This window comes from Pelobates fuscus, chromosome 2 (assembly GCF_036172605.1).
Source record: "Pelobates fuscus isolate aPelFus1 chromosome 2, aPelFus1.pri, whole genome shotgun sequence".
NCBI classification, from domain to species: Eukaryota; Metazoa; Chordata; class Amphibia; order Anura; family Pelobatidae; genus Pelobates; species Pelobates fuscus.
Window position 1 is genome coordinate 249,833,235 of NC_086318.1, and position 144,179 is coordinate 249,977,413.

A 144,179-nucleotide genomic window follows, 5' to 3' on the forward strand; every position below is an offset into this window, starting at 1 on the left:
CATTATGCCACATGGGCCTCCCTCTCCAGCCTCCGAAGGTTGGACTCATGGGCCGGGATCACCCCCACCGGCCGGGGGGGGTAGCGGGGCCGGGCCGATATCCCTGTCTCACCCGCTGAAGCCTCGTTCCGCTGCCTCTGCTCACCACTCGGGTGTATGGGCCTCGTGTGTCGGCCGTGCTCCAAGTGTGCTGCCGGTGTGGCGTATGACACACCGCCGTGTTCCTGGGCTTTTCCCCATCTGGCTGGATGTTGTGCCCCGGCTTTTGGTGGGGTCTCGGGTCTGCATTTGAAGGGTTTTTCGGTGGCTCAGTGCCGGAGCTGGCATGAATGGCTGCCGCTCAGCTCGGCGGCCCGGTCCCGCCCCCCCTGTTGAACTGCTATTTGATCGAAGGCCAGTGCATGGCTCAGCAGAATTGATACTTCCCTGCTTTTTGTTGGGGATGTAGCATGGTATTGGTGAGGGAAGTTTTTGAACCCCAGTATTGGTTTGGAGTTGTGCTTGAAGTGGGTCTCCTGTAGGAAAATAACGTCTGCTTGTGAGCTACGTAGTTCCTTAAGGAGGTTGTATCGTTTATGGGGCGTGTTCAGCCCTCTAACATTGTGGGTGTATATTTTCATTGTGTATGGGTAGTGTTTGTAATGGAGGGCTCTTTTGCTCTGTGTGTGAGCGTGGGAGGTTTGTGTTGGTTTGTTTTAGGTCAGGGCAGTCTGTGGCAAGCGTCCTGTGTGTATGTCTGGCAGGTGGTCGTCTGCAGATCTGGTGCTGCGTTAGACTCGTCTGTGTTGTTTTGAGAATAACGCTGAGTCCAATATGTCCTGTTTGGCCTCTTGTGTCTGGTCGGTAGGGTCAGGAAGTATATCGTGTCCCGGTACTTAGTGTCAGGATTACAGAATGATCCAGCACGTAGAATTGTGTAACACAGAGGACTGATAGGTAACATATACCGGACGTTAGAATGGCCGGACTAACGTACCAAAGAATAGTCAGGAATAGCTGAGGTCAAGGGAAACAGAAAGAGACACAATGATAAGGAAAAGCCAGGAGTCAGGGATGCCAGAAAACAGGGAAGTCAAAAACAATGCCAAAGGCAAATAACCAGAATAACCAGATTCAATAACGCGCTCTCGGACAACCACAAGGGAAACCACGACAGGGCACTGAGCAGGATGAGAACTGGGCCTAAATACCCCTCCTCTAGATCTGATAGGCTGTAACCGGCCTTTGACCCCAAAGGCAGTTACCAGGTTTCCATTTGCATAATTGCTGCTCAGCATTAACCCTTCTGTGGATTTGGTTGCTGCTTGGCACAACTTTTCATGTGTGGACAGTAAATGCCAGTAACCACATTTTTATAAGCGGATGAATACGTGACATTACCCCCCACCTGAAGAATGCCCACCGGGCGGGCAGGATCTGGCTTGAGAGGAAATTTGGCATGAAAATGGTGAATCTTGCGGCCAGCATGTATATCAGATGCCGGAACCCAAGAACGATCGGCTGGTCCATAACCTTTCCAATCCACCAAGTACTGTAAAGTGCCCCGAGAAAACCTGGAATCAATTATGGAGGAGACCTCATACTCTTCCTGTCCAGAAACAACTAAGGGAGGAGGAGGGACACTTGAGACAGTATATTTATTGCAAACAAGAGGTTTGAACAAGGACACATGAAAGGTATTAGGAATTTTCAAGGAGGCCGGAAGGGCCAGAGAGTATGCAACAGGATTGATCCTACAAAGGACATGAAAAGGTCCAAGGAACCTAGAAGCAAATTTCATGCTAGGGACTTTGAGCCTGATGTTACTCACCCACTTGGTAAACAGGGATGGCACCTTGACGTGTATCAGCAAAATGCTTGAAACGGTCAGCAGCAGTACCCAGAGCAGATTGAACTTTAACCCAGGTATCACGGATGGAAGTCAGATGGTCATCCAAAGCAGGAATAGCCGTATCAGAAAAAACAGCCAGTAGGATGCCGGCCATTATTAACAAAAAATGGACTATGCCCAGAGGAATCATGGTCAGCATTGTTCCTAGCAAACTCGGCTCATGGTAATAATTCGGACCAATTGTCTTGAGTGCTATTAACAAAACAATGCAAGTATAACTCCAAAGACTGGTTAGCCCTCTCAGCTGTACCATTAGTCTGGGGGTGGTAAGAGGATGAAAATGACAATTCAATCCCCAATTGCTTATTAAAAGCCCTCCAAAACCGGGATACAAACTGAGAACCTCTATCAGATACAATATTGTGAGGAATGCCATGCAGACGGACAATCTCACGTATAAAGATCAGTACCAGGTCTTGAGATGACGGTAATTTCTTGAGAGGAATAAAATGAGACATTTTAGAAAAACGGTCCACAACCATGAGAATGGTGGTATAACCGTTAGAACTGGGAAGTTCAACAATGAAGTCCATGGACAAGTGGGACCATGGGACCTCAGGAATAGGAAGAGGTTGTAACAAGCCACAAGGGAGTTTATGAGGCACTTTGGAAACACAAACAGAACAAGTCTGCACATATTCCTTAACATCCTTCCTGAGGGAATCCCACCAGAATGATAGAAGTGGATTTATTAATACCTGGGTGACCATTAGACACATTGTTGTGAAATACTGTAAGGAACTGACTCTGCTGGGTTTCAAACCCTGGTTTACATGCTGCTAAACCTCTTCCTTACCACTACACCAGCCTGCCTTTTGCAAATGTACCTGAGATCTGGTAACCTTGACTCTATAAGCATTGGTATCAGTGACAAGTCTCTAAAGCTATGTCTGGTCATGTGTCTGGTTCTTGGCCTATAAAAGCCACTTCCTGTCTCTGTACCTTTGCCAGATTATTGTGGTTCCTGTACTCTCTAATCAAGCTTGTTCCTGTTTCTCCTACCTGTTGCTGATTTTGGACCGTTTTTGACTTTGCTGCTTCTCCTTCCCACTGACCTCGGCTTGCCTCACTACGATTACCATCTCTCTGTTCCAGTCTCCCATCTCTGCTTAAGACCAGAAGGCCACTCAAGGCTCAGGGGCTCAACCACCTGGGTAACGAGTGGCTACCTCTGGCAGAAAACATTGCTGATCTGGCTACTGGACTCCAACACTTTGTAACATCAATATCATTACAGAATAATCTGGCCCATTCATGGAGACCGTCGGATCAGATTCTGCATTGGCCCAGCAGGTTGCTTATAATGCAAGAACTATGCAGACCCAGGCACAGACCATTCAAGTGCTGCAAGATCAGGTAGCTGAACTGCAAAATGAAGTTCGATCAATGCATAGTGAGCTTACCAGCTACAGGGCACATGATGTTGCGGCTGCTGCTGCTACTACTGTTACACCTGCACAAGATGCCCGCTTGCCTCTACCAGAAAAATTTGGAGGAGACCGCAAAAAATTTAGGGGTTTCCTAAATCAATGCTGTTTGCATTTCATGATGTTACCTAACCGTTTTCCATCTGAAAGAGAGAAGGTGGGATTTATTTTCTCCCTATTCAAAGATGAAGCCCTGACTTGGGGCTCCCCTTTTCTGGAACAGGACAGTCCAGTCTTGGGAAATTTAAAAGACTTTCTTGAGGCCATGTGCCTAGTTTTTGATGACCCCAATCGCTGTGCTACAGCAGAAGCCACTCTCCTTCATTTACAACAAGGGAGGCGCTCTGTGGCTGAATATGCTGCTGAATTCAGACAGTGGGTTGCTGATACTACTTGGAACCAATCAGCCCAGAGGTTCCACTTCAGAAGGGGTCTCTCAGAAGCTATAAAAGATGAGCTAGCTCGTGTTGATCTTCCTGTTGAGTTTGATGCATTTGTGCGGTTGGCTATCCGTATTGATCGGAGACTTTCAGAAAGAAGATTGGAAAGACAGGGCTCTTTTAAACCAAGTGCTACTCCTACTTTCTATTCAAGAATTTCTACTCCGACCCCACAAACACCTACGGACTCTGAACCTGAGGCTATGCAGGTAGATCTAATAAGAGGGTCATTATCCAATGAAGAAAAACAGTGGCGACGCACTCACAATTTATGCCTGTATTGTGGTAGTGCAGGGCATTATGCCATCAATTGCCCTAGCAAGTCTAAAAGAACAATAGCTATGACTGCTGAGGGTGCACAGATTCAACACCAATCCCAGATTTCAGACAAACTGGATTCTGTCACACAACCCTTGTTTTCTCTGGCTCAGGGTGAAGAGGGTATGATGACTCAACATCCTCATTTGGTGGTGCCCATCACTTTGCAATATGGTGATAATAAAATTTCAACTACAGCTATGATAGATTCTGGAGCAGGCGGAAACTTTATGGATATTAAATTTGCAGCAGGAAATAAAATTCAGTCTATCCCTAAATCTTCACCTGTGTTAATGGAAACAGTAGACGGTTCTCCACTTACGTCAGGCCCGGTTACACATGAGACTGTGCCCTTAAAATTGATTCTGGAAGTGAATCACCATGAGTCTATATCTTTCCACCTAATTTCCTCAACACAGTTTACAGTGATTTTGGGTATACCCTGGCTTGCTCTGCATAACCCACAGATTGATTGGAAGACTAGAACTTTGTCCTTTCCTTCAGAACACTGCTTAATGAATTGTCAACCCTCTAAGGCAACACCTGTTGCCACAACAATTAATGAAATGGTTGATACAAACTTAACTAAGCTTCCTCTACAATATCGGGATTTTGCAGATGTCTGTGATAAGAAGAATGCTGATCAGCTTCCACCTCACAGGCCTTATGATTGCCCCATAGAGCTGCTACCTGGAGCTGCTATCCCATTTGGCCGTATATACTCCCTTTCTGAGCCTGAATTGAAAGCACTTTGTGAATACATACAAGAAAATCTTGCCAAAGGCTTCATTTGACCATCTACTTCTCCAGCAGGAGCTCCTATATTCTTTGTAGAAAAGAAAGATGGCAGTCTACGGCCATGTGTCGATTACAGGGACATTAATAAAATCACTGTTAAAAACCGCTATTCCTTGCCTCTCATTCCTGAACTTCTGGAGAGACTTCGTTCAGCTAAAATATTTACGAAGCTTGATCTACGGGGGGCATATAATCTGGTTCGCATAAGACCAAATGATGAATGGAAAACAGCTTTCAGAACCAGGTACGGACATTATGAATATCTAGTAATGCCATTTGGGCTTTGTAATGCCCCTGCAACTTTTCAGCATCTAATCAATGATGTACTACGGGATCTCCTGGATCAGTTTGTTGTGGCATATTTGGATGATATCCTGATATTTTCTGATCATCTTGAAAATCACAGAAAACAGGTCTGCATTGTTCTTGAGCGCCTTCGTACCCACCACCTATACATTAAACTGGAAAAATGTGAGTTTGAACAAACAGAAATTCAATTCCTGGGATATGTAATAACTCCTAAAGGTTTAAGTATGGACGCAAGTAAAATTAAAGCTGTGCTGGACTGGCCCATCCCCAAGAATGAAAAAGATATTCAGAGATTTGTGGGGTTTGCCAATTTTTACAGGCGTTTCATTAAGAATTTCTCTGCCATTATTACACCGATCACTGAACTTACACGTAAAGGGACTCCTTTTCAGTGGTCCAATAAGGCTGACACTGCATTTTCCAGATTAAAGACTCTGTTTACATCTGCCCCTATCCTGGTACATCCTCAGCCAGAATTGCCATTTACTGTAGAGGTAGATGCTTCTGATTCAGCTGTTGGGGCTATACTGTCTCAAAGGACTGGACCTAAGATGTTGTTACATCCATGTGCCTTCTATTCCCGACAGATGTTACCAGCAGAAAGAAATTATGACATAGGGAATAAAGAACTTTTGGCTATAAAAGCTGCCTTTGCCGAATGGAGACATCTCTTGGAGGGAGCCACCCATCCAATTACTGTCCTCACAGATCACAAAAATCTGGAATGTATTCAATCAGCTAAGAGACTGTCAGCCAGACAAGCGCGCTGGTCCCTATTTTTCTCAAGGTTTAATTTTTTGATTTCATACCGCCCTGGTTCCAGAAATGGCAAGGCAGATGCCTTGTCTAGGATAGCTGACCCCCTCCATACTACAGTAACCAAAGCCACCATCTTGCCTGAGAGTAGATTTTTAGGAGTTACCTTTCCTTCTGATCTAATGTCTCGCATTAAAAAGGGCTACGCTGATGATCCAGTTTTTCGTGATCCTCCTCGTGATCTTCATATGACCATGCTTAATGGGTTTTGGATTTTTCAACAACGTCTGTTTGTTCCAGAATCAGTGCGACTGGACGTTTTACGTCTCTACCATGACTCAAAACCAGCAGGTCATCCAGGAATCCGAAAGACACAAGAACTACTTACCCGATCCTTTTGGTGGCCTAAATATTATGAGGATGTTAAGAAGTATGTGTCCTCTTGTGATGTATGTGCCAGACATAAGACTCCTCGCTCATCCCCTGTTGGCATGCTTCAGCCTCTTCCTATTCCCCATCGTCCCTGGGGATCTATATCCATGGACTTTATTGTGGAACTACCCCCCTCTAAGGAACACACTACCATTCTTGTTGTTGTGGACCGGTTAACTAAGATGAGTCATTTCATACCAGCTCGTGGTCTCCCTTCAGCTAAACAGACTGCTGACCTAGTTATTCGGGAAATATTTTGCTTGCATGGAGTGCCTGATGAAGTAATTTCTGACAGGGGAGTGCAGTTTACATCTAATTTTTGGAAATATTTTTGTTCTATTCTAGGTATTAATGTAAATCTGTCGTCAGCTTTTCATCCACAAAGTAATGGACAGACTGAGTGAACCAACCAGACGTTAGAACAATATTTGCGGTGCTATATTAGTTACCTGCAGGATGACTGGCTGGATTTTCTACCCACGGCGGAATTTGCCTATAACAATGCCCAACACTGCTCCACTTCTCTGAGCCCATTTTTTGCTAATTATGGTTACCATCCAACCTTTCTAGTGAGTCTCCCAATTACTACTTCCATTCCTGCAGTCACTGACCAGCTAACCGCCTTACGAGATTCCCAAGAACTGCTGAAGAAGACTCTTTCGGAGGCTCAGGAATGTTACAAAAGAGCTGCTGATAGGCATAGAAAGGAGGCCCCAGTTTATCATGTTGGTGACAAGGTTTGGCTGTCAACAAAGAATCTTAAGCTTAGGATTCCTTCTCATAAATTGGGTCAAAAGTTCATGGGACCTTTTGAGATCATCGCTCAGATCAATGCTGTCACCTTCCGTCTGCAACTTCCAGATTCCATGAAAATACATCCGGTGTTTCACGTTGCACTGCTTAAACCTTTTCATGAAAATACTTTCCCTGGTCGAGCCCTGCCTGCCCCACCACCAGTCCTCGTGGATGGTGAAGATGAATACGAGGTGGAAAAAATTCCTGACTCCAGGATATTCCGCATCAAGCTTCAATATTTGGTTCTTTGGAAAGGCTATGGTGAAGAGGATAGATCATGGGAACCAGTGGACAATATTCATGCTCCTGATCTTCTTCAGTCTTTCCATGCACAGTACCCTGCTAAACCAGGAAATAGGGCATCCAGAGGCTGCGCCTGTAGAGGTGGGAGTAATGTAAGGAACGGACTCTGCTGGGTTTCGAACCCTGGTTTACATGCTGCTAAACCTCTTCCTTACCACTACACCAGCCTGCCTTTTGCAAATGTACCTGAGATCTGGTAACCTTGACTCTATAAGCATTGGTATCAGTGACAAGTCTCTTCAGCTGTGTCTGGTCATGTGTCTGGTTCTTGGCCTATAAAAGCCACTTCCTGTCTCTGTACCTTTGCCAGATTATTGTGGTTCCTGTACTCTCTAATCAAGCTTGTTCCTGTTTCTCCTACCTGTTGCTGATTTTGGACCGTTTTTGACTTTGCTGCTTCTCCTTCCCACTGACCTCGGCTTGCCTCACTACGATTACCATCTCTCTGTTCCAGTCTCCCATCTCTGCTTAAGACCAGAAGGCCACTCAAGGCTCAGGGGCTCAACCACCTGGGTAACGAGTGGCTACCTCTGGCAGAAAACATTGCTGATCTGGCTACTGGACTCCAACACTTTGTAACATCAATATCATTACAAATACTTTCATGATATTAATCCTTTCCCCCAATGGAACGAACAGTTTGTCCTGAGGTTTACCGCAGGGCGCCTGAGACTGAGCCTCTATGATGGAGCCAAGCAGTGGAGAGGACAATGAAAGGACAGTGGACGCAATGATACATTCTGGGGGAATGATATGGGACGTTTCTTGCTCTAGTATAGCCTTAGTATAGAACTGCCTGGACGAGGCATTGGCCTTGACATTTTTAGAACCAGGTCTGTAGGTGATAAGAAAATTAAAGCGAGAAAGAAATAGACCACCTAGCTTGTCTAGAAGATAATCGTTTAGCATCTCCTATGTAAGCCAGGTTTTTGTGATCAGTAATGATCAAAAGGGGGTCCTTTGAACCCTCTAAAAGATGTTGCCACTCCTTGAGAGCTAGAAGAATGGCCAACAATTCTCTATTGCCAATATCGTAATTGCGCTCAGCAGGAGACAACTTTCTAGAAAAGTAACCACAAGGATGTAACAGAGTTCCCTGGCTCTCCCTCTGGGAGAGAACTGCCACTACCCCTGTCTCTGAAGCATCAACCTCCAGTATGAAAGGCTTACTGGTGTCAGGATGTATCAATATGTCGGCGGAGGCAAACCGCTGTTTGAGAGTTTCAAAGGCTTCAATTGCCTCCTTAGACCATATCGTACTACTAGCCCCCTTGCGTGTCATATTGGTGATGGGGGCTATTACTGAAGAAAATCCCTTTATAAATCTTCTGTAATAATTGGTGAAACCAATGATCCTTTGAATGGCTTTCAACCCGATTCTGGATTTTTAGGATCCATCTGAAACCCCGAGGCAGAGATATTATTTCCCAAAAACTGTACTTCAGATTGGTCAAAGATGCATTTTTCTAATTTACAATAAAGTTGATTCTTTAACAAGGTCAGCAGAACTTGTCTAACGTGATCGTGGTGAGTCTAAATGTCAGAGAATAAATAAGGATATCATCCAGATAGACCAAGCCAAAAAAGTAAATGTAATCCCTGAGTACATCGTTAATGAATTTTTGGAAAACCGCTGGAGCATTGCACAACCCGAATGGCATCACTAGATATTCATAGTGTCCACTTCTGGTATTAAATGCAGTCTTCCACTCATGGTTTTCCTTGATTCTCACTAAATTGTAAGCGCTTCTAAGGTCAAGCTTAGTAAACACTTTAGCGCCCTGGAGTCTGTCAAATAATTCAGCAATAAGAGGAATGTGGTAGGCGTTCTTAATGGTGATTTTGTTCAATGCCCTGTAATTGATACATGGGCGCAACTCACCATCCTTTTTAGATACTGTGGCGAAACCGACCTCGCCACGTGTCCTTGGAGGGGGCTGCTTGCCTGCCTCTTGCCTTTGGACTATGGACCAGACTTTATGGGAATGTGATACCCCAGATAGCTATACCATGGAGCCTATTCATATAATGAAAGACTATGGGAAAGACTTTAGCTCCATGGCAATTGTACTGTGTGAATAGGATCTGCGCGCTATTCGGTAGTTTTGTGCGCTCAGATCCCAGCTATCTGGGGATATGTGAAATGTCTGTGTGTTATGGTTAAAAAGTAACTTTCTGTATTTTAAAGTGTTTTATGTCTTTCTGTAACCATGTGGTTAATGGAGTCTGTCTCTGTGCTGGAGATAATTAGATTACTTCTCCAGCACAGAGAAGGCTCTGTAAAAAACAGTCTGAGCTGGGAAGCTAGGGGTTTTAAAAGATACTTTACTAACTTTTGAACCCCTGGTCTGATCCATGCCATTTTTTTAATATATCGTTCCCCTGAATGGATTGATTGTGGATATGTATTTTTATGTGAATGTGATGTATGGTTTTAGAGTTAGGAAAGTTGTGTAAAAGTATATTTTAAACTGTATGCATAATGGGATTATGTGTCACACTAAGGGGAGGGGATGTGTGGGAGGTAACATCTATGTCATTGGTTCTTTTATGCCTCCCCCTGGGTGTGGCCTGTATGTGTGAGTTGGAAATAAAAGCCAGGCTGGATGAGCCAGTCCTCAGTTCCCGTTTAACCCTCAAAATGAAGTGTCGTCTCGTTCTTGGGGGGAATTGGATTGTAAGCTGACTGCCAGGAGTGTAAGCGGATTGTATGCTTTTCTTGTTCAGCTGTTCCAGTTCGGAGTGTTATCTTGTATCCAGTTCGGGAGTTTGGTGTTCTGCAGTAGCTGTGCCTGTCTCTCAAAAAGGGGATTATCGCCTAAACTGGGTTTTATCCTCTTGTAAGTGAAACGGTCCGTTACAATTGGTGGCAAGCGGCGGGATCGTTCCTACAACCAGAGGGACAGCTACAGACAACACCATTCCTGGATTACAAAGTGAGGGCAACGCCAGTACCCGTACAGCGCCCCTATCTACAAGGAACCAACTGCAGCAGAGCAAGCATGGCACCCAGCTACACTCAAGAGGTGTATGACAGAGAGGTCACCGCGGTGCTGGCTTTATGCGGACCCAACCTCTCAGAGGATATAGTACAGCGTGTGAAGAAAGTAGTGCGAGGATACTTGCCGTGGGAAGCAGAGAGGGCCAGGGGGTTTGCAGTCCTCCCTCCCCAGCGGCAGTGTGTAACCCAGGGAGCTGATGGTGTCGTCCGTCCTCCCCAGCGGCAGTGTGTGTCCCAGGGAGCAGAAGGTGCAGTCCTTCCTCCCCAGCGGCAGTGTGTAACCCAGGGAGCAGAAGGTGCCGTCCTTCCTCCCAAGCGGCAGTGTGTACCCCAGGGAGCTGATGGTGCCGTCCTTCCTCCCCAGCGGCAGTGTGTACCCCAGGGAGCTGATGGTGTCATCCATCCTCCCCAGCGGCAGTGTGTCCTGCAGGGAGCAGAGACAGTCAGTCTCGCACCCCAGCAGCAGGACAAGAGAATGAAAGGGGAGACAGCTGGTCTCCCTTTCCACCAGCAGAGAGAGTGGCAGGGAGAGGAGCCTGCTAACCCCTCTCCCCAGCGGCAGTTCACCGTCCAGAGAGAGGAGCTTGTTACACCCTCTCTCCAACGGCAGCCTAACCCACCAAGGGGAGATGTTAAGCCCCACAACTGTGCAGATGGGACCGTAGTCTCTGCACTTACAGCACAAGGGGTAGGGACGGTCGGTCCTGTCCCCCAGCCACAGAGCGGTGTATCCAAAAGGGAGACAGTCGGTCTCTCCCTCCGGCAGCCGAGCTATGCACCTAAAGGGGAGACAGTCAGTCTCCAGCAACCAGGCTCCAACCAGACTACTCCCGTGGTAGTGCGGGCACCAGAACAGAGTACCGCTGGTCTCTGCCCCCTCAGCAACCCACCAAGGCAGCCTTACACACAGCCGTGGTAAGGCACCTGGACATGGACCAGATTCTCCCTTACCCAGGTGTAGTAACCGTTTATTGTGGGTGGGCTGTACTGCTGTTTCTGTTTTGTGGGTGGGCTGCTGGACTAACCAGGGCACTGACCGGCAGGAGGTCAGATACCCTGTTAGTCTATTTGGAAAAGGGGAGAAGTGTGGCGAAACCGACCTCGCCACGTGTCCTTGGAGGGGGCTGCTTGCCTGCCTCTTGCCTTTGGACTATGGACCAGACTTTATGGGAATGTGATACCCCAGATAGCTATACCATGGAGCCTATTCATATAATGAAAGACTATGGGAAAGACTTTAGCTCCATGGCAATTGTACTGTGTGAATAGGATCTGCGCGCTATTCGGTAGTTTTGTGCGCTCAGATCCCAGCTATCTGGGGATATGTGAAATGTCTGTGTGTTATGGTTAAAAAGTAACTTTCTGTATTTTAAAGTGTTTTATGTCTTTCTGTAACCATGTGGTTAATGGAGTCTGTCTCTGTGCTGGAGATAATTAGATTACTTCTCCAGCACAGAGAAGGCTCTGTAAAAAACAGTCTGAGCTGGGAAGCTAGGGGTTTTAAAAGATACTTTACTAACTTTTGAACCCCTGGTCTGATCCATGCCATTTTTTAATATGTCGTTCCCCTGAATGGATTGATTGTGGATATGTATTTTTATGTGAATGTGATGTATGGTTTTAGAGTTAGGAAAGTTGTGTAAAAGTATATTTTAAACTGTATGCATAATGGGATTATGTGTCACACTAAGGGGAGGGGATGTGTGGGAGGTAACATCTATGTCATTGGTTCTTTTATGCCTCCCCCTGGGTGTGGCCTGTATGTGTGAGTTGGAAATAAAAGCCAGGCTGGATGAGCCAGTCCTCAGTTCCCGTTTAACCCTCAAAATGAAGTGTCGTCTCGTTCTTGGGGGGAATTGGATTGTAAGCTGACTGCCAGGAGTGTAAGCGGATTGTATGCTTTTCTTGTTCAGCTGTTCCAGTTCAGAGTGTTATCTTGTATCCAGTTCGGGAGTTTGGTGTTCTGCAGTAGCTGTGCCTGTCTCTCAAAAAGGGGATTATCGCCTAAACTGGGTTTTATCCTCTTGTAAGTGAAACGGTCCGTTACAGATACAAAAAAGAATCCTGCACCAGCAGGCGAGGATGATTTTCGTATATGGCCTTTATTCAATGAATCTTTAATATATTCCTCCATTACACTACTCTCCTGAGGAGATAGAGCATAGACTGCTCCCTTAGGTGGCATAGCTCCTGGTAGTAAGTTAATGGAACAGTCATATGGTCTGTGAGGAGGTAGAGTATTAGACTGAGTCTTGCTGAATACTTCTTTAATGTCTTGGTATTGTATAGGAATCTCTGGATTTTGAGGTGTACTAGTGGGTAATTCAATAGTGCCCACTATTTTGGTGACATGCAATATGCACCTTTCATTACAATCCTTACCCCATTCTAATATTTCTCCATTAGCCCAGTCAATATGAGGGTTATGCTTGCTAAGCCATGGGAATCCTAATATAATAGGACAAGAAGGAGATGCAATCACCTGAAAAGTAATATCTTCCTTATGTAAGTCACCAATGGAAATATTAATGGGTAAAGTTTCATGCGTTATCAATGGTTGTGAGAGTGGTCTCCCATCAATAGCTTCAACAGCTAGGGGTGAGAGTCTCTCTTTGATAGGTATAGTATTACTTTTGACAAATTGAACGTCAATGAAGTTTCCAGCAGCACCCGAATCCATCAGGGCTTTGCATGAAAAGTTATTTTTGTCAAAGGCGATAGAAATGTCAAGGAGAAACCTATTTTTATTCTTTTCAGAGGACGTTTCCATTACACCTAAGACCTGTCCCCTTAAGGTGCTTAGGTGCAGTAGTTTTCCGGACGTATGGGACAATTGTTTCTCATATGCCCCTTCCTACCGCAGTATAAACATAGACCTTCTTTTCTCCTATATTGTCTTTCTGCTTCTGACAGTCTAGTGACCCCCAACTGCATGAGTTCGTGTTCGGACTGTACAGGAATTTCAGGGACAATAGGTCTGGAGAAACGGGGTGCTAAATGCATACTCATGCGTCTGGTCTTGTTTCTAGTAGTGTGGTGGAATCTCGGTAAAAATAAATTTAGTAGGCCGAGATTACCACGTGGCATGTGTACGTGCATATGCTGACGTATCGATCAGTTGGTTGCACGAGGCAAGATACGATCAGTAGTGTACGGAGCATGTGCAAGAATACAGGATGTAGTATTCCCCTCCTCCATTGTGCTGGACAGGCCATGCGGTCAAGCAGGAAGTTAATTCTTATTTGTATTGATTGGTCAAGAGAATGTGCAGGTGGAGCTTAATATGGGAGGAGTTATGTGCCTATATAAGGAACCTGCACTATTGTCCGGGGCTCAGAACTTGCTGTATTTTGGTGACATTAGTCCCTCTGAGTCCCGATCGGTGATCCAATAAAGAATCTCTTCCTTCCTGAAGAAACCTGTGTCCATCTCTCTGTGCTTGGCTTCCGTCAGTTTCTCCGGTATCATTTGGTGCATTGGCCGGGAAGCTCATCGTTCAACGGTAGCTGAGAGGCAGAGGCGTGAGACGGTCTATCTTTGCCCACGTTCTCTACGGCTGCACCCCTGAACTTCTGCGTGGACCTCCCTTCGTCTTGGCGCCACTGGTCTGTTGTCCAGGAGATCATCGGCCTCTACGTAAGAAGTGCTGGGGTGTCCCCGTCGATGAGTGTGAACTCAGGTTCAGGAACGAGGAGGTAAGACGACCGCTGTTTTAGACGGCGGACCCACTAGGGGTATACCGATTGTGCGGTAGGCCCAAAAGGGGTTTAAATCTGTGTATGGAATCTGCCCCCTCTGTCGGAGGGAAGGAGCGAAGGCGCACCGCTCAATCGAACGCTCTTTAGTAAGACCGTTTGATTTGGTTTGGAGTCAGGCGGGGTTCTGTGTAAATAGCCCTAGCCGGACACCGGTGTCTTGTCTAGACTAGCGTTCTAGGGTGTATATTACGTTCGCTAGGTCGGAGGGACCGGGAGACTAAGCGGCGCCTGTGTAAATTCGGTTCGCTAGATCTCAACCTATCTTGGCTAAGTGGGAAGGCGTGTAAATTTGGAACCCACTAGATTTTTGATAGAGTAAATAGACTAAGAGGGTTCTGTTGTAAATTCCGCCCTCTAGTTCGCTATATGTGGTGCTTGGGCAGTGTGGCTAACCAAAACGGGTGTAGATAGTTTTAGGTAGTCCATTCAAGGTACTGGCCAATAGTTTAGTTGGGATTGTATATGTGTTAAAGATTGTTAGTAAAGTGTATATCTTGTTAGATAGCGCGAGCTCAGCCGTCTAGCGAGAGTGTTAATAGTGTGTTGCTGTATCATAGTGCACGGTACCATAACCCTGTATATTTACTGACACTGTATATAAGTACTAATCATTGTCGTCTATTGCATGTTTAACACCATAACCACTAATAATTGTATTGTGACCTTAAATTGTGCTTTGACCTATGCTAACCGTACTGTAACCGCTGTTTGTAAAAGACGATGTTACTGGGGTGTGTTATAGACGGGTAATTCATATATAGAGAATTATAGCGTGGGTGACTGTATAGTTTCGCCAAAGGGCATAATATTGATTATTTAGTGACTGGTGTAACAGCTGTGTGTGTACGGGAATTCCCTGAGTGTTTATTGTGTTATTGTGTACGTTTCACTTGGTAACCGTACCACGTGGTGCTGTTGCCGAAGGAAACGGGTGTGACTGTTGAATAGAACGCGTGCATAGTATTCGTTGTCAACGACGTTCCATTGATAAGTATGGGCGCGTCGGAGTCAACGATTTTGGATCCCTTAGGTTGTATGGTAAAGAATTTTAAAAAGGGATTTAAAACATGTGATTTTGGGGTTAAAATGTCTCCTGTACGTTTGGTCACTTTGTGCACTAGGGAGTGGCCTACTTTGGTTGCGGCATGGCCGCCGCGTGGTAGTTTGGATCCAACTCTGGTACAGCGTGTACACGTGGCTGTAGCAGGTAGGCCTGAACTTTACGGACAGTTTCCATATATTGATTGTTGGAGACAGGCCGTAAACGACTCGCCAAGATGGATTCAGATATGCCACGAGGAGCAATGTCGCCTCATGGTGGCCAGGACTTGTTTGTCCACTAGGGCTATGGTTAGGCCCATTTTGGACACGCCCTCTGAGTCCGAGATCCCTTTGCCGACCCCTTACTTCCCTATAGGAAGAGATGACGCGAGTGCAGGAAGTTCTATACCCCTCCCCTCATTGCCCCCATCCACTTCCGCTTCCCCCTCCAGTACAGAATCCACCCCCCCTCGTATTAAACCTTCCCTTCCGGAACCAGAACCAACCCCCGTTAAATCTAAATATCCTGATTTGGCGCCACTTCAAACTTCCGGTCAAGCTTCTTCTAGCTCGGCTGGGAGTATTCTATTTACCAACTTTTCCCAAAATCAAGCTCCCACATCCTCATGCCTTACCACCCCCCGACTGGAACCTATAACCGACGCCTCTTCACGTAGCCCTATACTAACCAGACAACTGACCGGTACCCAACAACTCAAACATTACCAGATGCCCCTTCGTCTGAATCCTGGGTCAGCCTATCTCGATGCCGAAGGGCGAATGGCATATGCTGACCCAGTCTTCGTATATGTCCCGTTCACGACTACCGATCTCTTGAATTGGAAGACCCACAACTCCTCGTACACTGAGAAACCACAAGCTATGACCGATCTGTTCACCTCGATAGTTCAGACACATATTCCGACATGGGCTGATTGCCAGCAGTTATTAATGACATTGTTCAATAATGAGGAAAGGACTAGGATTAACCAAGCGGCCATTAAAGCACTAGAGGATGAAGCCCGTACTTTAAATCAAGCCAATCCAGCAGGCTGGGCCGTAACACATTATCCTAACACCGATCCCGATTGGAATGTTAATGGCGCAGATATGGTTCAGCTAAAAGCCTACAGAGACGCTATAATTGCTGGCATGAAAGCCGGAGGGAAGAAAGCCATTAATATGTCGAAGACAGTTGAGGTGATTCAGAAAAGTGATGAAGCGCCCAGTGTCTTATGACCGATTATTGGAGGCATACCGCTTGTATACCCCCTTTAATCCGGAAGACGCTGATAATTCCTGAATGGTAAACTCCGCCTTTGTCAGCCAAGCTTACGGAGATATTAAGCGCAAGCTACAAAAGTTAGAAGGGTTTGCAGGAATGTCTATCACTCAACTAATGGAGGTAGCGAATAAAGTATATATGAACAGGGAAACAGAAAGTAAGAAAGAGGAAGAGCGCAAGATGCGTAGAAAGGCAGATATGCTAGCGGTAGCGATCGCAGGCGTAGATAGACGGGGCCCAGAGAGAGGCGATAGTAGATGGAATGAGGAACCCCTGTGTAGAAATCAGTGCACATACTGTAGGGAAGAAGGGCATTGGAGAAGTGAGTGTCCACGAAGGGAACAGTATGAGAGAGACAGACCCAGGGCAGGTTATGGAAACTTTAGAGGCAGAGCGAGAGGTAGAGGAGGCCCCGGAGGGAGTAATGGTAATAGAGGAAGTAATGGGAACAGAGGAAGTGTAAGGGAAGATAGGTACTATCCAGCAGCGCAAAGGTCCCGCGATAGAGAAGGTAGGGACTTTGTAGGATTGGATGACATGGTCATGGAGGACTATTGATACCGACCGGGCTCCATCCCCCTTGGTCGAGCGGAGCCTATGGTCGATGTATCAATAGGGGGAAAAAGGAGTGCGTTCATGATCGACACTGGTGCTGAACATTCGGTGGTGACTAACCTAGTTGCTCCTCCATCTGGAAGAACTATTACTGTAATAGGAGCAACTGGGAGAAGTGCTGCAAAACCGGTTCTTAAAAGTCGACTCTGTACATTGGGAGGCCACGTAGTAAAACATCAATTCCTTTATATGCCTGAATGTCCAGTCCAATTGCTGGGACGTGATATGCTATCCAAGTTACAAGCGCAGATTACGTTCCTACCAAATGGAACAACATCCTTAAAGTTTAATGGACCTTCAGGTATTATGACATTATCTGTACCAAAGGAAGAAGAGTGGCGACTTTATACAGCGTTGACTAGCCAAAACCCTAGGAGTGATGAATCCTTATTCAACATACCAGGAGTTTGGGCAGAGAACAACCCACCAGGACTGGCCCGCAATATTCCACCTATTAAAATCGAACTAAAACTTGGGGTTTATCCAGTGAGCCTAAGACAATATCACATCCCGCAGAAGGCTAAGAAGAACATCCAATCTTATCTGGATAAGTTCATACGGTATGGTATCCTAAAATTCTGTACTTCCCCCTGGAACACCCCATTGCTGCCTGTTCAAAAGCCCGGTACAGATGAGTATCGACCTGTGCAGGACTTGAGAGCAGTCAATGATGCGGTTGTTAGTATACATCCAGTTGTGCCCAATCCGTATAACCTGCTTGCTTTAATTCCGGGTGGGGCTACTTACTTTACAGTCTTGGGCCTCAAAGATGCCTTCTTTTGCCTCCGAATTGTCGCAGAAAGTCAATGTATCTTCGCTTTCCAATGGGAAAACGCTGTGACGGGCTCAAAACGCCAAATGACTTGGACAAGACTGCCCCAAGGGTTTAAAAATTCACCTACCCTATTTGGGTCAGCTCTAAGTCAAGACCTACTGGATTTCGAGTCCATCCCAGGAGAGTGTGTATTGTTACAATATGTAGATGACTTGTTGATAGCAGTTACAAAGGAAATATGTCAGCAAGCAACGCACGATCTACTACACATTCTCTGGAAGGCAGGATACAAGGTGTCTAGAAAGAAGGCTCAGTTGTGTTTGCCAACTGTCAAATATCTGGGATTCCATATCTCTGAAGGTCAAAGAATTATGGGGCCAGAGAGAAAAGAAGCTGTATGTCAAATACCGATACCCAAGAATAGAAGACAAGTGCGAGAATTCTTGGGGGCAGCAGGCTTCTGTAGGATATGGATTCCCAGCTACGCGATACTGGCAAAACCTCTGTACGCAGCTATCAAAGGTACAGAGCACGACCCCTTCTTATGGACTCAAGAACAGCAAACAGCATTTGAAGATGTGAAGAAGGCTTTGATGAGTGCCCCAGCATTAGGCCTGCCTGATCACACACGACCATTCTACCTGTATGTACACGAGCAAAGAAGAATGGCTGTGGGAGTATTGACACAGTACTTGGGATCATGGCAAAGACCTGTTGCCTACATGTCTAAGCAACTGGATGCAGTGGCCAGCGGACTTCCACCTTGTCTAAGAGCCGTAGCTGCAGCCGCCCTGCTAGTAGCTGAAGCCGATAAACTCACTCTGGGTCAAGAACTTTATGTACGAGTCCCACATGCACTACAGACATTGTTGGATTACAAAGGAAATCATTGGTTTAGTAACAGCCGTATGACCAAGTATCAAGCAATGTTGTGTGAAAACCCAAGAGTGCATTTAGAGACTGTTAATACCTTAAATCCAGCTACCCTTTTGCCACAACCTACTGAAAGTCAACATGATTGTTTGGAAGTGATGGATGAAGTATTCTCAAGTAGACCAGATCTTCGTGATTTTCCCATCCAGAACCCCGATGTTCAATATTACACCGACGGCAGTAGTTATGTGAAAGAAGGGATCCGCTATGCAGGATATGCAGTAACAACGATAGACAAGGTGATAGAAGCTCGGCCACTGGCAAAAGGAACATCAGCACAAAAGGCAGAATTGATAGCACTGACACGAGCGTTACAATTGACTGAAGGTTTAAGAGTGAACATCTATACGGACTCCAAGTATGCGTTTTTAACCACTCATGCCCACGGAGCTTTGTATAAAGAAAGAGGACTATTGAATTCAGAAGGCAAAGAAATCAAGTACGCAGCTGAAATCCTACAACTATTGGAAGCAGTGTGGGAGCCGAAAGAAGTCGGTATTATACATTGTCGAGCGCATCTGAGAGGAGATGGTGATGTAACCAAAGGAAATCGGATGGCAGTGCAGCTAAGCGTGCCGCTGAATCAGAAAGACAGGAATATGTGGAGCATATAGCTGCTCTTATACCAACTCCACTGTCTCAATGGACTCCAGTTTATACAGCTCAAGAAGAGGAGTGGTTAAAGACTGAACCTGGAAAGTATTTGGAGAACAAATGGTATCAGCTAGAAGATGGAAGAATAGTCATTCCAGCATCACTAGCGGTAGAAATTGTCCAAAACTATCACAACGGGACACATTCTGGGAGAGACAGTACAGAAGAATCTCTCAGAAAACATTTCTACATACCAAGATTGTCCAACTTGACTCAGGCCATTGTACGAAGATGTGTAACGTGTGCTAAAAATAATGCAAGGCAAGGACCAGTAAAGCCACCAGGAGTCCAGTTTATGGGGGGGCTCCCCATGTCCGATTTACAAATTGACTATACAGTAATGCCTAAATCTGGTGGACATCGCTACCTACTGGTAGTTGTGTGTACCTATTCAGGCTGGGTAGAAGCATGTCCTACTCGTACGGAGAAAGCAGGAGAAGTTGTGAGATTCCTGCTACGAGAAATAATACCCCGATATGGACTACCCTGCTCTATAGGATCGAACAATGGTCCAGCTTTTGTTCATCAGTGCCTACAACAACTGACTCATATGCTTGGTATAAAGTGGAGGCTTCATACGGCATATAGACCCCAGAGTTCTGGTAAGGTAGAGAGAATGAATAGAACTATTAAGAATCAGTTGGCTAAAATGTGTCAGGAAACCCAACTTAAGTGGAACGTTCTCTTGCCCATAGCTCTATTGCGAATCCGCAGTACACCTACCAGAAGGATGGGCCTCTCTCCTTTAGAAATCATGTATGGGCGACCACCTCCCGTACTTGGTAACTTAAGGGGAGATTTGAGTCAGTTGGGAGAAGGAATTACCCGGCAGCAGGTTGTAGAGTTGGGTAAGACTATGGAGGAGGTACAGAAATGGGTACAAGATAGATTACCTGTGAATATTTATCCCCCAGTTCATAGTTACCACCCAGGAGACCAAGTGTGGATTAAAGAGTGGAATAATGTACCGTTAGGGCCCAAGTGGAGAGGTCCTTATGTAGTTCTTTTGTCTACCCCTACAGCGATAAAAGTAGCCGAAGTGACTCCGTGGATACATCACTCCAGGGTTAAACCAGCAGCAGTCGATTCTTGGCAAGCTACAGCAGATCCAGAGAATCCCTGCAAGATCCGGTTAAAGCGCACGACTCAGTCGGAGTGACGAGGAACCTTGTGGATTACAAATTTTATTGTTTCAGAGATTTGGTAAGTGAGTGAGAAGGCCATAATAAAGCCTGTCCGCTCACCAACGAGTGTATAAGTCAGGAAAAGTCTCGAAGGGACCCCTGTGAAGACGAGCAGAACTCCATTCCCTGCAGCCCTTACATCCTGGAAGCTGAGGTGCCTTCGCACGGACGAAGACTGAGGATGACGACGAAAGATGTGTTTCTGATAATGTTTTTATATGTGTATTTTTATATTCAGGAAGGTAGAGGTACCGACACTCCTAGCTGTGAGGTATGCATTAAGACTACAAGAACAGGTAACCATATTTCCCAGACCCTAATTTGGCATTCGCAATATGAGTGTAAAGGAGATGTATCAAGATGTAGATACTTAAATATAGAATATAGTGTGTGCCATTTAGGAGTTAGAGAACCTAAGTGCTTCAGTCCAGAGTATCAACCCCGTAAAATTTGGTTGACTTTCAGGAATGGAGATCCTCAGGGGACCCTAATTAATAAGACGGTATTAGAATCCGTATATTCTTCAGGTGTTCTGCTATTTGATGCGTGTAAAGCGATATCAAGTGGTAGAAAGCCGTGGAATGTATGTGGGGATCTTAGATGGGAGAGAACGTATGGGTCTAACGATAAATATATTTGTCCCAGTAGTAAAAATAAGTATGTGAGCCCTAGATGCCCAAATAGAGATTATAACTTTTGCCCATATTGGTCTTGTGTGGGGTGGGCAACTTGGGGACAGACAGTAGACAAGGACATGATTGTGACTAAGTTGCCTACCAGTCCATATTGTAAGTCTATGGAATGCAATCCAGTCCATATACTTATAAATAACCCTGACAAGTTCTTAGATAAATATGGTAATTTATTTGGGTTTCAAATATATGGGACGGGTTTAGATCCTGGGACAGTATTGTTTATAGGGATAGAGACTGATACGGTATCCTCCCAAACTCATCAAGTATACCATTCCTTTTATGAAGAGATGAGTATAGATAATAAGATCCCCCATAATGCTAAAAACCTGTTCATTGATTTAGCCGAAAGTATTGCCGGTAGTCTTAATGTTACCAACTGCTATGTGTGTGGAGGCACTAACATGGGAGACCAATGGCCTTGGGAAGCAAAGGAGGTAATGTCCGGTTCTGAGGCAGTTGACCAATTAATATCTTCAGAAGTCGATTATCATATGAGTGTTAGAGGTAAATCTGAGTGGAGATTAAAGACCTCCATCATAGGTTATGTTTGCATAGCGAGGAAAGGGATGATGTATAATACTTCTGTAGGAGAATTAACTTGTCTAGGGCAAAAAGCTTATGATGATGATACAAAGAATACAACTTGGTGGTCGGCTTCAAATGTCTCAGAACCATCTAACCCGTTTGCAAGATACGCCAATTTAAAGGATGTGTGGTTTGATCTATCCATCACATCTACCTGGAGAGCCCCAGCAAATTTGTACTGGATCTGTGGTAAGAAAGCCTATTCGGAGTTGCCACAGGACTGGGAAGGGGCATGTGTGTTGGGTATGCTCAAACCATCCTTCTTCTTGTTACCGATTGAAACAGGTGAGACTTTAGGTGTTAAAGTGTATGATGTGAATCATAGGAAGAAAAGGGGACCCATAGAGATAGGCACCTGGGAAGATAATGAGTGGCCTCCCCAGCGTATTATAGATTACTATGGGCCAGCCACGTGGGCAGAGGATGGTACCTTTGGTTATAGAACCCCAATTTATATGCTCAACCGTATTATAAGATTACAGGCAGTGGTTGAGATCATTACTAACGAGACATCACAAGCGCTCAATCTTCTAGCGAAGCATAATACCAGGATGAGGACAGCAGTATACCAAAATAGATTAGCTTTGGATTACCTTTTGGCAGTAGAGGGAGGTGTATGTGGGAAGTTTAACCTGAGCAATTGCTGTCTTCAAATAGATGACGAAGGGCAAGCAATAGCTGAGCTTACTAGCCATATGGTTAAACTAGCGCATGTGCCTACTCAGGTATGGAAAGGGTATAATCCAAGTAGTTGGTTTGGTAGCTGGTATGAGTGGTTTGGAGGGCTTAAGGCAGTGGTAGGTGGAGTCCTACTGATTTTAATGTTGTGTCTACTCCTGCCATGTCTTATACCCTTAGTAGTTAGGTCTGTGCAAAGCCTTATAGAAAATATAGCAGAGAGGAAGGCTGCTGCACAGATAATGGCAATTTATAAATATAAGGCTCTAGATCAGGGAGAACCAATGCAAGAAGATGAGTGTTGAAGATTCACATCATAGATAAGTCTGGTCTGGTTCATGGTAACTTGCGGTGTATGCAAACCAAGGTTAAGTGATGCCTCAAGTAATTGTGAAATATCAAGAGGCATCAAAGGGGGGAATGCAGTGGAATCTCGGTAAAAATAAATTTAGTAGGCCGAGATTACCACGTGGCATGTGTACGTGCATATGCTGACGTATCGATCAGTTGGTTGCACGAGGCAAGATACGATCAGTAGTGTACGGAGCATGTGCAAGAATACAGGATGTAGTATTCCCCTCCTCCATTGTGCTGGACAGGCCATGCGGTCAAGCAGGAAGTTAATTCTTATTTGTATTGATTGGTCAAGAGAATGTGCGGGTGGAGCTTAATATGGGAGCAGTTATGTGCCTATATAAGGAGCCTGCACTATTGTCCGGGGCTCAGAACTTGCTGTATTTTGGTGACATTAGTCCCTCTGAGTCCCGATCGGTGAACCGAATAAAGAATCTCTTCCTTCCTGAAGAAACCTGTGTCCATCTCTCTGTGCTTGGCTTCCGTCAGTTTCTCCGGTATCAGTAGCTTCTCTGGTTCTTAATCTATTGTCAATCTGCATGACAAAAACCTTTTGGGTAAGTCTTTGGCGGCAATCTCATCTAGCATAGTTTCAGATAATCCCTTTTTAAATGCAGAGATGAACCCACTATTAGTCCAGTCTACCTCGGAAGCTAGGGTGCGAAATTCTATGGCATATTTCGAGATAGACCGGTTCCCTTGTCTGATGTGCATCAGGGCAGTAGAGGCGTCATCCTCTCCGCCTAAAGCTTCAAACGTAAGTTTGAATTCCGTAAGGAACTCCTGGTAATTGTGTGCCACACTCCTATTACTCTCCCATAATGGATTGGCCCAAGCTAAAGCTTTACCTTTTTTTTTTTTTTTTAATTCTTTATTTTTGTTGATGCATTGAAAATGTTAATACAAGCATTAAACATATGGGAATGTCGTACATAGGAGTTTGCATTGCATCTTGGATAACATTATTGTTACAAGTTCATATTTACAGAGGGAGCTAAGTATAATACACGTCCGACATGTGTGCCACTGTGCATCCATTACGTTTTATAACAGGGTGGGGGTGAACTGGGTCGTATATTGACGGGTTCAGTCGGCTGGGGGGAGGGGGGAGAGGGGCTGGTGCGGTAGGTCCTGCTCCAGTGGTCTCTCGTTTTTGTGTGCATCTATCAAGTCCGTGTGATAGTGGGCTTGTTGGTCTGGGGTTCGTAGGATCTTTGGTAGAGTCGTAGATCGTGTTATAATCGTGGAGGGTGTGAGGGAGGAGAAAGAGAGGACGAGAAAGGAGAAGAAGAGAAAAAAAAAAAAAGGACCTCCTGTTTTACGAGATTCAGTGTGCCTAGTGTGGCGTAGTTGGGTCTTGTACCTCTTGCGTGAGTGTTGGAGGTTCAAAGAACCATGGGTCCCAAATTTTGTGAAAGTGTTTGGTTGTGTCGTGTATCAGTGCCGACATTTCGCCCATTTTTATTGCGTCCAATATTTTCTTCCTGATGACCGCCATGGTCGGTGTGTCTGGGCCTCCCCATTTCTCAGCTATAGCCCTTCTAGTCGCTAGGGCTATCCGGGCTACCAACTTGTTTTGCGCTCTGGGTAGGTCTGTGTGTGGCTTTGACAGTAGCCAGATCCACGGGCTAAGCGGGATGTCTGTGTGTAGGATTTTGGAGACCATAGCTGCGACCTGTCGACAGATTTGTGTTATGGAGGCGCATTCCCACCATAGGTGGAGGTAAGTGCCTTTATGGCCACAGCCTTTCCAGCAGTTGTCTGTATCTAGTCTGCCCATCTGTTTGAGTTTTAGGGGGGTGAGGTACCATCTCATTAGTGTTTTATAGGCCTGCTCTTTGTGGGTGACGCATATGGAAACTGTGGCTGTGGCCTCCCAAATGTCGACCCAGTCAGATGGGTCTTCTGGCGGGCCTAGATCCCTCTCCCAAGCTGACACATAGGACAGGGCGCCTTCCTTTATGTTTTGTATGATGTGGGAATAGAGTGTGGAGACTTGGCCTCTCTGTATTGGGGCTTGCATGCATTGTTTCTCGAAGGGGGTAAGTGTTGCATTACTCGCTTGTTTAATTACTGGAGTGTCAAGGAAACTTTTGATCTGAATATATCTAAAGTAGTCGTGGGTTCTGAGGGGTGTCGTTTGTGGTAAGTCCGCGAATGGTATCAGCTCATTGGTGAATGCGTGTGAGATTGTTATCTTCGTATTGTACGAAGTCTTTGGGTGTCATTCCTAGTGGGAATTGTGTATTACAAAGCAGTGGGGTCAGTGGGGATAATGGTTTTGTGAGTCCGCTACGGTGTGCTACTTTGTCCCATATTTTTATAGTGTTAGTTAGCGCTGGGGTCGTCCTAGGTATGGGTGGTCTGGCCTCCTTCGGTAGCCATAGGTATAGGGAGGGGAAGTCCTTCCCGAACATGTCGTGTTCAAGGTCTACCCATCGTTTGACCCCGTATGGAGCGTGCAGATTTTGGGCCTGTGCTACTTGTGCTGCCTGGTAATAATGGGTGAGGTGTGGTAGGCCTAGTCCCCCTGCTTTGTTGGGTACATACAGGGTTTGCCGTTTTATCCGTGTGCGCCTGTTGGACCAGATGAACTTATCGATTGTGGTCTGTAGCCTTTTAAAGTCTGGGGATTGGTAGCATTTGGAACAGGTATAAAAGTCTGGGTAATATGTTCATTTTGACCGAGGCCAGTCTGCCCAGCCATGATATCGGCATATTCTGCCAAGTGAGTAGGTCGTTGGTGATTTTGTGTATGATCGGTGTGTAATTCAGGGCGTAGCATTGTGTGAGGTCTGCAGGTAGGTTAAGTCCCAGGTATTGTATATGAGTGGTGTGTAGGCGGAAGGGGTATGTTAGTCGCAGTTTTTCCATGATGGGGGGCTCTATGTGTAAGGGCAATGCTTCCGTTTTGTCGATGTTGAGTTTGTACCCCGATATGCGGGCGTAGTCTTCTAGGGCCTGTAGGAGCGGTGGTATGGAGTGGTTCCGTGATTGTTATGAGTAGGTCGTCTGCGTACGCCGCGGTTTTGCAGGGTTGCATCTTAAGTTCTGTAGGAGCGGTTCTAGGGACAGGGCAAATAGCATTGGAGATAGGGGGCATCCCTGGCGTGTGCCATTGTGGATTGTGAATGCCGGTGGTTGGGTTAGTGGTAGTTGGAGATTGGCCTGTGGGGTGGCATATAGTGTTTGTAGGGCTCCTATGAAGTCTGTGGGAAAGCTGAATTTTTCAAGTGTGGCATAGAGATAGGGCCAAAGTAGTCTGTCTAAGGCCTTCTCGGCATCTAGGGACAGTAGGAGGGTTGGGATGCGTCTCGTGTGTGCGGACCATATTAAGTTGTAGGTTCTTCTCGTGTTATCGCTAGCTTGTCTTGTGGGGATGAATCCTACTTGGTCCGGGTGTATAAGTCGGGGCAGGTGGGGGCCGAGTCGGTCCGCTAAGAGTCTGGTGAATAGTTTTATGCCCACGTTCAGGAGGGATATGGGTCGTAGTGTCCCGGGTCTAAACGTGTTTTGTTAGGTTTGGGGAGGAGGCATACGGTGGCCTGTAGCATTTCCCTTGATAAGGGATTTCCTTGAAGTATGGCGTTGTATAGGTTGCATAAGTGGGGAGCTAGCGTGGAGGCGTATGTTTTATAATATAGGCCGGTAGAGCCATCCGTGCCCGGGCTTTTGTTCGGTTTAAGTGATTTCATCGTGCCCGCGAGTTCTTCTGGAGTTCCCGGTTCGATGAGCCGTTGTGCTGTTTCTGCAGTTAGGGAGGGCAAAGGGGCCTGGGTCAGATAGTGTTTAACTAGTGCGTTGGTTGCCAGAGGGTTTTGGCGCGTCTCGGGGTCATGATCGTATAGGGTGGAGAAGTAGTTTTGGAACACCTCTGTTATTTTGTCGGGGTCTTCCGTGACTGCTCCGTTAGGTGTGGCTATTTTGTCTATCAATTTATCGGCCGGTCGCTGTCTAAGCTTGCGTGCTAGGAGGGTGTCGGCTTTGTTGGCCTTATCGTAGAAGAGTTGTTTCGACCACAGTAGGGCTTTGGTCGAATCTCTTGCCATGCATTCTCTGATATCTTCCTGGCATTTTTTGATTTTCTCGGTTAATTCTTTTTTTGTAAATCTCTTTTTATTTAGAAGTAGAAATGTAGAAATCAGAGTATGAGGCTCGCAGGCCTCTAAAACAACGTTCATAGAGTATGAAAGAGCATTGGTGGATGCGCAGATCCAGATGAGTAGCGTAGCATGTATAAATCAACAAGGTAAACAGGAAGTACTTCAATAGGAGACATTTGTAGTGTATGGAATATATGATCAACGGCAAGCATACCTATACAGGGGTAGGGTTCGTAAGTCTGGTTACGTCACCATGAGGAGGCATAGGACGCGGTTTCCTTCTAAAGTAGGGATCATAAGTTAATACTCTGTTACATTCTAACTCTATTTCGTGGGGGTCAGCGGGTTGCCGCTTTGTGTGTTGATATGGGTGCTATAACCACAAGAGTTACTTACGACAGAGCTCGAGCGTTGCTTAGGTCTCAATACATTGTCCCCAAGGTGTGCCATCTCTATATCGGTCGCTATGTGTGAGATCAAGTCAACGCATTGTGAACGCATTGGGGGGGTGTGTTTATCTAGAGTGTGCTTGATTGTGTGTGTTCCTTTCGACTTCCCAGGTGCCTGGGTTCCAGGTCCTGGGACGTCCCGGGTACCTTGGTATCCGGTGGGTGTCCCTGACTTTTCATCGGGTTCCCTCCCCTTCTGTTGGTGCGGTTGTGTACGTCTCCCCTATTTATTTCGTGACAGGTAATGATCCTGCTTAGGGTCTTTAGGAATCCGTAGCCCGTTTCCCCGAGTTTCGGCGATCCAGCCAGAGAGGGTAAGGAGGGGGTTAAGAGTAAGGAAGGGTAGGAAAGGCGTAAGGGTTAAGAAGAAGATTAAGTGGGATGTGCGTTCCCTACTGTCCCCGTCCCGGCAACAGTGGCATCCCCCTCCCGCCGGTAGCGGGCGATGTACAGGATCCACGTTGTCCACATTTCAGTGTGTCTGGTTCCTCTACCTGATAGAAAGGCATGTGTTTCTTCCGCTCTCTGAATATCCTCTACTCTGCGGATCCACTCCTTTTTAGTGGGTATTTCACGTTTTTTCCAGAGAGCTGGTATATTAGCTTTAGCCGCGTTGAGCAGGTGTCGCAGTATAGATTTCTTATATGACGGTATGGGTTGTGACGAGATGTGTAATAGTGCCAATTCCGCGTTCCACTCCGGATCTCGGTTAATTCTTGTGTAGGCTCTAGTTTGAGTTTAGTTTCTAAGGCTCTTAGTGTCGCCAGTGTACGTTCCAGGTGGGCGGTTTGTTTTTTCTTTAGGATTGTGGCTTGGTTGATTATCGTTCCCCTGAGGACGGCTTTATGGGCTGCCCATAGAGTGCATTTGGATTATGCCGAGTCCTTGTTTAATGTGAAGTATTCTGATATGGTCTCGGCGATCTGCTCTCTGATCTGTGGGTTGTGGAGGAGGGTAGGGTTGAGCCACCATGACCATGGGCGCACTGTATTCGGGATGTTGAATGTTAATGTGGTGTCGGCGTGGTCGGACCAGGTGATCTGGCCGATGGTCGTGGTCTTGAGCATGGGTACCATGGCTGGGGATATGAGAAAAAGGTATATGCGGGAGTGTGACTGATGTGGGTGCGAGAAAAAGGTATAGTCGAACTCCGTGGGGTGTTGAGATCTCCATGCATCGATCAGGTGTGTACGGGCTAGGAATGTGGAGAAGAGTTTGTCAGCTTTTGCTGTCGGTGGTTGGTGGCGTGTTTGCATTCGTGCGCAGTGTCTGTCCACAGTGGGTGAGGGGGTGGCGTTGAAGTCTCCTCCAATAATTACGCGGTGGGATGGGATGATCGCCAGGTGCGCTCGAAGGGTAGTCCAAAAGGAGCTGGTGGGTGTGTTGGGTGCGTATACCGATGTAAATGCGTATTGTTGGGGGCCAATCTTGCCTGCTACCGTGAGGTATCTGCCCTGTGGGTCCGCTATTGTGCGTTGGATCGATATAGGGCAAGATTTTCGTATGATGACTCCATTTTGCTTGCCTGCTGGGGAGCTGGCGTAATGATTCACCCTGTAGTGACGGCTTAGGAGAGGGAACTGTTTGGTTTGGGTGAAGTGTGTTTCCTGTAGAAGGAGGATGTCTGCTTTAGACCTATTTGCCCAGCGCATGAGTTGTTGTGTTTTGGAGGGGGTTGTTTAAGCCCTTGCAATTAATTGAGAGGCAGGTCAGGGAGGTCGGCATCCTGAGAGGGAGGGAGAGGTGGAGAAAAAAAAAAGTCCTCTTCTTCTTTCTCTTCTCCCCCCCCTATATATTTAAGGGGGAGGGGGGAGAGAGGGTAGTCTGGGCTAGGAGGGGGGTGTTGGGTGGGGGAGTATTGCCTGGTCTTATTAAGTGGTTGCCAGGTGTCGTGTGGGCGGAATGACTTGTGTTTTTAGGAGTGTGTTTGCTGTGTTTAGTGGGGGTGCACTCCGTGGGCCTGTCCCCGGTCTCGTACGGGGTAGGTCCGGTGGTAGTGTGGGTTGTGGGGGTAGACGCCCGTTTTGCCTGGCGCTCTTCCCCCCGGGATCCGCCGGCGGTTTTGTCTCGCTGGTGTTCGAGGGAGTATGGGGGGTGGGTCATCCGGGCAGTCAGTCTGATCTGAACTACGTGTGTGCGCTTTGCTGGTTGACCACCTGGTTCGGGTTGGGTTAGTGTTGCACCTTGTGTGTTCGGGCCGGTGTTGGTTCGGCCTGTCATGGGTATGGTTGCAGGGCCGTGTTTGTGTTTGCGGAGGTGAGCCGCTTTCAGTGGTGCGGTTCAGTCGTGTGGGGTTGGCTGGTGGTGGCGTTGGTCGGGCCAGGTATGTTTCTGGTGTCATACCTTGTGGTGGGTGACCGGGGTTATTCGTCTCAGTGGTTGGTGCGTGTTGGGGTCCCGTGGCGTCTGTCGGGCCCTCGTCAGTGGGGTGCCGGGACATCTGAATGTCGGTAGTGGGGCAGGAGAAGTTACGTCGTGGTGCAAAGTAGGAGTTTCAATGGAGTAGGGGCCTTGGTATCAAAGACATAACCACCACATTATACGTTAGGTTTCTCACTTCGTGTAGGTCGTGCATTCCTCGGTCGGCCCCTGCAATATATCATTAACTATATACAGATCACTAAACATGCAAACATTTCAAGCTTTTCTTATACTGCAATCCTTAGTTTACCGAACCTTCCCGGTAGGTGGGGGCCCTGTCCTTTCCCCTTTACGGTCATGTTATGATTTCCACCTCGAGGGGGTCTAGGTCCCTACAGCCCGGTTTTTCTAAGACTGTTCCCTGTCGTGTCCTGAGCCGATGGCGATTTGGCGGGAGAATTGGGCATGCTGCTCTAAAGGTCTGGGGACTGTATTGATGGCCAGGGTGAGGGGTGCCATCATGTGTGAATGGGGCCCTTAAAGCTTTACCTTTTAATTGATTCATTAGGTAACCAATTTTAGCTCTGTCTGTGGGGAAATGATACTCCATTTGGTTAATAAATCCCCGGCATTCTTGAATATTACCATCAAAAAGCAGGGGAGGAGATAGGGAGATAGTAGGTGCCTTGTGTACTATAGTTGGAGGTACACAAGGGGGAGGTGAGGCACTGAAGGCCTGGGCAAATTGATCCTCGAGTTTCCTTTCACAAGCAGCTATGATTATGTTTCTTGACATGGAGGACGGCAAGTGTTGCGGTCTGGGTATTCTATGTATGCGGTCCAGAAGAAATAGGTCAGCCCGGATATCTGGCAGTATTGCACGTAGTAGCTCTATAGTGTAGGCTGTTAGGTCTTGCATCCCTACCTCTTCTGGTACTCCCCGCAAGCGGGTATTATTGCGGCGGGATCTGTCCTCCATGTCCTTGAGTTTGGACTCGTAGATAAATAGTTTTTCCTCCATCCTGTCTATTCGGTCCCCCAGTGCAGCGTGGACGGTGGTGAGGCTCTCCATGTTATCCTCCGGATGGGAGGTACGAGTGTTCAAGTCAGTGAGGTCTCTTTTCATATCAGCTATTGCCGCCGTGACCGTGGTCTGCATCCTGGAGACTGATGTGCTGTGTGAGCGGGGTGTCCGCATGTTTCCCTGCTGTTCCCCCTTGGTCTGCGTCTGAATCTGTGTCAGCGCCATCTTGGGCCTGGTGTTCAGCCTGCTTGTGTTGCAGCGTCCTGGCCTTGAAAAAGGCCGCTTTGTCTTTAGCCTCCGCGGCTTTTTTCGTGCGGTGCTGGGACATTGCGGACCTTAGTTAGATGTCGGGGACAACGCCAATTAGTGTGGTTTAGCCGTGTTTAAGAGCCCGAGACAGCGGAGCTCTTTCAGTGTGCTGCCATTGCGCTTGACGGCCGGCTACGCCCCCGATATTTAAAAATTATTTATTATTTTTTTATTTTTAGCGTATTTAGATATTTTATATATATATATATATATATATATATATATATATATATATATTTAATTAATGTCATTCTATGTGTATTTTGATATTAATTTTGGGCACCTGATCTAAATAAGGATATTAAAAGTGCAGAGGCGCGCTACAAAATTAATAAAAGGAATGGAACATATCAGCTATGAAGAAAGGTTAACACATCTAAACCTATTTAGTTTAGAAAAACATAGCATGAGAGGGGATATGATAACATTATACAAATATATTCGGGGCCAATACAAACCATTGTGTGGAAATCTATTCACAAACTGGATTTTACATAGGACACGAGGTAATGCATTTAGACTGGAAGAAAGAAGATTTTGTCTAAGGCAAAGGAAAGGTTTTGTTTTACTGTAAGAACAATAAGGATATGGAATTCTCTGCCTGAAGAAGTGGTTTTATCAGAGTCCATACAGATGTTCAAAGCTACTAGATGCATACTTGCAAAAAACAGAATATTCAAGGATATAATCTTTCAATGTAGAGTAATAACTGCTTTATCCAAGGATAAATCTGACTGCCATTCTGGGGTCAAGAAGGATTTTTTTCCTAGCTTGTTGCAAAATTGGAAGTGCTTCAAACTGGGTTTTTTGCCTTCTTTTGGATCAACAGCAAAAAACAAATTTGAGGAAGGCTGAACTTGATGGACGCAAGTCTCTTTTCAGGTATGTAACTATGTAAAATACACTTAGACAGTGTGTGTATGTATGTGTAAGTGTATATATATATTTAGATCATATATATATTATGTAATTATATATTATTTTATTTTACACTGTTTTAAAACTTTATTAAACCTTTTTTTTCAGGCTGCAGGGGGACTACCTGTCATTCCAGGCACTCCCCCTGCTGGCACTGCTATAGATGTCTATTCCATCCATGTAATTGTGAGGACCTCACAAGGACCTCACGATCACATGGCCCAGGAGGGCCGGATCGGCAGCAGGGAAGACTCCCTGTGATGTCAAGTAAGTCCCTTCATTGCGATCGCCTGCAAGCAGGTAAGTGGGAAGGACGGTGTGGACGTGCTATGCCGCAAGGACGGCATAGCACGCCCGCCGTCCTTAAGGGGTTAAGCAAGATCGAGATGCAATGGATTTTCAATCTAAACACCCTTATTCCACATGGCCTTAACCAAGACTTTGAATTATGCCACTTCTTAACATAAGAGGGAAAAAAAAACCTTAGCAAATATATATATGTTTATATTAAGATGAAATTATAAATAATATATGCATCAAAAATCTACTCAAATGGAAAAAGATTGTCCACATAATTAGAAACTGAAAAAATAAGTGCAAAATTATATATTAGCAAATATTTTTTAGAATCTTATCCATCTCACCGTTTAGGTGAGAATCCTCCTTTCCCCTTTTTCTTGTTAATACCATGCAGTGAAGAACATTTTGGTACATATATTCTATATTTTTAGAATTGGGACACTAATGAATATACATTTAGAGTCCATTGGGTTACAGTTGTTGCCTATGGCATTGTAACCAGGGATGCCTCTGAACCTTTCATTAGGAGCTTAATTTACCTTTTACGTTCTCCACTATTATTAAGAACGGGTTTTAAAGAAATTCTCTTTTCCTTGTAAGGAGTTGATTAATTTAGTTTTATATTTATTAGCCTTTATTTGCACACTTTTTTTAAAAAAAAAATTGATCTTAAAACACACAGTATAGTTTTTTTTATACTGTGAATTTTCAGGTCAATTAAAAGTTTTTGGTTGCTCACTGTGCCAATTCTCATTTTATTGTATTTTATGCACTTTTACTATTTTTACTTTCCTGGCTTTTTACTGTTGTTCCTGCACTTAAAGAAATCCCAGATGAGGATCATACCACCAACACTTTATTAATAAAGCAGTGTTTCTGCTCTTCACTTGTATTATTTTAGTTACTCTTACTTACTCTTATCCAATTGAGAGCACTATTGTCGCCTCTTTTTATCCCTATTTGGAGCCTTGGATGACCAGACGTTGTTGACAGAAGCACTCCCTTCACATATCCCATAAGCAAGGATTGTATCGCTGTACACCCTTCACACCAGAGCTGGCCATAGCTCTTTTAAATGGGAGTTCTTTACCTTCTACTATTATTTTACCCTCTGGATTTTATACGTACTGCACTACTGGCTACCCCTGTCTCTTTGTTTTTCATATATGCGAATACCCTGAGACACTAGGACGCTCCCACTTCTACTAAAAAGTCCCATCTATATCCCATCAAGCACTGTCACTTTACGGAGACTCTTTTGGACTTATTTATTATTTGTTACTGGTGCAGCCCTACCTCATTTCTATATATTTAAATTCTTCGTGCATATTTATGTAATATTTTTACATAATTAGGTAATTTTATTGATCGCAATTTGGGGGACCTGCCTGACAACACAGAGAATTTAATTTGCTAGCACTATATTTAACCTTATCACTTTCTAAGACACCCTGAAACCTGTACATGGGGGGTACTGTTTTACTCGGTAGTCTTCGCTGAACACAAATATGAGTTTTTAAAAACAGTAAAACATATCACAGGGATGATATTGTCAGTGAGAGTGATGTTTTTTGCACACACAAACGGTACTTTCACTGATGATGGTTTACTGTTTTGAAACACTAGAATTTGTGTTCAGCGAAGTCTCCCGAGTATAACACAGGGTTTATAGTGTTTTTGAAAGTTACAGGGTCAAATATAAGGCTGTTTTTTCACATTGAAATGTGCCAGATTGGTTATGTTGCCTTTGAGAGCGTATGGTAGCCCAGGAATGAGAATGAGAATTATCCCCATGATGGTATACCATTTGCAAAAGAAAACAACCCAAGATATTGCAAATGCAAATGGGGTATGTTCAGTAGTTTTTAGTAGCCACTTCGTCACAAACACTGGCCAAAGTTAGCAATCATAATGGTTTCTTGCATTTTTAAACACACAAACAAATATAAATGCTAACTTTGGCAAGTGTTTGTGACTAAGTGGCTACTAAAAGACTGGACATACCCCATATTAAATACCCTGGGTTGTCTACTTTTCAAAAATATATGGTTTGATTGCGGTAAATTACATTGGCCGGCTTCAAAAATGTCCCAAATAGGAAATGGGTGCATGATGACCATCTGTGAAAATTCCAAGTTGGAAAACTGGAATGCGCACCCTCCAAATAAGGTCTTTTAGCACCCAGAGAACCCAACACACCTGTTACATGGGTGGTATTACATTACTCAGAAGATGTTGCTGAACACATATTGGGGGTTCTTTCGCAGTAACCCTTAATGTTCTCAATACATGTTTTCTTAAATTGCTATGCGTGGTAAAAAAATCAATAAATTAAAAAAAAAAATCAATAATTTTTTTTTTATTTGGCATATATTGGTGGTAAAATGGTTGCATGAAAAGAGTCAAAATACCCCATGTTTAATACCTTAGGTTGCCTTCTTTTAAAAAAAAAAAAAATATATACACATGTGAAGGGTTATTCAGGGATTCCTGACATATCAGTGTTACAATGTGCTACTTGTACTTTATAGCCCTATAACATAAGAACATGTTAACATTGAGTATTTCTAAACTCAGGACAAAATTGAAAAACTATTTGAGATATCGGGTGTACAGTACCTTTCTGTATTATGCTAGTAAATTTTGATATGTAATGGTAAACTCAGGTGGTGTATCCTACCTCAGTGTTAAAGGATGGCATTGTTTTGTTAAAATGTTCTGCACATATGTAGTTAATGTCACTCTTTGCTTTGTCTATATGTGTGTATTGATTGATATTCATGATTTATTTCTATGCACTTTTTTAGGATTGGTGCATTTAGCCCTTTACATTGAGAGAATATTTTCTAAATATAGGAGATCTCTCTGTTTATAGTATTCTATTATGGGTTGTGTGTGTGTGTGTGTGTGTATATATATATATATATATATATATATATATATATATGCACTTTCTTCTATCCTTGGAGGTTGTATGCTGTTACTTCTTCCTAATTTTTCTTTCCTGTCTACCATGTCTTGTTCACACAGGGATTAGAATATCTGGTGTCTAAATCTTTCATCTAAAAAGGGGAAATCTTCTGTATTACACAGGCTAAGTGTATCTCCATTTATCTACAATAATTATGTTGATGTGTAACACATTCTATAGTTCTGTCTGTCTAAAGTGTTACTATAATTATGTATTCCTACAGTGTGACACATTCTATAAGTCTGTATATCTACAGTGTGGCATGCTCTTTAACGCGGTATATCTACAGGGTATCATATTCTATAACTCGGTATCTATGAGCAGTATTACATTCTTTTCATCTTAGATTCATTCGTGATGGATACTGTTCCAGAATTGTCATGTTATGCTTATGTTTCTTGTCCAAAATAAGGTCGGTTTTGTTCTGTACATTGATTCCCCAAATTCCATTCATATTTTAATCACAAATAATGTAAATGACTCTGATGTGCTTGAAGTTTCTTGTCCTATGCTGCTGGCTAGACTTTAAGGTTTAATTGCCACTGCGGGCCTGGAAGGTCTGTGGCACGTTTACCTGAAGTGAATTTTTACTTGCTAGATCTAGATATTCTATTTCTAGTGGCAAGTGGAAATGTTGAACATGGGCTAGGTTAATTATTTTAATTGTACCCTTTTTTTAGTAAAACCTTCACAGTGGTGGAATCCTGTTTTACTATGTATAATCTGTAGTAAATCATAACGGCCAATATGTTTTAGCTTTGGGCCTCTGAGTTCAATCTTGTGAGTTCTATTCCGTATTACCTTTTCCACTGGAATGTTATTGGTTTTGTTCCTCCTGCTACTGCTCACATACCTACAGAGGAATTGAAGGTGGACTACAATGGATCTTGAAGATAGTTCTACTGTCTCTGGTAAGTCCTATATAATTTACTAATAAGACGTTCATCTTATATCTATTCAAAATTCCCAGATTTTACTAGTAACATGACGTAAAGTCATGATTTTATTAAAGACACGGAGGCGAGTATTATGCATAACTCTTTCTTTATTTCCTCAGCAGCAAAGATAGAGGAATATAAATATTGTCAAAATGAAAGAAAAAACTGAACAGGCATAACAGTCAGCCAATCACATAACAGAGGAAGTAGCTATATAAGTCCTGTGTCTCCCACAATCCCCCTCTTTCTTGCGAAAACCGAAGACCAGGTAAGATAACGATGTCCCACTTGATCCAAACAGGAAACGGGAAACAATACGAAAACTTCAAGCTAATAAAAAAAAAAAAGATAGAAAAATATGGTAATTTCCAAACTCAAAACTGTAGACTTACCAAACATAACCGTGAGGAGCCATACAAAAACTGTATTCTGAAATAGAAAATATATAAAATTAGGATCCAGCATAAAATGGTCAAGATCATCCAAAACATGATGCAAATACATGATATAAATACATGATATAAATACAGACCTAATTGAAAAGCATACCTGAATAGCACCGAAGCATCTCCTTTCCCAGAATCCACACCGGGAGGGTGGGCGGGAATAATACTTGCCTCCGTGTCTTTAATAAAATCATGACTTTACGTCATGTTACTAGTAAAATCTGGGAATTTTATTAAAGACACGGAGGCTCATATTATGCAAGTTCAAAGCTGTGCCACTACTCGAGATGCGATGTGTTCAATTGGTCTGAAATAGAAATCTCGAAAGGTCGATTCCCTGGACCAGTCCGCCGCTCGCATAATGTCTTCTAGACGACATCCGACTGAGGATGCTTTCGAAGCCATCGCGCCCCGCACAGAATGAGGCGTAAAAACAGAGGTGTCTATACCTGCAGAAGATAGTAGCCAACGCACCCAACGTGCCAGAGTAGGTGTCGAAACTGGCCGGTGAGGTGACTTAAAAGATAAGAACAAATCATGTAGATCAGCGGAGCGAAGGGAATGTGTAGCATCCAGATAAACTTTGACACAATCCACTGGGCAGAGTGCCGGACAACCAGAAAACCTCGGGTAAGTAAACGACTTGGATGCAGACTTCGTCCTCCTGGATATGTCAAAAGTAACACCTTCTGGGGTGAATGCAACGGCGTCCCAATCCAGGGCCCTGACGTCAGAGACCCTCTTGCAAGAGATCAAACAGAGTAACATCACCAGCTTGGATGACAACCGTTTCAAAGTCAATTCATGGTTAGGGTACCACGATGAGAGGAACTGCAACATCACGGTGACATCCCAAAAGGCTGAGAAACGAGGCCGAGGAGGACGTGCAAGGCGAATACCCTTGAGAAGGCGACATACGAAAGGATGTCTGCCGACAGGGGAACCATCCAAACCCCTGTGTTCGGCCGAAATAGCCGAGCGGGATAGGTTGATCGTGCGGTACGCCTTGCCCGAGTCAAACAGGAACGTGAGGAACTCCAGGATCAGATGTAGAGGGGCAGATACGGGATCCACTGCCCGTTCCATGCACCAACCAGACCACGATCTCCATGAAGCTCGATAAGCCGTTCGTGTGCCTGGGGCCCAGGCGTTATCGAGGAGCAGGAGAGTTGTTTGCGGAACGTCTGAGACAACCCAAGGTCCCCTGAAAGGAACCATGCTATCAGGGGCAACTGGTGTTGAATCACCAGGTCGTGCGAGTTCCCATCCGGATCCAGAAGGAGGTCCTGGAAGACTGGAATCAACCGGGGAAAATCTATTGACAACTCCATCAAGCGAGGGAACCATGGTCGAGATCTCCAGAGAGGGGTGACCAACGCCACACAACAGTCGTGGCGAACCAGTTTCGAGATCGTGCGTGCGATCATGTTGAACGGGGGAAAAGCGTACAGGTGACCCTGCGGCCAGTCTTGGAGGAAGGCGTCCGTCGCCACCGCTGCCGGGTCCGGCCTCCAACTGTAGAACCTCGGCAGCTGAGTGTTCAGCCGTGATGCGAACAGATCCATCTGGAACTTTCCCCATAACATGTCCAGGCCCTGGAACACTGAGGCGTGCAAATGCCAATCGCCAGAGTCTCGTAAGTGTCTGGAATTCCAATCCGCTCCCGAATTGTCCAGACCCGGAATGTGTTCCGCCGTCACCGAGACGTTGTTGTAGAGGCAGAACTGCCAGAAATCCTTCGCTAGAATCGCCAACATTTTGGACTTCGTGCCGCCCAGGTGATTTATGTAACGGACCGCCGACACGTTGTCCATCTTGAGCAGAACGCAGCAATTCGCCCGCCCTGGGGTAAGGCTGCGGATCGCGAACGCCCCCGCCAGAAGTTCCAAGCAGTTGATGTGTAACGACTTCTCTATGTCGGACCATCTGCCTCCTGTGGAAACGTCTCCACAACGAGCACCCCAGCCGTGCAAGCTGGCATCGGACTCTATCACTACGTCTGGGACGGAGCCGAAAATGGCTCTCCCGTTCCATGCCTCCATGTGTGCCAACCACCATTCTAACTCGTCTCTGGACTCCGCGTCCAAGCGTATCCGAGATTCGTAGGAGTGGCCCAGTCGAAGGTGCGACCCTTTGAGCTGTTGAAGGGCTCTGTAATGTAGTGGGCCCGGGAAGATCGCCTGAATAGAGGCTGCGAGGAGGCCAATAATTCTCGCCAATTGTCTTACTGACAAGTTTGAGACACGAAGAGCCCTCCGGATTTCCTTCCGAATGGCTTTCATCTTGGAATCCGGTAGAAACAAAAACTGTTGGACGGAATCCACTTTGAAGCCCAGGAATTCTATCGACTGGGCGGGGGTCAGGACCGATTTGTCCCAATTGATCAGAAATCCCAGACCTTGTAAAAGGTTGGTCGTCCAGTCCAAGTGTAGTAGGAGGTCCGCCCTCGACTGGGATAGGATCAGAATGTCGTCCAGGTAAATAATGAGGCGGACCCCTCGGGTTCGGAGGAATGCCACCACCGGCTTCAGGAGCTTGGTGAAGCACCAAGGAGCCGAAGAGAGACCGAAAGGCAGGCAGGTGAAGCGCCATCGTCGGCCATGCCAAGTGAAATGCAGGTAGTCCCTGCAGTCTGCGGCAATGGGAACCGTGAAGTAAGCGTCCTTCAGGTCCAGTTTGGCCAGCCAGTCCGCTTGGCGTAGAAGGTCTCTGAGGCAGTGTATGCCCTCCATCTGGAAATGTTGGTAACGTAGGAAAGCATTGAGAGGGCGAAGATTTATCACGGGGCGAACTCCGCCTCCTTTCTTTGGTACAAGGAACAAGTTGCTCGTAAAGCCTCGTGCGGCGAACGGCAGTTCCTCTATTGCACCCTTGGACAACATTTCCACGACTTCCGCGGAAATCATCTCGTCCTGATCTGGTGGAAGAGACAGTTCTCTGGGGGGATAAAACTGGACAGGCATAGAAACGAACTCTAGGCGATATCCCCTTACACACTGTAGTACCCAAGCATCTGAGGTCAGTGCCACCCACCTGTGATAAAACAAGGCCAACCTCCCCGCTACCTGAGCGGGAGGGGAAGAAGGGGTACTCACCGTAAGGACGTCTGTTAGGAGCGCCACTGCGGGGGTATCTGGAGCCCCAAGCTCTGCCTCTGGCTGGGAAGAAGGTGGGTGCTCTCGGGTCTTGGAAGCCTCGTGATGGAAAAAAGGAACCTCTGGGTGCTCGGAACGAGCCTCTGTAACCGCGGCCAGGCGGACGGTTCCTGCTACGCCCGGCCCCTCCAAAAACCTTGGGCGCGAACATGTGTTTCATGTTCGCTTGCGCCTTATCAATTGCGGTAAAGGTCTTCACATAGGAGCCCATGTCTTTGACAAAGGAGGAGCCGAACAGCAAGCCCTCCTCAGTCGGGTCAGGTTCTGTCACCGTCATAGCGGCCAGCTTAGGGTCGATCTTTAGGAGGATCGCCTTACGCCTCTCAGAGGACATAGCCGTATTAGCATTGCCCAGCAGGCATATAGCTCGCTGGACCCACCCGATGGCCACATCCATATCCAAAACTGAGTCTCCAGATTTGGCAGCTTCAAGAAGCTCGTATAACTTCGATAGGGGCCCCAGAGTATCCAGGATCTTGTCCTGGCACCCTTTCAGGGAGTGGTCAAGGCCCTTCTTGGGCTTCCAGCCCGACTTATTGAGGAATTGGGCAATTTGGGGGTCAATATCCGGGGTTTTGCCGGCGGCGCCGGGGAGGGAAGGCCTCGGGCATTCGGCGCGCAGTTTATTGCGGCCTTCTTTAGAGAGCGGGGTGCGAATACGCTTAGCCACGTATTGGGCAATATGGTCTGGGGGAACCCACTCAGCGGACCTGGGGTATCGCAAGTCGTCAGGGTCGAACAGGGGGTTACCCTGCGGGTCAAGAATCGCCTTGGTATCCCCAGAGGCGTCTAATAAGTGGCCACTGGCCTTGGCAGAGGAGCCCGAGGGGGTCACGCCCGTAAGGGGCAAATCCTCGCCAGATTCACCTTCGTCAAAGGAGTCATATCCCATATGGTCGGACTCATCCTCCACACTCCGGTCGGTATCCGACCCATCATCTAGGGCTCTGGCCCTTTTCCATAGTCTAGCCTTTTTAGCCCGGCCAGGGGCTCTTTTGCGCGTGGGGTGCGCGCTATCAGTGACCGCCTCCAGCGTGTCATTCATGGCAGGTAGCACCTGCATCGAGGAGTGGGAGCCGACATTTTTGGATTTGGCCTTAGCCTTACGTGCCCCAGGCACTGTCTGGGCAGGGGAAGGGGACCCCCCACCCTGGGAAGTTGGGGTGGTTACTGCAGGTACAACCATAGAGTGCAGGGAGTGGGTAAATGAGGAGGAGACAGCCCCCATGGCCGAGGCAATAGCCTTCTGCAGGGAGGAAGCCATAGTGGCTTCAAGCAATGCATGAAATTCCTGAGAGGCCATAGCACTCTCAGTAGTCTCCATGGTAAAGTCCCCAGAGGGATCTGCAGGCCCATCATCCCTATCCTGCATGCTGGCTATAGTTTGTAAGAGCAAACTTTTAAACTAACTAAATGGGGGGGGAGAGAGCTAAAAAGGGTTGAGTAACCCAAAGAGAAAAAGCAATAAGAAATAGTCAGACCGTTAGTGTGCCCGGGAGGGATCGAGGCGACCGACTGCACGGCAACTAGGAGGCAGACCGCATGGAGGTCCGTCCAAAATGGCCGCCGCACGCGAGGGAAGTGCTCGCGGCCGTGCACCCGTCGGGGGAAGGGGCGCGTGCACTCTGCCCGCGCGGTAAGACCGTGGGCGGGCAGGGAAGTGCACGTAGCCGCGGTCGTGAAGCAAGGACCGGCCGCGGCAAAAATCACTGTTTGCACCCGCGAGGGGGCAAGGGAAAGGCAGGGAGAGAAAAAATCTCCCGGTAAAGGGGAAAAACCCCCAGGGATCCCCAAGGCACACTAAGAGCACAACAAATAAAAACGATGCATATACATTCAAACAAGGGATGCATCAATAAACACAACACCAAAGTAAAATCAGTCAATGGCAATAATAACAAGAAATACCACAATCAAAGTACAACAAGTAAGAGAGCTAAACATGGATACTTAGCTGTCTGAGGAAGCAGCAAAGAAAGAGGGGGATTGTGGGAGACACAGGACTTATATAGCTACTTCCTCTGTTATGTGATTGGCTGACTGTTATGCCTGTTCAGTTTTTTCTTTCATTTTGACAATATTTATATTCCTCTATCTTTGCTGCTGAGGAAATAAAGAAAGAGTTATGCATAATATGAGCCTCCGTGTCTTTAATAAATCTGCTATTATTTATTACAAATAAATATTTAATGCAACAGGATATTTTCCAGTGCTGCTTGGTTTAAGTTGTCATACTGTTGTACAATTTAATATCTGGTATTATCCTGCCTGGTTATCCTATGTTGTGGCACAGACCCTGCTAATCTCTATATTCCAGGTTTAGGAGATCCAACGTTACCATCAGGGGAGGGCTGGCAGCGTTAGGCCTGGGGGGCAAATCCAGTCAAGTGGCCCATCGTAACAAGAGGAGAGTAAAAACACGTTTCCCATGTGATTGAAAGGGGGGGCAGTCACCTAAACAGACACACTCACTGACAGGCACACACACTTGCTGATTTGACACACACTAACAAACTCACTGACAGGCACACGCACACTCACTGACAGAAACACAGTTACAGGCATACTAACTCACACAGACACAGACAAACTGGCACACACACAGAGACATACATACTTGCACACACACACAGACCTACTGACACACACACACACACACAGACAGACCTACTGACACACACACAGACAGACCTACTGACACACACACACACACAGACATACTGACACACACACACACTTTACACTTTTAAAGACAGTTTCCTACCTTTGCTGGTACCTTTCCTGAGGTCCAGTGTGCTGGCTAGGGTGCTTGGGAGTTGGGGTCTAGCTCTTCTTGCTGTGTATGGGTCACCCGGTGGTCCCCCTTAGTGTGTGGGCCCCAGTTCAACCACAGTACCAGTACCGCGGGCCCATGGGGGGCAACGAGGGGCATAACTGGGGACCACTGGGCCCCTGTGCAAGAATTAAAGTAGGGCCCCCTTGTCACTCTACCTGGTGCATATTTTCACTCCTCATCACTCCCCACTAAGCAATACACATGGTTGACATGTGTATGGTTTCTTTGTGTGATTGTACTGTTGCTGGGTGAGTGTTACATGTATGTGTGTAGTTGGATGAGTGTGATTGTGTGGGTGTGAGAGCTGGCTGAGTGTGATTGTATTTGTGGGTGTGAGAGCTGGCTGAGTGTGATTGTATTTGTGGCTGTTTGAGAGAGAGACAAAGAAACAGAGAGGGAGATAGGGAGGGAGAGACCGAGACAGAGAGCCAAAGGGAGACAGAGCTACACATGTAAAGAGATGGAGAGACAGAGAGTGACACAAGGAAAGGAGAGCCAGAGACAGCTAGAGAGAGACAAAGAGTGACACAAGGAAAGGAGAGACTGAGACAGCTAGAAAACCATAGAGAGACAGAGAGTGACACAAGGAAAGGCGAGACTGAGACAGCTATAAAACCATAGAGAGACAGAGAGTGACACAAGGAAAGGAGAGACGGAGACAGCTAGAAAACTATAGAGAGACAGAGAGTGACACAAGGAAAGGAGAGACGGAGACAGCTAGAAAACTATAGAGAGACAGAGAGTGACACAAGGAAAGGAGAGACTGAGACAGCTAGAAAACCATAGAGAGACAGAGAGTGACACAAGGAAAGGAGAGCCAGAGACAGCTAGAAAACCATAGAGAGACAGAGAGTGACACAAGGAAAGGAGAGCCAGAGACAGCTAGAGAGAGACAGAGTAACACAAGGAAAGGAGAGACTGAGACAGCTAGAAAACTAGAGAGACAGAGTGACACAAGGAAAGGAGATCTAGAGACAGCTAGAAAGCTATAGAGAGACAGAGAGTGATACAAGGAAAGGAGAGCCTAAGACAGTTAAAAAACTTGAGAGACAGAAAGGAAGTGAGACACACAGAAAGAAGTAGAGCCAGGAAGAGACAGCCTCCTATGTGTGCAGGGAGAGGTGAGGTAGAGTATTTCACTCACCTTGATCCTGTGTGCCACTGCTGCAAGCTGGGACAGGAAATCCTGGGGGCCTGAGGTCTGCTGGGCTTGCTCTGTGCTCCCCTGTGCTGTCTAAGTGCTGGCATCCTGGGAACTGAGGGAGGGGCCCTGCGGGCAGGATATGGAGGCAGCTCTGCCAGAACTCCGCCCAGGAAGAGGTGAGGGTTAGGCATTGAGTTCCAGTGTGCCTCCGCGGCACACCCAAACAATGAATGCAGCGGGACCTCCATCTGCACCCCACTCTGCCCCTTACTGAGGTTACTGACCAATCGGCCAGTCAGTGAGGTAGAATAATTTCTATTTAGTATATTGCCGAATTAGCAATATACTAAATAGCAGTTTTGCAAGGGAAGCCAGTCCTGCCAGCAGGGGTCTACAGAGCAGCCAGGCCCCCTGCCTGGACGCAGCTCCGACCCGGTAGTTCAGCCACTGGGGGGGAACTTTTTTTTTTGGGGGGGGATGTGGGCAGCCCTGGATTTAGGGCGGCCTGGGGGGCAATTGCCACCCTGCCCCCCGGCCCAGCCCGCCCCTGGTTACCATATTTTGGATTTAATGTCCAGAGAATTTTCACATTATGTTTTGGATAGATGCAGTATCTGTTCAGACGATGTGTCTGTTTTTGCACTTATTATTTATATACCTATTTTCATCATGTTTGATTAACTTTTTTCAATTGCGTTTTTTCAACCACTGTTTGCCGGTTACCTCATACCTGCTGGTAACTGTATCTTGTCTTACCATTCATAATGGTTTTTAGAACAATCCAAGTATAAAGAGTATCCTGATATTTGCAATGCTTTGATACCTTGAACTTAGCGTCATAATAAGGTATGTCTCACGCAATTTCATTTAACTTCGTTCTTATTGAATTTTCTGTTCTCAGATATCACTATAAAGTCTTCTACCTATTATGATACTACATTACTGAATTGTTCCTGTATTTCTGTTTTCCTATAGCATCCAGTCAGTGTCGCTCTCCTTGAGAGAATGTTCTTTTTTTTTTTTTTTAAGGAGGTTATGTTACAGTCTCTGATCTCTGAGAGAGTGGAAGAATTAGCAGCTTCCCTGATGCTGTAGTTGTTCTCAGACTTGAAACTATTCCTGTTTAACCTGGCCTATTCCCTCACGGTTGGTTTCTGCCACAGTTCCTCTGCTATTTTATATCTAATACCTTTTCCTCCCATTTTGTCAGGGTACCTGAGGTCTCTACCTCCGAAAGAGGTAGAGACTTAGCCGTTCATCCATCCGGACGGTCTGATTTCCCCCTTCCTCGCGGTCTATCCGGTCATGCAAAGCCGGCCGCGAGGGAGTGACTCCCTTTTATAGCATGACGTCCGGAAGTCGACGTCAGGAAGCCAACCCAGAACGACCTGTCACTCAATTGCTTCAGGACCAATCAGGACGCCTCGGAGGCGTGTTTACTTATCTGAACAGGGCATTTAACAGTGCTTCTTTCATTAGCTCATTGCCCTGTCGTGGTTCTAGCTTGTTCTAGTCACTCAGTGCTCATGTATTCTAGTTATTCCTTTTGGTTTTGACCCGGCTTGTTTGCTCTACTCTGCTTATCCCTGTTACCCTTGATTCGGCTTGTCTCTCGCTTACCTGTCTTCTGTTACCCTCGACCTCGGCTTGTCTTTGACCATTCTCTACTGTACTACTTACGTTAGTCCGGCCATTCTAAGGTCCGGTATACGTATCTGGCTACTGTTTGTACTCTGCGTGTTGGATCCCTGTCCCGATCCTGACACATTTTGCAATTAACAGGATGCCAATGCTTAGTTGGGGTAGAGGTCTGATTCCCTGTTCCTCCTATCGAACACTAATTTGGCTACCTATGCAGTTGTTTTTGACTGGGGGGGGGGGGGGGAGGGGGGAGGAGAGAGAGTGTGTGTTTTCTTACTGTACATGATAATCTAAGATTAATTCCGTAGCCTGGTTTATTTCTCCTGCTCATTTATTGGTATATCTTTCAGATCTGTATAAGTCGATGCTGTTGTCCAAGAATGGACAGGTGTTAGATTCCTGGATATTGTAAGTTGCTGATTTCATTATGATTTGGCAATCTAGTAACGGGTGGTTATAGTCATGTGACATTTATGGTCACATGACTAGCCAGATGACTGTAACAGTTTTTCTGTTCTCTATTCAGATTTCACAAATTGGATACTCCAAGAAAGTGGCCTTATTTGACATTTTGGGAAGTTTCCCCGAAACTCTGCAGTCCAGAGTTTGCTTGTTCTTAACTGATTTTACAAATATTGGTGGGTGCTTGTTTATTTCCCTCCCATCAGATGTTGAGCTTGGGTATTACCCGATCGTAATACTGCCATGGATTAGCCAGGAATTAAGAAAAATGTCACCATACTTACCGTAATTTTCTTTTTCTGGATATATCCATGGTAGCATTGCATCCCTCCCTTCTGTATAAATTTCTTTTTTTCTAATTTATTAATTTCTTTTTTAGGAGCTTGTAACTAGACTGGAGATCCGGTCTGGTTGGAGGAGTATTTATACCTTTATTTCCTGTCCCAAATAGCCAAGTGGGCGGAGCTAACCCGATCGTAATGCTGCCATGGATATATCCAGGAAAAGAAAATTACGGTAAGTATGGTGAAATTTTCTTCATTCAGGGATTCCTGACATATCAGTGTTACAATGTAACATTACATTTTTTTGGGGGGGAAAAAATGGTTTGGAAATAGCAATGTGCTACTTGTACTTATAGCCCTATAACATAAGAACATGTTAACATTGAGTATTTCTAAACTCAGGACAAAATTGAAAAACTATTTAAGCACGGGTGTTTTTTGGCAGTTGTAGATGCGCAACAGATTTTGGGGTCCAAAAGTTTGAAAAAGTTTTTTTTTTTTTTTAATACTAAATTATATGAAATGATGAAAATAATGGTATCTTTAAAAAGACCATTTAATGGTGAGAAAAACGGTATATAATGTGTGTCGGTACAGTAGATGAGTAAGACGCAAATTACAGCTAAACACAAACACTGCAGAAATTTAAAAACTGCCTTGGTCCTTAATGGTAAGAAAATTGTAAAGCGGTCTGGTCACTAAGGGCTTAAAAGCAGTTGTGTACAGCAGATCTACTGGCCAAGGAATCCATATATTTAAGTGGAATTTATTAGGCAAAAGCAAGTCATATAGCTTGTTTGGTATGTGCAGAGCTGTGTTTAACAATGTATTTTATATATACATACACACGACCACCAAATTGCACATTTGTGATGTCATTTATAATGTTTACAATTCAATGTAAAACAGGTGGATAAAGCATCTGTCTTATCATTTTTGACTTGAATCCTAGTTCAGGAGGGATAACCTAACAATGGAAAAATATATATTTGAAGAGTGATTGATGTATAATATTCAATAAAATAACATGGGACAGTTGGTCTTGTTCTCATCTTGTCTGTATTGATTCACTCTTGGGTTCTGAATAACACAAAGTTTGATCCAATGATAACATTCTTGCTCGTTGTTATCAGTAAATAAACCATTGCATTTAACCGGAACAAAAGTAGGCTTAGAAGGAAAAAGTCAAATATTTATCCATAAATCCATAAACTGGGTTACAGAAAAGCAATAATATATTGTAATTTTACAGCTGCATAAGTATATATACACATTTTTTTCGATTTTTTTTTTCAATAATCAAGTTCATGAAAAATGTCGCCTGGTCACACATATATTTTCTGCATCTGTTCCACAAACCAGGAATTCTCCTAAAACGTCCAGGCTGTTCACAGAGAGAGTGGAGTTGGGAAGAAGATCAGTTATTTCCAAGTGGCTCTTTGTGGGATCACTGCTGAGCCAAGTATTAGATGGTGTAATAGTGCTACGGGACATATGAGATGTGTTTCTTCCTCCTGTGGAGAAATAGACAATTATTTTATCAACAGAATTTAAAATTATTTGCAAGTATTTAAGAATGCTCCAAGCACCATAACTGCTACATTGGCTGAGTGTGCCAAGCTTATGCTCTCAGCCAATACAAGCTGCTCTGCACAGCTCAGTACAGCTAACTGGAATCTCCTTGCAGGAAAAACTGAAATAAGGCAGTTCAGCTGCAGGATGCAGAGGTAAGATGTCAAGCCATTCTTAAATAGTTTGACAAATTACTCTGGATGGGCGCCAAGGTATTCCTGGCATTATAACCACTACAGAGAGCTGCAGTGGGTATGGTGCTTGGAGTATTCCTTTAAAATCTTATGCTATTACAGACTAAATGTAAAAAAGGAAAATTTTCCAGTATTTGCTATTTCAGTTAATCACTTAGAGCAATAGAGTGGCTCACTTGAATTTATTTGTTTTTCTGTCATACTTTTGTAAATTGGGTGTTTTTTAAAATTTTAATAGTAACGTCAGAATGTAATGGTATGGGGGCGGGGGAAGCAAAAGAAAAGAAGACTTTAGAAGAAAGACGACATTAGATTTTGGGGCCCATCTTAGTATTGGGCTAAGATGGATAGATAAGGCTTAATCTAAGTAATGGGGCTGTCTTCCGGAAGGCCAAATTCTAAAATACTGTACAGCTCTGTCAGCCCTTCATGATAAAGCAAACTCGTATCTCACCTCTTTGTGCTAGGTTAAGGAAAAAGCTGAGCAAACACTACTATGAGAGGAGACTTAAATGAGCACTTCAGCTTGCTGAATAGCGATGTGGAGTATCCCTTTAAAAGACCCATTTATAAAAGTGCCAATTTTGTGAAATTAGCACTTTTATATCTAAAAAATAAACACCTGAGCTAACAGAAATAGCAGGCACATTCTAACAGAGCTTGCCTGCCTTACAATACTGGCTGCAAGAACTGCCCGGGTAACAGGCAGGAGGGGGAAGCACTCCCCTCCTGCCTGTCAGTTCTTGCACCTTCTGTCCCATCTACCATTCCTGTGTTAGACTCTTTCCCCTGCCTGCTGACCTTTAGTTGCCCATCTGTGGGTAGAGGATCTTTAGTTTCCTCTACCCAGACTGAGAGGAAGGGTTCTCATATCCAATCAGTCCAGGTAGAGGAAACTAAATATCCTCTACCCACCAATCAGCAGGTGAGGAGGAGAGCGGAGGCTCTGACACAGGGAGGACAGGAAGAAAGATTTGACACACGGGGAGGCTTTGACACAGATTGAAGAGGGGGAGGCAAGACACCTGAAATAGAATGGAACAGAGGCATCTCTATGAGAAGCTTCTGATTGGACAATTGACTTTCTGTGAAAAATAGGAGGGCTTACAAAGGCTGCAGTCATAAGAATGGCAGCTTTTGCAAGCTGTTTTAGTCTATACTCCAAATTAATACATACATAAAAACATACATGTATTTATTTTTATATTCTTTATTTTTGCAGTGCAAAAGAGATAACAACACGCATGGGGTACCCCAAAGGCAGTCCACATGCTTTTACGTAACATTTTCAATAATCAGGGGTATGTTAGTACTTGCACTTTTTTATGGTCTGCATTTGTAGTAGTTTAGTTGCATGTACTGCACTTTTTTTATAGTAGCACAAAACAAAATGATAAGCAAAGACTTGTCAGGGAAGAGAGATTAGAATATATCAATCAACAGGCTACTCTAGCTGACAATGTGATTGTGTATTAGTACCACTGGGTAGACAACAGTGTGAGAGAGGTCGTGAGGCATATAAACTTAAATCATGAGGTACACTTTTTATGAATAACTGTGTTACTCCACAACTCGAGCTCTGGTGAGGGCTTGTGCCTTGTGTCCATAGTCCTGCTTTCTCCAAGAGGCTGAATCTTGAGCCCTCAGGGTCTCTGTGACTCGGTTTCTCCCAGGGGTATATGGACAGGTGTCTGGATGTCCCTCCCTGCGGGCCCCCAGCCCAGAAGAAGAGTGGGGCTTTGATGTGATTGGTGGAGCGGCAGGAGGGGTAAGTACCTGACAGGCTTCAGACCTCGAAGGAGGGTGGATGATCTGCTACGTTTGCTTGCTGTAGTGGGTCTGATGGCTTAGCAAGGTTGCGAGCAGTGCACTTAAAACTTTGCTCTGGATTGCTCCCTCCGGGCTAGACAGCCCCGCCGTTGCTCTGCTGTGACCGCCTCTGTTCTTAGGCTTATTGTAGGCGAGGCGGCCATCTTGATTTTTGCCATGCGGTCTCGGGTTTGTGTTTCCGCCACTTAAGTGGCTTGAGTGTTCGCTGCATCCCCGGTGGGGTCCAGGAGAACGGGGCCCTCGGTAGCTGCATGGGGGGTCCTGCCGGACTAAGCGCGGGAGACCGGCCGCATCCCCCACCACAGCCTCACGGCAGGCCGCAGTCCCAGCTGCCCAGCAGTCAGCCTCGCCGGTAGGACGGGGGTCAGTATGTACACCGACAGTTGTGCTTGGGTCCCCTTTGCCTTCTAGTAGCTGCTGTGTGGTGTTCTTTAGGGGGGAGAGAGTAATTTTGAGCTGGATATTAGGGTTTCACAGAGGAGCTGAGATGCCCCACGTCCATCCAGCTCGGCGGCCAGGCCCCGCCCCCCTACATGTATTTATTCATTGGGAGTATATTTATTACACAGTAGGTTTTTTTCCCACCTTAAGTGTGGAGTGGTCCTTTCACACTCTCAGTACTAGGCTGTAGTCTGTTTAGTTCTGGCTTCAGAAGGTAGAGTCTGACGCTGCCTCAAACAAATACTAAAACTCAATGGAGATTTTTTATGATCTCCCAACCCACTTGCTTTTTTTAGAGTAAATTTTGCAATTTATTATCCATTTACTACAATTTAATATTTAGAGAATAAACCATACAGAGTATCTTTCAGTTTTGTATACTCACCAAGGAAGGAAGGCTTTTCTATAATCTCAGTTGAGGCATCCCAATGCCATAAAGAACCATCTTCTGAACAGGTGAATAAGTGATCTGGTTTTGAAGGATGGAAATGGATTTCCCACACTGCACGTTCAGAAACAAATCAAATAAGTAAGGAACCTATATTGTGGTTATTCAGTATAATGCATCACTTCATCAAGTATTAAAAGTAGGCCAGGGTTTGGTTTACAACCACTCCAGACAAAATTAAACAAATCTTACATTAGAGAGAGGGGTGAAGAGTGAGGCTACTTTGAATATAACCTAAGCACAATAGTGTAAAGCAGTTATGGTGCTTTGCAGCACTCCTTTACATGTGACTCTAGTCCTATTTGAACACAGGCTATTAACTCTACATTGTAAATAAATCATTTATCCTTACTTTTTGCCTCATGAGCATTCAACAGAGATATTGGCATGCGGCTTTGTCTAACGTCCCATATACATAGCATGCCATCTTGTCCACCTGTTGCAACAATATGCTGCTGGCTGGGGTGTCTGTCAACACAGTGCAAGGGAATTCGGTCACCCGTCCTGTAAATGTGGGGAAGAGGGGACACTATATTAACTATACATTTATTTTCAGCAAATCAATTTATTTTTTATTTACATAATTAACAAGAAAAAAAAATCTAGACTTTTTTTTTATGGTAAGGTCAAAAAGCATAAGGTTCTTGAAGACTAACATATGCAATGGTCCAAGTTCTGAACCAAAACAAAACCTAGAATCTGAACTATACAGGTGATACTCGAAAAATTATAATATCGTGAAAAAGTTCATTTATTTCAGTAATGCAACGTAAAAGGGGAAACTAATATACGAGATAGACGCAATACACGCAAAGCAAGATAGTTCAAGCCGTGATTTGTCATAAGTGCGATGATTATGGCTTACAAAACCCCAAATCCACAATCTCAGTAAATTAGAATATTGTGAAAAGGTGCAATATTCTAGGCTTACAGTGTCCCACTCTAATCAGCCAAGTAAGTCATAACACCTGCAAAGGGTTTCTGAGCCTTTCTCAGAAGGTCTCTCAGTCTGGTTCAGTAGGAATTACAATCATGTGGAAGACTGCTGACCTGACAGTTTTGCAGAAAACCATAAGGAGGGAAAGCCTCAAAAAGGTAATTGCGGAGGAAGTTGGATGTTCCCAAAGTGCTGTATCAAAGCACATTAATAGAAAGTTATGTGGAAGGGAAAAGTGTGGAAGAAAAAGGTGCACAAGCAGCAGGGATGAATGCAGCCTGGAGAGGATTGTCAGGAAAAGGCAATTCAAGGAGTGGACTGAGACTGGAGTCAGTGCATCAAGAGCCACCACACACACAGACGGATCCTGGACATGGGCTTCAGATGTCGTAGTCCTTTTGTCAAGCCACTCCTGAACAACAAACAACGTCAGAAGCGTCCCAGACCTGGTCTCTTGCTCATTGGTCCAAAGTCCTCTTTTCTGATGAGAGCAACATTTGCATCTCATTTGGAAACCAAGGACCCAGAGTCTGGAGGAAGAATGAAGGCACACACTGCAAAATGCTTGAAGTCCAGTGTGAAGTTTCCACAGTCTGTGTTGATTTGGGGAGCCATGTCATCTGCTGGTGTTGGTTCACTGTGCTTTATTAAGTCCAGGGTCCACGCAGCCATCTACCAGGAGATTTTGGAGCACTTCATGCTTCCTTCTGCAGACTAGCTTTATGGGGATGTGGACCTCATTTTCCAGGCCACACTGCCAAAAGCACCAAAGCCTGGTTCAATGACCGTGGGATTACTTTGCTTGATTGGCCAGCAAACTCACCTGACCTGAACCGCAGAATCTATGGGGCATTGCCAAGAGAAAAATGAGAGACATGAGACCGAACAATTTAGAAGAGCAGAAGGCAGCTATTGAAGCATCCTGGTCTTCCATAACACCACAGCAGTGCCACAGGATGATAGCTTCCATGCCACGCCGCATTGAGGCAGTAATTGCTGCAAAAGGGGCCCAAACCAAGTAATGAGTCCATATGCCTGCTTATACTTTTCAGAGGTTCGATATTGTTCTATGTACACTCCTTGTTTTATTGATTGCATGTAATATTCTAATTTACGGAGATTGTGGATTTGGGGTTTTCATGAGCTGTAAACCATGATCATCGCACTTATGACAAATCACGGCTTGAACTATCTTGCTTTGCATGTAATTCGTCTCTCACAGATTAGTTTCCCCTTTTATGTTGCATTACAGAAATAAATGAATTTTTGCACAATATTCTAATTTTTCGAGTATCACCTGTATGTCTGTTCAATCATAATTTACCGCTTTCATATTAAGTGTACCCACACTTACTATATATAATTTTGCTCATGAGAAAAAGGGATTTTTATTTCACATCAGGTACACTATTTAATATGTATAAAATCTAGACAAGCGTAAGAAATTAAGAAATGTTATTATCCAAGTTCTAGATGTCATTTCAACTGTGAATGTCATAATATCCTTAGATTTTTCTGAAATAAAGCACACATATTTTGTATGCTGTGATGTACAAGAATACCCCCCATGCTTGGGTTTCATGGTGTTTTGGAAAGTTACAGGGTCAAATAAAGAGCTTGGCCATTTCAGATTTTGCATATTGTTATTTGCCAGATTGATTTGACGGCCTGTGTTGCATTTGAGACCATATGGCAGCCCAGGAATGAGAAATTCCCCTATCATGGCATACCATTTGCAAAAGTTTTCAACCCAGGGTATTGAAAATGGGGTATGCTCAGTCTTTTTTAGTAGCCACTTAGTCACAAACCCTGGCCAAAGTTGGTATTTCATTTTTCACGATATAATAGTCATTGTACGTTTACTGCTCTAAAATGCTCATATTTGTGTTCAGCAATGCCTTAAAAATACATCAGTTCCCAACCCCCATATACAGATGTTATGGGGTTTTGGAAAGTAACAGGTTTAACCCCTTCCCAACCACGAACGTATCAGGTATGTCCGAAAAAAACGGTCCTTAAGAACCGCAGACGTACCGGATATGTCCGCTGCAAATTTGAGCGCTGAAAGTGATCGTGATCGCTTTTAGCCACTCTAAGGTAATTGCATGATGCCTCGATGCCGAGGCACTCAGTTAAAATAAAATTTAAAAAAAATGTAAAAAGAAATTAACCCCTACCCTCCCTCCCCATGTACTTACCGATCGGTCTTCTTCTGAGTCCCCCTCTGCAAATAAGGACCCCTAAGAGCGGTCACATAACTGCAATAGATGTCCATAGTGCTGCCAGCAGGGGGAATGCCTGAACTGACAGGCAGTCCCCCTGCTAGTGATAAAAGTTAAAAAACAAAAAAAAAGATTTATATATACATACACCAAAAGACAATATATACACCATAATAATCAATAAAACCCAGGTCACCCAGATGTGCTCCCGTTCGTTCACGCCGGCACCTAGTGCACTTCCGGGTATGCACGCGCATCAATATGCGTCCCGCCCCCTCAGCTTACATGCCTACGTATCGGGTACCCCATCTCCCAGGCAACAGTATCAACAAACACTCCACTCATATAAATAAGGGCAGTGATCGAGACGGGAGGTATACTAGAATTTAGGTGAAAAAGCATAATAGTGCATCGTGCAGAAAACAGTCATATGAGACAAATGAGAAGATCAAGCTGAAAACAGCTGTAATTAGTGTATAGCACTGGACAAGCATTAATACATATCACCCAATGCCCTGGTGACATACAGGTTAACCCCAAGGGAAAGTGTTGCTACAGTGAATAAAAACTGTGCCATATTTATTTGAGTCATATAAAGTGCAAGAAATATCATTAAAGTGATAATGTGCAATACTATAAAGTGCATAAAGGACAAAAGTACAATATACTTTCTATATATATGACAAAATAAAAACACATACATATAACAACAACTCCTGTTCCTATCTTATACAAATAAATATTTGCATGAAAATTAAAAACAATAATGACTGGCTGATAACCTTTATATAAAAGAATGATAAGTAATGTTTTTGTTCAACCTCATAGGAGCCACCGTGTTTAATTTAGTGATGCCAACGGGTGCTTTTTGTCCAAAAAGTGTTGGGCAACTGGCTTATCTGATAATCCATCTCTATAAACTAATCTGATGCTTGAACGATGGCCTCTGATCCTTTCGCACAGTTGTGCCTCCGTCTTACCCACATAATGAAGTCCACACGGGCAGACTAATTTAGATACAACAAACTGGGTCTTGCAGGTAATGGTGTGTCTTATATCATATCTTATTGGTGTGTGGATGATTGAATTTCTTCGCTGGAATCATGTGTCCACATGTCACACACCATAGACAACGCACACTCCCTCGTATGTTACATTTGACTGTCCCAGAGTAGCCATCGACTGAATCAGTATGCACCAGTATGTCTCTAAGACTTTTGTTCTTCTTATAACAAATGAGTGGTCTTTCCTTAAAAATCTTTGGCAGTGTATCGTCCGCTGAAATCATCTTCCAGTTTTCCTTAACAATAGCTGATACCCAGCTAGATGAATTATGGAAAGTCATCGGGAAAACCAATCTTTGTCCAGGTGTCATTCTTGGGCACACCGGAGCCAAACGAGCTTTCAACAGTGCATCATCCAACACCTGAACATCATACCCCCTTTCCAAAAACTTCTGGGTCATGACCCCGAGTTGTATCTCAGCCTTGTCTTCATCAGAATTATTCCGGATCACCCTCTGGAATTGAGCCTTCGGGATCGACCTTTTCAAAGCGGCGGGATGCGCACTTTTAGCATGCAACAAAGTGTTGCGGTCTGTTGGCTTAGAAAATAACGTGTACTGGACGTTATTATTACCATAAGGAAGTTCCAAATCCAAAAATTGAATACTGTCTTCACTGATGTTCGCTTTAAATCTTATAGGGAGCGGGAGCAAATTCAACTCTTCAACCATGGTAACCGCTTCCCTACGTGTACCCCGCCAAATAATTAGAAGATCTATATAGCGGTAGTATCCGATCACATCCTGGTAAGGGATTAAAATATGAGTGGTTTCATATACATACATACATGTACGCATTAGCGTACATGGGGGCCATCGCTGACCCCATAGATGTCCCAGCTACCTGTAAGTACCATAGATCTTCAAATCTAAAATGGTTGTTGTAAAGAATTAGAGACAGCAGTTCCAACACAAACTCAACAGGTGGTCCCTGATAGATGGGGGATCCACTCAACACTTGTCTCATTGCTTCAATGCCCCCTATATGGGGGATAACCGTGTACAGGCTTTTAACATCCATAGTAATAAAGATTGGAGCGGTGTTGTTGAAATCCAAAGCTTTAATTCTGTGTAACAATGTTTGCGTATCTTTGATGCATGTATGTAACTGTTCAACTGGTCCCTTGAAGATGAAGTCCAGCCATTGTGCTATGGGTTCTAGAATGCCATCAATAGCCGAGACAATGGGCCGGCCAGGGGGTCTGTTCATATCCTTATGTATCTTAGGGATACTGTAAATGATCGGAGTACGGGGGGATTGTTTGTTCAAGAATCTATACAGATCGAGGCTAATGAAGTCCGCTCTGAGGCCCATCTCTAATAAGTCCACAATCTTCCTTTGAATATCCAGGGTAGGGTCACCCGGAAGGAGGCAGTAAATATTCGCATCCCGGAGTTGCTGTTTCAAATCCTCAGCATAATCAGAATAGTTCATGAGGACTATTCCTCCTCCTTTATCCGCTGGGCGAATAACTATAGAATGGTCCTGAGCAAGGCTCTTGAGCATTAAGCGCTCTTTCTTGGAGATGTTATGTAACTTATGAGATTTAGAAAAAACGTCCTGTGTCATCTTGGAAGTAGTTGTCAAGAAAGTCTTAATAGATGCTCTGGTAGATTGAGGGTCAAAGGTAGATTTCACTCTGAATTTCTCTGACCCTGTGGACATGCTCTGTATTTTATCTTTGTGAGTGGTATGAAAAAAATTCTTTAAGTCTCATGTTCCTACCCATCTGAAACAACTCTGTACTCACTGTATGATCTTCGCCTCTGACCTTGCTCCTGGTGACAGTGCCAGGTTCTGTCTGACCTAAAAAAGGTGGAACTTCGCTGGGGGTCTCATTTTCAGACATCGATTCCCCAGAGGTCACGTCAATCGTTGTGACCTTCGGACAGACAATCCTTTTACGGAAACATCTAGGTCTTGGACGGTCCCCTGATAGCCACCTGTAAACACGATGGTCCTTATAATCCTGTTGGACCATTTCGAATTTCTGTTTCTTAAATCTCACCAATTTGTTCTTAGATTTCAAGAGCTCAACCTTAAGTTGCTGCTGTAACTTTAATCCCTCAGCAGAGGCTAACAAAACTGCTTGTTCAGTTTCCATTGTGAGAATTTGTTGCTTAACTTCCAACAGATCACTCTTTACATCCTTAATGGTGATAAGCATCAGGTCAAATGAGGCTTTGTTCAATACATGTGTCCAATCGCTACAAACTGTTGCTTTCTGTCTCCCAATAGATGGTATACTCAATAATCTAAAGCCACGTGGAATCATTTTGGCTTTAAAGTAATCCGACAGAAACAAGCCGTGTAGATCATAATTCATTATGCAGGTGTAACAGCTTGAAGTAAATATCCCTTGATGTAGTCTGATTGGGTAATTCCTGACTTGTCTGTTCCCATAAGATTTGGGCTGCATCTTCAGGTGTAAATTGCAAAGTTTCAGCATTCATTGTATGGGTTTCAGCTAGTATTAGAAATTCATTCATGTCAAATAGATAATTATTTGGCGGGGTACACGTAGGGAAGCGGTTACCATGGTTGAAGAGTTGAATTTGCTCCCGCTCCCTATAAGATTTAAAGCGAACATCAGTGAAGACAGTATTCAATTTTTGGATTTGGAACTTCCTTATGGTAATAATAACGTCCAGTACACGTTATTTTCTAAGCCAACAGACCGCAACACTTTGTTGCATGCTAAAAGTGCGCATCCCACCGCTTTGAAAAGGTCCGGGATGCGAATATTTACTGCCTCCTTCCGGGTGACCCTACCCTGGATATTCAAAGGAAGATTGTGGACTTATTAGAGATGGGCCTCAGAGCGGACTTCATTAGCCTCGATCTGTATAGATTCTTGAACAAACAATCCCCCCGTACTCCGATCATTTACAGTATCCCTAAGATACATAAGGATATGAACAGACCCCCTGGCCGGCCCATTGTCTCGGCTATTGATGGCATTCTAGAACCCATAGCACAATGGCTGGACTTCATCTTCAAGGGACCAGTTGAACAGTTACATACATGCATCAAAGATACGCAAACATTGTTACACAGAATTAAAGCTTTGGATTTCAACAACACCGCTCCAATCTTTATTACTATGGATGTTAAAAGCCTGTACACGGTTATCCCCCATATAGGGGGCATTGAAGCAATGAGACAAGTGTTGAGTGGATCCCCCATCTATCAGGGACCACCTGTTGAGTTTGTGTTGGAACTGCTGTCTCTAATTCTTTACAACAACCATTTTAGATTTGAAGATCTATGGTACTTACAGGTAGCTGGGACATCTATGGGGTCAGCGATGGCCCCCATGTACGCTAATGCGTACATGTATGTATGTATATGAAACCACTCATATTTTAATCCCTTACCAGGATGTGATCGGATACTACCGCTATATAGATCTTCTAATTATTTGGCGGGGTACACGTAGGGAAGCGGTTACCATGGTTGAAGAGTTGAATTTGCTCCCGCTCCCTATAAGATTTAAAGCGAACATCAGTGAAGACAGTATTCAATTTTTGGATTTGGAACTTCCTTATGGTAATAATAACGTCCAGTACACGTTATTTTCTAAGCCAACAGACCGCAACACTTTGTTGCATGCTAAAAGTGCGCATCCCGCCGCTTTGAAAAGGTCGATCCCGAAGGCTCAATTCCAGAGGGTGATCCGGAATAATTCTGATGAAGACAAGGCTGAGATACAACTCGGGGTCATGACCCAGAAGTTTTTGGAAAGGGGGTATGATGTTCAGGTGTTGGATGATGCACTGTTGAAAGCTCGTTTGGCTCCGGTGTGCCCAAGAATGACACCTGGACAAAGATTGGTTTTCCCGATGACTTTCCATAATTCATCTAGCTGGGTATCAGCTATTGTTAAGGAAAACTGGAAGATGATTTCAGCGGACGATACACTGCCAAAGATTTTTAAGGAAAGACCACTCATTTGTTATAAGAAGAACAAAAGTCTTAGAGACATACTGGTGCATACTGATTCAGTCGATGGCTACTCTGGGACAGTCAAATGTAACATACGAGGGAGTGTGCGTTGTCTATGGTGTGTGACATGTGGACACATGATTCCAGCGAAGAAATTCAATCATCCACACACCAATAAGATATGATATAAGACACACCATTACCTGCAAGACCCAGTTTGTTGTATCTAAATTAGTCTGCCCGTGTGGACTTCATTATGTGGGTAAGACGGAGGCACAACTGTGCGAAAGGATCAGAGGCCATCGTTCAAGCATCAGATTAGTTTATAGAGATGGATTATCAGATAAGCCAGTTGCCCAACACTTTTTGGACAAAAAGCACCCGTTGGCATCACTAAATTAAACACGGTGGCTCCTATGAGGTTGAACAAAAACATTACTTATCATTCTTTTATATAAAGGTTATCAGCCAGTCATTATTGTTTTTAATTTTCATGCAAATATTTATTTGTATAAGATAGGAACAGGAGTTGTTGTTATATGTATGTGTTTTTATTTTGTCATATATATAGAAAGTATATTGTACTTTTGTCCTTTATGCACTTTATAGTATTGCACATTATCACTTTAATGATATTTCTTGCACTTTATATTACTAGTAGCACTTTATATGACTCAAATAAATATGGCACAGTTTTTATTCACTGTAGCAACACTTTCCCTTGGGGTTAACCTGTATGTCACCAGGGCATTGGGTGATATGTATTAATGCTTGTCCAGTGCTATACACTAATTACAGCTGTTTTCAGCTTGATCTTCTCATTTGTCTCATATGACTGTTTTCTGCACGATGCACTATTATGCTTTTTCACCTAAATTCTAGTATACCTCCCGTCTCGATCACTGCCCTTATTTATATGAGCGGAGTGTTTGTTGATACGTAGGCCCGTAAGCTGAGGGGGCGGGACGCATATTGATGCGCGCGCATACCCGGAAGTGCACTAGGTGCCGGTGGGAACGAACTGGAGCACACCTGGATGAGTGGCTTTATTGATTATTATGGTATATATTGTCTTTTGTGTATAATATTTAGTTGTCTTGTTGTACTTTTTGACCCTGAAGAAGGTCCCGAACGGGGACCGAAACGTTGGTCGTTATTTTTAACATTATCTAATACATTTTTCGTTTTAAAGTCCGGAGAGCAGCCTTTCTTGTTGGATTTTACATTTTCTGGAGCTCTGGCATTGCGCCCGGCATTGGACTATTTTTGTAGCGTGAGTGCATGGGAATATATATATATATATATATATATATTATTATTTTATTATTTATATAGCGCCATCAGATTCCGTAGCGCTGTACAAAGGGTGGACTAACAGACATTTAATTGTAACCAGACAACTCGACGTACAGGAACAGAGAGTAGGTGATGACCGGGGGGAAGATGCTCCTTAACAAGGAAACGTTCTGGATACACGAACTGGACACCGTATCCCCTAGAGGGTTAAATGAATCCCTGTCTCTGCATTCCTTCCTGTGATATCAAAGTATTTCGCTTAGCCCTAGCTTGCAAATAGTTTTATACTGTAATTAGTTATTTTTATAGTTAGTTGTACACTGCATAGGTAGTAGTTTATTTGGAGGTGCTAACTAAATATGTATTTGGATATGGCATACCATATAAGTTAGCAGGAGAAGTTAGGGACTTCTAAACAGAGATTATCCCCTAGTCCTTTACAAAGAAGTGATGTATATATACACCTTTAAGCTCTCAACCTTAGTAGAACCCTATATACTCCGTGTTTATAATACTTGGATGACAGATTTTTTTTGAAGAGTCTTTCTTTGCACTTTAACATATGTAGTTACCATGTCACTTGAGCGATAGTCACTTAACCCCTTAAGGACCAAACTTCTGGAATAAAAGGGAATCATGACATGTCACACATGTCACGTGTCCTTAAGGGGTTAAGCACTTTTTTTAATGTTAGGCACTTTATATTTGTATGGCACTTTTGGAAAGTCACTTTAAAACATTAACATTAATATTATGAGGCACCACATATTACGGCTAAATGTATTCACTGCTGAACTATGCACCATATATGTAGTATTTACAATAACAGTTAACATGTATATTTCAGTTGCACTGCACTTTCTGTCCTGATAGAATTATATAATAGCTGTGTGCTTATATTTTAAGCTGTCACCTATTGAAGTTAAACAACACGGTGTTGTGGAAGATTGTTAGTATCACTATATGTTGCCAGGTAGCCGTTTTCGATATACCGCGCTACCATGGCAACGGCGTTAGCGTCACAGAAATGGGTGGGGCTTATGCCACACACACACGATCCATACCATACCATACCATACCATACCTATATATATATACACACACACACACACACACACACACACACACACACACTCAATATTAAATGTAGACAACCCAGAGTATTGCAAATAGGGTTTTTCCAGTAGCCAAACACGCTGGCCAAAGTTAGCGTTTTGATTTGTGATTTTTTTTAATAAATATATATCATTTTTTTTCAATTTATATAATAGAAATAATCAAAAAAAATATTTATAATAAATAAAAACGCTAACTTTGACCAGCGTTTGTGACTAAGTGGCTACTACAAAAGACTGGAAATACCCAATTTTGAATACGCTGGGTTGTCTACCTTTACAAATGGTATGCCATGATGGAGTTAATTTTCATTCCTGGGCTACCATATGGTCTCAAAAAGGCAACAAGGACCCAGCAAACTGAATTGGGCAAGCTCTGTAACTTTCCAAAACACCATAAAACCTGTACATGGGAGGTATTGTTATACTCGGGAGACTTCGCTGAACACATTAGTGTTTAAAACAGTAAAACTTATCACGACGATGAAATCACCAGTAAAAGTGCAGTTTTTGTGTAAATAAAATAAATGCAAAAAACAAATATGAACGCTAACTTTGGCCAGGGTTTGTGACTAAGTGGCTACTACAAAAGACTGGACATACCCCATTTTGAATACCCTGGGTTGTCTACTTTTACAAATGGTATGCCATGATGGAGTTAATTTTCATTCCTGGGCTGCTATACAGTCTCAAAGGCAACATAGGCCCAGCAAACCAATCTGGCAAATTTCAACTTGCAGACATGGAAAAGCCCTACATTTGACCCCTGTAAATTTGCAAAAACCCATAAAACCCGAACATTGGGGGCCCTGTTGTACCTGGGAGATGTTGCTGTACACATATTGGGTTGTTTTTTTTTGGCAGTAACACATAACAGGAACTGAAAATCTATGCCTAAAGTTCAATGTGAGAAAAAAAAAATGACTACCCAAAACTTTGACAAAGACTGGTGGCAGAATTAGTGCATGAAAAGTGTTAAAATACCACCATTTGAAATACACTAGGGTTCTAAAGTTCTCCGTAAATGTATTCTTAAGTTTGTTTGTTTTTTGGCATAGATTGGTGGTAAAATGGTGGAATGAAAAGAGTCAAAATACCCCAAGTTTAATACCTTAGGTTGTTGTCCTTTAAAAATTATATACATGTGAAGGGTTATTCAGGGATTCCAGACAGACATCAGTGTTACTATGCAACTTGTGTTAATTTAAAAAAAAAAAAAAAAAATGGTTTGGAAATAGCAGAGTGCTACGTGTACTTATTGCCCTGTAACTTTCCAAAACAAGCTAAGAACATGTTAACATTGGGTATTTCTAAACTCAGAACAAAATTTAGAAACTATTTAGCACGAGTGGTTTTTTTTTGGCGGTTCTAGATGCGCAACAGATTTTGGGGGTCAAAGTTAAATAAAGTGTTTTTTAAAATATCATCTTTTATAATTTTTTTTATAGTAAATTATATGATATAATGAAAATAATGGTATCTTTAGAAAGACCATTTAATGGCGTGAAAAACGGTATATAATATGTGTGGGTACAGTAAATGAGTAAGAGGAAAATTACAGCTAAATACAAACACCACAGAAATATAAAAAGAGCCTTAACGGTAAGAAAATTGAAAAAGTTCCGGTCACTAAGGGGTTAAAAACAGGGCTTGCAAATTAAATTCTCTGGTGTTTCTGCCAACAGTGCTCCTAGATGAACTCAAATAGCTTACAATGTGGGGGAAGAAGAAGAGGGAAGGACTTGGTTCTCGTGAGTTCCTGATCACCCCGGTACACGCACCACTCCAGCCGCTGACAAGGATAGGTTGAGTCAGATACGTTGTCCGCTACCTGTGATTCACCCAACATGGCTGCCATGTTGTTGGTGTTCGGCGTGTAATTCATCTTCAATGCTTGTTGAACCGCTTGCTCTTATACTCTTATGATTTGTTCTTATATACCTAGGATTTCTATCACCATATTTCACATGCATATTGCAGAGCGGAATGCCACTACTGGAATGCGGGGGCGACCCGGTGTCCATTGGCTCTCATACTTTAGCATATAATCCTCAGTTATCTCCATGTCTTGCCTTTTACTCTTCATATGTATAAAAGTCTTACTAATACTATGAAATGTTTGCCTAGCCTGAATCTCACCTGAATACTCTTATTTTCATTATTTTATGTGTTTTAAACATAGCATGTCACATTAACGTCTATCTCAGACTAGCTAATTAAATGCTTTCTTGACTACTCATACTGTCAGAATGTACTGCTGCATAGTCTTGCTTTTCATTAAGTTAGCCCACTCAGCAAGTTTATTAAAATTAAGCTTCTCATATATAAAACGTGCCCCTATGCATGCCACTGTTTAGCTTTTGAGTATCTCTATACGCTGTTGTGACGTTTGATGAGGAGTGTACTTACCTACACCAAAAAAAAAAATAAAAAATATGATAGCTTCACATTTTATGTATCAAGGGCAGTTTTATATATATATATTAGTTAAAACTATAAAAATAGTTAAAACTGCCCTTGATAGTGAAAGACACTAAGTGTATGAGATCAATATTACTTTCATGCCAAGATGCGGTTTCTGTAAAAATTTAGTTAGCAGGCTAGTCTTGGTAGAAAATCAATGTTTCGGAATTCCTCATGTGTCCATTTTTAATAAAGTGAGGTTTGTTTCCTTTACATAGATAGTAAGCACTTAGCAAATAAGTTTGTGTGTTTTTTGAGAAGTTTAATACTGGCATAAGTTGACTGGTAAGAAGGCAATGTTATGTAGCTGGGGTTTTAGGTTGTGTCCAGCCTTACACCGCTGCACAAGACCTGGGCTTTCTACGTTAGTAGGTATGTAGGATATTTAGTGCGCATAAAGCACAATAAAAATAAAACAAAATGGGATAGAGATAAAAAAGGCACTTTGTCCATACTCACACAGAGAAAATCTGGGTAGGGTCATTGCCTTGTTGTCTCAAATCCCACATCTTCAGCTGCCCAAATGAGTTCACAGTCAATATCTCAGTAGTACGAAGAAATGTTACTGCGTGCATAGCACTGCTGTCTGCATCATCTGAAACATTAAAAGTAGAATTATTTTGTGCAAGAAATCTAGAAGGCCTTTGGAGCTTTCTTTGCTACACTACGTCAATTATTGTGGTAAAAACAGAAATAAGAATGAAGAGAGACAGATTCAAATTGGCAGCAGATGGCAAAATGCAGATATCTGCAACCCATCACCATCTAGAAAGAAAAGAGAGACCCTGTTTGAAGGGGAAGAGTCTCTAAAACTAATGATTAAATGAAACGCATTTCCTCACCTCTGGTTAACCTAAGGGGACAAGGTACCAAATATACAGGCCACAGAAGGAAGCCAATGCTACCCCCATTCCCAAACAAGCATTGAACAAACAATTCCTATAGTTGGAAAAAAGTATAAATATTCTAAAAAAAACAAAAAACAAAAAAAACAGATATTCTAATTCTGCAAAAGACTTTAATCAACAAACTAACTCCTCAAAATAGAGGTAACCAAAAGCATTCACAATACCAAAAAACTAAACTGTGGGTAAAGTACTAATAAATGAATCTTGCTATATGCTATTGGAACGAATCAAGCAGTCACAGCACATTTTATCTAGATGCAATAGGAGAGACTTAAAGAGACCCTCCAGTGCCAGGAAAACAATCCGTTTTCCTGACACCACAGGTCCCTTCTCCCTCCCATCCCCGGTTGCTGAAGGGGTCAAAACCCCTTCAGTGACTTACCAGAGGCAGCGACTATGTCCCTTGCCGCTGCTTCTTGGTTCGCCCACATTATCCGGCGGGGGAGAAAGATTTTCTATGGGGATTTTAGCGATGCTGGAGGTCCTCACACAGCATGAAGACATCCAGCGACGCTATAGCACAGAAAACCTGTGCTATGAATCAGGAAGTGCCCTCTAGTGGCTGTCTAGTAGACAGCCACTAGAGGAGGAGTTAACCCTGCAAGGCAATTATTGCAGTTTATAAAAACTGCAATAAATACAGTTGCAGGTTAAGGGTAGTGAGAGTTGGCACCCAGACCACTCCAATGCGCACAAGTGGTCTGGGTGCCTGGAGTATCCCTTTAACTGACACAACCTTTCCATGGATGATTTATCTTCTCACCTTGGCAACAGGATTTGGTGTTAGCCAGCAAGTGAACTCTCTACTCTGGTTTGCTGTGTTTGTATATTGCTGCTTTAACCATCTGTGTATCTATTAGTCATGATTTATTATTATTCAGTTTTAACCCCCTAAGGTGCGCTATCCTCAGTTTGGTGCTCTCTACTCTGAGTATTTATTACACAAACACACACTTTATTCTAATGTGTCTACTCAGCCTTCCTACTTCTGGGAGAGCTGGAGTGGTTTAGCTTTCCCAGGTGGTCCAGTGAGGCTGCTGTCATCTCCCTGCTCCCTAGAGAGCTGTTAAGTGTTCCCAGGAATGGAGTGACATCATATTCTGGCATTACTGGTGGGTGCACAAGAGAGCAGAGCAGGGAGATTACAGCTCCCTCTCTGCCTCCAGTATCCCTTAGCCGGCCGCTTTAATAAGCTATAAGCCGGCTAGTCACCTTCACCCGCTTCGCCAGCCACCCGCCTCGGGAGCTGAACGGGTCAATAAATCCCAGGCGCCAGGACAATATTCCCAGAGACCTGGCGACTGGAATTTGTCTAGCTCTGATACTCCTCATCTTAACACTTCCCTTTATTATAATTTCTTCCATTTCCTGGATCTCAATATCTGGGTGCAGTCATTTTGTGGAATTCGTTTTACTGATGGAATGTGGGTTAATTTGACAAGTGAAAAAAAAAAAAACCTTGGTTAAGCTCCTCATGTTTTGTCAATTTCACCCCTATACATAAGGAAAAGTAGTGACTAATTTTCCTTATGTAATTTATGCATACTAAAGATGCAGACACAGATAATTATATAAAACCAGATCACATAATGTCAATACAATGAGAGGACTTACCGATTATTCTTACTACTTCTTTGCTGTCCGCTCTGAAAAGGTTTATACGACCATCTTCTCCAACAGAGACTATTTCTGGATTGCTACACACAACACTAGTGCAGGGAGCTGCTATGCTTTTTGATCCCACATGATGGTGTGCTTGAACCCATCTCTGTTTTTCTGATAATGTCTTCAAAAATATAAGATTAAAATTGTAGAACATGTTTCAGTAACACTGAAGCAAAAGATACATCTAAGGATTTTTTTCCCATTGTTAGCAGCAGGGCATATTAACATTCATTGTGTGCCACCTCCTCAGGCAACCTAGCATTTTAAAAAATTACCTGGTTGTTTTGATGGTGACGAAAAATTGTAACGCTTCCAGATGACGATGCTGTTACAATCCGATCTTTATCTAGAAACTAATGCACACATAAAAAAAAAAAAAAAAAGTTTAGTGTTTAGCAGCTGGGCATATCCAATTTTCTAAACAAATCTGGTAGAAGACAATCCTTGGGAAAAACAATACAACAGATACATAAATTTAAAATGTACACAATTTGTCTTTTTGAGAAGTCATTAAAACATTAGGAGACGGTGTATCAATGTATCCCAGTCACTAAAAGCGTATTTTAAAAGTGTATTTTGAAAAGGAGATGCTTTTTCCAATAAAGTTTTAAAACACAACAAATGTTTTCAGGAGAAAAACCACAAGGGGACACTTGTATCCAACATTTTGTGTTTATACATTCAGCACTTGTATACTAGAACCTGGATGGAAAATATTTATTAATACAATTTGTAATACTGTTACATACACCATACGTCTTACAGTTGCTGCTTAAAGTAGATCTGTGCTATTAAAAGTGATCTTGGAGACAGAAATAAAACTGCATACAGGTGTACTATCAGGGCCGGACTGGGAAGAAAATTCGGCCCGGGCATTTTTTAATCACAGCGGCCCACTAAGAAGGGGGCGGGGCAGAGAGGGTGTGTGTTTGGTCATCACTAATGACAAACACGCCCCCTCTCAAAGTGAGCATGTTGGTTCAATGCTCTTCCAGGACAGACCATGCGCAGAGCTCTGCTGAAGAGCTCTAGCATGAGAAAAAAGCCCTGTATTTGTTCTGCACAGCGCAAGCAAATTTAATAACATGCTTGCACTGTGTTTCCTTGCAACTTGTCTCTGGTGTCTCTATAAATGGATACCAGGAGACAAAAATGCCAGGAAAGAGTATTGTGCATGTGTTTGGAGCCTGCTTGTGGTATTACGTGTGTGTAGAGTGAGCTGATTGTGGTGTGGTATTGTGTTATAAGGTTGGTTTTAGGTGTGTTGTGTTTGTGGTGTAATGTAATCCAAATGTGGCTAGGGGCTGTAGAGAATGTGTATAGGGGAATGTAGCAAGTGTGTGCATACAGGCTATAGTGTGTGTGTGTGTATAGGTGATGTAGTCCAGAAAAAAGGTGGTAGGTTAGCGCTAAAATTATAATGAACAGGCAGCAACCTTATAGAGGGTAACCCTCTAACCCTCTATATAAGGAATAAACAGTACAGAAAGAGAAAGGTTGCGCCAAGGAATAAATAGATGGAAAAAAAAAAAAAAATATATATATATATATATATATATATATATATAAATATATATATATTTTTTTTTTATCTATAGGTGATGTAGTGTTTGTAGAGAGTGTGTGTTTAGGGGTGTAGTATGTGTTTGCTTACAAGGAATCTGGTGTGTGTATAGGGGATCCAGAGTGTGTGTGTGTGTGTGTGTATATGTGTATATGTGTGATGGTTGTGAGTGCAACCATCCCCCCATGTTTCCTATATATATTTGGGAGTCTAGCCAACTCCTTGGTTCTGCACCCCTCCCTGTTACAGGTGCCTCATCTCAGGTCCCTATTTAGCCTTGTACTGCAGAGAGCCTCAGATGGAATTTTTTCCCAAGTAAGTGGTTAATCTCATAAGAGCAGACATTAGACTGTGAGAGTAGGACCTGCCAAAGATGGGGTACATTGACGTTGTGGCAGGCTTATGCAATGTATGATCATATAATGTAACTAAATCCCCATTTTTTTGCCTAGATTAGGTGTTTTTAAAAAAAACTTTTACAAACTAATAAAATCTGTCAACATTGAAGTTGCTGTTTAGTAGATAGGAGAGTGCGCTGGATCTTGTGTATTTAATATATATATATATATATATATATATATATATAGTCTAGTGTGTGTTTGAAGGACCCAGAATGTGTATAGGAGATCTAGTGAGTGTGCGTATATAACGGATTCAGAGTGTATATAGGGATCTAGTGTGTGTATGTGTGTAGTTGATCCAGAGTTGGGTAAATGATGTAGTGTGTGTCTGGAATGTAATGTGTTTAGGGGTGCAGTATGTGTGTGAGGGGTGCTATATTATATAAATATGTTTGGAAGTATTGTGTATGTGTGTGATGCAGTGTATCGGGGGGGGGGGGGGATTGTGTGTGTATGTGAGGGGTGCATTATGTGTGTGTGATGGATGTGGTGTGTGTGTTGTGTGTGTGTGAGGGTGCTGTGTGTGATTGATTTGTGTGAGTGTGATGTGTGTGTGGGTGCTGTGTATGATGTGTGTGTGAGAGTGTTGTGTGTGAGAGTGTTGTGTGTGAGAGTGTTGTGTGTGAGAGTGTTGTGTGTGAGAGTGTTGTGTGTGAGAGTGTTGTGTGTGAGAGTGTTGTGTGTGAGAGTGTTGTGTGTGAGAGTGTTGTGTGTGAGAGTGTTGTGTGTGATGTGTGTGAGAGTGTTGTGTGTGAGAGTGTTTTGTGTGATGTGTGTGAGAGTGTTTTGTGTGATGTGTGTGAGAGTGTTTTGTGTGATGTGTGTGAGAGTGCTGTGTGTGATGTGTGTGAGAGTGCTGTGTGTAAATGTTGTGTGGGTAAATAAACAAATAAAAAACGAAGGGGGGTAAATACACAAATAATAAAACCGGGGGAGCGGGGGTAAATAAACAAATAATAAAACTAAGGGGGGTAAATAAACAAATAATAAAACTAAGGGGGGTAAATAAACAAATAATAAAACTAAGGGGGGTAAATAAACAAATAAAAAAACTAGGGGGGTAAATAAACAAATAAAAAACTAGGTGGGGGTAAATAAACAAATAAAAAACTAAGGGGGGGGGTAAATAAACAAATAAAAAAACTAGGGGGGTAAATAAACAAATAAAAAAACTAAGGGGGGTAAATAAAATAAAAAAAAAACTAGGGGGTAAATAAACAAATAAAAAAACTAGGGGGGTAAATAAATAAATAAAAAACTAATGGGGTAAATAAACAAGTAAAAAACTAGGGGGGTAAATAAACATAAAAAACTAGGGGGGTAAATAAATAAATAAAAAACTAATGGGGTAAATAAACAAGTAAAAAACTAGGGGGGTAAATAAACAAATAAAAAAACTAGGGGGGTATATAAACAAATAAAAAAAACTAAGAATGCATTAAATCCCCCCCTCCCTTCTTACCTTTAGCCTGGGAGGGGGGGGGGCAGGCATGGTGGTACCTGGGAGAGGGGGACCGGCAGTCGCACACGATCCCTGGTGATCCAGTGGTGAGTGTCGCGAGATCGGGGGCGTTGCCATAGCAACGCTCCCGATCTCGCGAGAGGAACCAGGCGGAGCTGCAAGAAAGAGCTCCGCCGGCTCCTCTCTCTCCCTCCCCAGCCGCAGGTCTATTTAAGTGGGCCGGTGAGGGAGAACTCTGATCTCCTCACTGGCCCGCCATGGCACACAGCGGGGCCGGCGCTCGGATAGTGCCGGCCCTGCATAGACCGGCAGGGGAGATCATGGGACCTTCCCCTGCCGGCCTCGGCCCCTGGCCACCGCGGCCCACCGGGCATTTGCCCGGTGTGCCCGATGGCCAGTCCGGGCCTGTGTACTATGAAGTGAGTGGAATATTAAACCTCGATGGAAATTCCCCCTGATTGGTGCCACACCATTTGACGCACACCATTTGACCAGAGGTTTGCCTAGCCAGCACCTTATGCTTGACTCCTTTTGCCAAGTCTCAAATAGCTGGACAGCAATTATGTGCTACCAGTCTAGTTCACATTTTTGCATTTTAAAAGTTGCAGTAAAACGTATAAGCATTACACGCTGAAAGAGCCCCAGTTTTAATCAAAAGATACAAAAAGTGTATGTTCTGTTAGGAATACTTGCTTGTATTTGTAACACTAACATTAGCGTGTTCCTTTAAAACATTAAGAAATTAAGTTTAAGTTTGAAATCATAAAGCGGCCAACACTTTTTCAGATTTTTATCCTCCTATTACTATAGAGTGCCTTTAGAAGTCTATAAAAGTAGCAACACATATGTGCTAAAACTGCCCTGTATTCTTCTAAACCAGGCTTTCCCAAACTCCAGCCCTGTTCTAAACAAATACCTGCATATCCAAGACATCTCCATTGTGTCTGATATCACACAGCAATTTGAAATCGCCTTGATAGTCTTCTTCAGTATTTAGAGCTCCAAAACCACCAGTGGACCAAATTGATAGTTTATTTTCCTGTAAAAAACAAGTTAAAGAGTTAGTTTGGGCATTAAAAAGTACTTCAATAACTTGCTACAAGTTACCCAGACAAGTTTTTTACAAGTTTTCAGTCTACTAAGAATTACTTCTAAAACATCTACACTCTGAAGATTAGAAAGGAAGCAAATACGGTGAATCTAAATTTTTACTGCATATGTGAATACATCCAAGGAACACTCAGATTGTAAGCAATAATAATGAAAGTTATATCGGTATGTTCTTGAGCTATTTTTGCACATTTTTTTTTTTTAAATAGGAAAATAGCCTCTGCTTCAGACCTATTTTCTTGTTTACACAACACTGTCCCATCAGACAGACAGGGTTATTCAGTAAAGTGAGAATTGTTGGGAAGACAAAGTGAATTTCAAATGCTAATGTCAAAAAAAAAAAAAAAAATTTTAAAAAAGTTAAGAAAGCAACCAGTTTGGCTATTTTAAATTTTTAAATTTCCTACAATTACAATTTTAGTGAATTACACTGTACATGTTCGTTATTTTCTAATACCTGTTTCTAAGTCAAGCCTATCCAGGTGCCACTGCTAAAATTAAGACAACTGCCATTCAGACTCACCGAACAGATGTGTGTATTTATGGTTGCCATGGAAATGCATTTCGATACGGTTTTATCTTGTCTTTCCATGACTGCAATAGTATTGCATATTCTGTGAGGGCTATGTTAGCAGAGAGCATACCAGTTATAATTTTCGCTTTGTTGAAAGTTGAGCACATTAAGATTGACACAACCTACATCACATGAAGTGATCTGGGTGCAGCGGTCCTGTAATTTTAACCCTTTAAATGTAAAACATTGCCGTTTTGTAAAAAAACAGCAATGTTTTGATAAAAGGGTTAAATCAGCACTGTCACAGTCTATGGACTTTTTATAACTTGCAAAGACTCCCGACGGTGACATCACCACAGGTGGTCGTGTGGGGCAGGCATCACCATCTTTTTTCATCGGTTCTCTTCCGCTCCGGTCGCTTCTATGGAGGACCCAACGAAATACAGTGAATATCTCTGCAATTGTCACTGGTGACGACAGAGGGAATTGATACTTCAAGATGGCTGTAGCACCGGCCAGGGTCAAGTGTAGTCCATACTTTGTCTCAGTAAATCTTTTAACCGAGTTGGAATTTCAGTGAAATTGTGACAGTGCCACTTTAAGCAAGCCTCTACTGGCTGTCTTCCTGGTCTGTGGAGCAAAAGTAAGTCTCCCAAACGGTCACTCAGTTACCCATTTGTTAAATAAGTTACCGTTTATTTAAATTTGCACTATTATAAGTTGTCAAGAAAGTTACAGACTCTAGACACAAAGCAATTCAAGCAAGCTGAAGTTCTTTATGAGTGTGGTATGTTGCTTTAGGAGGCACCACAAGAGCACATTTACAGACCTTACGAAAAAAATACACAAGCAAATAAGGAGTGATAGCAGCATCCTGGACAAGGAAGTGCAGTACGTTTTATACTTACCACCATTACACTAGCCATTCCTGTAAGCATTTTAATCACATTTACTGTGGTCAGAAGTTTATAAACGCTCACAGTTTTGATTAAGAGCAAGTCTTAGTAATTTTGGAAATAAGGAGATATACTTACCTTAAGGTCTCCCCCTCCTTGGACCACTGTGCAAGACATTCCACAGATATTCTTGTCCATGCATAACGTGCCATAGGTAACTGAGAAACTGACATTTCCCAACATCTCCCAAGATGTGGATCTGACATATGAAATAGACAGAGTTTTAAACCTGACAGATTTAACATGGGTCCTGTGGCCATGGGGCACAGGAGAGGTGTGTTTTACTTACCTCAGGCTGTCCTTCGCGACCACCATCTAAATGCTGCTGTCCCCTTTGCCTCCGGATGCTCCAGTTGGCAGAAGCCATGTCAGTGCAGTACTCTTGTGAGAGTACAACACTGAAGTCTATGGAGGATCCTGTGAGAACCTCCATAGACGGATTCTGAATTGTACAGCGGTCATTTGTGACGCTGCTGGGATTAGACAAAACTTGGGAGCTCTGTATTTTGTCAACCTCAAGGTTTACCATATAATAAAGTAGTCCCTACTTTGTCTTATGGTATCTGGTATTCCAAGGTAGCCTTTATCAGTATTTCATAAAAATAAAAAAAAATGCTTAAAATGTGTAGCATAATAAAGTTCATCTTACCAAAATATCCAACCTATATTAATTACATCAGATATTTACATTTAAATGCTTCCCCTAGCAGGCACGCTGCCTGCAAAACAGAAGATCACTACATCAGTCGTCAGCACGCTGATAAAATACGTAATTTTTGCACATAATTGATATCAGGCAGTCAGGAACAGGTTTCCGGGCTGCCTAAATCACATATGCCAGGGGTGCAACTATGTACAGACAACTCCTACCACCATGACCACTTCAAATCACTGAAGTTGTCATGGTGGTTGGAATAACTTTTTAATAATTTATATAAATAAAATGTTAGTTAGAACAAGAGTATTATTGCAGTGCAGCTCTGGTATACACTCAAAACATACAAATAATGTGGAGCTTCGAAAAACAAAAAAGACTGACATTCAAATGGAAAAGAGGGAAGGAGGCTTGAGTCTAATGGGCACTGTTCTTAGTAAATAGTCACCAGGGAGGTGTGTCTTCTAATCCTCCACATGTGAAGCTCTTATTGTATAACTAATGGCATTTATCAGGGTCCCATACTGCCCACTCACCTCATTATCCCAGGAGCCAGTGGCAAACACATCTGGTTGCTGCAGTGAGGAGGCTGACACCGGCCGCCAGCGAGTCTTACTGATCTTCTGTGACACGAACTTGGCAAACATGCCTTCCATGGCTCTCTATAGTGGCAGGAGGTGCCCGGGCTCACTGTGTAAAACAAGAACTATAACAACCAACAGCGTCTGCGAAATATTCTGATCAAAATCAGATATCTGCCATTTACAATAAGACAAAAGCAAGTGACAGTAGTGCCGCCAAATTTTAATGTGCAAGTTTATGAATGGCTACCCTTAGCAAAGCATGCTGGGATCGTGCTTGCATCGCCCTATATTTCCGGTACCCTGCACATGCAAAGAAGGAAGTGCTTTTTTGTGTGTCGCCGCCATAATGGAATTCGGCCATTTTGTTGGTGTGAAAGCTGAATGTAAACGTTCTGTGTCGGGTTGTATGGCACCCTAGCAGTGACTGCGAGTTAGTTTTAGTGTGAGATTAGCAGGGTCATTCTACAAACACTTTCATGATTATTCTCAGAGCCTCTTGGGTTTTCCCCAAATTCGAAACAGGTACTGATATTATGTTATAGGATTAACATTTCAAGTGTCAATACTTTTTTCCACGAGGTGGTGCCTATAATAATCACCACGTTTAAAGGGATTGTATGCTTAAAATGTGTCTATATATTTTTATCAATGCATTATAGATCAGGACTTAAAATGGTGTTGATCTAACCAATCTACCCTATCATTAGGGATCAAGAAAGTCACATTGTATAGTTGCAAATCAGGGGGACTTGCACAATTGCAAGATAGTCACTGATTACATTTTGGATGCATACCTGCCATGAATGTGCATTTCCCTGAAAGGCACTGATACCGGAGAAACTGACGGAAGCGAAGCACAGAGAGATGGACACAGGTTTCTTCAGGAAGGAAGAGATTCTTTATTGGATCACCGATCGGGACTCAGAGGGACTAATGTCACCAAAATACAGCAAGTTCTGAGCCCCGGACAATAGTGCAGGCTCCTTATATAGGCACATAACTCCTCCCATATTAAGCTCCACCCGCACATTCTCTTAACCAATCAACACAAATAAGAATTAACTTCCTGTTTGACCGCATGGCTTGGAGGGGGAATACTACATCCTGTATTCTTGCACATGCTCCGTACACTACTGATCGTATCTTGCCTCGTGCAACCAACTGATCGATACGTCAGCATATGCACGTACACATGCCACGTGGTAATCTCGGCCTACTAAATTTATTTTTACCGAGATTCCACCACATTCCCCCCTTTGATGCCTCTTGATATTTTACAATTACTTGAGGCATCACTTAACCTTGGTTTGCATACACCGCAAGTTACCTTGAACCAGACCAGACTTATCTTATGATGTGAATCTTTTAACACTCATCTTCCTGCATTGGTTCTCCCTGATCTAAAGCCTTATACTTATAAATCGCCATTATCTGTGCAGCAGCCTTCCTCTCTGCTATATTTCCTATCAGGCTTTGCACAGACCTAACTACTAAGGGTATAAGACACGGCAGGAGTAGACACAACATTAAAATCAGTAGGACTCCACCTACCACTGCCTTAAGCCCTCCAAACCACTCGTACCAGCTACCAAACCAACTACTTGGATTATACCCTTTCCATACCTGAGTAGGCACATGCGCTAGTTTAACCATATGGCTAGTAAGCTCAGCTATTGCTTGCCCTTCGTCATCTATTTGAAGACAGCAATTGCTCAGGTTAAACTTCCCACATACACCTCCCTCTACTGCCAAAAGGTAATCCAAGGCTAATCTATTTTGGTAGACTGCTGTCCTCATCCTGGTGTTATGCTTCGCTAGAAGATTGAGCGCTTGTGATGTCTCGTTAGTAATAATTTCAACCACCGCCTGTAATCTCATAATACGGTTGAGCATATAAATAGGGGTTCTATAACCGAAGGTACCATCCTCTGCCCACGTGGCTGGCCCATAATAATCTATGATACGCTGGGGAGGCCATTCATTATCTTCCCAGGTGCCTATCTCTATGGGTCCCCTTTTCTTCCTATGATTCACATCATACACTTTAACACCTAAAGTCTCACCTGTTTCAATCGGTAACAAGAAGAAGGATGGTTTGAGCATACCCAACACACATGCCCCTTCCCAGTCCTGTGGCAACTCCGAATAGGCTTTCTTACCACAGATCCAGTACAAATTTGCTGGGGCTCTCCAGGTAGATGTGATGGATAAATCAAACCACACATCCTTTAAATTGGCGTATCTAGCAAACGGGTTAGATGGTTCTGAGACATTTGAAGCCGACCACCAAGTTGTATTCTTTGTATCATCATCATAAGCTTTTTGCCCTAGACAAGTTAATTCTCCTACAGAAGTGTTATACATTATTCCTTTCCTTGCTATGCATACATAACCTATGATGGAGGTCTTTAATCTCCACTCAGATTTACCTCTAACACTCATATGATAATCGGCTTGTGTAGATATTAATTGGTCAACTGCCTCAGAACCGGACATTACCTCCTTTGCTTCCCAAGGCCATTGGTCTCCCATGTTAGTACCTCCACACACATAGCAGTTGGTAACATTAAGACTACCGGCAATACTTTCGGCTAAATCGATGAACAGGTTTTTAGCATTATGGGGGATCTTATTATCTATACTCATCTCTTCATAAAAGGAATGGTATACTTGATGAGTTTGGGAGGATACCGTATCAGTCTCTATCCCTATAAACAATAATGTCCCAGGATCTAAACCCGTCCCGTATATCTGAAACCCAAATAAATTGCCATATTTGTCTAAGAACTTATCGGGGTTATTTATAAGTATATGGATGGGATTACATTCCATAGACTTACAATATGGGCTAGTCGGCAACTTAGTCACTATCATGTCTTTGTCTACTGTCTGTCCCCAAGTCGCCCACCCCACACAAGACCAATATGGGCAAAAGTTATAGTCTTTATTTGGGCATCTAGGACTCACATATTTATTTTTACTACTGGGACAAATATATTTATCATTAGACCCATACGTCCTCTCCCATCTAAGATCCCCACATACATTCCACGGCTTTCTACCACTCGATATCGCTTTACACGCATCAAATAGCAGAACACCCGAAGAATGTACGGATTCTAACACCGTCTTATTAATTAGGGTCCCCTGAGGATCTCCATTCCTGAGAGTCAACCAAATTGTACGAGGTTGATACTCCGGACTGAAGCACTTAGGTTCTCCTACTCCTAAATGGCACACACTATAGTCTATATTTAAGTATCTACATCTCGATACATCTCCTTTACACTCGTATTGTGAATGCCAAATTAGGGTTTGGGAAATATGGTTACCTGTTCTCGTAGTCTTAATGCATACCTCACAGCTAGGAGTGTCGGTACCTCTACCTTCCTGAATATAAAAACACATATAAATAAACACTATCAAAAGCACATCTTTCGCCGTCATCCTCAGTCTTCGTCCGTGCGAAGGCGCCTCAGCTTCCAGGATGTGAGGGCTGCAGGGAATGGAGTTCTGCTCGTCTTCACAGGTGTCCCTTCGAGACTTTCCTGGCTTATATACTATGTGTTGGTAAGCGGACAGGCTTTATTATGGCCTTCTCACTCACGCACCAAATCCCAAAAATAATAAAATTTGTAATCCACAATAGTTCCTCGTTACTCCGACTGAGTAGTGCGTTTTAACCGGATCTTGCAGGGATTCTCTGGATCTGCTGTAACTTGCCAAGAATCGACTGCTGCTGGTTTAACCCTGGAGTGATGTATCCACGGAGTCACTTCGGCTACTTTTATCGCTGTAGGGGTAGACAAAAGAACAACATAAGGACCTCTCCACTTGGGCCCTAACGGTACATTATTCCACTCTTTAATCCACACTTGATCTCCTGGATGATAACTATGAACAGGGGGATAAATATTCACAGGTAATCTATCTTGTACCCATTTCTGTACCTCCTCCATAGTCTTACCCAACTCTACAACCTGCTGCCGGGTAATTCCTTCTCCCAACTGACTCAAATCCCCCCTTAAGTTACCAAGTACGGGAGGTGGTCGCCCATACATAATTTCAAAAGGAGAGAGGCCCATCCTTCTGGTAGGGGTACTGCGGATTCGCAATAGAGCTATGGGTAAGAGAACGTTCCACTTAAGTTGGGTTTCCTGACACATTTTAGCCAACTGGTTCTTAATAGTTCTATTCATTCTCTCTACCTTACCAGAACTCTGGGGTCTATATGCAGTATGAAGCCTCCACTTTATACCAAGCATATGAGTCAGTTGTTGTAGGCACTGATGAACAAAAGCTGGACCATTGTCCGATCCTATAGAACAGGGTAGTCCATATCGGGGTATTATTTCTCGTAGCAGGAATCTCACAACTTCTCCTGCTTTCTCTGTACGAGTAGGACATGCTTCTACCCAGCCTGAATAGGTGCACACAATTACCAACAGGTAACGATGTCCACCCGATTTAGGCATCACTGTAAAGTCTATTTGTAGATCGGACATGGGGAGTCCCCCCATAAACTGAACTCCTGGTGGCTTTACTGGTCCTTGTCTTGCATTATTTTTAGCACACGTTACACATCTTCGTACAATGGCCTGAGTCAAGTTGGACAATCTTGGTATGTAGAAATGTTTTCTGAGAGATTCTTCAGTACTGTCTCTCCCAGAATGTGTCCCGTTATGATAATTTTGGACAATTTCTACCGCTAGTGATGCTGGTATGACTATTCTTCCATCTTCTAGCTGATACCACTTGTTCTCCAAATACTTTCCCGGTTCAGTCTTTAACCACTCCTCTTCTTGAGCTGTATAAACTGGAGTCCATTGGGACAGTGGAGTTGGTATAAGAGCAGCTATATGCCCCACATACTCCTGTCTTCCTGATTCAGCAGCACGCTTAGCTGCACTATCTGCCATCCGATTTCCCTTGGTTACATCACCATCTCCTCTCAGATGCGCTCGACAATGTATGATACCGACTTCTTTCGGCTCCCACACTGCTTCCAATAGTTGTAGGATTTCAGCTGCGTACTTGATTTCTTTTCCTTCTGAATTCAGTAGTCCTCTTTCTTTATACAAAGCTCCGTGGGCATGAGTGGTTAAAAACGCATACTTAGAGTCCGTATAGATATTCACTCTTAAACCTTCAGCCAATTGTAACGCTCGTGTTAGTGCTATTAATTCTGCCTTTTGTGCTGATGTTCCTTTCGCCAGTGGCCGAGCTTCTATCACCTTGTCTATTGTTGTTACTGCATATCCTGCATAGCGGATCCCTTCTTTCACATAACTACTGCCGTCGGTGTAATATTGAACATCGGGGTTCTGGATGGGAAAATCACGAAGATCTGGTCTACTTGAGAATACTTCATCCATTACTTCCAAACAATCATGTTGACTTTCAGTAGGTTGTGGCAAAAGGGTAGCTGGATTTAAGGTGTTTACAGTCTCTAAATGCACTCTTGGGTTTTCACACAACATTGCTTGATACTTGGTCATACGGCTGTTACTAAACCAATGATTTCCTTTGTAATCCAACAACGTCTGTACTGCATGTGGGACTCGTACATAAAGTTCTTGACCCAGAGTGAGTTTATCGGCTTCAGCTACTAGCAGGGCGGCTGCAGCTACGGCTCTTAGACAAGGTGGAAGTCCGCTGGCCACTGCATCCAATTGTTTAGACATGTAGGCAACAGGTCTTTGCCATGATCCCAAGTACTGTGTCAATACTCCCACAGCCATTCTTCTTTGCTCGTGTACATACAGGTAGAATGGTCGTGTGTGATCAGGTAGACCTAATGCTGGGGCACTCATCAAAGCCTTCTTCACATCTTCAAATGCCGTTTGCTGTTCTTGGGTCCATAAGAAGGGGTCGTGCTCTGTACCTTTGATAGCTGCGTACAGAGGTTTTGCCAGTATCGCATAGCTGGGAATCCATATCCTACAGAAGCCTGCTGCCCCCAAGAATTCTCGCACTTGTCTTCTATTCTTGGGTATTGGTATTTGGCAGACAGCTTCTTTTCTCTCTGGCCCCATAATTCTTTGACCTTCAGAGATATGGAATCCCAGATATTTGACAGTTGGCAAACATAACTGAGCCTTCTTTCTAGACACCTTGTATCCTGCTTTCCAGAGAATGTGCAGTAGATCGTGCGTTGCTTGCTGACAGATTTCTTTTGTAACTGCTGCTATCAACAAGTCATCTACATATTGTAACAATACACACTCTCCTGGGATGGACTCGAAATCCAGTAGATCTTGACTTAGGGCTGAACCAAATAGGGTAGGTGAATTTTTAAACCCTTGGGGCAGTCTTGTCCAAGTCATTTGGCGTTTTGAGCCCGTTACAGCGTTCTCCCATTGGAAAGCGAAAATACATTGACTTTCTGCGGCTATTCGGAGGCAAAAGAAGGCATCTTTGAGATCTAAGACTGTGAAGTAAGTAGCCCCGCCCGGAATTAAAGCAAGCAGGTTATATGGATTGGGTACAACTGGATGTATACTAACAACCGCATCATTGACTGCTCTCAAGTCCTGCACAGGTCGATACTCATCTGTACCGGGCTTTTGAACAGGCAGCAATGGGGTGTTCCAGGGGGAAGTACAGAATTTTAGGATACCATACCGTATGAACTTATCCAGATAGGATTGGATGTTCTTCTTAGCCTTCTGCGGGATGTGGTATTGTCTTAGGCTCACTGGATAAACCCCAAGTTTTAGTTCAATTTTTATAGGTGGAATATTGCGGGCCAGTCCTGGTGGGTTGTTCTCTGCCCAAACTCCTGGTATATTAAATAATGTCTCATCACTCCTAGGGTTTTGGCTAGTCAACGCTGTATAAAGTCGCCACTCTTCTTCCTTTGGTACGGATAATGTCATAATACCTGAAGGTCCATTAAACTTTAAAGATGTTGTTCCATTTGGTAGGAACGTAATCTGCGCTTGTAATTTTGATAGCATATCACGTCCCAGCAATTGGACTGGACATTCAGGCATATAAAGGAATTGATGTTTTATTACGTGGCCTCCCAATGTACAGAGTCGACTTTTAAGAACCGGTTTTTCAGCACTTCTTCCAGTTGCTCCTATCACAGTAATAGTCCTTCCAGATGGAGGAGCAACTAGATTAGTCACCACTGAATGTTCAGCACCAGTGTCGATCATGAACGCACTCCTTTTCCCCCCTATTGATACATCGACCATAGGCTCCGCTCGACCAAGGGGGATGGAGCCCGGTCGGTATCAATAGTCCTCCGTGACCGTGTCAGCCAATCCTACAAAGTCCCTACCTTCTCTATCGCGGGACCTTTGCGCTGCTGGAATATACCTGTCTTCCCTAACACTTCCTCTGTTCCCATTACTCCCTCTATTACCATTACTCCCTCCGGGGCCTCCTCTACCTCTCGCTCTGCCTCTAAAGTTTCCGTAACCTATCCTAGGTCTGTCTTTTTCACACTGTTCTCTTCGAGGACACTCATTTCTCCAATGCCCTTCTTCCCTACAGTATGCGCACTGATTTCTACTTAGAGGTTCCTCATTCCATCTACTATCGCCTCTATCTGGGCCCCGTCTATCTACGCCTGCGATCGCTACCGCTAGCATATCAGCCTTTTTACGCATCTTGCGCTCCTCCTCTTTCTTACTTTCTGTTTCCCTATTCATATAAACCTTATTCGCTACCTCCATTAGTTGGGTGATTGACATACCTGCAAACCCTTCTAACTTTTGTAGCTTGCGCTTAATATCTCCGTAAGCTTGGCTGACAAAGGCAGAGTTCACCATTCGGGAATTATCTGCGTCTTCCGGATTAAAGGGGGTATACAAGCGGTATGCCTCCAATAATCGGTCATAAAAGACACTGGGCGCTTCATCACTTTTCTGAATCACCTCAACTGTCTTCGACATGTTAATAGCTTTCTTTCCTCCGGCTTTCATGCCAGCAATTATAGCGTCTCTATAGGCTCTGAGTTGAGCCATATCAGCACCATTTACGTTCCAATCGGGATCGGTGTTGGGATAATGTGTTGCGGCCCATGCTGATGGATTGGCTTGGTTCAAAGTACGGGCTTTATCCTCTAGTGCTTTAATGGCTGCTTGATTTATTCTTGTCCTTTCCTCATTGTTAAATAAAGTCATTAATAACTGCTGGCAATCAGCCCATGTCGGGTTATGTGTCTGTACTATTGAGGTGAACAGATCAGTCATAGCTTGTGGTTTCTCAGTATACGAGGAATTGTGGGTCTTCCAGTTTAAAAGATCGGTTGTCGTGAATGGGACGTATACAAAGACTGGGTCAGCATGTGCCATTTGGCCTGCGGCATCGATATAGGCTGACCCAGGATTCAGACGAAGAGGCATCTGATAGTGTCTTAATTGTTGAGCACCGGTCAACTGTCGGGTCTGTATGGGGCTATGTGGAGGGGCGTCAGTCATAGGTTCCAGTCGGGGAGAAATAGGGTATGGAGATGTGGGAGCTTGGTTTTGGGAAAAGGTGGTAAATAAAACACTTCGAGCCGAGCTAGATGAAGCTTGACCGGAAGTCTGAAGTGGCGCCAAATCAGGATATTCGTTTTTAATGGGGGTTGGTTCTGATTCCGGAAGGGGAGATTTAGTACGAGGGGGGGTGGATCCTGTACTGGAGGAGGAAGCGGAAGTGGATGGGGGTAATGAGGGGAGGGTTGCAGGACTTCCTGCGTTTGCGTCACTTCCTCTTAACGGAAAGTAAGGGGGCGGCAAAGGGATCTCGGACTCAGGGGGCGTGTCCAAAATGGGCCTAACACCAGTCCTAGTGGACGAACAAGTCCTAGCTACCATGAGGCGACATTGCTCCTCGTGGCATGTCCGGAGCCATTTTGGCGAGTCATTTACGGCCTGTCTCCAACAATCAATATAAGGAAACTGGCCGTAAAGTTCAGGCCTACCTGATACAGCCACGTGTAAGCGCTGTACCAGAGTTGGATCCAAACTGCCACGTGGCGGCCATGCCGCAACCAAAGTAGGCCACTCCCTAGTACACAAAGTGACCAAACGTACAGGAGACATTTTAACCCCAAAATCACAAGTTTTGAATCCCTTTTTAAAATTCTTCACCATACAACCTAAGGGATCCGGAATCGTTGACTGCGACGCACCCATACTTAACAATGGAACGTCGTTGACAACGAATACTATACACGCGTACTATTCAACAGTCACACCCGTTTCCTCTGGCAACAGCACCACGTGGTACGGTTACCAAGTGAAACGTACACAATAACAATAAACACTCAGGGAATTCCCGTACACACACAGCTGTTACACCAGTCACTATATAATCAATATTATGCCCTTTGGCGTAACTATACAGTCACCCACGCTATAATTCTCTATATACGAATTACCCGTCTATAACACACCCCAGTAACATCGTCTTTTACAAATAGCGGTTACAGTACGGTTAGCATAGGTCAAAGCACAAGTTAAGGTCACAATACAATTATTAGTGGTTATGGTGTTAAACATGCAATGGACGACAATGATTAGTACTTATATACAGTGTCAGTAAATATACAGGGTTATGGTACCGTGCACTATAATACAGCAACACACTATTAACACTCTCGCTAGACGGCTGAGCTCGCGCTATCTAACAAGATATACACTTTACTAAACAATCGTTAACACATTTACAATTCCCAACTAAACTATTGGCCAGTACCTTGATGGACTACCTAAAAACAATCTACATACGTTTTGGTTAGCCACACTGCCCAATCACCACATATATAGCGAGCTAGAGGACCGAATTTACACAGACGCCTCTTAGTCGCACTATCAAAAGTCTAGTGGGTTCCAAATTTACACGCCTTCCCACTTAGCCCAGATAGGATGAGATCTAGCGAACCGAATTTACACAGACGCCGCTTAGTCTCCCGGTCCCTCCGACCTAGCGAACAAAATATACACCCTAGAACGCTAGTCTAGACAAGACACCGGTGTCCGGCTAGGGCTATTTACACCAGAGCCCCGCCTGACTAACAAAATCAAACGGTCTGACTAAAGAGCGTTCGATCGAGCGGTGCGCCTTCGCTCCTTCCCTCCGACAGAGGGGGCAGATACACAGATTTAAAACCCCTTTGGGCCTACCGCACAATCGGTATACCCCTAGTGGGTCCTGCCGTCTAAAACAGCAGTTGTCTTACCTCCTCGTTCCTGAACCTGAGTTCACACTCATCGACGGGGACACCCCAGCACTTCTCACGTAGAGGCCGATGATCTCCTGGACAACAGACCAGTGGCGCCGAGACGAAGGGAGGTCCACGCAGAAGTTCAGGGGTGCAGCCGTAGAGAACGTGGGCAAAGATAGACCGTCTCACGCCTCTGCCTCTCAGCTACCGTTGAACGATGAGCTTCCCGGCCAATGCACCAAATGATACCGGAGAAACTGACGGAAGCGAAGCACAGAGAGATGGACACAGGTTTCTTCAGGAAGGAAGAGATTCTTTATTGGATCACCGATCGGGACTCAGAGGGACTAATGTCACCAAAATACAGCAAGTTCTGAGCCCCGGACAATAGTGCAGGCTCCTTATATAGGCACATAACTCCTCCCATATTAAGCTCCACCCACACATTCTCTTAACCAATCAACACAAATAAGAATTAACTTCCTGTTTGACCGCATGGCTTGTCCAGCACAATGGAGGAGGGGGAATACTACATCCTGTATTCTTGCACATGCTCCGTACACTACTGATCGTATCTTGCCTCGTGCAACCAACTGATCGATACGTCAGCATATGCACGTACACATGCCACGTGGTAATCTCGGCCTACTAAATTTATTTTTACCGAGATTCCACCACAGCACAAGCATTGCCCGCAGGCCAGCTGCACCTCTACCTCTAGAAGATACATATTGCACCTCTACCTCTCTGCAAGGTACATATTTCAGCTATATTAGACATAAAAGGGTTGCTCCAACCCTTTTTACAATTTTTTTTCTTTTAAATTACAATGCCCATGCCATTGGGCATTACTGGTCGGTTCTCCCCATAACCTGCAAAAATAAGTTTTACTTAGCTATCATCCAGCATTCTAGTGCTAGTCTTACACACCCCACTCTGCACTTGCATGTTACAATCACAAACTTCTCATAGAGAAGCAGGCTCAGAGCATATGCACGCCATCTAATTTCACCAGCTCAGAGCGCCTGCGCTCAATATTAAATTGGTAGGGGGGTGGGAGGTTGAAGGATATTTTAATTACACCCTGTTCCAAATTATTATGCAAATTATATTTTTCTCATTTACCTAAATAATTGATGTCAATAACAGTCAGCATCATTCTCATGTTATCAACTATTAAGAGTACAATTCAAATTTTATTGAACAAACCTCCTAATGATAACAGTATTTTTTTTAAACATAAAAAACTTACAATGCACTGTTACAAATTATTACGCACAGTAAGTTTCAAAAATCTTAATAGGTTGTAAAGAACTGAAAATTGTCATTTGTTGTGTTAGCAGCATATTTACTGAAATCAAAAGCTATTTCAATCAAACTTATAACAACATTTTAACTTTTTAAACATTTTAACAGGTCACGTTACATTTTAACATAGGACCCCTTATTTGATAGCAGCTTCACAAGTCTCGCATTCATTGAACTTGTGAGTTTTGGGACAGTTTCTGCTTGAATTTGTTTGCAAGATGTCAGAATAGCCTCCCAGAGCTGCTGTTTGGATGTAAACTGCCTCCCACCCTCATAGATCTTTTGCTTGAGGATGCTCCAAAGGTTCTCAATATGATTGAGGTCAGGGTAGGATGGAGGCCACACCATGACTTTCTCTCCTTTTATCCCCATAGCAGCCATTGATGCAGAGGTATTCTTTGCAGCATGAGATGGTGCATTGTCATGCATGAAGATGATTTTATTACAGAAAGCATAGTTCTTCCTTCTGTGCCAGGGAAGAAAGTGGTCAGTCAGATACTCCACATACTTTGCAGAGGTCATCTTTACACCTTCTGGGACCCTAAAGGGGCCGATCAGCTCTCTTCTCATGATTCTGGCCCAAAACATGACTCCAACACCGCCTTGCTGACCTCGCAGCCTTATTGGAACAGGGTGGCCGTCCACCAACCATCCACTACTCCATCCATCTGGGCCATTCAGGGTTCCACGGCACTCATCAGTAAACAGGAATGTTTGAAAATTAGTCTTCATGTATTTTTTTGCCCAATGCAGCCGTTTCTGCTTGTGAGCATTGGTTAGTTTTGGCCGAATAGAAGGTTTATGCACAGTTGCTAGACTCTGGAGGACTCTACACCTTGATGTCCGTGGGACTCCAGAGGCACCAGCAGCTTCAAATATCTGTTTGTTGCTATGTAATGGTATTTTTATTTATTTATTATTTATTATTGCAATTTATATAGCGCCAACAGATTCCGTAGCGCTTTACAATATTATGAGAAGGGATTTAACTATAAATAGGACAATTACAAATAAACTTACAGGAACAATAGGTTGTAGAGGACCCTGCTCGATCGAGCTTACATTCTATAGGAGGTGGGTGTAAAACACATTAGGACAGGAATTTGCAATCAAATAAGGTGGACTGCCCTTTAGGAGAGGGCAAGAGACAGGTATGTGAGGTAAGGGTTAGTCTTGGAGGCCATATGCTTTCCTAAAGAGATGGGTTTTAAGGCACTTCTTAAAAGATGCAAGACTAGGGGAGAGTCTGATGGCGGTAGGCAGGCTATTCCATAGGAAGGGAGCCGCCCGCGAGAAGTCCTGCAAGCGCGAGTTGGCCGTACGAGTGCGGACAACGGACAGGAGGTGGTCACGGGCAGAGCGGAGAGACCGAGAAGGGACATACCTATGGATCTGTGAGGAGATATAAGAGGGGCTAGAGTTGTTCAATGCTTTATAGGTGTGAGTTAGTACCTTGAATTGACTCCTATAGCATACAGGAAGCCAATGCAAGGACTGGCAGAGGAGTGAGGTGTGAGAGAAACGACTAGAGAGGAAAATCAGTCTAGCAGCAGCGTTCATTACGGACTGTAGGGGTGCAGTACGGCTTTTAGGAAGACCAATCAGGAGAGGGTTACAGTAATCCATGCGGGAAATTACCAGAGCATGGACAAGCTCCTTGGTAGTATCTGGTGCAAGAAAGGGGCGGATGGGGGCTATGTTTTTAAGATGGAATCTACAGGATTTGGCAACATGCTGGATGTGAGGCTCAAAGGTGAGACCAGAGTCAAGTACGACGCCAAGACAGCGTGCTTGCAAAGATGGACTGATGTTGGTACCACAAACTTGAAGGGAGAGTGAAAGAGGAGGATCAGTATTAGGAGGAGGAAAGACAAGGAGCTCAGTTTTTGAGAGATTGAGTTTCAGAAAGCGGGAGGACATCCAGTCACAGATGGAAGAAAGGCAAGCAGTGACACGTTGCAGGACGGCAGGGGAGAGGTCCGGGGAGGAGAGATATAGCTGGGTGTCATCAGCGTACAGGTGGTAGTGGAATCCAAAAGAGGTAATAAGTTTGCCAAGAGAGGCAGTATAAAGAGAAAATAGAAGGGGACCAAGGACGGAGCCTTGGGGGACTCCAACCGAGACAGGGCGAGGGGAGGAGGTATCATTAGAAAAGGAGACACTGAATGAGCGTTGGGAGAGATAAGAGGAAAACCACGAGAGGACAGAGTCACAGAGACCAAGCGATTGAAGAGTTTGAAGAAGGAGAGCATGATCAACGGTGTCAAAGGCCGCTGAGAGGTCAAGAAGAATTAGTATGGAGTAGTGGCCTTTGGATTTAGCTGCGATTAGGTCGTTAGTGAATTTGATAAGGGCAGTCTCTGTAGAGTGGAGAGGGCGGAAGCCAGATTGAAGGGGGTCAAGGAGAGAGTTGGAATTGAGGAAATGAGACACACGGGTAAAGACAAGCCTTTCCAGAAGCTTTGAGGAAAAAGGGAGCAGGGATATGGGACGGTAGTTAGAGAGGGTGGATGAGTCGAGGGATGGTTTTTTTAGTATAGGTACTACAGTGGCATGTTTAAGGTCAGCAGGGACGATGCCAGAAGAGAGCGAGCAGTTGAAGATGTGTGTTAGAGAAGGCACGAGACAAGTGGAGAGAGATCTGATAAGGTGAGATGGGACAGGATCGAGCGGGCAAGTGGTGGGGCGAGAGGAGCAAAGAAGAGCAGCCACCTCTTGGTCAGTAGCTGGGGAGAATGTCTGAAGGGTAGGAAAGGCATGATCTATGTGTGATTGAGAAACAGAAAGGCAAGGAGGGGAGAATTCTTTCCTTAGCTGTTCAATCTTGTCAGTGAAGTAACATGCAAAGTTATCAGAAGTAAGGTTAGTTTTGGGGGTGGCCACAGCAGGGCGAAGAAGAGAATTAAAGGTGTCAAAGAGACGCCTGGGGTTGCGGGAACATGAACTAATTTTGGCTCCTGCTCTCTTGATCCGATGCATGGATCTGGCAGAAATCTTCCTCAATGTGCCTTTATCTGCACAAACCCGTCTGTGCTCTGAATCAGCCGCAAATCTATTAATAGTGCGATGATCACGCTTAAGTTTTCATTAAATATCTAATGTTTTCATACCTCGTCCAAGGCATTTAACTATTTCACTCTTTTCGGCAGCAGAGAGATCCTTTTTCTTCCCCATATTGCATGAAAATGGTGCTCTGCTTAATAATGTGGAACACCCTCCTTTAGTAGTTTTACCTTAAATTGGGCTCACCTGGCAATCTAATTATCACAATTGTCCGAGATTGTTTTCAGTGATCAAAAGAGCCATGAGATACAATGCCATCCATGAGTTAAACTGAAAAACAAAATATTTAATCTTTGTGACACTTAAATAGAATTTGCATAATAATTTGGAACAGGGTGTAAAGGGTGTAAAGGATCACTATAGTGTCAGGAAAACAAAGTGCCCCCACCCTCAGGGTTCCCCTCCCATGGCGCTGAAGGGGTTAAAACCCCTTCAGCCACTTACCTTATTTCAGCACCGGGCTCCCTCGGCGCTGGTGACCTCTCCTCCCCCGCTGACGTCAGCTCCCTCTGCCGACGCCAGCGGAGCCGAATGCGCATGCGCGGCAAGTTCCGCGCACACATTGAAGCTGTCAATAGAAAAGTATTTCTCAATGCTTTCCTATGGACGCTCTGCGCGATGGAGGCATAATATGCCTCCAGCGTCGCAGATGCGCCTCTAGTGGCTATCTGGAAGACAGCACTAGAGGCTGGCTTAACCCTGCAATGTAAATATAGCAGTTTCTCTGAAACTGCTATGTTTGCATCTGCAGAGTTAAAACCTGAAGGACCTTGCACACAGACCACTCCATTGAGCTGAAGTGGTCTGGGTGACTATAGTGTCCCTTTAAGGGAGGTGAAACCTATGTTTCCTTTTAATGCGCTCTTACATCTGAAACGCTGACAAAAGATGTAAAATATGTACAGAATTGACATAAGACAGTCCAGAACAGAGTTCTGAGCTGCCTAAGTCACATGTGCACAATCAAAAAAATTATTCTAAATGTGCAGCTGAAACACTCCACATCCAAACTCCAACCACCATGACACTTCCAAAAGGAGAACTGGCCTTGATGGTTGAATAACTATTTAATGTCTAATATACCTTAAAGGTCAAGCTGGGAGATGGGACACTGAAATAAATATCTGTTTAATCTGTTATGAATCTTTAATTTTGGGTCAAGGCTCACCTACGTTCTGTATTATTTTTATAAACATGAGGACTAGAGTTAATAAGTAACAAACAAAATACTCAAAGAGCTGGAATAATCCAGACTGGCCGAGTATATACTGGATATAAGGAGATAGATATGTACAGTGTAATGGAAAAAATCAAATAATGAAAAATGTGAAAAAATCTGTGAAAACTTGCCTTAATGGCTCACCTCTATAAAGGTTAATAAACCCTATTACCTATACAACTCTGAAATAAACAACTGACTACTGACTTTATTAGGCTACAACAAAAGGTCAAGTCCAGAGTTTAGAGTGCATAGAGTAAGTGTATGTCAGATAGCTGACATGGGGTATCTAGGGAATAGGTCACTATGAAGAACCTAAATGGTTCCTGTATGCTATGTGAATGGTTAATGGCCCTAGACCTGAAATAGTCTGTGTATAGACAGTTAATATCACTGTAGATAAGAGAGTCATAAACCAACACGGCATATGGGCAATGTATAGCTATTATCCTGTATAGGTGGTAGACGAATCTAGCATTAGGAGGGAATACGGTATACCCCCCCCAGATCCTTAGTGCTATCTAACTGTAACGCCAAACAAATACTGGTTACAGTGTATACAGGTTAGACCCCAGTAAGTCTGTGGTAATATTTCTTATACAGACTATTATGCGGTGACCAATATGACTGGTCAGTGGCTCTTGACCTATGAAAGTCTTGGTATAGACAGTAACAACACTGTAGATAAAATGAGTCATTGACCAGTGCGGCATATGGGGCAGTAAGTAGCTATTGTCCTGGGTAAATTAATTAAATAAATCTAGCATTTAGAAGGGAATAAAGGATATCCCCCAGAGTCTAGTGCCAGGTAAACTGTAGCTCCAAACCAATAATGGTTACAGTATATACAGTGTAGACCCCAGTCCAGTCTGTGGGAATTTAATCTCTATAGACTGTTACGTAGTGACCAAAGAGAGAGGTGAAAAGACAGAGATTAAAGTGACTCCATGTGCAGAACCATACTTAGAATGTTGGTTGCCTGCACATGGTGATAGATAGTCCTAAGTGAAAATAAAGTGAATGAAAAAAGAGCCCATAGAGCCCGACGCGCGTTTCGGTGCTTGCTTAGATGCACCTTCGTCAGGGGCTAATAGGAGACTGTTCCTAGTCTCCTTTTATATGTAGTCAAATCCCAGTAACTTCAAAATTATCCAATCAAAAACCCGATATCTGGCGCCAAAATCCCTCTTGGGCATATGTTAATGATCTGGACTGAGCCAGCCAATCATTGCCCTGTATTCTGACGTTTCCCTGAAACCGTTAGGCAAAGTCTGTGCCGAAAGTACATTAAAAGCACTTCATTGCCAACCCTATCAGAGACTCAGGAGACTGTAGCAAATTGTATGGCTACATTTTAAATGTGTTAGGTCAGGAGTGCCTAGTTCCGATGTTGCACGGCAATGTTTTAACAGTTTTAGCCGTGTTGATACTAAGTATCGGGTCCCACGTGGGCATATGTAAATAGGCTGTTCTGACTCAGCCTATCATATGTCTTGAATTCCGACATGTCACTATCCGGAATTTAACCGGCTCCTTGCCGGAGGGGGATCGAAAGAACTTTGTATGCTGCTGAAGTAGAAATCAGAGGCTGAGACACCTCTGTGTATGACTAGGTTCCACAAGACGAGTTGTATCTTATCGGGTGTATTTTATGTTATGTTGCTCGGCTACAGGTGCTGAAAAAATAAATAAAATAAATGAAAAAGCCATCATCCCAGTACTCTAAAGAAAGGCATACCAGTAGGCCAATACCTGCGCGTCAGACGGAACTGCTCTACTCTTGAGGAATTCAAAAGTAAAGCCAAATCCCTAAGATCTCAGTTCAAAGCAAAGGGCTATTCGAACAGATGTCTCAAATCTGCATATAAGAGAGCTCTAATGACCGAACGAGACTTACTCCTTGAAGACAATCCCAGGAGAGATAAGTCACAGAATATAATCAGGTGCATTGGCACTTTTGACTCTGGCTGGGACCCAGTAAAACAGATTTTAGACAGATACTGGCCTCTCATTTATCAAGACCAACACCTTAAAGAAGTTTTGACTTCACATGTATCACTGACAGCCAGAAGAGGTCGCAACCTTAAAGATTTACTAGTACCTAGCCACCTTTCATCACCTAAACCTGCAAATACATGGCTAAAAACCCCGGCTATTGGTACCTTTCAGTGTGGCCGCTGTAAAGCATGTAAATTTATTCGCAAAAATTCCAAAACATTTTTGAACTCCACTAATACCCAGACACATACGGTCAACACTTTCTTCAACTGCCAAACGTCAGGTCTGATATACCTCCTGACGTGCAGCTGTGATCTAAAGTATGTAGGAAAGACTTTCAGACCCTTTAAGAAACGAATCCTCGAACATGTGAACTCGGTGAACCCCTCCAGACAAATAGACACAGTCATCTCTCGACACCTTAAACTAAGACACGGTGGCTCAGCGCATGGTTTACGTTTCAACGGTATTGAAAAAATCAAACTTGGCCCTAGGAAAGGTGATATAGACAGTAAACTTCTCCAGAGGGAGAGCTACTGGATCTTCACATTGAAAACCTTATCCCCTAATGGCCTCAATGAAGGCTTCTCATATACCCCCTTCATTTAAATACCCTCTATTCTTTTTGATTCTTTTTGAGTCACCACCAAACCTAAAACACAATGATCTGTATCCTCTCTCTATGGTAGCCGATCTATATGTTCTAAGCTCGCTTTACCAAATATCTATCATTACCTAAGCGTAATATGTATATATTGTAAATATTTGTAAATTAATGATACACAACATTTTTTCATTCTTCCATTTTTTCATTTTTTCTTCTATGTCTATCAGAAATACCATAACTTAAGTCCTGCTGTTTAGTAACCCGATATCGTTCTATCTGAGACTGTAATATAAGATATACCCAAATACAGCAATGTGTGTGAAATAGGCAATATCATAAATTAACCAATAGACAGGGGATCACATTACTCTCATAAACGGAGTAATTTAAATTGACAGTAATCAGGACTGTAATCATGTCCCCTCACCCACGTTTGGTTAACTATGATGTCAAACACACATCTTAAGCATTAATGGAGACTCACGCTTAAGCATGGCTCTGTGAGCGTTTAAGTCTGTTTATATGGAGTAGCATTATACAATTGACTTAGTTCAAAATATCGGTCTACACAATAGAAATATTGCACAGGAATATGCTGACAATACAGTATTTGATTTTATTTTATTCATTTATTTTATTTATTTTTTCAGCACCTGTAGCCGAGCAACATAACATAAAATACACCCGATAAGATACAACTCGTCTTGTGGAACCTAGTCATACACAGAGGTGTCTCAGCCTCTGATTTCTACTTCAGCAGCATACAAAGTTCTTTCGATCCCCCTCCGGCAAGGAGCCGGTTAAATTCCGGATAGTGACATGTCGGAATTCAAGACATATGATAGGCTGAGTCAGAACAGCCTATTTACATATGCCCACGTGGGACCCGATACTTAGTATCAACACGGCTAAAACTGTTAAAACATTGCCGTGCAACATCGGAACTAGGCACTCCTGACCTAACACATTTAAAATGTAGCCATACAATTTGCTACAGTCTCCTGAGTCTCTGATAGGGTTGGCAATGAAGTGCTTTTAATGTACTTTCGGCACAGACTTTGCCTAACGGTTTCAGGGAAACGTCAGAATACAGGGCAATGATTGGCTGGCTCAGTCCAGATCATTAACATATGCCCAAGAGGGATTTTGGCGCCAGATATCGGGTTTTTGATTGGATAATTTTGAAGTTACTGGGATTTGACTACATATAAAAGGAGACTAGGAACAGTCTCCTATTAGCCCCTGACGAAGGTGCATCTAAGCAAGCACCGAAACGCGCGTCGGGCTCTATGGGCTCTTTTTTCATTCACTTTATTTTCACTTAGGACTATCTATCACCATGTGCAGGCAACCAACATTCTAAGTATGGTTCTGCACATGGAGTCACTTTAATCTCTGTCTTTTCACCTCTCTCTTTGGTCACTACGTAACAGTCTATAGAGATTAAATTCCCACAGACTGGACTGGGGTCTACACTGTATATACTGTAACCATTATTGGTTTGGAGCTACAGTTTACCTGGCACTAGACTCTGGGGGATATCCTTTATTCCCTTCTAAATGCTAGATTTATTTAATTAATTTACCCAGGACAATAGCTACTTACTGCCCCATATGCCGCAGTGGTCAATGACTCATTTTATCTACAGTGTTGTTACTGTCTATACCAAGACTTTCATAGGTCAAGAGCCACTGACCAGTCATATTGGTCACCGCATAATAGTCTGTATAAGAAATATTACCACAGACTTACTGGGGTCTAACCTGTATACACTGTAACCAGTATTTGTTTGGCGTTACAGTTAGATAGCACTAAGGATCTGGGGGGGGTATACCGTATTCCCTCCTAATGCTAGATTCGTCTACCACCTATACAGGATAATAGCTATACATTGCCCATATGCCGTGTTGGTTTATGACTCTCTTATCTACAGTGATATTAACTGTCTATACACAGACTATTTCAGGTCTAGGGCCATTAACCATTCACATAGCATACAGGAACCATTTAGGTTCTTCATAGTGACCTATTCCCTAGATACCCCATGTCAGCTATCTGACATACACTTACTCTATGCACTCTAAACTCTGGACTTGACCTTTTGTTGTAGCCTAATAAAGTCAGTAGTCAGTTGTTTATTTCAGAGTTGTATAGGTAATAGGGTTTATTAACCTTTATAGAGGTGAGCCATTAAGGCAAGTTTTCACGGATTTTTTCACATTTTTCATTATTTGATTTTTTCCATTACACTGTACATATCTATCTCCTTATATCCAGTATATACTCGGCCAGTCTGGATTATTCCAGCTCTTTGAGTATTTTGTTTGTTCTTTAGTCAGTAGGGGTTATGCCCCAGGACACCACTGGAGTGTCCACCAAGGTGTTTGTCCACCAGTGAGACGGTTCCTACGTTCTGGACCCATCCTCACGGGTGGATTTTTCTTTTTTGTTACAGAGTTAATAAGTGCATCCTTACCAGCAAGTTCACCCATATGCAATCTGGGTAATACTAGACTGTATTTAATTTAATAAAGATCACCTATTTTCATGTCATTTTTAGAAACCTTTATAGAGTGTACCCCAGCTCATATCTCAATCACATTCTATATGGGAATCACAATCGCTGTCTGCACCCTAAGCCCATACATGTCACTAACAAGCCATCTTCCCTTATCCACAATGATAGAATTTCTTATAAGTTATATAAGTCTATATACGTTGGGAGATTTATATAAGTGACTTCTCTTGCAATAAATTACTTATATTGGTGACTATTGGCTGTGTTTGTGAACCATCATTTAGTGCCTGGATGCTTTAATTTTCTTTATTCAATGTATGCAACACAGATTTGGACAATATTACTACAGTTAACCAGCCAGTAAAAAATAAAAAAATATACATACTAGACAAGATGGAAAAAGTAACAGGTACTGAACATTGCAAGTGATGCATGTCACTTTAAAAGTTACTCAACACTGCAAGCCAAACATGGTTATTCACTAAAGTGTGAATTCAAAATAATTATACAATTTTAGTCCAGAATACAAAAACTGGAAAATCAGCAATAATTTTAGTTCAGTTACTTTGGCCTTAAATTTAAAAACTCAATTTTGATTCTCACTTTATTAAATTACCTTGACAGTATGCTTACTATGTTCGAATTTCTACTCGCCATGACTTGCCAATGGCTTTTATTGGATGCATGTGCGGAACATTGAAAGAGAATCCAGGAAACAGTGCCTCCAGGATGACTTTGTGGGGGGAGAAACAAGCGGCAGCACAAATGTTATAAAATAAACATATAAAGTTCAGAAAAATGTAAGTATGTAAGCTCAACCTTTCTGTTCCTGTGCCTCCAACTTGTCTGGTTACGATTACATGTCTGTTCGTTCACCCATTGTACAGTGCTATGGAATTTGCTTGCGCTATATAAATAATAAAATAATAATAAAATGTTACACACAATCTACAACTTTTAGTTTAATAAAGGGTTTTCCATATATGAGAGATTAACCTGATAAACTGGGGTTAGAAAACGAATAGATCACCAGTTCTGTGACTGTCAGTCAGGGACATCTTTACGCGGGGCAAACGGGGCAGCTGTCCCTGGCCCAGTTACTCCTGTTGGCCCCAATGCAACTGCCTGCAACAGGGTCTCATCAGGTGCGGAATTACTGCCAGTGTGCTGAGGGGGCCCATCAGGTGGCCCATGAATTTATGGCCACGCAATGGCAATGTTTGCCCAGTGACCTGGTCAGCGCTGCGGCCCTTTTATAGTGTAACCAGACCCCTTTCATGATGCCAGCGCTGGGAGCAAGTTACAACCAGTTACTTCTCCCCCAGTTATCACAGAGAATCGCATGCGAGAGGCACAGAGGAGGGGAGTGCAGGCTGGGAGAGCCTCTTACTCTCAACAGCCTCAACCAGTCAATTGGACTGCAGGGAAGCCATCCTACTGAACCAAAAAGGTAGGAAACAGGAGGGTGACAAAAAACTGTTACATTTTGCGTGTATCTGTGGTTCTTTGTATCTATGAAAAAGGGAAGAAAAGCTAAATACCCCGAGGGGAGTCAGCTTGGTGTGTGTCAGGTGCGGCCAGAATAGGGGATAACCCTCACATTTGTGAAATAAAAAGAAACAGACCTGGTGGGTCTGACAGGAGTTGGACGCCCCCTGGTGGGTATCTATATATTTAAAACTTAGCTTTTAATAGCACAAAAAAAAAATAGAAAACCCTCAAAAAATGTAAAGAACAAAATAAAGTAATGAGTAAGGAGAGATAGAATATATGCTCATAAATGGGACATGAAAAAATCTAGAAGATGTCTTGTAATAAGCACAGAAGGAATCTTCAAATAAAGATAAATCCCATACGGGTGCTAAAATCGTTATTGTAGACTACTGGTAGCTATTGAATAGAGATTACCATCTATATTAATGAATCACACTGCCTAGAGATCTCTGAGTAAAGACTTGTAAGGTCTAACAGAGTAGCAAAGTGTAACAATTTGTTACATAGAAGGGAAGGCTTGTTTAAATTGAATTGTATAAGTGAGGATTTAGTACAAAGTTGCTGCAGCTTGTATCCATTTGCTGGTGTACAGTGTATAGCTAAAAAACAACAAATGGCTGCAACTTGATTCTGCAAGAGAAATATAGGAGTATGTTCAGAGGATAGAGAGAGAATCACCAACTTGGAACCACCCCTTACACTATCCCTTACACCATCCCTTGCATCCACGACCAAATCCCCAAATAAAGTACACTTTCCGCTTGTTAAGGTTAAGGAAATGAATCCAATTCTGTCTGACTAGCTAGTAGTAATAACGATGGCACACGAGCGTCTATCTGGCCTAACTGCCTGTTGCCTGACACGTGTTTCGGCGCTGAGAAACGCGCCTTCTTCCGAGGCTATACAGGTGTCCTCTGACACCAGTGGTTTCTTATACCGCTCAAAGACCAATGAATGAAGGGGCGTGTGTTTGGCAGTTCGCGCCAAGCGATCGAACTCAAAACAAGCCACACCCCCTTCTCTCTCTTCAGCGTGACGTCACTGTATGAGATTATTGCCGGCTTATTAACCCTGGAAGTGCTTGACCGTGATGAGATGTAATTAATACATCAAGTAAAGACAGTTAAAGGGGTATAAAGAGGTGACAGTAGTCACCAAATAAGCCATAAAATAAAGGCATCTTTACAATAATATGAATCTACTCTAAAGTATTGATCTTTGGAGGCATTGTATAGTGTTGGATGATGTAAATAAGTATGGACATTTAAGTTGATACTACTATAAGTGATATAAGTAAAAACATATTGACAGCTTGTCCTATCTTTGAGACAATTAAAGTAGAACTTAAATAGACAAATATAGCTTAAAATCTTGGTGATCCTGCACAGGGACCTCACGTGGTTCGAAACAAGATGCGACAGAGGCTCCTCGCTGGGTAAACCGGTATCCACCCTCTACCAACATCTGCTGGTGGGACATCTGTCGGAGAACAACACCTTCCGCAGACAGTGGGAAACACTTCTGGACACCACCTTCACGGACCAACAATGGGAGGGTGCCATGTTCTGGCAACATAAAAGCTCCATAAGCACCCAATACCAGGAAACAAATTACAAATTAATTACATCCTGGTATAAGACCCCAGCGCTGCTCCACAGAATCTTCCCTACAACGCCCTCTACATGCTGGAGATGCCTTGAGGAGGGGGGCACGTTAATCCACATATGGTGGGAATGTCGCCTTATAGTCCTGTATTGGGAAATGATTAGGGAAAACATAGTCGAAATCCTGGGAGACGCGACGGAATGGTCTGCGGCTTTGGCCCTTCTACACATTTCAAAGCTGTCGAGGACCATGTATAAAAAATCTATCCTATGTCATCTACTCAATGTAGCCAAAGCCCTGATTCCGCTATATTGGAAGAAAACGGAGGCGCCCGGAATTCGGGAATGGATTCGTAGGGTTGAGGACATTCAGGGTGCGGAGACGATTCAAGCCGCATTAACTGGCAGGGAGGACAGGCATGCAGAACTGTGGCGGCCGTGGTTCACGTTCGTTTACCGTGACAGATAGGACACGATAGAGCGAGCGGGAGAGCGAATGAGGGGGGGGGGGGCGAACCCCGCGGATCATGGCCAGGACTGCTTACCTCACTCTATCCTACCCTGCCTCTTGATGGGCTAGGGGACAAGTCTTCTAAACCTTCTATTCCTTCTAAACCTTCTGACTCCTCTCCCTTTACATATTCTTCACATTCCTCTTATTCTTCTAACTCTTTTCTCTTTTCTACCACGTTACCTGTGATATTCGCCTACACATTTTTCACACGAACGAGCTCACGGACACGACAACCTCGTGCCCTTGTGGAAAACATGCACCCTAGCTGGGACCGGTTAGAGAACGCACGGACAGGGGACACGACACTCGCCTCTCTCACACCTACGCTGGCCTTCACTGCAGACACGGAGACCCATACATGCAGGATACACCCGCGACACGCAACACACTCTGAATTGGTCCAGGGTTATACACAGTGAAGCTAGGCGGTGACAGGTAGTGATGTATAGTATGATGTACTACTTGTCGACCCATGTGCCTGTGTTTGATCAGTCCGGTGTTTGATCAGTCCAGTCCGGTGCGCCTTTGGCGGTTATGAAAATTGAGGACCTGCGAGTCCTTATTGTTGCCAATATTTGTACTGACTACTGCCGCACCTGACTTCTTGACACTTCAATAAACAGATTAAAAAAATAAATCTTGGTGATCCAATTACTCAATATAGGGGGTAAATGTAAAACCCTCATTTAATCCATCTGGGGCTAGTGTGTTGAACCTATATATCCAGTAACATTCTCTCTTGAGGAGCGTGAGATCAAGATCCCCTCCTCGTCGTCCAAGGGTCACTTTTTTCAATGCCTGCAAATCTAACGCCACTAGGGTCACCATGATGATGACTCCTGAGGTGTCTTGCTATTGGAGTGTCTCTGAGGTTTTTAACAGAGTGTAAATGTTCCATCACTCTCCTTTTAAAGGGACGGATGTTTTTTCCAACGTATCTAAGACCACATGTGCAAATCAGGAGATAGATTATACCTTTAGTGTTACAATTAAAGAATTGTTTAGTAGTACATACAGTTTGTTCACTTGAATTTGTGAGACACTTGGAGCCTTTTTTCATGTACCTACAGGCCACGCATTTATCACATTTATAGGTTCCCTGTACAGAGAGCCAATTGTGACCAACCTTTTGGTTGGAAAAATGGCTTGGTACCAAGACTTCCTTGAGGTTTCTACCCCTCCTTGCAGTGAGTGATACATATGGAGTAATGGCTCCTTTGAGTTGGGGGTCTTGGGAGATAAGTGGCCAAAATCTCCCCATAATCTTTTTAGCTTGATCCCAACCGGAATCAAAGTTTGCAATGCAGCGAATGGGTGACTGTTCATTAGGTATTGATCTTTTTTTTTTTCAATATATAGTTTTTTATTAGTTTTGTAAAGAGATAACAAAAGAGATAAACAATTGTACATATATAATGCGACATATATGATATACACATACATAATACAAATTCTGGTGTTAGTTGGCACAATAGAGTCTTCCCATATGTGAATGTGGGGGCATACACGTATAGATGATAAAGCAGAGAGGGAAGACTAGAGAACTTATTGGTTTGCACATACATACAATGCATAAGGAGGATGAATACATAATACTGATGTATAGGTTTACATTGTACATAAGAACATGTTGCTATACAAGACACTGGGAGCGACCCGACACGGCTTGCCATAGTGTAGTAGGTGTAATATTAACATAGATAGAGGACTATGAGAACAATTCGTCAAATGCGTCATTTTGCACGTGCACACCAACAATATTAATGGAGCATATCTCTACGGTAAGGTAGCGAGGAGGAGATATAGGGCTTAAGGTGTTGCTCAATAGAAGTCCTAGGTTAAGGGATGGTGCCACACCGATCGAGCGCTCCGAATGCCCTACAACGAGCGGCTGTATGCCACACCAATATTGCGAAGGAAACACATAAACAGTGTAGCATATACATGTACCAAAATGAAAACATAGTAGGAAGGGGGAAGTAGTGATGGGTGGGCGACTGTGGGGGTCTGCTGAACTAGTTGAGAAGTCTGCATTCTATATGGGACCTCTTGAATGTTCTGAGTTGCGGAGTTACAGCTCTACCGATTTTGGTAGTGTGGATTTGAGAGTGAGACTTTAACGACCATAAGGGTCACGGAGCGCATATGTTCTGTTACAAGGTGGTGTAGGATTCCATAAGTGAAGCCCAATTCCGCCATCGGGTCAGAGAAGCCTGAACATTGCCTCCTTTAGCCCATTCGAGTTCATGATGGTATGTCAGATCTACCCTGCGCATAACCTCTGGTAGTGATGGGGTGGTGGTTCTTTTCCAATGGGATGCTATACTCAATTTTGCTCCTACTAGAATATTTAACACCGCATCTCTGGACGGCATATCACGTAAATTTGGGATGAGGTGGAGTAAGTAAATTTCCGGGCGTAATGGTAAAGTAACCTTACACAGTGCATGAATGGTCTTTTGGATAAGCTGCCAGAAGATCTTCAGGTCAGGGCATTGCCAAAATATATGTTCTATAGAACCTAACCCCGACTTGCAACGCCAACATGCTGAGGGAGAGGTCGGGTATATTTTATGAAGTCTACTTGGGACTAGATACCATCTCATTAGTATCTTAAAGTAGGCTTCCCAGATTGTGACACATTTCGAAGATTGTTTAGTATACATGATAGAATGTTCCCATTCTTCGAGTGTCGGGGTTATCCCTAAAGTAGTTTCCCACTTCAACATGTAAGGTAGCTTGATGGGGTCGTGGTGGTGCAGCAGCTGCAGATAGCATAAGGACAGAAATTTACATGAAGTTCGAGGTAGTTTGGCATTGTAGCATTGTGTGCCTAGATAACTAAGGGATAGTGGGTCTATATAACCAATCGATTGAGAGAGTAGGATATGTTTGACACGCAAGTATAGGAAAACATCCCTGGGTGGTAGATTATATTGGTCTTGTAATATTGGAAAAGGGAGTATGCCCTCCTTGTTGAATAATTTGTATACATGAGTCACTCCTAGGAGTGCCCATCTAGACATTTGGAGATTAGGAGATATGGAGGAAAGGGCTGAAACAGGAGCGAGATACAGTGCTTCCACTTTAGACCATAGTGCAGAGCTCCAAGAGGGCCAGGATTTCGTAAAGAAATGAGATGCCGGGAGTGTGGAGGGTGTAGTCAATGTGAGGGATGACCATAGGTTATCCGAGAGAGATTGTGAGCCACCACATGCGGCTTCTAGTTCTACCCATACCGGTTTGTGTGTGCCCATCATAATATTTAGGCCTTGTGAGAGGAGGGTTGCTTTGTAATATAGGAGGATATTGGGAACGCTGAGGCCACCTTTTTTAAGTGGGTGCCATAAACAGCTAAATGAAACTCGTGGAGGCTTTTTCCTCCAAATATGAGCGTTGGTGGCTCTCTGGAACCGTGTAATGAGAGAGTTCGGTAGTGCAATAGGAAGCGTCCTAAACAGATAAAGTATATGTGGCAAAACCATCATTTTAACGGTGCTGATTCTTCCAAACCAGGATGTATAGAGATTGTTCCAAGACTCCATTTGCTTAGAGATTTCGTATAAGACTGCTATGTGATTAGCTTTTATAGTTAGTGATTTAGATTGTGTCAATTTTATTCCCAGATACGAAATCGATTTGGTTTGCCATGCAAAGGGGTATTTAGTTTCTAATTCCTTAACTAGGTGTTTACTGAGTCTAATGGGGAGAATTTGGGTCTTGCTAATGTTATTCTTGTAGTAGGAAATGTTTCCATATGTGGTTAATGTGTGTAACAGGTAAGGGATGGAGTTAGATGGATCGGCTAGGAAGATGATCACATCATCGGCGAAAAGTGCTCTCTTTTTTTCTCCAGACGGAGTGTGTAGGCCAGGTAATGCTGCATCAAGTTTTATCGTTCTGACTAGAGGTTCCAGGCATAAAATGAAGATCAAGGGTGATAATGGGCACCCTTGCCTTGTGCCATTAGAGATACTAAAACTCCTAGAGGTAAAGCCTGAACTAAACACTTTAGCAGAGGGAGCAGAGTAGAGGGCTAAGATGCTGGTGATAAAGTTTTTGGAGAAACCAAAGGCCGATAGAGTGTTGGACATATAATCCCAATTTAGGCGATCAAATGCCTTTTCCGCGTCTAATGCCAGCAGGGCGCCGGATTTGTTAGTCAAATTGGCCCAGTCAATTAGGTCCATGCAATATCTGGTGTTGTCCCCAACTTGTTTGCCGGGAACAAAAGCAGCTTGTTCTTCCGAGACCAGCTCGGTCACCAAGGGACGGAGCCTGTTAGCAAGTAATTTGGCGTATAGCTTAACGTCAGCGTTAAGTAACAAAATCGGCCTGAGGTTTCCACAAAGTGTCGGTGATTTATTTGGTTTGGGCAATGTTATAATGTAGGCTTCTAACATTTCTCGTGGGAATTGGCCAGTCGTTCTAATCTTGTTGAACAGTGTAGTAAGGTGTGGGATTAGACGTGGGGACAATTTTATATAATAGTAGTTCGTGAGACCATCAGGCCCAGGTGCTTTATGCTTAGGCAAGGATTTGATAGTGGCAGCCACTTCTGATTCCGTAAAGGGAGCATCTAAAAGGCTGTTATGATGTGCCGAAATTTGAGGGAGCGAGATTTGAGATAGGTATCGTGTAATGTTTGAAGGGTTTGGAGTGGTCGTGGACGCGCTATTGTGGAGATTATAAAGGTCTTCATAGAAGTGGGCCAATTCCTCCACAATGTTAGTCGGGTTAAATATTTTAACCTTATCCTTGGAATAAATATACAGAATTTTAGTTTGTAGATACTTCCTCTTCAGCTGGGCTGCCAGTAACTTGCCCACTTTGTTCCCTGAAATGTAATAGGTCTGTTGGGTTTTGCGTGCTTGATTGGTATATCTTTGTGTTTGAAAAAATTGGATTTCGTCCTGTATTTTAGTAATTTGTCGGGATAATAATTTAGTCGGGGATTGTTTGTTGGATTCCTCTAACATTTGGAGAGTGTGAAGGAGTGTAGATTCTTTTGATATGTAACTTTTCTTTGCTAAGGAACCTAATTTAATGAAATGACCCCTGACAACTGCCTTATGTGCCAACCATTGAGTTTCTACTGTAGTGTCCTCTGTAGAGTTGACAGTAAAGTAGTTGTCAAGTTCTGTAGATATGTATTGGACGTCGGAAGGGTTATCGAGGAGAGCCTCATTCAGACGCCATTTGCCCCTTCCTGTTGTAGGTTAATGTGATTATGATAGGGGCATGATCGGACCAAGTCCTAAGCCCGATAGATTGGTCTTTAAGGTGAGGGAGAGTATTTTTATCCACCAGGCAGAGGTAAATACGTGTATAAGTCAAATGGACTTGTGAGAAGTAAGTATAATCTCGGGCAGTTGGGAATAAGTTCCTCCAGGTGTCACAAAGATCCTGCTCGTGAAGGAGCTTAGAGAACAATTTACTATTATGATTGGAAATTTTGCTGGGAGGTTTGTTGTTAACCCTTTTTATATCTAAAGATGGTGTAAGGGTGCAATTGCAGTCGCCACAGATAATTACATGGCCTCGTTTGAGGGTATTTATTTTTTTAATTGACTTGTTAAGAAATGAAAATTGAGCTTCATTAGGAGCGTAGAGCGACACAATTGTCATTCGGATACCATTTAGGTCTCCCACAAGAATGAGCAACCGGCCAGCCCGATCAGCAAATTGTTTATGGACTGTGAAAATCCAATCTTTGTGGAAAAAAATTGCTACCCCTTTAGATTTGTTTGGGGAATAGGCGTAATACGCAACTGGGAATTTTAGAGAACGAATTTGAGGAGGATTATGTGTCGCGAAGTGCGTCTCTTGGACACATACAATAGCGGTCTCTGCTTTGTGCATATCTTTTAGTAGTTGTTTCCGTTTATAGGGGCTATTGAGGCCTTTGGCATTAAGAGAAAGGATTTGTAATGTGTGGGGTGTCATAGGTCACTTTAGTAATTAAGCAGCGGTGCCACCGTGTCATTAGGATATTGCAGTGCACTTTGCTACCTCTCATCATATACTGCCTGGGCCAGTTTAGGGACATGCATGTCATAAGTACATAGGGATGTGTCTCAACATCACCTGTAAGGAGGAGATTCTCAAGCCGTATGAGGTCTTTTGAAAAAGTGAAAGCTATGAGGCCCAAAGATAGCATGGGAGGGGGATGGGTGGGAGTGGTAGGGGAAGGAAGACAAAAACCTGTAGAAAAAAAAAGAAGAACAATAACACAAGTATATACAGAAGGAACCCTTAGTGGGTTTCACTTAAACTATCACCTGAAGAATATGAAAATACATACTCCTAGATGACTTAGGGAGGGTTTATGTAATGTAATGTCTCATAGAATTTACAGTACATTAGGATACATTGTAAGAACCATCTGAAAGCACGCTATAGAATTACCCTGAGGAAGATTGGGTAGAGTGGTACGCTCAAAAGTTGTTCATAATCAACTGGACAACTACAAAACGCATGGCAAAATGATGCAGGAACAGAGTGAGTTCGTTAAACGACATAAACAGCGGGAAGACTCTGCCAAAGCCTGAGGCTAGCATTAGTGTTAATGCAGAGCTCCGCCGTGTACGCTTATGTCAGTGGCAATAATTATAGCGCACAGGTATGAGATTAAAGATGTGATTTCGAGAATGCATCCTTAGTTGTGATAACAATAAAAACTAACATATATTATAGGTATATAAAAAAATAACATAAAATAAAATGAAATAATGCGCTCCTTGTGAGAAAACTGAGAAAGGACTCAATTAAACATGTCGAGCATCAATAGCCATGTGGCATATGCGCCGGTTGAACACCGTCGTGTAGATGCCCTCCATTGGCAACACAGTACGGTCTCATCGGATTCAACCCATGGAAAATAAAAACACTGCAATATAACAGGCGTTGTATGTGGTCCAGAGTGGAGAATAGCGTTAGAGATCTAAATGATATACACAGATAGGGTGTCACTGTAAGTGAGCATGTAAATAAATTAAATTAGAGAGTGTTCTCTCAAAAGTCGGGTCGGGGAAATGCGCAGCCGAGTAATAGTGCTGTGCAACACATGCTTCGAATGTGCCACGGAGCATAATACTCCCAACTATGAGCTCAAGATCTTTGACTACTAAGGTATTGCGATATATATGAATGCAACACAAGTACCTACAGCAACCATATTGTGAGAATTACTGAGAGTAAACCGAAGGTATCTCTAAACTGAGCCCTGCTACAATGTAAGCTCTAGGGACATCATCGTTACCAAAGCTGTTATATAGTGGCTCAGATAAAAATAAAAATTTAACATACAGATGAAGCATGCATAAGTGGGATACCGCTACAACCATCATACATGCAGTCACGAAATCATGAGTAATCCCAATGGGTCGGTACGGGTTAGGACACACTCGGGCAACAAGGAGGCAATTGTAGTGGCGATATATCATAACATACAGAGTTCAAACTCTAAACAATGTAAACTGAACAGTGTGATCAACCAAGTCTGGGTGGCTTAGAAGTAGAGGGTCAGAAACATCACTGCAATCTCACCACCTGTACAAGATACTTATCAATTTGTCCCTTAGGTAGGTATGTACAGCCAGAAGGGGTTCAAGGAGTGCCGGTTGGTGACTTTGCCATTTGCCAGTCCGCCTGAAGTCTTCTCGGGGAGGCAATATTCGATGTATTGTGTGGTTGAGGTGTTCCAGACCCTAGGCCCCAATTTGAAATCAGCTTCATCCCCTCAGTCGGATCTGCTGCTATGTGATTACGGCCTTGACGCCAAATGATCAGTTTAGTGGGATAACCCCATTTGTACGCCACGTTGTGATTTCGCAGGGTTTTAGTAACCAATATAAATCCTCTCCTTTTCTCCATCGTGGCTGCTGATAAATCTGCAAAAAGGGCGATCTTTTGATACGGTTCTGGGATCGATTGGGTTTTTCTCGCCGCTGCCAATTTGCTGAACTGGAGTCGTAGTCTGATTACCCGTCAGAGAGATTAGATTTCTCGTCGCCATCTTGAATACCTTTCCGGCGCTCCGATCTTTTTGATTTAGGCATTTCAGATAACTTCAATTGCTTGGACTGAGGCATTGTATGCTTCTGTGGCACTCCAGAGATGATTGTTAGATGCTATATAATTAGTTGCTTGTGGTCGGGTTGGCGGAGGAGCTCCTATTCCATGCGACTGCTCTCTCCGGAAGTCGGCACGCCCCCAAGTATCGGTTGATCTTTAAGGAGATCCATTCTGTCGCTTTGTAGAGCTCTCTGGTAGGCCTGTTTCAAGCAACGGTTGGGGTATCCCCTCTCCTTAAACCTAGTCTTAAGCCTAGATAGTGAATTGTTCCACGGTGGAGCAGTTTCGCCTGAGATGAAGATATTGTCCCACCGGGATTCCTCTCTTTAGGGTGGTAGGATGGTGACTCTCCCACCTCAACATAGTATTTGTCAAGGTAGGTTTCCTAAAGAGAGTAGTCTCTATCTTAGACTGAGGAGTGGTACTGAAAGTACAATCAAGAAAGTTGATGGAGGATCCCCCAATCTCCATCGTGAATTTAAGATTTAAGTTGTTGGAGTTCAATCTTTCCACGAATGTCTTAAATGATTCTATTGTGCCTGTCCAGACCATAATGATATCATCTATATATCTCTTCCACAAGTAGATGAATCTCGTGTATTCGAGGTAGGTATCTGAAAAAACCCACAAAGTCCTCCCACCAACCCAGGTGCAGGTTAGCATATGACGGGGCACAAGACCTACCCATAGCTGTCCCCTGCACCTGGTGGTAGTATTGGCCATTGAATAATAAGAAGTTGTGGGTCAACACAAATTGCAGTAGATCAATCACAAAGGAGGTGTGACGTTTATGTCTAGGCCCCCATGTCTCTAGATAGTGCCTAATGTGTATTAGACCAAGAGAATGTGGGATGGATGAATATAAAGCCTCCACATCTAGACTACACAGTAAAGCATTTTCTGGTAGATGAATGGAGGCTAGACATTTTAATGTGTCTTTAGTATCCCTGAGATATGAGGGTAGCTTCTCTACGAACGGTCAGAGTATTTTATCAATATATATACTCGCTCTGTTCGTCATATTGTTGAACCCAGATACAATAGGTCTAGCTGTTAAGTTTTTGTCTTGTTTGTGTACCTTGGGTAGGCAATAGAAGGTCGATACTGTCGGATTCTTAACATAGATGTATGTGTATTCATCTCTCCCAAGTATGCCATCATCAAAAGCTGAATCGAGTAATTTCTTTAAGTCTGACAGATATTTAATGGAGGGGTCTGTAGGTAAAATTTTGTATGTAGTGTCATCTTTAAGTATATTCATGGTTAATTGAATATATTGTGATCTGTGATATGGAAAATAAAGGTTGATTCATTACAACTTCTACCACACAGTAACCTCTCTGGTAATGGAGAGCCCTATGTGAATTACAAGACCTTATCATTAAACCTGCAGACAAGGGGGATAATATTGTAGTACTTAACAGATCACAATATATTCAATTAACCATGAATATACTTAAAGATGAAACTACATACAAAATTCTACCTACAGACCCCTCCATTAAATATCTGTCAGACTTAAAGAAATTACTCGATTCAGCTATAGAATTCACTATCCAGGCTAAATCGCTTAAGACTAGGTTTAAGGAGAGGGGATACCCCAACCGTTGCTTGAAACAGGCCTACCAGAGAGCTCTACAAAGCGACAGAATGGATCTCCTTAAAGATCAACCGATACCTAATGAACAGTCACCCATTCGCTGCATTGCAAACTTTGATTCCGGTTGGGATCAAGCTAAAAAGATTATGGGGAGATTTTGGCCACTTATCTCCCAAGACCCCCAACTCAAAGGAGCCTTTACTCCATATGTATCACTCACTGCAAGGAGGGGTAGAAACCTGAAGGAAGTCTTGGTACTGAACCATTTTTCCAACCAAAAGGTTTGTCACAATTGGCTCTCTGTACAGGGAACCTATAAATGTGGTAAATGCGTGGTCTGTAGGTACATGAAAAAAGACTCTAAGTGTCTCACAAATTCAAATGAGCAAACTGTATGTACTACTAAACAATTCTTTAATTGTAACACTAAAAGGTATAATCTATCTCCTGATTTGCACATGTGGTCTTAGATACGTTGGAAAAACCATCCGTCCCTTTAAAAGGAGAGTGATGGAACATATACACTCTGTTAAAAATCTCAGAGACACTCCAATAGCAAGACACCTCAGGAGTCATCATCATGGTGACCCTAGTGGCGTTAGATTTGCAGGCATTGAAAAAGTGACCCTTGGACGACGAGGAGGGGATCTTGATCTCACGCTCCTCAAGAGAGAATGTTACTGGATATATAGGTTCAACACACTAGCCCCAGATGGATTAAATTAGGGTTTTACATTTACCCCCTATATTGAGTAATTGGATCACCAAGATTTTAAGCTATATTTGTCTATTTAAGTTCTTATGTATATAGTTCTTTACATTAATTTTGTACATATTTTTCCTCCAACTATTTGTCTCTTTGATCAATCATACTAGTGGTTCTTTCCACCCTAAACATATAAGACCATGACTCTCTACTCTATATTGACGCACTCTACTGTAATTGTCTCAAAGATAGGAAAAGCTGTCAATATGTTATTACTTATATCACTTATAGTAGTATCAACTTAAATGTCCATACTTATTTACATCATCCAACACTATACAATGCCTCCAAAGATCAATACTTTAGAGTAGATTCATATTATTGTAAAGATGCCTTTATTTTATGGCTTATTTGGTGACTACTGTCACCTCTTTATACCCCTTTAACTATCTTTACTTGATGTATTAATTACATCTCATCACGTTCAGGCACTTCCAGGGTTAATAAACCGGCAAGAATCTCATACAGTGACGTCACGCTGAAGAGAGAGAAGGGGTGTGGCTTGTTTTGAGTTTGATCGCTAGGCGCGAACTGCCAAACACACGCCCCTTCATTCATTGGTCTTTGAGCGGTATAAGAAACCACTGGTGTCAGAGGACACCTGTATAGCCTCGGAAGAAGGCGCGTTTCTCAGCGCCGAAACACGTGTCAGGCAACAGGCAGTTAGGCCAGATAGACGCTCGTGTGCCATCGTTATTACTACTAGCTAGTCAGACAGAATTGGATTCATTTCCTTAACCTTAACAAGCGGAAAGTGTACTTTATTTGGGGATTTGGTCGTGGATGCAAGGGATGGTGTAAGGGATAGTGTAAGGAGTGGTTCCAAGTTGGTGATTCTCTCTCTATCCTCTGAACATACTCCTATATTTCTCTTGCAGAATCAAGTTGCAGCCATTTGTTGTTTTTTAGCTATACACCAGCAAATGGATACAAGCTGCAGCAACTTTGTACTAAATCCTCACTTATACAATTCAATTTAAACAAGCCTTCCCTTCTATGTAACAAATTGTTACACTTTGCTACTCTGTTAGACCTTACAAGTCTTTACTCAGAGATCTCTCACAGTGTGATTCATTAATATAGATGGTAATCTCTATTCAATAGCTACCATTAGTCTACAATAACTATTTTAGCACCCGTATGGGATTTATCTTTATTTGAAGATTCCTTCTGTGCTTATTACAAGACATCTTCTAGATTTTTTTCATGTCCCATTTATGAGCATATATTCTATCTCTCCTTACTCATTACTTTATTTTGTTCTTTACATTTTTTGAGGGGTTTCTATTTTATTTTTTGTGCTATTAAAAGCTAAGTTTTAAATATATAGATACCCACCAGGGGGCGTCCAACTCCTATCAGACCCACCAGGTCTGTTTCTCTTTGTATCTATGTCTGTATGTTTATCTGTGTGTCTGTGTATCTGCATAGGTCTGTTTGTATGTCTGTGTGTCTGTGTATCTTCAGGTGTCTGTATGTCTGTGTATCTATCTGTGTGTCTGTATGTGTGTTTGTGTATCTGTCCATCTGTATATCTGTATGTGTATCTACAGTTGTGTTCAAATGTTTACATACCCTGGCAGAAATTGTGAAATTTTGGCCTTGGTTTTGAAAAACAGTGGGACCTCGGTTTTCAAACGCCTCGGTTAACATAATTTTCGGTTTACAAATGAAAATCCATTGAAAATAATGCCTCGGTTTACATTTTTTTTTCGCAATACAAAGCAAGTTTCCCCAGGATGCATTGCACCTGGGAGGTTTATAGCACTGCCCCCTGCATGCTGGAGCCTGTGGGTAGCACGTGGCGTCGAGTGTGGAGGTGTTGAAGCGGCTTTTGCATTGAGTTTTGGAGCCATTCTGGAAATAGTTTGTTGTTGTTTTGGGACTTTTTTTGTGCATTTCTCAAGCTGTGGAAAGGTAGGAAGCTGAGCTTTGTCGTTTGCATGCCTTTTATTGTGTGTTCTGCATTGTGGGTTGGTTTCCATGCCAGATCATTTTGGCTTTTTTCTGACCTCCAGAACGGATTAATTGGTTTTCAATGCATTCTTATGGGAAACCGCATTTCGGTTTACAAATTTTTCGCAATAAGAAACGTCCTGGAGAACGCATTAAATTTGTAAACCGAGGTCCCACTGTAATACTTATTACGCAAAAACAATGGCTTTTATTGAAGGATAGTGATCATATGAAGCCATTTATTATCACATAGTTGTTTGACTCCTTTTTAAATCATAATGATAACAGAAATAACCCAGACGGCCCTAATTAACTTTACATACCCTTGAATGTTTGTCCTTGTTACAGACACACAAGGTGACACACACAAGTTAGCATGACAATTAAAGGTTAAGTTCCCACACTTGTGAAATTTAAATTGCAATTAGTGTATGTGTATAGTCAATGAGTTTGTTAGCTCTCATGGGAATGCACTGAGCATGGTAGATACATGATCCATGGGGAGCAGAAAAAAAATGTCAAAAGATCTGCATAATAAGGTAATGGAACTTTATAAATAAGGAAAAGGATATAAAAACATACCCAAAGCTTTGAAAATGCCCGTCAGTACTGTTCAATCACTTATTAAGAAGTGGAAAATTTGGGAATCTCTTGATACCAAGCCAAGTTCAGTTAGACCAAGAAAGATTTCAGCCACAACTGCCAGAAGAATTGTTCGGGATACAAAGAAAAACCCACAGGTAACTTCAGGAGAAATACAGACTGCTCTAGAAAAAGATCGTGTGGTTGTTTCAAGGAGCACAATATGATGAAACTTGAACAAAAATGAGCTGCATGGTCGGTTTGCCAGAAAAAAAGCCTTTAATGCTCCAATGCCACGATATACCCGACAACACCTTGACATACATCACAGTAATTTGGAATGATGAGACCAAAATAAAGCTCTATAGTCACAACCAAAAGCGCTATGTTTGGAGAGAGGTCAACAAGGCTTATAGTGAAAAGAATACCATCCTCAATGTGAAGCACGGTGGTGGCTCACTGATGTTTTGAAGGGGGTTTGAGCTCTAAAGCCACAGGGAATCTTGTGAAAATGAATGGCAAGATGAATGCAGCATGTTATCAGAAAATACTGGCAGACAATTTGCATTCTTCTGCACGAAGGCTGTGCATGGGACACTCTTGGACTTTCCAGCATGACCATGACTATAAGCACAAGGCCAAGTTACATAGTGACATAGCTGAAAAGAGACTTGCATCCATCAAGTTTAGCTTTCCTAAAGTTGACCCTCCAGTGGTTACAGCAGAAAAAGATGAAGGTTCTGGAGTCGCCATCAAAGTCTCCTGACCTTAATATCACCAAGACACTCTGGGTAGATCTCATGCAAGACTATCAAAGACTTTGCATGACCTGGAAGCATTGTGCCAAGACAAATGGTCAGCTATGCCACCTGCAAGAATTAGGGGCCTCATAGACAACTATTACAAAAGACTGCAAACAGTCATTGATGCTAAAAGAGGTCAATACACAGTATTAAGAACTAAGGGTATGCAGACTTTTGAACAGGGGTCATTTCATTTTTTATGATTGTGCCATTCTGTTATAACCTACAGTTGAATATAAATCCCATAAGAAATAGAAGACATGCCATGCCTATTGTAAAGAGTATGTAATAAGTTATTTTTAAAAAGAGTTACCCATACAGGGTAGTTCAAAAAAACAGGAAACTCAGTTGATAAAAAAAAAAATCAAACAAATACTCCTGTACTGTTGTAATTAAAGGACCACTATAGGCACCCAGACCACTTCAGCTTAATGAAGTGGTCTGGGTGCCAGGTCTATCTAGGATTAACCCTGCCTGCTGTAAACATAGCAGTTTGATAGAAATTGCTATGTTTACATATGGGTTAATCCAGTCTCCAGTGGCTGTCTCATTGACAGCTGCTAGAGGCGCTTCCGCGCTTCTCACTGTGACTAACTGAATGCGCACGCAGCTCTTGAACAGGAGAGTCCGGCGCTGGAGAAAGGTAAGATTTTAACCCCTTCCTCCCCCTTCAGCACGGCGGGAGGGGGGCCATGAGGGTGTGGGCACCCTCAGGGCACTATAGTGCCAGGAAAACGAGTTTGTTTTCCTGGCACTAGTGGTCCTTTAAAACCACTGTATAAATATAAGACACACTCAAAAGAGTAAGAAAAAAATAGCCATTTAAAAACACCCACAAAAATCCAGAGTATACTGTGAGTAAACTGTGATGTAGGTGGAAGGCTGCTCAGTCTGGAAAACCAGGCATGACTTTCAAAGACTTCAATACATAGCTAGCTGGGACACATTGTTTCACAAATCCATCTTGTTACTTACTAGTTAACAAAATTATACAACATTCTAGCTTAGACTTCGCAAACCAAGTATTCTAGTTTGCTTCCACTTGCCACTTCAATACCAGGTTATTTTTCAAAACCATTGCAAATAATAGCTTTATAGCATGGGTGTTGTAGCAGAGCTCCCTGTACCCCTGGCTGGGTACCTCCGCCAAGGACCGCTTCCTAGCTGGAACAGAGGACAAACCGCAGCACTTCTGCCAACAGTCAACGTGGTTTGACTGGGGTCCTGGAACCAAACCCTCCTGGAGCCAAATGGGGAACTCGCTCTATCCACCCCCAGGCACCGGACGATACTCAGTCCTGGGAGCCCTAGTCATTACAAGGACTTTCCCCATTGAATCCTCCACACTGGAACAGTGATTAGCCCTTTCCCCTCCCAGTAACCAGATGACACATAGTTATGGGAGTACAAGCTGGAATGTTTTAATCTGGCCAGATGGCCTGCTTTTATATACACTGCTAAAAAAAAAGGGAACACAAAAATAACACATCCTAGATCTGAATTAATTAAATATTCTTCTGAAATACTTTGTTCTTCACATAGTTGAATGTGCTGACAACAAAATCACACAAAAATAAAAAAAATGGAAATCAAAGTTTTCAACCCGTGGAGTTCTGGATTTGGAGTCACACTCAAAATTAAAGTGGAAAAACACAATACAGGCTGATCCAACTTTGATGTAATGTCCTTAAAACAAGTCAAAATGATGCTCAGTAGTGTGTGTGGCCTCCACGTGCCTGTATGACCTCCCTACAACGCCTGTGCATGCTCCTGATGAGGTGGCGGATGGTCTCCTGAGGGATCTCCTCCCAGACCTGGACTAAAGCATCTGCCAACTCCTGGACAGTGTGTGGTGCAACGTGATGTTGGTGGATGGAGCAAGACATGATGTCCCAGATGTGCTCAATTGGATTCAGGCAGGGCCGGTGCTGGATTTTTAGGTACATAGGCGAAGATGCATTTTTCCACACCCCCTCCAAAAAAAACATCTTCACCTATGTGCCTCTTAACCAGCCCCTCTCCCCTCCCCGACCATTAGTGGTCCCTTCCCTTCCCTGTCCCTTAGTGTTCTTCTCCCCTCCCCCCTCTTTTCCCTGTCTCTTGGTGTTTCTCTCCCATTCCCTCCCTGTCCCTTGGTGCACTCCACACCCCTTTAGTGGTCACTCCCCTTCCTGGTGTGCCTCCTACCTCTATTGTTGAATTGCCGAGCGGAGCAGATCCCCTAAAGGAGCTTCAGGTTTCTGTACCCGGCCGGACTGACAGGGAGTGCTCTCTCTGTGAGCACCTCCTGTCAGTCTGGCCAGGTACAGGAAACAGAAGCTTCTGTGCCACGCTCCGCTCCGCTACACTCTGTAAACACTGACAGTCACACACTCAATGACAAACACACAGACGTCACTGACAGACACAGACTCATTGATCTGACACACACTGATTGACACTCATTGACAGACACACTGATAGTCACACACAGACTCAATGACAAACATACTCTCACTGATTTGACAGACACACACTCATACACTGACAAACACACTCATACACTCACATGCACACACACTCATACACTCACATGCACACACACTCATACACTCACATGCACACACACTCATACACTCACATGCACACACACTCATACAATCACTCGCACACACACTCATACAATCACTCACAGACACACATGCTGTCACTCACAGACACACATGCTGTCACTCACAGACACACATGCTGTCACTCACAGACACACATGCTGTCACTCACAGACACACATGCTGTCACTCACAGACACACATGCTGTCACTCACAGACACACACTCTGTCACTCACAGACACACACTCTGTCACTCACAGACACACACTCTGTCACTCACAGACACACACTCTGTCACTCACAGACACACACTCTGTCACTCACAGAGCTGGTGTGGATGATGGATCATTCCCTGGGGTCCAGTGGGGCTGCTGGGCAGCGTGCGGCAGTGCTGTGATCAGACGCGGCGAGGGAGCTTTAACCTCTCTGCTCTGCTCCCTCGCGCGCTGTCTGCTGATGCAGCGGGAGCCGGAATATGACGTCATATTCCGGCTCCCGCGGCATCAGCAGACAGCGCGCAAGGGAGCAGAGCAGTGAGATTAGAGCTCGCTCGCCGCGTCTGATCACAGCACTGCCGCACCGGGGGTCGAGATGGTGGCCTGGCAGGAGGGAGAGCTTCCCTCCTGCCGGTCACTGAAATATTGCGCCCCCAGAGCCCGTGCGTCCTAAAGCGGCCGCCTGTGCCGCCTTATAGACGCGCCGGCCCTGGATTCAGGTATGGGGAACGGGTGGACCAGTCCATAGGATCAATGCCTTTGTCTTGCAGGAACTGCTGACACACTCCAGCCACATGAGGCCTAGCATTGTCTTGCATTAGGAGGAACCCAGGGCCAACCGCACCAGCATATGGTCTCACAAGGGGTCTGAGGATCTCTTCTTGGTACGTAATGGCAGTCAGGCTACCTCTGGCGAGCACATGGAGGGCTGTGCGGCCCCCCAAAGAAATGCCACCCCACACCATTACTGACCCACTGCCAAACCGGTCATGCTGGAGGATGTTGCAGGCAGCAGAACGTTCTCCACGGCATCTCCAGGCTCTGTCACGTCTGTCACATGTGCTCAGTGTGAACCTGCTTTCATCTGTGAAGAGCACAGGGCGCCAGTGGCGAGTTTGCCAATCTTGGTGTTCTCTGGCAAATGCCAAACGTCCTGCACGGTGTTGGGCTGTAAGCACAACCCCCACCTGTGGACATTGGGCCCTCATACCACCCTCATGGAGTCTGTTTCTGACCGTTTGAGCAGACACATGCACATTTGTGGTCTGCTGAGGTCATTTTGCAGGGCTCCTCCAGTTCCTCCTTGCACAAAGGCGGAGGTAGTGGTCCTGCTGCTAGTTTGTTGCCCTCCTATGGCCTCCTCCACGTCTCCTGGTGTACTGGTCTGTCTCCTGGTAGCGTCTCCATGCTCTGGACACTACGCTGACAGACACAGCAAACCTTCTTGCCACAGCTCGCACTGAAGGGCCATCCTGGATGAGCTGCACTACCTGAGCCACTTGTGTGGGTTGTAAAATCCGCCTCATGCTACCACTAGAATGAAAGCACCGCGAGCATTCAAAAGTGACCAAAACATCAGCCAGGAAGCATAGGAACTGAGAAGTGGTCTGTGGTCACCACCTACAGAACCAATCCTTTATTGGGGGTGTCTTGCTAATTTCCTATAATTCCCACCTGTTGTTTGCACAACAGCATGTGAAATTGATTGTCACTCAGTGTTGCTTCCTAAGTGGACAGTTTGATTTCACAGAAGTGTGATTGACTTGGAGTTACATTGTGTTGTTTAAGTGTTCCCTTTATTTTTTTTGAGCATAGTATTTCTGAACAGAGACAAGCACACCCATGACACTCCCAGACAAAACAGGATAATCCCTCCCCTTGGACCTGAGAGGAGACTAGTTACAAGCAAACATCTAACATACTCCTCCCCTGTGCCTGAGAGATAATTACCTGAGCACACAAACATAAAATGTAATTATCTCTCAGTACAGAAACAGGCAATATAACAAAACCCCAAAACACATAACAATCAGACAGGTTACATCCCCTGATAGCCCCGATCTGGGGGACCAACATATCCAAAAATCACCCAAATCAGTTCAGGGGTTCAGGATTTTCCTAAAAGTCACAGTTTTGACCGACCGTTCACATGGTCCTATACCCAAAACAGTTCCAGGGAAATCAGTGCTAACGGTCAGTCAAGTTCGGTTTTATTTTACAGGTTTCCCTGCAGGGCCCATAGTCTGTGGGCAGGAAGCTGCAAGCAGGCTCCTCCAGGAGCTTGTGGCAAACTCACGTGGGAAGGGGAGTTTGTCACAGGTGTCTTACCATTCTGAAATCAGGGCCGCCATCAGGGGGTGACAACCATAACGGTTGTCACGGGCCCGGCGGCCCTGGGGGGCCCGGCGGCCCTGGGGGGCCCGGCCGCCCGGGCCCCATGTGGAGCGGCAAAACTGCCGCAGGTGCATCTGCACTGGGGTCCATCAGGTGGCCCAAGCATTTAGGGCCACCCGATGGGCCCTATATCCAGGGCCGGCCTTAGGCCCTTAGGCGCCCTGTGCAAAAAATCTTCGCAGTGCCCCCGCCTACCCCCCCCACACAGGTACAGACAGACCGTCACATACATACAGTCTCTCTCTCTCTCTCTCTCTCACACACACACACACAGGCATCCACACACACAGGCAGACAGGCAGACAGCCACACACACACACACACACACACAGGCAGAAAGTCACACACACACACACAGGCAGACAGTCAAGCACACACACACACACAGGCAGACTGTCAAACACACACACAGGCAGACAGTCAAACACACACACACACACACACACACACACATACACACCGGCAGACAGCCACACACACAGGTACTCTAACACACACAGAGGCAGACAGTTGCACATACTCACACACCACAAACAGGCAGTCATACATGGTTACCTCTGTCCTTTATGGTCTGGGAGGAGTGAAGGCAGTGCAGTCCAGGCAGCTCCTGGGGTCTGGTTGTTGGTGAAGCAGGTACTCCTTCCTGCTTCCCATGCAGCCGTCATTTTAGCTCCGCCCCACCGTCATTTAAGCTCCGCCCCCACGTCAATTAGCTCCGCCCCTGCCGCAATGCTGGGAGTTTTTTTTTTATACTCCCGGGTGGAGAATAATGGAATCCTCCACCCGGGTAGCCGGCAATGTGTGAGCTGCGTCGGCCACAGGGCGCCCCTTGCTCCACGGCGCCCTGTGTGGCTGCACAGCTCGCACACCCCTAAGGCCGGCCCTGCCTATATGTTCAGGGGCCCAGTCAGCGCTGAGGCCGGGTAATTGCGCGACCGGGCCCCTTTAAAAAAAAACAAAAAACAATTGCGGCTACACCGCAAGGGCTGCTGGGAGGAAGTGACGGCCGGTCACTTCCTCCCAGCTTACTGCTCGCGGGAGGAGACCGGAGGGAGAGCAGAGGAGAGGCATCCGCTCAATACCATCATCCGCAGCCACCCTCCTGCAACTTAAAGGTAAGAGGAGGGTGGCTGATAAATGAGGTGTGTGTGTGTATGTGTCTGCATATATGTATGTATGTCTGTGTGTATGTCAGTATGTGTGTATGTGTCTGTGTGTATGTATGTCTGTGTGTATGTCAGTATGTCTGTGTGTATGTCAGTATTTATGTCTGTGTGTGTGTGTGTGTATGTATGTATGGGTCATGCCTTAACTACTGGTAATTCCTTGTCTCTTCCGGGTTGACAGAGCTTAGCCACACCCCCTTCTCTGACGCGGTCTCCCCACGCTACATAATGCGACCGTGCCAGATACAAGACGCTGGATTATTGAACAGCGTTACCGCGATATCAAACCGGCTAAAGATTTTCTCCAACCTTTACTTGTGAACCGAACCGGACTGGAAATCTACAGACCATCCTTCTCCTCTCCTCGACCACGGCTAGTATCTGGACCTTCCTCATCCTGCTTGACAAACTTCCCTTCCCGGAGGAGAACTCTGGGAACCTGATCTTTCACCATTGAAAGCTAAGTCAATTGCTATATCCGTAATAGGAGACAGCCTGTGTACTGATATTGATGTTAGAAAGTTCTGGAGTCCAGTAGCCAGATCAGCAATGTTTTCTGCCAGAGGTAGCCACTCGTTACCTAGGTGGTTGAGCCCCTGAGCCGTGAGTGGCCGTCTGGTCTTAAGCAGAGATGGTAGACTGGAACAGAGAGATGATAATCGTCGTGAGGCAAGCCGAGGTCAGTGGGAAGGAGAAGCAGCAAAGTCAAAACGGTCCAAATTCAGCAACAGGTAGGAGAAACAGGAACAAGCTTGATTAGAGAGTTCAGGAACCACAATAATCTGGCAAAGGTACAGAGACAGGAAGTGGCTTTTTATAGGCCAAGAACCAGACACATGACCAGACACAGCTGAAGAGACTTGTCACTGATACCAATGCTTGTAGAGTCAAGGTTACCAGATCTCAGATACATTTGCTAAAAGGCAGGCTGGTGTACTGGTAAGGAAGAGGTTTAGCAGCATGTAAATCAGGGTTCGAAACCCAGCAGAGTCAGTTCCTCACAGCCTGCTCTCAAGTCCGCTAAGCATTTCTGCTACATCCTGCTCTCAAGCCTGCTTATCTCTAACTCGAAAACAAATCTCTCATGCTACAACTTCATTTCTATTTTTCTCAGTTTCCATAAAACTTGCAAACTCCAATGTGCTATACTGCATGTATGCCAGAAGCTGCTTACTCAGTTTAAACAAACAGCGAAGTAATTAAAGATACAGTACCTGTATTATCCATAATTGAATACACAGTTCCTATACTGTCCTCTAGTATCCTAGTCATCAATCTGAGTCCTAAGAGATCTGCAGTTGTGCTCCATTTAAATATATGTAAGCATTACAGTATGTCTGTGTGTATGTCTGTGTGTGTGTGTGTGTGTGGAAGTCTGTGTGTGTGTGTGTGTATGTCTGTGTGTATGTCAGTATGTGTGTGTATGTAAGTATGTGTGTGTATGTATGTCTGTGTGTATGTCTGTGTGTGTGTGTATGTCTGTATGTCTGTGTGTATTGTGGGGATATTTATGGGATAATAATAGTAAACAGAGAGAATTACCCACTAATTTAATTCTCAGATCCCAAAGAACGTTTATCGTTATAAGTGAAATGTATATCTTATCAATTAGTCACAGATTTGTTATAAAAATAGATAATATTTATTTTTATGTTCAAATGATAATAATATAAGTAACATGCATGATAATAATCAATGGAAATTCAGTATAACACAATATGCAATACAAAGTGGTAATATAAAAACATCTCCTAATGACTAAGACGTAGCTTAGAATCTACAGCATTAGGCCGTCAAGACAAGATTTACGATTGTCTTTCACAGAGAAACGAAGTGAAACTCACACACAGAGCTGTAGCGTAGAGCAATAAAGCAATAAAAACTTTCAGCTGGCAGTTAGAAATAACCCTTGCAATGCTGGCTAGACCTCTTCTAGGGATTTAAGATCTACTCCTATGTAATTTTAAATAAAATAATATTTAAACAGTCAGTAACCACTTCCTGGATCCATCCAATTATGAGAAAATCTTACTATGTTACATAAGCTGATATTTTAATTAATTTGTCTAACAGATATTTTATCTTATTTTAGAGCAAATCAATACAGCTGGATAAATGTCATGATATGCTAACATGTGATATTAATCACATAAATACAATGTTATCGTTTTTACCTGCAGAGTAAAAAGTTTAAAATGTATTCCTTATTACTAAGATTTCTAAATATGGAAATCTGAACGTGTTTTTATCCAGTCATATATCATGCTATTAATTTTAATTAATTTTAATTAATTAATGGAAGCCAGTATATTTACCAGTTAAGTAGATATTTTCTCATCAGATATTCTCAGGTAGCTTGTTTGTCATGGGTCTCTTCCTCTGCATGGAGTGTAAGAGTTTCTGAGTGTCATAGGCTTCTCTGCCTTGTCCCTCCTGGCTCTGCCTGGATCGATCTCTCAATCCTGGATCTCTGAATGCTTGACTTTTTAAAGGGGAAACTTTGTCTGTTCGTCAGTGGCTAATTACCCAATGAGAACACTGTGGGTGTGGTTTCTTTCTAGGTAACCATTTTAGTATTTGGACTCAAGATGGCAGTCTTGTCCCACTAAACATACCTATCCAGGAAAGAGTTAACTTTTCCTGGTGGCTATTTTGACATCATTTACGTTATCTATATAGTGGCTATAACTCAGGTTTCCTTTCAGATCAAAGGGTCTTTCTCAGACTATGTGTCTCCATTTTCTGTAGTAATTCCTAATATGACAGTTTGTAATACTACAAATGACCCCTAAATACAATGGGAATCTGTTAGGTATAGAAAGTGAAATTTAATTATTTAATCTTCTCTGTCACCTATGTCTGGGTTTAGAATTTATTCTATTCCATTAGCATTTTAGACAGTCTGTCCATCCCCCGTTCTCAATGTCTTATCTCTTTGTTGTTTATACTACACATTCTTAGCCCTGGCTCAGTTTTAGAGAAAGGATAGAAATTTTGTGTCTCTTTTGTTAGCTTGAAACTAACAAAATGGAGTCTGGTATGTTCAGATTACTTCAGAATATATACTTTGTATTTCTATCATAGCACAAAATGTCTGCCGATATAAATACCCTGACATAACCCCCCTTAGTGCATATCATAGCCAAGTAATTTAGCTTATGAATAAGCACTATGGAAGTTTTCAGACATATTGTGCAATCACATCATTTATAATGTAGGCCTTTGCATGGAATGAACATTTTTGTATATTTTTGTACCTGTAAGAGTTTTGAACTTTACGCTTAGTACAATCAACCATAATATCATTATTATCATAACACACCCAATAACAATCTTAACATGGATGAACCAGTCAACACGATCAATAAGGTCAGTATCTAATTCAGAGTATTTAAATGTGTCCACAGAAATGTTGTCTTTCCTGATTGACATTTGGATAGTGTGGTTGGGCTTATGGTCCAGCAAGAACTTTAGATTAGGATCTAGAGGGATATCTAGATTCTGGAAGGGATCCACCATCTCAATAGCACTTTCGAGGACGTCAGTGTACACTGGGTATAGCGTAACGTCACCGATGGTGATACGAGAGTCGTGGGGTACCTTGATCAGTGATACAGGTGCTGGGAAGGCAATTACTTTATTAGTCACCTGGTCCCTGCGAAAAACACTCATGTTTTTAAGACACGTGCTTACCAACCATTTATCTTTTACTAAGATAGCATGTACTAACGTATTACTGTCGGTTTTTGACATAGTCACTTGACATGTTTCAGAGCCATGTTTAAGGTACTCGATCCCACACAAAGCATTGGTAGAATCGTACACAAAAGGTTTATTTTGTCTTTGAATTTTTCACAGTCATTCAAAATGGGTATTGAATACCAATCTGGTCCCCACGGTTGAAAAGTCAAAACATCTGGGGTTTGGACTTTTACATGGATATTTTCCTGCCATGTACCAACATTGTAAATTGTTTTCATTTGAAAAATGTTTTTGGGAGTTACATATGGTATGGCCAATAAAAAGCAAATCTCTATACGTTCCGGATCAATTAAGAGAGGTATAGCGCTCCCCATCTCAAAGGCCAGATTTAATTGCATAGGCTCAATTGATCTTCTGATCTTCTGTTTTTGTTTTTCTTAAAGCTGGTATGATCATGTCATTTTATGTGCATTCCCTAAGACTCGTTGTTAATTGTTTGTTTAGCTAGTGTTACTACTCTCACTGATAATCTAGTAAATTTATGTTCATGGTTTATGACTTTCACCTATCTGATCCTTCCTATCTTTTTATCCCAAATGTTCTCTCCTTTTAGTTTTTCATCTCAAATTAATTACCCCAATAGCCCCATGTCTCCCCACCCATAATAATGTGTTTTATTTCTTTTTTTTTTCTAACCTCAGACCTTATATTTCAGACTGGGCCCATTAAAACAGCATTAACACCCAGCACTCCCAAGCAACCAAGTCCTGCAGAATCTTCTGAGCAGAGGTATCATCTCTGGAAGATTGCCCACCCTACCCTCCCCACACCATCCCACCCCATGGTCAACAACTTACTTATAGATAGTGCACATCAGCTGTTTTCCTTAACACACCAATCAAGTCACTAAACCTCTCCTCACCTGAATTCAATTAACACACTGCATCCTTACATTGGTTTAAACACTCATTGATATTTGTGTGTGTTTGTATATATGATCTACATATCTATATAATACACATTTTCTCTAATGTTCTCCCTTCTATTTTTTACTTTAACACTAACTTCTCTGATCACTAAAATATCCCTATCCTTTCACTCACCTGTCCCTGGCAACACAATCATCATTACTTCCACCTTACTCCCCTCCCCTCTCTATTCATCCCATGCACTCTACACATACCTTTCCAGCCTATCTCCACCAACTCCTCCCAAATCCTCTACATACATACCCTCCTACAAAACTTTCAAATCCTACTCCCACCTTCACTTCCTTCTGCTCCTAGAAGCTGGTGATGTCTCTCCAAACCCCGGTCCCCTCTCAACAAACACAGCACATACTAACCCAAGGACCCACACTAATCTCATACCCATCTCATGTTCCTCTAGATCCTCCTTCAATACTGCCCTCTGGAACGCACGCTCTGTTTGCAATATAACTAAATCCACTGCTGTCCATGACTTCTTTATCTCTCGTTCAATAGATTTACTAGCCTTAACAGAAACCTGGCTCTCCCCCTCTGACACTGCCACCCCTGCATCTTTGTCCTTTGGTGGTCTCCAACTTACCCACAACCCAAGAAACTCTGAATGTAAAGGTGGTGGTTTTGGGTTTCTCCTCTCCCCTCAATGCTCCTTTAAACCTCTTCCCACCCCCCCTTCCCTCTCTTTCCCATCATTTGAAATACACTCAATTCGCCTTTTCAAACCCTTCTCTGCTAACATTGCTGTTATTTACCGTCCCCCTGGTTCCCCTCTTCTCTTCCTTGACCACTTTGCTGCCTGGCTACCCTATTTCCTCTCTTCTAACATTCCATCCCTAATTCTCGGGGACTTCAATATTCCTATAAACCCACCTTTGACCTCTGCAGCCACTAAACTACTTTCACTGACTTCCTCCCTCGGGCTATCGCAGTGGGCAAATTCTCCCACCCATGTAGCTGGCAATACCCTTGACCTAATCTTCACTTATGCATGTACAGTAACTAATATCTGCAACACTCCATATCCACTCTCTGATCACCACCTCTTATCATTTGCTCTTGCGTACCCCCTCACCCAACAACCTCAGCCTAACCCCCCTCAACTCAGGAGGGACCTTAATTCTCTTGATCTCCAACAGTTGTCAGCTGACATTAATTCACAACGCTGTCCATCCCTTCCCTCTCCTGTCCTTCACTGGCCATCTCCATATATAACGCTACTCTTACATCTGCCTTGAACACTGCAGCGCCACTCCAAACCAGCACCTCGAGGAGGACCCGCCACCAACCATGGCATACTAAATCAACGTGCTACCTGCAAAGATGCTCCCGTTGTGCTAAACGCTCCTGGAGGAAGTCTCGTACCCAATCAGACTTTCTCCATTATAGATTCATATTGTGTTCATACAGTGCCGCCCTTGCCCTTGCCAAACAGTCCTATTTTTCCTCTCTCATTAGTTCATGTTCCCGCAACCCCAGGCGTCTCTTTGCCACCTTTAATTCTCTTCTTCACCCTGCTGTGGCCACCCCCAAAACTAACCTTACTTCTGATAACTTTGCATGTTACTTCACTGACAAGATTGAACAGCTAAGGAAAGAATTCTCCCCTCCTTGCCTTTCTGTTTCTTAATCACACATAAATCATGCCTTTCCTACCCTTCAGACATTCTCCCCAGCTACTGACCAAGAGGTGGCTGCTCTTCTTTGCTCCTCTCGCCCCACCACTTGCCCGCTCGATCCTGTCCCATCTCACCTTATCAGATCTCTCTCCACTTGTCTCGTGCCTTCTCTAACACACATCTTCAACTGCTCGCTCTCTTCTGGCATCGTCCCTGCTGACCTTAAACATGCCACTGTAGTACCTATACTAAAAAAAACATCCCTCGACCCATCCACCCTCTCTAACTACCGTCCCATATCCCTGCTCCCTTTTTCCTCAAAGCTTCTGGAAAGACTTGTCTTTACCCGTGTGTCTCATTTCCTCAATTCCAACTCTCTCCTTGACCCCCTTCAATCTGGCTTCCACCCTCTCCACTCTACAGAGACTGACCTTATCAAAGTCACTAACGACCTAATCGCAGCTAAATCCAAAGGCCACTACTCCATATTAATTCTTCTTGACCTCTCAGCGGCCTTTGACACCGTTGATCATGCTCTCCTTCTTCAAACTCTTCAATCGCTTGGTCTCTGTGACTCTGTCCTCTCGTGGTTTTCCTCTTATCTCTCCCAACGCTCATTCAGTGTCTCCTTTTCTAATGATACCTCCTCCCCTCGCCCTGTCTCGGTTGGAGTCCCCCAAGGCTCCGTCCTTGGTCCCCTTCTATTTTCTCTTTATACTGCCTCTCTTGGCAAACTTATTACCTCTTTTGGATTCCACTACCACCTGTACGCTGATGACACCTAGCTATATCTCTCCTCCCCGGACCTCTCCCCTGCCGTCCTGCAACGTGTCACTGCTTGCCTTTCTTCCATCTCTGACTGGATGTCCTCCCGCTTTCTGAAACTCAATCTCTCAAAAACTGAGCTCCTTGTCTTTCCTCCTCCTAATACTGATCCTCCTCTTTCACTCTCCCTTCAAGTTTGTGGTACCAACATCAGTCCATACTTGCAAGCGCGCTGTCTTGGCATCATACTTGACTCTGGTCTCACCTTTGAGCCTCACATCCAGCATGTTGCCAAATCCTGTACATTCCATCTTAAAAACATAGCCCGCATCCGCCCCTTTCTTGCACCAGATACTACCAAGGAGCTTGTCCATGCTCTAGTAATTTCCCGCATGGATTACTGTAACCCTCTCCTGATTGGTCTTCCCAAAAGCCGTACTGCACCCCTACAGTCCGTAATGAACGCTGCTGCTAGACTGATTTTCCTCTCTAGTCATTTCTCTCACACCTCACCCCTCTGCCAGTCCTTACATTGGCTTCCTGTATGCTATAGGAGTCAATTCAAGGTACTAACTCACACCTATAAAGCACTGAACAACTCTAGCCCCTCTTATATCTCCTCACAGATCCATAGGTATGTCCCTTCTCGGTCTCTCCGCTCTCCCCGTGAACACCTCCTGTCCGTTGTCCGCACTCGTACGGCCAACTCGCGCTTGCAGGACTTCTCGCGGGCGGCTCCCTTCCTGTGGAATAGCCTGCCTACCGCCATCAGACTCTCCCCTAGTCTTGCATCTTTTAAGAAGTGCCTTAAAACCCATCTCTTTAGGAAAGCTTATGGCCTCCAAGACTAACCAATACCTCACATACCTGTCTCTTGCCCTCTCCTAAAGGTCAGTCCACCTTATTTGATTGCAAATTCCTGTCCTAATGTGTTTTACACCCCACCTCCTATAGAATGTAAGCTTGATCGAGCAGGGTCCTCTTCAACCTATTGTTCCTGTAAGTTTATTTGTAATTGTCCTATTTATAGTTAAAGCCCCTCTCATAATATTGTTAAGCGCTACGGAATCTGTTGGCGCTATATAAATTGCAATAATAATAATAATAAATAATTGTTTCTCCATCCACATTGGCAAGCATCGCATGAGCAATATCCTTGGATACAAAATACAGAGGTATGCGTCCCCCTGCCAATTCGATCATTCCAGTTTGCACTTCGTCAAGAAAAGCAAGTGTGTGGAACAATATTGGGTCATGCAGAAATAGAAGTTCACGCTTAAATAAGTCATGACTTTGGTGCAACTCAGTGGATTTGGCAATTAACTCCGAATGCAAATTTGTTGTAACAACTGTGTCTTCCACAATAGTTAACACATCTTGGAGAAGTGTTCTTTGCTGTTTTATCACCTGATGAATATCGTTAATGTGTTGCTTTAGCGCATAGATTTCCACATCCACTTTTGGACAGTAATAGAGTTGGCTGCAGACATTCCAGTTGCGACAACTGCACCGACAGTGGCACAAACTAATGCAACAATTATAGCGGTGAGGAACCTTTTGGGTCGGTTGCTCATCGAAATAGAACTGGATACAAATGGTTTCCGGGCTTGCTCCAAGATGTTTCGCACATGGTCCTGTGCTCTTTGGAGGTGCATCTGGTACCTAGTCTGTAACTCAGGAAGCTGCATCGATGAAATGTTGTACGCCTTCTCGATGGAAATCTTGGGGTCCAAGCTGACGAACACACGTCGGGTAAGGATCCTCTTCTCTGTCAAGATGAACCCTGGTGTCTCTTGAATCAGGACGGCGATCGGGTTGGTCTGTAGCTCTTGGCACAGGAGCAGTACGATCCAGAAACACGCCACATCCTTCTTGGACATCTTTCGACAGTCACGGATCAGGAACTCGTTTCAGACTTATCTACTAATGATTCAAGGTTTGTTAAGTATACAAACTTATAACAGTGTGACATCACTTGGCCTAGGACAACACATTATTACGATTCATCAATATATGTATTCTCTCTAATTCTATTTTTATAACTTCATCCATCACTACATTTATTACTGACTCCTCAGCAATATGCCTATAGCAGTTAAACAAGCTAGTAAACTGCTTATAAAATGTAGTTATTGGATGGCAAGGAAATGGTTAATGACATGAACATACATGAGATCATGGCACATCACAACATTTCACATCATACGATACCACGTGAATCAAGCATTCATCCAGGTTAGTCGTTCACCCTTCTGCATCCGAATCCACACCTATAATCCTTAATTGAGATTTAGGATGACAAGCACGCAACTGGTTAATGTGAACCCACTTTTCAATAAAATCACCATCCTTAGGAATTTTTATTTTGTACGCTACTGGGTCAAATTTTGTCAGTTTGTAATACTACAAATGACCCCTAAATACAATGGGAATCTGTTAGGTATAGAAAGTGAAATTTAATTATTTAATCTTCTCTGTCACCTATGTCTGGGTTTAGAATTTATTCTATTCCATTAGCATTTTAGACAGTCTGTCCATCCCCCGTTCTCAATGTCTTATCTCTTTGTTGTTTATACTACACATTCTTAGCCCTGGCTCAGTTTTAGAGAAAGGATAGAAATTTTGTGTCTCTTTTGTTAGCTTGAAACTAACAAAATGGAGTCTGGTATGTTCAGATTACTTCAGAATATATACTTTGTATTTCTATCATAGCACAAAATGTCTGCCGATATAAATACCCTGACATAACCCCCCTTAGTGCATATCATAGCCAAGTAATTTAGCTTATGAATAAGCACTATGGAAGTTTTCAGACATATTGTGCAATCACATCATTTATAATGTAGGCCTTTGCATGGAATGAACATTTTTGTATATTTTTGTACCTGTAAGAGTTTTGAACTTTACGCTTAGTACAATCAACCATAATATCATTATTATCATAACACACCCAATAACAATCTTAACATGGATGAACCAGTCAACACGATCAATAAGGTCAGTATCTAATTCAGAGTATTTAAATGTGTCCACAGAAATGTTGTCTTTCCTGATTGACATTTGGATAGTGTGGTTGGGCTTATGGTCCAGCAAGAACTTTAGATTAGGATCTAGAGGGATATCTAGATTCTGGAAGGGATCCACCATCTCAATAGCACTTTCGAGGACGTCAGTGTACACTGGGTATAGCGTAACGTCACCGATGGTGATACGAGAGTCGTGGGGTACCTTGATCAGTGATACAGGTGCTGGGAAGGCAATTACTTTATTAGTCACCTGGTCCCTGCGAAAAACACTCATGTTTTTAAGACACGTGCTTACCAACCATTTATCTTTTACTAAGATAGCATGTACTAACGTATTACTGTCGGTTTTTGACATAGTCACTTGACATGTTTCAGAGCCATGTTTAAGGTACTCGATCCCACACAAAGCATTGGTAGAATCGTACACAAAAGGTTTATTTTGTCTTTGAATTTTTCACAGTCATTCAAAATGGGTATTGAATACCAATCTGGTCCCCACGGTTGAAAAGTCAAAACATCTGGGGTTTGGACTTTTACATGGATATTTTCCTGCCATGTACCAACATTGTAAATTGTTTTCATTTGAAAAATGTTTTTGGGAGTTACATATGGTATGGCCAATAAAAAGCAAATCTCTATACGTTCCGGATCAATTAAGAGAGGTATAGCGCTCCCCATCTCAAAGGCCAGATTTAATTGCATAGGCTCAATTGATCTTCTGATCTTCTGTTTTTGTTTTTCTTAAAGCTGGTATGATCATGTCATTTTATGTGCATTCCCTAAGACTCGTTGTTAATTGTTTGTTTAGCTAGTGTTACTACTCTCACTGATAATCTAGTAAATTTATGTTCATGGTTTATGACTTTCACCTATCTGATCCTTCCTATCTTTTTATCCCAAATGTTCTCTCCTTTTAGTTTTTCATCTCAAATTAATTACCCCAATAGCCCCATGTCTCCCCACCCATAATAATGTGTTTTATTTCTTTTTTTTTTCTAACCTCAGACCTTATATTTCAGACTGGGCCCATTAAAACAGCATTAACACCCAGCACTCCCAAGCAACCAAGTCCTGCAGAATCTTCTGAGCAGAGGTATCATCTCTGGAAGATTGCCCACCCTACCCTCCCCACACCATCCCACCCCATGGTCAACAACTTACTTATAGATAGTGCACATCAGCTGTTTTCCTTAACACACCAATCAAGTCACTAAACCTCTCCTCACCTGAATTCAATTAACACACTGCATCCTTACATTGGTTTAAACACTCATTGATATTTGTGTGTGTTTGTATATATGATCTACATATCTATATAATACACATTTTCTCTAATGTTCTCCCTTCTATTTTTTACTTTAACACTAACTTCTCTGATCACTAAAATATCCCTATCCTTTCACTCACCTGTCCCTGGCAACACAATCATCATTACTTCCACCTTACTCCCCTCCCCTCTCTATTCATCCCATGCACTCTACACATACCTTTCCAGCCTATCTCCACCAACTCCTCCCAAATCCTCTACATACATACCCTCCTACAAAACTTTCAAATCCTACTCCCACCTTCACTTCCTTCTGCTCCTAGAAGCTGGTGATGTCTCTCCAAACCCCGGTCCCCTCTCAACAAACACAGCACATACTAACCCAAGGACCCACACTAATCTCATACCCATCTCATGTTCCTCTAGATCCTCCTTCAATACTGCCCTCTGGAACGCACGCTCTGTTTGCAATATAACTAAATCCACTGCTGTCCATGACTTCTTTATCTCTCGTTCAATAGATTTACTAGCCTTAACAGAAACCTGGCTCTCCCCCTCTGACACTGCCACCCCTGCATCTTTGTCCTTTGGTGGTCTCCAACTTACCCACAACCCAAGAAACTCTGAATGTAAAGGTGGTGGTTTTGGGTTTCTCCTCTCCCCTCAATGCTCCTTTAAACCTCTTCCCACCCCCCCTTCCCTCTCTTTCCCATCATTTGAAATACACTCAATTCGCCTTTTCAAACCCTTCTCTGCTAACATTGCTGTTATTTACCGTCCCCCTGGTTCCCCTCTTCTCTTCCTTGACCACTTTGCTGCCTGGCTACCCTATTTCCTCTCTTCTAACATTCCATCCCTAATTCTCGGGGACTTCAATATTCCTATAAACCCACCTTTGACCTCTGCAGCCACTAAACTACTTTCACTGACTTCCTCCCTCGGGCTATCGCAGTGGGCAAATTCTCCCACCCATGTAGCTGGCAATACCCTTGACCTAATCTTCACTTATGCATGTACAGTAACTAATATCTGCAACACTCCATATCCACTCTCTGATCACCACCTCTTATCATTTGCTCTTGCGTACCCCCTCACCCAACAACCTCAGCCTAACCCCCCTCAACTCAGGAGGGACCTTAATTCTCTTGATCTCCAACAGTTGTCAGCTGACATTAATTCACAACGCTGTCCATCCCTTCCCTCTCCTGTCCTTCACTGGCCATCTCCATATATAACGCTACTCTTACATCTGCCTTGAACACTGCAGCGCCACTCCAAACCAGCACCTCGAGGAGGACCCGCCACCAACCATGGCATACTAAATCAACGTGCTACCTGCAAAGATGCTCCCGTTGTGCTAAACGCTCCTGGAGGAAGTCTCGTACCCAATCAGACTTTCTCCATTATAGATTCATATTGTGTTCATACAGTGCCGCCCTTGCCCTTGCCAAACAGTCCTATTTTTCCTCTCTCATTAGTTCATGTTCCCGCAACCCCAGGCGTCTCTTTGCCACCTTTAATTCTCTTCTTCACCCTGCTGTGGCCACCCCCAAAACTAACCTTACTTCTGATAACTTTGCATGTTACTTCACTGACAAGATTGAACAGCTAAGGAAAGAATTCTCCCCTCCTTGCCTTTCTGTTTCTTAATCACACATAAATCATGCCTTTCCTACCCTTCAGACATTCTCCCCAGCTACTGACCAAGAGGTGGCTGCTCTTCTTTGCTCCTCTCGCCCCACCACTTGCCCGCTCGATCCTGTCCCATCTCACCTTATCAGATCTCTCTCCACTTGTCTCGTGCCTTCTCTAACACACATCTTCAACTGCTCGCTCTCTTCTGGCATCGTCCCTGCTGACCTTAAACATGCCACTGTAGTACCTATACTAAAAAAAACATCCCTCGACCCATCCACCCTCTCTAACTACCGTCCCATATCCCTGCTCCCTTTTTCCTCAAAGCTTCTGGAAAGACTTGTCTTTACCCATGTGTCTCATTTCCTCAATTCCAACTCTCTCCTTGACCCCCTTCAATCTGGCTTCCACCCTCTCCACTCTACAGAGACTGACCTTATCAAAGTCACTAACGACCTAATCGCAGCTAAATCCAAAGGCCACTACTCCATATTAATTCTTCTTGACCTCTCAGCGGCCTTTGACACCGTTGATCATGCTCTCCTTCTTCAAACTCTTCAATCGCTTGGTCTCTGTGACTCTGTCCTCTCGTGGTTTTCCTCTTATCTCTCCCAACGCTCATTCAGTGTCTCCTTTTCTAATGATACCTCCTCCCCTCGCCCTGTCTCGGTTGGAGTCCCCCAAGGCTCCGTCCTTGGTCCCCTTCTATTTTCTCTTTATACTGCCTCTCTTGGCAAACTTATTACCTCTTTTGGATTCCACTACCACCTGTACGCTGATGACACCTAGCTATATCTCTCCTCCCCGGACCTCTCCCCTGCCGTCCTGCAACGTGTCACTGCTTGCCTTTCTTCCATCTCTGACTGGATGTCCTCCCGCTTTCTGAAACTCAATCTCTCAAAAACTGAGCTCCTTGTCTTTCCTCCTCCTAATACTGATCCTCCTCTTTCACTCTCCCTTCAAGTTTGTGGTACCAACATCAGTCCATACTTGCAAGCGCGCTGTCTTGGCATCATACTTGACTCTGGTCTCACCTTTGAGCCTCACATCCAGCATGTTGCCAAATCCTGTACATTCCATCTTAAAAACATAGCCCGCATCCGCCCCTTTCTTGCACCAGATACTACCAAGGAGCTTGTCCATGCTCTAGTAATTTCCCGCATGGATTACTGTAACCCTCTCCTGATTGGTCTTCCCAAAAGCCGTACTGCACCCCTACAGTCCATAATGAACGCTGCTGCTAGACTGATTTTCCTCTCTAGTCATTTCTCTCACACCTCACCCCTCTGCCAGTCCTTACATTGGCTTCCTGTATGCTATAGGAGTCAATTCAAGGTACTAACTCACACCTATAAAGCACTGAACAACTCTAGCCCCTCTTATATCTCCTCACAGATCCATAGGTATGTCCCTTCTCGGTCTCTCCGCTCTCCCCGTGAACACCTCCTGTCCGTTGTCCGCACTCGTACGGCCAACTCGCGCTTGCAGGACTTCTCGCGGGCGGCTCCCTTCCTGTGGAATAGCCTGCCTACCGCCATCAGACTCTCCCCTAGTCTTGCATCTTTTAAGAAGTGCCTTAAAACCCATCTCTTTAGGAAAGCTTATGGCCTCCAAGACTAACCAATACCTCACATACCTGTCTCTTGCCCTCTCCTAAAGGTCAGTCCACCTTATTTGATTGCAAATTCCTGTCCTAATGTGTTTTACACCCCACCTCCTATAGAATGTAAGCTTGATCGAGCAGGGTCCTCTTCAACCTATTGTTCCTGTAAGTTTATTTGTAATTGTCCTATTTATAGTTAAAGCCCCTCTCATAATATTGTTAAGCGCTACGGAATCTGTTGGCGCTATATAAATTGCAATAATAATAATAATAAATAATTGTTTCTCCATCCACATTGGCAAGCATCGCATGAGCAATATCCTTGGATACAAAATACAGAGGTATGCGTCCCCCTGCCAATTCGATCATTCCAGTTTGCACTTCGTCAAGAAAAGCAAGTGTGTGGAACAATATTGGGTCATGCAGAAATAGAAGTTCACGCTTAAATAAGTCATGACTTTGGTGCAACTCAGTGGATTTGGCAATTAACTCCGAATGCAAATTTGTTGTAACAACTGTGTCTTCCACAATAGTTAACACATCTTGGAGAAGTGTTCTTTGCTGTTTTATCACCTGATGAATATCGTTAATGTGTTGCTTTAGCGCATAGATTTCCACATCCACTTTTGGACAGTAATAGAGTTGGCTGCAGACATTCCAGTTGCGACAACTGCACCGACAGTGGCACAAACTAATGCAACAATTATAGCGGTGAGGAACCTTTTGGGTCGGTTGCTCATCGAAATAGAACTGGATACAAATGGTTTCCGGGCTTGCTCCAAGATGTTTCGCACATGGTCCTGTGCTCTTTGGAGGTGCATCTGGTACCTAGTCTGTAACTCAGGAAGCTGCATCGATGAAATGTTGTACGCCTTCTCGATGGAAATCTTGGGGTCCAAGCTGACGAACACACGTCGGGTAAGGATCCTCTTCTCTGTCAAGATGAACCCTGGTGTCTCTTGAATCAGGACGGCGATCGGGTTGGTCTGTAGCTCTTGGCACAGGAGCAGTACGATCCAGAAACACGCCACATCCTTCTTGGACATCTTTCGACAGTCACGGATCAGGAACTCGTTTCAGACTTATCTACTAATGATTCAAGGTTTGTTAAGTATACAAACTTATAACAGTGTGACATCACTTGGCCTAGGACAACACATTATTACGATTCATCAATATATGTATTCTCTCTAATTCTATTTTTATAACTTCATCCATCACTACATTTATTACTGACTCCTCAGCAATATGCCTATAGCAGTTAAACAAGCTAGTAAACTGCTTATAAAATGTAGTTATTGGATGGCAAGGAAATGGTTAATGACATGAACATACATGAGATCATGGCACATCACAACATTTCACATCATACGATACCACGTGAATCAAGCATTCATCCAGGTTAGTCGTTCACCCTTCTGCATCCGAATCCACACCTATAATCCTTAATTGAGATTTAGGATGACAAGCACGCAACTGGTTAATGTGAACCCACTTTTCAATAAAATCACCATCCTTAGGAATTTTTATTTTGTACGCTACTGGGTCAAATTTTGTCAATGATGACATATGGCCCTTTCCAAGAAGGTAAAAATTTATTTTCCTTGACTTGATTTCGCGCAAAATTATACAGATAGACTTGATCTGTTATTTCATATTCCTTTTTCGTGGTTTTTAAATCGTAATAGGTCTTAACCCCTGTCGCTGCTTTTTCTAGATTCTTTTGGGCAAAAGCAAACGCATGTTGTAAATGCTTGCGCAAATCATCGATATACTGATGTGTAGTGGCAGCATTGATCAAATTATGATCCGAAGTATGATATAGTAAATGCTGTGGTAAAACCATCTTTCTTCCTGTCATCAATTCAAAAGGTGACAATTTGGTAGCAGTGCTAGGTGTAGCTCTAATCGCCATTAAAACTAGGGGCAATTTAATGTCCCAGTCTTTACCAGACTCCTTAACGTACTTTTTCAGAATATTAACGATAGACTGGTTATATCGCTCTACCCCCCCCCCCCCCGCTAGACGCAGCGCGATATGCAATATGTAGCTTTCGTTTAACACCTAGAATGTTCCACATCTTAGCCATTACTTCGCTGGTAAAATGACTACCTCTGTCTGACTCAATTCTTTGAGGCACTGAACCTGGAAAAGACATGGTTAATCAACAAAGTGGCGCACACGGTACTCGTGTTCTCTTTACAAGGCAAACATTCTATCCACTTTGTGTACATACATGTAACGGTTAACATGTATTTGTTACCTCTTGAAGATCTTGTTACAGGACCTATAAAGTCAATTTGGATATCAGACCAGGGTAATGACACCCCCCTCTTCTGAAGTGGTGCACGATGGGTTGGACCATGGGGTTGATATTGCGGACAAATCAAGCATCCCTGACAGTATGTCTTAACATCTCTTAACATGTGTGGCCAATATGCATAATCACGCAATATCTCATATGTGATCTTATCACCCCGATGCCCAGATGTAGGTGCATCATGTGCGTGTTGGAGCATTAACCCTCGGTATACAGTTGGGACTACCCATTGTTGAATACCATGTTTAGAAGTTCTGACCAGCAACCCATCCATGATACTAAATTGGACTTTATATCTCATCAAGATTCGTAAATCTTCATTATCTTTGCAATCCTCATCTGTGATGGGATTGGCAGTAGGGTCTTCTATATGTTTATAGAATATGCCTATGACAGGATCGTTCTTCTGACTGGTAATCAGGTCCTCACTAGCTTCTTGACTCCATTGCGCGACATTTAAGTCGGAATTATCTCTTGACTGTCGTCTAGTTATGGCTTCAACGTGAATTGAACCCATAAGATCATCAATGTTTAGGGATTCACCATTGATGGCTGCTTGTTTTGCCAGTGAATCGGCTAAGTCATTACCATCCTTGTCAATACCTTCTACTTTAGAATGGCCTTTGGTTTTCTTCCAGTATATGGTTAAACCATGTTCCTTAACCAACTCATCAATTTTACAAAACAATTTCCCATGTTTAACAGGTGTGTTATTGCTTTTCAGCATTTGGTTACGTTTCCAGCTAGGCAGATATTCAACAAAACTGTTGCGAACATAGTTGGAATCAGTTATGATAACAAATTCTGTGATACTATATTCTATTGCCATTTGGATGGTCTTATATACTGCACAGAGTTCGGCTATCTGACTGCTTTTGGGACCAATACTGTATCCTATAGATACATTGGGATAATCACCTATCCAGGCGATTCCGATACCTGCAACTGACTTCCGTTCAGCACCAGCGACGTGGTGATATGAACAACCATCAATGTATACCCACGGTAGTGGTCGACAGTATTCCTCGTCATAAACTTTATAAGGGGATAACAATTGCTCTTCTAGGAAATCATCTCCGGTGTCATTATCATCCAGAGATGGAGCAGTACAATCATGTAATTCTGCTAAACCTTGGGCAACTGGGCTTCTCTTATTATGTTTATAACGGACTTCTAATGGCCAGCCCTGTAAGGATAGAGTCCATGCAGTAATCCGACTGTTAGAGAGATTACCATCTCTAATTCTTTCACTCTGTAGATACTGTAGAGGTTGGTGAGCTGTTTCTACAATTATTTTCTCACCTTGGATATAGCTACGAAAATTTTGTAGTGCCCAGACAGTCGACAATAACGCCTTCTCACACGTGTTGAATTTAACTTCAACAGGTGACAAAGTCTTGCTAGCATATGCAATAACTTTGTTTAAACTGTCCTGCTTCTGATACAGAACAGCACTTATGCTTAAATCGGTATACCCTGTCTCCAGATAGAAGGGTTTATCCCCCTCTGGGTATGCTAAACAGGGTGCCTGAGTGAGCTTCCTCCTCAGTTCACTTACCGATAGGTCCTGAGGCTCCCCCCAGTTCCAGGTAGTTTCCTTTTTAAGCAGGTGTAAGAGTGGTTTCGTTATTTCTGCATAGTTATCTATAAACTTACGGGAGTAATTAGTCATACCAAGGAACGATCTTAATTCCCTGATGTTTGAAGGTGTTTTAGCCTTTAGTACGGCTTCAACCTTCTTCCTCTGGGGATTTAATCCTTCAGAGGTTACCTCATGTCCGAGGAAATTGACATGGGTGCGACACCATTGTGCCTTTTGTAAAGACAGTTTAATCCCTGCCTCTCTTAATTGAGTGAGAACATGTCTAATCTCTATGATATGCTTATCAAAGGAAGTGCTTTTCAGCAAGACATCGTCGATAACGTTCCTCTCTCAAGTGCGTCAGGCATAGCTTTATGCATGAACACAGCGAATTCATGACCAGAGTTTATGTAACCGAAGGGCATACGGGTCCAGGTATACTGCTGCTTTCCAAATGTGAAGGCCAATTTGTATTGGTCTTCATTATGGACTGGTACAGTCCAATATCCCTGCACACAGTCAATGGCAGTGAATATTTTGGATCCCTGCATTTGTACCAGACATTGGTCTATGTATGGCACTGGCCAACCAGACATATAGACGCGTTTATTTAGCTGTCGGAAGTCAGTGCATAAACGCCATTGTCCATTAGGTTTCAGAATCCCCAAGATCGGATTATTATACGAACTGTGCACTGGACGTATAATGCCCCTTTCCTTTAAATTCTGAATGATGTCTTGTAGACCATCGTATGACGCTAATGGGAGTCTATATTGTTTGATAAATACAGGTGGTAAATTTGGATCAGTTTGTATTCTGGCTACGTGGAGGTTAGTTAACCCACAGTCGTAGGAATCTTTGGCAAAAATATCTTGGAATTCCAAAAGGATTTCCTTTAGCTGTTGTCGCTCAGCATCGTTGGAGCAACCGTCAGCTAAAGATATTTGCTCTTCTAGCCTTTCCTGAAATCCTGGAAAGATTTCAGGCTGGCCTATCTCATAAGCTTCTTCAAGCCTAGAAGTTAGGTCAGTTCGGTGTTGACTTACCTTTTCTCTTTGGTCGTGATATTCTTGTGATTCCTGCTCATTGAGCGGATGATCGAAGGTGATTGATGCTTCTTCGATCTTACACGAGCCGTCTTCGACATTGAAGGGATACACAGATAGGATAGTGAACAATCCTTCTGGGGAGGAATGGAATATTTGATCGACAATTTTGTCCTCAGTTAAGTATTCTTCAGGGATGAGGCCTATAATTTGGTTTTGGAAACCAAATGTATAGTACTCAGCATCCAATGCTAGACCTAGTAATGTTCCTTTTGGTAAAGTAACACTATTGGGTGTAACATTGTTGACCATTATATAGGTGGGATTCTTACCAATACTTAACATTGGTGTATGCGTTACCACCATCCCTAATTGTTGTATCCTGTTTGATAAACAGATTAGGGCATCAGAGTTTTCTAATCTCTGACCCTCCTTGACCTGTAGGGGTAAAAGAAAGTTACTTGTCCCTTGTGGAATGGTTATGTCATCAGGTACTTGGATACTTACCGCATATGGTAGTATTTGTCCTGATTTTAGGGCGTTTTCCTCATGTAGGTATCCACAAGGATTGCCTTTTAACCTTGTCCACAAGTTGGAATTGATCAGGTCAAGGTGTATGGCAAAGCGATGTATGACATCATTGCCGATGTAAACCTGATAGCGAGGTTCGTCTATCACTAGGAATAAATGTTTAACTGTCTTATTTCCAATAGAAATAGATAGTAAACATTTTGCTATCACATTGTGACTCTCTGATTCGCCATCCAGGTTCTGGATCCACCTGTCATGTGGGGAAGCGTACCTGATCATTTTAGGATTAGCGATCTGCTTTAACAGACTTCTGCTAATATAGCTGTTCTCACTCTGTAAGTCCAGCTTTGCATTCCTACTTCTTCCTAAGTCATTTAATTGCATAGGAAAGAACAAGTTGTTATTAACCCTTTCAATTCTGGCAAGGAATTGAGCATGACCTGCCAGATCTACAGATTCAACATAGTCCCTGTGGAGAGAAATGGTTAAAACATCACCTTCCAGAGAGACATTCTGGATTCTCTCTGGAGCAATTCTTACGGAATGCTCATCTACAGGTGCGATTGCGTCATTCACCTGCAGGATAGTCACGTCAGGTGACTGACTATTCCTAAAATGTACCTCTATCGAGTCAGGTCTTTCTTCTATTACATGGCAGTTACGATCAGATTGTACATGTGATTTCTCATAGGTTATAGGAACCTTAGCTTGCGACCATACAATTCCATTTACACAGTCAATAATTGTGTTAAGTCTTCTGAGTATGTCTATACCCAGAATTAGTCGGTTATAGGGGAGATCTACCACTATCACCGGGTGTCTAAAGGTTTTGTTACCTATTTTAAACTTTAGCCAGGTATTGCCAATAACATGAAGTGCATTTCCTCCAACACTCAACAGAGCATTGGGGAAATCTCTTAGCTTCGGCTTATCTGTTGCTAAGTCCATTACCTGCGTTTATTCCCATTGGCATTGGATTTTTCAGAGTTATTGTCAGAGGAGTTTGCAGAATTGCTTCTGGCGTTTTCCTGTTTCTGAGGCTTTGGTGTTTTCAAAACCTCAGAATAGGTCCTCTTTTTCTGTTGGGTTTCTAAACCTAACTGAATTTTAGTCTCTGACACCATTTTATCACCAGGTTTCTTAACCTTTGGCTGATTTTCGTCATGTGCATGGTGTATAGTATACAATTTCATGCACTGACTGACTAGCCATTCTAATGGTAACTTACAATCATAATCTCTTGCTAGATTCATCTGTATGTTTACTGGCATGGCATGAAAATACAGATCTTTGAAGTCTGTGCTTTCATACCTGGGTTTTCTTTGGGCCACGGAGTATGCATTTTTAAGAATTACTAAAAATTCTCTGGGGCTTTGATCTGGACGGCACTTTAAGTTATAAAGCGCCTTCTTTGCAGAAGCAATGGTTTTATACTTACCATATTCCATGATTATTTCATATTTCATTTTGGACCAGGACATTAACTGCATAGCTTGAAGACTTTCTAGATAAACACGACACATTGAATCAAAGGTCCATGTAATGAACCATTTCTTATGAATGTCATCATACATGCCCAATGAATTCATTGCTCTATCATAATTTTCCAGATGTTCAGATATGTTTCCTGAACCTCTAGAAAATTGTTCGACAGTCTCTCTAAGGAACTTAATAACCTTTGGCGATTCATAAACAGGCGTCGTTGATTTACGACCTCTGTTTCTGTGTAAACGTCTATGCGATCTGGCTGCTGGAGAGGAATTAGACCCGTACAACAGTGCAGATGGCATATCAGTCACATGGCCATCAGAGTGGACAGTGCAATCACTTTCACTCCCATCACTCTGAGCTTCTCGTTCACTGTCACAATTCTGATCAGCATCAGAATCCTGCCAGTGAACGGAACCATGTCTGTTTTCATTCCTATCAACCTGAGTTTGATTCCCTCTGTCAAGTTTGGCCAGGACAGTCTTTTCAAACTGTTCTGCCCAAGATTGCCAAGAATCTACAGGTGTTTTCTCAGAATTACTCACATTTTTACTTAGAGACTGTTTTATGAAAACCTTGTCTGGTGTGTGAATATCAGGGAATTTAGAAGAATCACTTAGGTATTTTCCCAGTAATTTTCCACTTTCCTTTTGATATTCATCTAGCTGCATCTGTATCTGTTTTATCTGTTGATCATAATCATCCACTATTTTGCTCATTCTTCCCAGTTTATTAAAAAGGTCAGAGTTTTGAGCTTGAAGGATATTATTTTCATCAGACAAAGTGTTGAATCTTCTTTGTTCAAACACCAGGTCTTTCTGACATTCGTCCAATTTAAGTTCTATCTCATTATGCTTTTTTAACATAATAGAATAACCCAATATGAAAAACGGGCATGATTTGGTAACAGATCGCATTGAGGACTCTTCATCTATGTGGCTAAGATATTTAATCATAGGTGAATCAGCCGATCTATCATGAATCGAATTATAAACTTGTTCTTTAATTTAGTTTATCCATTCTGGATAATCAACTTTAATATTTAGGTACTGATATAAGATGCTTAAGGGAAAACCTTGTATTTCCGCTAACTTCTTCCCATTCTCTGATTGAGATGAAGCGCTAGATTCAGCCATATTTCTATACAGTGATTTAATCTCAATACAAAACTCTTTTCTATATTAAGATTAAAATTGCATGAATTACAAATATTATTATTATATATGAAATATAATTTCAATTTAAACGATCTCAGCAGTGCCTCCAATTTGTGGGGATATTTATGGGATAATAATAGTAAACAGAGAGAATTACCCACTAATTTAATTCTCAGATCCCAAAGAACGTTTATCGTTATAAGTGAAATGTATATCATATCAATTAGTCACAGATTTGTTATAAAAATAGATAATATTTATTTTTATGTTCAAATGATAATAATATAAGTAACATGCATGATAATAATCAATGGAAATTCAGTATAACACAATATGCAATACAAAGTGGTAATATAAAACCATCTCCTAATGACTAAGACGTAGCTTAGAATCTACAGCATTAGGCCGTCAAGACAAGATTTACGATTGTCTTTCATAGAGAAATGAAGTGAAACTCACACACAGAGCTGTAGCGTAGAGCAATAAAGCAATACAAAGTTTCAGCTGGCAGTTAGAAATAACCATTGCAATGCTGGCTAGACCTCTTCTAGGGATTTAAGATCTACTCCTATGTAATTTTAAATAAAATAATATTATATATATAAAACAGTCAGTAACCACTTCCTGGATCCATCAAATTAAGAGAAAATCTTACTATGTTACATAAGCTGATATTTTAATTAATTTGTCTAACAGATATTTTATCTTATTTTAGAGCAAATCAATACAGCTGGATAAATGTCATGATATGCTAACATGTGATATTAATCACATAAATACAATGTTATCGTTTTTACCTGCAGAGTAAAAAGTTTAAAATGTATTCCTTATTACTAAGATTTCTAAATATGGAAATCTGAACGTGTTTTTATCCAGTCATATATCATGCTATTAATTTTAATTAATTTTATTTAATTAATGGAAGCCAGTATATTTACCAGTTAAGTAGATATTTTCTCATCAGATATTCTCAGGTAGCTTGTTTGTCATGGGTCTCTTCCTCTGCATGGAGTGTAAGAGTTTCTGAGTGTCATAGGCTTCTCTGCCTTGTCCCTCCTGGCTCTGCCTTGATCGATCTCTCAATGCTGGATCTCTGAATGCTTGACTTTTTAAAGGGGAAACTTTGTCTGTTCATCAGTGGCTAATTACCCAATGAGAACACTGTGGGTGTGGTTTCTTTCTAGGTAACCATTTTAGTATTTGGACTCAAGATGGCAGTCTTGTCCCACTAAACATACCTATCCAGGAAAGAGTTAACTTTTCCTGGTGGCTATTTTGACGTCATTTACGTTATCTATATAGTGGCTATAACTCAGGTTTCCTTTCAGATCAAAGGGTCTTTCTCAGACTATGTGTCTCCATTTTCTGTAGTAATTCCTAATATGACAGTTTGTAATACTACAAATGACCCCTAAATACAATGGGAATCTGTTAGGTATAGAAAGTGAAATTGAATTATTTAATCTTCTCTGTCACCTATGTCTGGGTTTAGAATTTATTCTATTCCATTAACATTTTAGACAGTCTGTCCATCCCCCGTTCTCAATGTCTTATCTCTTTGTTGTTTGTACTACACATTCTTATCCCTGGCTCAGTTTTAGAGAAAGGATAGAAATGTTGTGTCTCTTTTGTTAGCTTGAAACTAACAAAATGGAGTCTGGTATGTTCAGATTACTTCAGAATATATACTTTGTATTTCTATCATAGCACAAAATGTCTGCCGATATAAATACCCTGACAGTATGTCAGTATGTGTATGTCTGTGTGTATGTCAGTATGTGTGTGTATGTCTGTGTGCCTGTGTGTGTATGTCTGTGTGTGTATGTCTGTGTGTATGTCAGTATGTCTGTGTGTATGTCAGTATGTCTGTGTGTATGTCTGTATGTATGTGTGTGTGTGTGTATGTATGTCTGTGTGTGTGTATGTATGTCTGTGTGTATGTCAGTATGTGTGTGTATGTAAGTATGTGTGTGTATGTCAGTATGTATGTATGTATGTATGTGTGTATGTCAGTGTGTGTGTATGTCTGTGTGTATGTATGTCTGTGTGTATGTCAGTATGTCTCTGTGTGTGTGTATGTATGTCTGTGTGTATGTCTGCATGTCTGTGTTTATGTATGTCTGTATGTCTGTGTGTGTCAGTATGTGTGTGTATGTATGTCTGTGTGTATGTCAGTATGTATGTCTGTATGTGTGTCTGTATGTCAGTGTATGTGTCTGTATGTCTGTCAGTATGTATCTGTGTATGTATATATATATCTGTGTGTGTATGTATGTCTGTCAGTATGTATCTGTGTATGCATATATCTGTGTGTGTGTGTGTGTGTGTATGTATGTATGTATATCAGTATGTATGTGTATGTATGCCATTATGTATGTATGTCTGTTTGTATATCTGTATGTCAGTTTGTATGTATGTCTGTTTGTCAGTATGTATGTATGTATGTGTCTGTCAGTATGTGAGTATGTATACACATCAGTGTGTGTGTCTGTATATCAGTGTGTGTGTGTGTATCTGTGTCAATATGTGTGTGTGTCTGTTAGTATGTGTGTATCTTTCTGTGTCTGTGTCCTTTTGTGTCTGTGTGTGTGTATTCCTGTGGGTGGGATTTGGAGGCGGGCACACGGGGGCCCAGACCTTGAGCGGTGTTAGGGGCCCCACAATTTATGATGGCAGCCCTGTCTGAAATATTCAAGAATTAACCCAATAGATTCTTTAGAGCAGTGTTTTCCAAACCAGTCCTAAAAAAACACCAACAGTCCGTGTTTTGTCAGTATTTCCATTGGAAACAGGGAAACACATACATCCCGGATGAGGACTAGTTTAGGAAGTTTTAAAGAACTTTCAAGCTAGCTGTCACGATTCAGTGACCCCAACAGGCAGAGTATGGGACAAACGAACAGTATCTCAGATAGTGAATCACAGGATAGGTTCATATTACAGGTTCAAATCACTGGTCTTCACGTGAGGCCCATGATGCAAGAAGACACTTGCAAGCAAGTGACTCAAAGTCAGAATCAAGCTGAGGTCAGGGACAAGGACAGAGAGAGTCAGCAGAATGACAAAGCATCATTAGGTACCGACACTAGCACTCTCAAACTCCCAAGGAATTACAAGATAAGAGGATAAATAGAAAGGTGCAGCCTGTACTTGTGGGATGGGTTACCCGGCTATAAAAACCCAGGTAACCTCCACTACATGGCCGACACCGCTGGGTTCATTTAGAATCTTAGTGCTTCTGACCCACTCACCTTAATCATCGCACCCATGCTGCCACGCAGACTAAAACTCCTATAACTCTGTTCCTGTGACGTTCCCAGT

The 144,179-nt window shown here is 43.2% G+C and overlaps 1 protein-coding gene across 1 annotated transcript; it reads right to left on the reverse strand.

Moving 5' to 3' along the window:
- Window positions 1-47,231: 47,231 nt before the first annotated feature.
- On the reverse strand, window positions 47,232-73,977 carry NUP43 (nucleoporin 43). The gene is made up of 9 exons (XM_063443335.1): window positions 73,962-73,977; window positions 73,667-73,820; window positions 70,812-70,934; window positions 66,744-66,821; window positions 66,418-66,589; window positions 64,355-64,490; window positions 51,206-51,357; window positions 50,791-50,907; window positions 47,232-47,882 (listed from the first exon to the last, which is right to left on the reverse strand). The coding sequence occupies exons 2-9, from the start codon at window positions 73,784-73,786 to the stop codon at window positions 47,674-47,676; spliced, it is 1,107 nt and encodes a 368-aa protein (XP_063299405.1). The 5' UTR covers window positions 73,787-73,820; window positions 73,962-73,977; the 3' UTR covers window positions 47,232-47,673.
- Window positions 73,978-144,179: the final 70,202 nt, after the last annotated feature.

Coding starts and splice junctions, on each gene's coding strand:
- NUP43 (XM_063443335.1), bottom strand. CDS start 73,786: ATGGAAGGCATGTTTGCCAAGTTCGTGTCACAGAAGATCAGTAAGACT. Junction 70,935..73,666: donor CTGGCTCCTGGGATAATGAG/GTGAGTGGGCAG, acceptor TGTTTTTTACAG/GAAAATAAACTATCAATTTG. Junction 66,822..70,811: donor GAGATGTCTTGGATATGCAG/GTATTTGTTTAG, acceptor TGTGTGCATTAG/TTTCTAGATAAAGATCGGAT.